Raw genomic sequence first — 139,914 nt, forward strand, 5'->3', positions numbered from 1 at the left:
GGAAGCACTGCCTACTGTTTTACTATAATTCTTCATTACAAAATTAGACTGTACAATCTCCGCTTGTAGACACCATAGCACTAATCTCCCCCAAAACAAGGGCACTGCAACTGATTACTATACAGACTCAAACGGGTGGTCTCTGACTTCTGTTCAAGGACAGTGTGGGATGCTGAAAACAGCATTCCCGTGGTGGCTTCTCTCTAAGAGACTGTCTGATCCAAGTCACTTACTGTGGTGTGAAATCTGAAGGAAACACAAGATCCTCCACTGACACAGCTGTGGTACAGGGTAGCTCTCACACACATGTGGGTTATTCATGTTTTTCAGGGCACAGAAAAAAAGAGATCAGTGAATTCACCCATTGAAAGTGTCATAGGATCCAGTTTTCCAACCCCCCTCCCTGAAATATGAGCCTAAGTATCATTTAGAAGTGACACAGAGGCCGAAGTCTCATTTGGTCCTTAACTCCAACTAAAAGCAGACGTGGTCTCCACCTGGCAAAGGCATTCGTGAGCAGTGAGCCGCGACAGTGCCTGGCACCGGCTACACAGAAAGCGCTTAACCACACATGGAGAAGAGCTAACACTACTTGCCTTGATTTTTAATAGTGCAAAGTCTACACTCTGACTCTGCCAAGCTGCCTATTGTCATCGCTTGACCAGTGGCAACCCACAAGAGCCCTGCCCTACACGAGCAGCAGGGCTTTCCTCCAACAAAGGAGTCTCCCCTGGAAGGCTCATATAGAAAAAAACAAACAAACAAAAAGCTCCACAAATCATATTAGAGATACTGCTTAGAAGGGGAAAAAATGTGTTTCTTGTGTGCTTCAGTTTGCCTCTTCTCATAATGTGCCTGTATTCCAGGTAGCATACACATTACAGAGAGATTTATTTCATTTTCTATCTTACAAGTTTTAATTAATCCACAGGCATAATTTCAAATGATATCTGACTCACTTGAAGGAACCAGCTGCTCTTCATCATCAATGCTAACATTTGCGAGTCCATCTTACTGTGCATAGCTCTAAACATGATCCCTGCCTCGTCGGAAAGCCGCATCGCTCTGCAGAAGACTAAGCAATTGTACTGTTTCCTACAACCCTGCATCCAATGTTAGAGACAGAGCAACTCTGTGACTGTCTTCCCAGTAACAAAATGTAGGAAAATGCTATCGTGGTAAGGATGGGCAAGGTCACGCCCCCAGGATTGTTCCCTATATTTATCCTAGACTTGTTGCCCTGGATGCATTTGCCCTCCTCCCAGCAGTTTTCTAGTAACAGCCTTTCCTGTAATTGTTTCCTTCTCTTTCAGATACATTCAGTTTATCTTTATACTTCAGTGCAGAAGTATTCATTTTCCTGATACCACCTTGTTTCTCAACAGGTCCCTATTTTGTAGCTTCCAATAGGATCAGACCAAATGCCATTTGTGCCTTTGCAAAGAAAAATAATTAAAGAAACCTCCCATTATGATCAAAAATCTTGCTGCTCTCCTATGGCTTTCTGTAGACATCTTTGGTAGTTGGGATCCTCTTGCAACATTTCTCCTAGCAAGTACCATTTCCACAGCCTTTTGGTATGCGACAGCAGGCACTTCTGAACTGCTTCACTACACAAGCCACAGATTTGTCTGTCACAAACAGTGTCAGTTATCACAGCATCAAATTTGCTGTGTGCAGCAGGTCTCTTTAAGACTGCCATGAATTGAAAATTGTTTTCCTACCTCTTCTCAATGCCTGACGGAACAGGTATCTCAGCAATCAGCAGTGGCTTTGGGGCAAAGTGTGACTGACACATCTGTATCAGCTATCCAGTTAATTTTATTCCTGGCCTGTTTCGTTATATTGAATCTCAAGATGCTCACCATATTTCCTCCTCTCCAAGCAGGAGAGATAGCAAAACCATCCTTTCGGCTCCAGAAGAAGTTTAGCTTCACCAATTAGACTGGCTTCACCTCACAGGTTCTTCTGTAACCAGGAGATTGCCTCTTTCTTTGCAAGTACTAACATCACACAAACGAAGACAATCTTTAGCAAAATTCAGCCCTAACAAGGTATTGCTGCCAATTTCAACAGGACTGCAATGGATATGTCCTGTGCCAAGCTACTAGTCAGGCACAAGCTTTTACTTTCTGTTATCCTCTGTGAAGGGGCAGATTTATGTGGCTGCTGACATAGTTTCAAGAGTTATAATGTAAAGACCACCTACAGCACAGGTCTTTACATAGCTGGTCAGAACACTAGTAGAGAAACATGCTCTGCCCTCCCTGGAGATCACCTATTTCTGCTCCAGTGGACCAGCCCTTGCAAGGACTTTGGGAGCACCCATCCTTTGCTCTGTCGATGGCCACATCAGCATCCTGTGCTTAGCCCAAAGGTTTACTGCGGCTTGCCTGGCAGCAAGACAGCTTGCAGCTTCCCAAGCTTTTTCATCTGAAGCTGCAGCCCCACAGCAGGCTCCACATGCCGGCTCCTGCCCCAGCCCATGCCAGGGCTGTAGTTGCTGCAGGACCGGACATCAGAGCACTCACAGCTTCTCTGGGTCCAAAGGCCATGTCCAAGTTTGTGCAGGAGAAGGACAGAGCTGCACTACAGCCGGGCACTATGCGTTACAGAGACAGAATGAGGCTAGGATGACTAATGAGAGAAACCAGCTCTGCAGAAGCTTTCCAGCCCACTGCCCTCCCAGGTTTCTCTGCAAGATGGTAATACTTTGCACATTTATTGGTGTAACATTGCACACTTACTGTTCCTTAAACTTGCACAAGCCCACACCTCCGTGGCCCCACTAGCCAGTGAACCTTGCTTGCAAAGGTCTTTACAGATGCACATTGCTACTGACAAACAACACTCAAGTTACCACTGTGAACTTCAGGGGAGCGCTCTGCTACTTCAGTACATTTGCCCCTTGTACCTAAACACGTTACTTCTCTGAATGATGTCAGTGCTCTGTTTCCTGTGTTTTGACAGGTAAGTAGGCTGAGGGGCACTGTGGCTTTAAGAAGGTCATTTCCACTGTCCTGTCGGTGTAATTAGCCTGCTAAAGAAAGGGCAGAGGCTGGAAATTGGATTGAACAAACCAGGCTTTAGCCGCAGGATGAAGGCAGAGCCCCAGGATTGTTATGTTAATCACCTGAGCTCAGCAGTCCCTGCCCTTCAAACCAGTACAAACCCAGGACCCCTCTGCAGAGCAAACCCAGCCTGGCTCAGGCTCCAGCTGCCCCAGGACATCCCTCTCCACCTCCCAGGATGCAGGGGCCACCCCTGCGGACAGACCTGGGGCCACCCGGCACCGGGAGGGGATCCCCTGCCTGGCCACAGCCTCAGCCCCGGTCACACAGCTCCTCTGATCCAGAGCGCCGGGCCACAGCTGCTGGCAGGGCGAGGGCTAAGTGGGGGTCACGGGTGACACTGTGAGCTGATGGGCCAGCGCTGCTTTACACCGGCCGAGGATCCAGCCCCGGCCATGCTGAGTCAATAAGCACGTCTGAAAGCACAGATTGCTTACTGCTATTTCACCGATGAAAAATAGCATTAAGAACAATAGGCCAGATTCGTATTCGGCATAGGCAGTGGAGCTGCAGGCGGGTTCGGTCGGGTGCCAGCCCCTCTGCAGTGACAGCATGAGCCCCCTAGGTCCCTGGGCCACTGCCTCATGCTCAAGTCCAGTGTCTTCAGCACCAGAGCTACCCCAAGTTAATCCCAGGGGCAAGTCCTGGGGGTACAGCCCCCCATCCTGCCCCTGCACCCTCCTCAGGAGTGCAGCCACACTCTGCACCAGAGCTGTCACCTGCACCAGGTACTGGTGTCACCTCCAGCACCAGCTGGTGCAACGCCACCGAAACAAGAGGCACTTGCACAAGCCAGTAGCAGTGGTGGGCTTGGCCCAAGGTGCCCTGTTTGCCGAAGGGACATGTTTGCGGCACAGCCAGAGAGAACTGGCCACGAATCGCTCCCAGTCACAGCTGGCTGGCTGCCTGCTGCCTCCTGTTTTGTCCTCACCGCCTCTCCCCTCCACGGGAGACAAGGCTGGGGTTTACCTCACTGTGCTTTACTAGCTTGTGTCTCCTGGAAACGTGCCTTTTTGTCCTCTCTCTGCTCAGAAACTTTGGTCTAGCAGCCTTCGCTGCCACCACCACCACCAACCACCCACCTTCTTTTTAAGGCAGCGACCCAGGCTGGCCATTGTCCCCTCCTTGCTGCCCCTTTTCTTAGGGCGAGCTTGCGCCTCTCCCCCGCGTCGGGCCAGCTGGGGCTCTGCGTTACCTCCCTTGTTCCTTGGCGCATTTTTTCACTGCGCCCCTGTGCTGCCGGGGAGGGGGAGGGAGAAAAGGAGGATGGGAGGGCAGCGTCTGGCCCCGCATCCAGCGCGCCGGATGGCATGGTTTTGGAGAGGCCTGGCTTAGTGAAGTTATTCAAGCCAACGGCAGCCTGGCAACCAGGCAGCCACAATGGGAGCGCAGGAGGAGGAATGTTTCCACATGCCTGATCAATGGGAGCAAGGGAGACAGCAAAGCAAACAGAAGCTGGGAAAGAGACACAAAGAGAAAGCAGCCTTTTCTCTGCTCAGTTCCTTTCATTTGTCACAGCTCTTTGTGCAGCTGATGACAACGGAGGCCCTTCGGAGGCTAGTTTTAGGGAGTTTGGTTTTTCTAATTAAATACAATGCCATGTCCTTTTTCTTCACTTGTCACCTTCCCGCTCGCCAAAAAACCCTAAGAGCAGCCCCATCTGCGCTCGAGCCTCTTGCTCCACACACCTCCCGGGAGCCCCAAGCACCTCTTTCTCCCTGGGAAGGCAGAAAGGCACAACCACCCCCTCGCCTGCCCAAAAGCAGCTCCCGGGCAGACACGGTGCCCTGCCCAAGCGCCGGCAGGGCCCTGCCCGGGGGGCTGGGAGCACCAAGCAGCACATGCCACCCGCGCCCCCCCCGGCTGCTCATTACGGGAATAAAGAGCCCAGCGAAGGACAACTTCTCTGGAGGTGGCATGCTCCCCGCAGCAGCTGCTGACGAGACTAACGGGCAACTGTCTATGGGAATGAGGCAGCATTCAAAATAGGGTTAGAGGAGAGTTGCCTTGGAAACTTGGGCCACTTCTGCTCAGGGGCTACAGTTTCCCTCCATAGGTCCCAGACAAAATTTACCTGGGAGCCGACTGTGGGACAAAAACTCCTGCAATCTGCAAAGCGGCTGCCCCGGAGGGGGGATGGAGGCGAAGGAGGGGTTTCTGGACAGAGGCACCAGCTTGCTGGTGTTGGGCTGCAGTCACAAACAGCGGCCAAATCCAGCCGTGTTGTGTAACCAGTGGTGGGAGCCCAAAGTTGTTTTCTCTAATTACTATGCAAGAGTTCACAGCAACAGGCCTCCTCTGTGCAGGAGTTTACAGGAAAGGTCTTTCCTGGCTCTAAGGCAACACCAAGCAAACCAACAGGAGAGAAAGTCTGGGGGTAAGCTTTCCTGCATGGAGGCCAGAGAAGAGATTATTCTGTCTCTTTAAAAAAAAAGTCTACCTGGATGTATGTAGCCCTGAAGAATAGAAAACCCTGGCTGCTAAGGAATAGGAGACAGGACACCCGCTTCCTCCACACCTCCACCAAAACGGAGGCTTCCCATCCTGTGACTAACTCCATCCTCAAGTGGCTGGGGCTGCAGCTCAGCTCCAGCCCTCTGGGCATCACGTGTGTAGGAAGAGGATTAGTGATCCTGCCTGTGCCTTAGGAGGAGGGAACTTTAGTTATGAAGGTGGCAACATTTGAGATCTCACCAGTCTTTTGCTCACAGTTAGATTCAGGATGTGACCACACTGTGAAAGGAAGCTCCAGCAACATGAGTCAGTGAATGGCAGTGTGAGCTCAAGGAAACAGAACAAAACTTGGTCCTAATCACGGATGTAGCACTGGCTCAACAGCATAGGAAAATTCCTGCCCAGTTCCAACAGCCAAAGACAGAAATGGCTAAATACAGGTTTCTCAGTCCCCATGGCCAGATGTTCAGAGGTGCAGGTTTACTCACTGCCCGGCTTTCCAGGCAGACAGCAAGTTCTTCTGCCAATACCTGTTTCTATTCCCAGGCTTGCTGCTGAACCCTGGGATAAACCTCTTGGCTCCTCAGTAGTCCTGTTTCGCAGTCAATCAGTGGGGCTAATATTGGACCAGACATTTTGGCAGTCAGGCTCCTAAGTGATAAGGACATGTAGTCTTACCAGCTCTGATGTCACCCCATCTGACTAGCACTTCACACCCTGCATCTCCACCCAGCCTTCTCCTTTGAGGGCTCAGGCACACCCCTCTTACCTGGTCTGGTTAAAAAGAATCCCACGAGCGATTTTGCATGAAAACTAAATTCCAGCAGCGTGGGGGTTTCCTCTCTTTCACTCTGGAGGCATCAAGGGAGTGACACACTGCCTCAGTTTCACTGTTTCCCCCACTTCCCAACAGCGTTACGTGTGACGTTTCGCTGGGTAACAATGTTTGTGAGGTGTTCATTTAACAATGTAAGTGCCTCTAAATAATAATTAATAACAATAAATAATAATAATAAATTACTAAAGAACAGGATTCTACCCTAAGTCTCCTTAACACCAAGTTGTTTACTGCCACATAATCAGCAAACTTGCTTTTGGGAAGCGTCTCTATTTCCATATCGAGTATATCACTGCCATCCCACAGTCCTACCTGGCTCTTCCACTGCCCCCAGACATGCGCTAAGTGCCAGCCTGCAGCTGAATGAAGATCAGGAACCTCCCCTCCCCAACTTCAGAGTGAAAACTCACTCCACAGGCATTACCTACTGCTTCAAAATTATTCCAGCGCTCCTTGAGCCTTCTTGTAAGGAAGGAGAAATCCACCTTCACTCCTGCTCCAAGGATTGCTTTCATTAGAGCCTCTATAAATTTGTGATGGCAAGTATTTGACCTGCTTCAAAATATTCATGAGACTCTCACATGCATTCAGTACAGGCAGACAAGCAAAATCCTCAGCTTATGTTCTCCTGGGGTCTCAGGGTGCTGATGGCAATATACATCCCAATTACAATATATACCATATTGAGAATGAGACCTTGTCAGCTCTGGCGACACTTCCTTGGAGTCAAAGGAACAATCTGGAAGTGATTGTGATTATTTCTCAGTAGATCAGAAAAAAGTCTAACCATGTGTGAGTATTTTTAAGTAACTGCCCTCTTCCCTGGCCTCAGTGAGAAGCTTCCAAGACAGGCCACAGGGAACATTTGAACTGTACAAGAATATTTAGACACTTCCAGAGCTCAGGTTGTGTAGAACAGCAAAGTGTGCTGCTCCTATACAGGGCGGGACGAGGGGAGGTGGAGGGGGGGAAGTCTCCGGCATGAAAACTGCCAAGATAATGCGTTACGGTATTCACTAAGCTCCAAAACAAAATGATTGCTCTTCTTTACAAACAGTGCATTTGAAGTGTCACATCGTAACATGCATGGGACAAAACAAGCAGGAAAAGCAGCAGTCACTCACCATAAACAAGCACCACTGAATGCTAACCAGTTACTGCAGACTTCCAGAAACGTTGCAGAGCTGCACAAAATGCAACCCAAGTGGTCCCTTATGAGAAAGAAAAGCAAAGTGTACTCCCTTTTAACACGATCACTGCAAGGCAAAGCAGTTCTCACATAGCTAGTGCTCTCTTTTCACTCTTGCACCTGCTGTGAAGACACCGTCCTGGTAAGTAGCAGCACTCTATAGCTCCCTGCTCTGCCTCTCTCAACAAGACCCGTCTGTGCTGCCTATGGATTCATCTCAAGATAACATTCTTTGGTAGAAGGACAACCTGCTGATGGACACACACAATTAGTAGCCTGCTGACAGGCACCCTTTCAGCCTCTCTGTGGCCCCTTTTACTCAGGTAAAGCTGGCACAGTGATCCAGCCACCCATCCTTTGTTACAGCTCTATAAAGTGGAGGAAATAATTCAAAAAAGTCTTAAAGGGAACCTCAGGGTGGGAAGAGAAAAATGTGATAGATATTTCATAACTGAGGGAGAAGCAGCATTTTATCACTGTTGAAATGGCTCCCACTACTGAATCAGTAAGTAGTTGAGCTTTTTATGATTCTCCTTAGCACAGGTAATACCACAACAAGGCAAAGAGCTACCACCTGCAAATAGATAAACAAGTAAATATCAAAGGGGAGAAGGGGTGGGGTGATAAGAGAGCATTTCTTTCAGGAACTACTGCATCAATCCCAACTGAATGGGGAATACTTCCTCTAATATCCTTCCTTTCAGTCTTCTGACAATGCGACCCTGATGCAGACAGCGCACCAATGATGCAGACAGCACACACAAGGCAACTGGGATGGTGGTACTGCCCCCAGGACCTGCTGATGTCCTGCAAGGTATAGAACACACACCGTAACCAGTGTCCAGATCTCCAAGCAACCTAATTAGGGGACCTTGCCACAAGGGTCAAACCCCAGGGCGGGAGGAAAGGAAATCCCTTCAGGCATATCGCATCAGAGCTTCTTGAGATCCTTCCCACTTACTCATGTCTCAGCCCCACTGGCACACAAGGGCCACAGCCTCGTATAGTTGTTTTCTGAACAAAGCTAGAAGCAAAGTGATGCCAACTCATTTTGGTATGGATCAAGCAAAACAATTTCACATTGTTACAGGATATACTGTAAATACTTATTAAAACAGCCTCTTCTACCCACAGCCATAGATCCCTAATGAAAATCAGAGAAACCCATCCCCTTGGGTACAGTCTGTTCATGACCACAGCACACGTGGGTGCCAGAGACAAAGCACAGGGCAGATCCAACCCTATTTCCTTCACTACTTGAGACCCTGACCTTGACCATCCACTTGGCAGAGGATGTATGTGGTGTTCAGAGATTGCTCCCTCCAGTGTTCAGGCTTTTCCCCTTGCTCACAGATACATTACACAGAACACAGCCCAGACATAGCAGCAGTGGTACATAACTGTGAAAAACAGCCATCCTTTCTATAAAAATCCCCCAGTCTCCCCTTAGCCTGCCACAGCCCACTCAGACATTCCTACAAAACCAGGGAAAGGGGCTTTTAACCTTTTCTCACTTGCAGACCCTTAAAGGTTTTTCACTAGAAATACGGACCTACATATAGTGAACTTCAGCCTACTGCAAATACACCACATTTCTCTTGTCAAAGCATGTAGTAAGAATCCTTACAAACTAGAGAAACAGAAGTTAAGCTAGGTCAACCAGGATAACAAGAAAAAGTTACAATTAATTGTCTTTACCTAGGGAAGAAACATTCCTTTGCTCCAGTGAAAAAGCTGTGACTTCCAGAGAGCTCAGGCACACTGACTTCTACAGCTTCTCCCTTATTTTGCAGTGATCAGCCAGACTGTGCAGTACAAGGGAAAAATCTCTTCTGGCTTGCCATCTGACTTAATGCGGAGGACCAAAGAGCAGACATGTGAGTGCTACCCATAACCTCAACCAGAATTAAAAAGTCATTCATACAAAGCCACCAGTAACCCCCTACACCCTGCCAAGGTAATAGCTCTGCGAATTCCCTGTTAGAAAGGCTGTGACAGCTGATTTCTGTTTCACCACTTAGCACCTGATGAGCAGCAACTGGGAAGGGGATGCTTGCAGGTGGCCACAGCGATGCGCTTCCCAATACAGGGGGGCTGTCAGTGGCAGAGTCCTGCACAGATCTGGGGGAAAGTGGATTTCATCACCCTGAAATTCTGCCAGTACAGCAGGTCAGCCCCCTTCTGCATCATCACTCTGTCCTGCTGGTTACAGACAGTTGGCTCTAACTGCAGGAGCAGCAAAAGCTACTGTCTCATTTCCTCTGTCATCTGTATTGTCTTAGCACTAAAAGCCACATGAATCCACAGAGTTAAATCCACCCACTGCTGCAATTCCAGAAGTGTATGCATCCTTCTGTCATATTAGAACTGCCACACTAATGGTGCCCAGCAGCAGGTCCTCCATCCTGCCTGTTGGCCATTATAGCTCTTAGTGATCCTGTCATGCTAGAAGAGTTTGTCAGCTTGTCTCACACCCAGTTCTGGGGATACCGGTGTATCCAAAAGGCATCTCACAACACCCATCACAAAAACAACCACAGGTCTGAGCACCGAAACTGGCCACAGGATGTCTGCCCACAGCTCCAAGAAGCTAATTGGAATCAGGCTGAGCTGTATGGACTCAATAATTACCAAAGAATGTACCTGAAGCCAGTATATTAAGGGGTAAGAATGCATTTCAGGTCTAGAGAATTAAACCATTGTAATCAGAGAAGAAAAAAAAAAAAAATCTGAAGTAAAACCCTTGCATAGACCTTGACTATTCCCTTAGCAGGACAAACCTGATGACTAGTTGTTGTTTACAACGATAAGGTCAGAGGAAAGGCCATTTCCTCTCAACAATTGTCAGAAGGGATTAAAACCTGCATTCAGGCTTGCTTTGAACTAGCAGGTACTCCATTCCCCGATGGTATCAGGATCCATTCAGCAAGGTCTCAGGCAGCCTCCAGGGCATGTCTCCATAATGCCCCTATTGTGGAAATATGCAGGACTGCTTCCTGCATTCACTCTATCTTTATGAAGCTTCACCCTTGTGGTCTGATACCCAGGTCAGGAAGCAATCCCGCAATCACTGTTTAATTAGTCATTTCCCAAGTCCGCCTCAGTTGAGAGTTGCTGCTGCTTGTCAGCTTCTGAAGAGGGAGGTTGGGAATCAGAAACATCCCTACCCGACTGGGAAAGAAAAGTTGCTCGCAGGGTTTGAGGCGCGTTTGTACTGCAGCTCCGCATGCCACATTCTCCATTTCCCCTTTTTTTCCCCCCCCCTAAGCAGAAGGATTTGAGCGGATGAAGGGGCCATTGCACCTTCTGCAAGTCAAGACAAAAGCTGATTTATAACAAAAGTGGTTTTATTTTTGTTGATTTGTTGTTACAGGCTGGGCTTTGGTTGGCGTGGGGTTTGTTTTGTTTTTTTTTTTTTCCTTGAGAAACAGCGTCTTTGATACAAAGCACATACTTCAAGAGAGGTCTGTTCCAGGAATTCCAGTTGCATACTTTCCTTTGTGGAACTCAGTACTGAGCCTGAGAGGTTGGATACATGCAGCTTCGGCTTTTCCAAATGAGCTCACTGGAAGAGGTACTTCTTACCATACAGGCACCAATTTGAAAAGAATGGGAGTTACGTAGTATTAAAATATTTGTCTAGATAATGAGTGTTTGTGTGTGGAGGAATGGTAAAGGAAAAATATGTTTGTTGAAACCCAACTGTTCTGAAAAACATGGTGATTTTTCTGTTCAACAAAATAAATGAGGTATTTCAATAATGTCAAAAAGGACTATTGGGGCATTTTCAGTTTATTGGACATCGAGAAAAGCTTTTCAAAACAAGAAAATATATACGATTATATAAAAAGTTACATAAAGCTACATCAAATAACTTCTTCAGTTTAAAGACACTGAAATCAGAGGAACTGCTCTGATCAAAACAAAACAATGTGTTCAGAGTTTCATTTTGTAAGAAAGTTGGATTTAAAATGTGATTCATTCTGGAATGGAAAAGGTTTTGAAATCTCAGCATTTCCCAGTAAAATGAGAACTTCTGTCTTTCTCTAGTTCCAGTTTCCTTTGCTGTAATGAAATAATTGGAAAAGTGGTGTATGTGATAATTTCCTTGTGACAGCGGGACAACCTGGCTTTTGATAAGTGTGTGTGAAGCAGAAAAAAAAATTCAGAAGAAGAAAAACCCTAACAGATCAGTAATCCCACCGAGAAGTTTACATAAATTTCAAGAAACGATACTGGAATTCACAGAGGATTGATAGGAGTGAAACTGACTCCAATGGGGAGTAGAACTGGTGAAGGAGTTGTAACATGAATTATTACATCTATCATATGAGAAGTTCCTGCTCTCTCCCTGAATCTAGCACGTAACTTATAACCTTGTTCAAATCATATCTTGTAACATGCTGGATCAGTCTCTGTACTGGGCTAATGCACATTGCTTCCAGCAGCTTGGAGTGCAGGCAGGAAAAATACCTATTCGCTACAAAAAATTCTGCAAGTACATCCTCAGAAGTTTTTTTTTCCTCTTTCTCCCACTAAGGCTATACTAACCCTGGCAACAGCCAAATCCAGAAGACACAGGGATGAGATAACATCACATGAGCATCCTTTCTCCTCAGCCACTCCTTTGCTACTCAAGGAGACAAGTGGCATCTTCTCCATGCTCCTTTCCCCTGACTTCCTGACAGTTTCTCTTTCTGCAGCAATGGATGTGGGATTACCCGATGCAGTCTTCTGTTACGTGATCTTCCTCTTAAGCTGAGGTTTCTTGCAAAGTGCCAAAACACAATAAGAAAAATTATTTTTAAGACCCACACTAATGAGAGAAGGATGCAGGAGAGAGCTGTGAAGAGAGCTCAAGAACACCTGTGAGGTTGTCATCTCCATCCCCTCACCTGGGGGAACAAAAGCTCAGCATCCAGCATTACCATAGCACCAACAGCCATCAATAAATTGCTCTTGTAAGAAAAGAACAGATGTGACAAAGATTGTTCCAGGGTCTATAGCAGACCACAGCCAAAGCAGAAGAGTCTAAATGTGCTGGGCTGGGATGGCAAGGGAAGTCACAACTGGGTTCCATCTAGGGGGAATTATTCTTACAGTCAATTCATCAGTTTATGGGCAAGTGATTCCACAGGCAACGTTGACTTGATTAAACAGAGCCATAATGACAGTGAGTGTAGGGAAGCATCCAGCCAAGTATGCAAACTAGCCTTCTCAGCCTAGAATAAAAGCTTCCTAACCAATAATTTCATGCTTTTATCTATACGATCATTAATACAGATACCAAACAATGCCAGCTCGACGTGGTGTCAAAGGCTCTGACAACCTCTAATTGATAATAAATAATTCAATTTCTGTCCCAATCCAAAACTGCTGAATCTTGGGACATGTTCCAAATAAATGATTAAAAAGAACTTTGAATGTAATTATATCTAACACAATTGGGGATATTGCCCAGATGAAATTTACAGCAACTATTCAGAGCTACAAAATTTCAATGACACTGGCAACTCTTTATGCCTACTAGAAAATGAAATGTTCTTTACTCAGGCAATGGCACAGACAGCATTTTTTAACGACAGCTGTATGCCAGCAACTCACCCAGGCCAACCGTGCTTCCCACAGAGATGCAGTGTTTCCCAAAAGCACTTGAGAAAATTTGGGAACAGGGTTTTGCCACAGCCAGATCTTTATTGCTCTGTACATGCAGAACTGGATCTTCTTTCTGATACAGCTGATTCTTCCCCTCCCCCAAAACTGCTTACATTACAATTAACAAAAGTTTCTTAAGAAATTGAAACCCGTAGTTCCTGGAATGAAACTAGGGTGACGTGTTTCAGCAAGGAAAGTGACTATCAGCACAATCCTGAAGCGATGAATGCAGCATCTTGGAGGCACACCGATTGTTCCCAGTAATTCCCAAACTCCAAAGCCAGAAGGAACTCTGAACGCTTATTAGTGAAAACACAGGACACATATCTACAAGAGCATCCTTATACAAGATTTGACTCCTATTTTTCTCTCACTTGCGTAAATCCTTGCTGAAATCTTAGTTTCTGCATCTGTAAAACAAGGATGATGACATTCACTTTGATTTCTTTGGATGCAAATTGTTTTGAATGCCAAATTTTTATTTTCTTGGGAGAACAGTCTATGTAACTGACCTGAAGAAGTGGTGACCCTTTAGAACCTTTTAGATCTGCAGCAGTTCTCTTACTGAGCTCATATGGAAACAGTAGAAATGCACTTGCCTTGTTGAACCTGTCCCGTTTCTTTATTCCCAGTTCCTTCTGGAAAATCCAGCATCAGCATCGCTGGAATCCCCATGCTCACAGGCAAGGCAGCCACAGCACTAGTGTGAAGATGTGCAGAGAGATCGGTATTGCCTATCTAGAACTCTAACCTCCCCCTGGACCTACTTAGGCATATTTCTCAGTCTTTACAGTACAACTTGCTATTTGTGAACACAAAGTGACAGAAGAAAATAACAGCTCTTCATTGTTAACAACACACTGTTCTGGACTTTGGTGCTCACCATGTTTACCTGGCAGAGTGGTCAGAGACAGCAGCCAGCCTGAAGCAAAGGCAAAGAGATCACCTGCAATGTCTGCAGGATCATGAGAACATCTGAGAAAATAAAATAGCTCCATAATTTGGTGAAGTTCTCAACTGCCATGATCAGGTGAGCCAGGCTTCTTTCTTCAAGAAAACAAACATTAGGAAGAGCGGGGCCAGATGAGCCCCAGAAGTGTGTCTAGCCCTGCATTATCCAGAGCTGCACTGTGCGCCCCATATCACATAGATACTAAACCCAGCCTGCTACTCTCCAGCAGACCTAAAGGCACTGCTGTGCTCTGAACAATGTCAGATATTGCCCAGTTAGGCACCTCCATATTAGTAGTCACATGACAGAAAGAGGCATTTATACCATTAATTGGAACAGCCAGTTACGTTAAATAGGAGACAATTTAACGGATTTAACAGATCTCAGATCTGCAGTTAGTAGACCACTTAAACATATGCTTAGCCTGAAGGAAGGATGTAGTCCTACTGGACTCAGTGGTTTGTTAGACCAAATGGGACCAGCTCACATGCTGAGGTCAGAGATGGGACCTCAGTTCCTGCTGGATATTCACTCTGCCTCACCTACAGAAGAAAATTCCCTTACAGGTGGGAAACCAAGTGACTGCTATTGTACATCTTCTTATACTAGATACTTTCTCTGAAGTATCTACTACTAACCCCTGTAACAAAGAAAATATTACATAAGCCGACACTCCAATCTAGTGGTGACAAGCTAATAAGAATGATGAAACTTTGCTGCCTTCCTTTAAAAAGGAAGACGACTTATAAACTACTATTAAAACCTAATATTTGAAATGACTGAATCTTCTTTCAAAGCAATATTCACCGTAAATTCTAAGTTATATAAAGTAAGTTATATAAGAGTAAGTACATATATACACACACACGTAAGTTTTATAAAAGGGAGAGCGGCTAACAGAAAAATTAAATATCAGAAAATATAAGGCTGCTTTCCTTATGCAATCTCAGTTGCACGCATGAACTAGCCGAAGAGCTCATATGTCTTCAGAGTCTTGGTGAGGTTGATATTATTTTTCTAGAAATGCAGGATAATGGAATAGTGGAACCCAGGCATAAAGATACTGTAATGTCAGAAATCACTCTGGAAGTTGATGGGAGAACTGGATTGAGCTCCATGACCCTGTAACATTTTCACTGCCAGGTCACAGGTACAGAGTGTTTGTTCACAAAGTAACTTAACAATCGTTAATACTTTGTAGTTAAGCCATTTATCTATAGGAAATGTTTTCCAAACACTTTGTTATGCAAAGTTCATTAAACGGGAGTTTGCAGCAGTTCATTCAGAAATTCCACATGGCAGAGTCCTTTCTGAAAGAGGAGAAGCCAGTGGTAATATCAGAGGATTCAAGTTAATATTCTGATTTCTCACTGCATTCCTGCAGGTTGGAGAGGGCAGAGGATGCTAGACCAGCTGTACGCTTCACCTCTAGAAAACCAGGCAACACATTCCTGCTAGCAGCTCTTCTGCTGAACGGAAGGGCCAGCACTGGAAGACTTGATCTAACATCTCTAATGTTAAAAAGAATTTCTCTACTAGAAAGACCTTAAGAACAAAACAAGAAGGAAAAGCATTTCAGAGCTCCAAAAAGGGTCAGAAGTGGGATAAGACAGAAGTAGAAATGCAGAAGATGTATTAAAAAGACGTCATCACCTCTTTAATGTGTTTTGTCTTGTCAGCTGTAAACATCCATAGCTGCTCCATTTGCACTGGTACAGAAGATGGGAAAAGGCTGAGCTTGTAGCACCAGCCGTACTCTGCGGGCCAGGTAGCTGGCTCCAGCCTTCCTGAACAGACACAGGGTGAGCACTGCCGAGGTGAACTCAGTTTAATAGGTTGCTACTTACAGGCTTAGACTGATTTACAGGTGTTTGCCCTGAAATATGACCATCCATGTCATCACTGCTAATCCTCTCCCATCTCTAAAATCCTCCCACTTCAACAGATAGCTATTTTTGGAGGAGAAAACCACATACATATCAAGAAGCAACAGCGCTCTCTAAATCTCTTCCCACAGGAAGGGCAGCCTGACTATCACACACCCAACAAGTTGTGTAGTACAGCACAAAACCAAATCCTCGGTTGCCACTGTCACAGCGGGTGTCAGCCATCTGCATGTGACAGTAATAACAGGGATGTCACAGGGAGAGCGCACACAGACCTCACATCCTCCTCCCTTGCAGCCTGGTAGAAAACCTCCTGTTGGCAACACAAAGCCCAGGAAGCGTAGCTCGGCTGCGTCCTAGGGAGCAGTATTTTCCACCTTTCTCTGCTGAAGACTTCTCTTCTGTTTGATCTCTCAGGCTTGCGACCTCTTTTCTGCAACTGAGTTTCCAACCAGCTCGCTACTCAGTTTTGCATCTTGACGCACTGCTTGAGACCCAGCCTGATGGATCCAATGGCCGGAGCACTGTGACACCCTGTACCTGGTGAATCAGTTTCTATTCCCTGCACATAATGCTCCAGCACTGTAGTAATGATTTGCAGACAGACATGAGAACAAGGTTCACACTATAGGTAATCTAAACAAAAAAATTATCTTGGGATTGAAAGTAAATTTACAAAAGTAGATAACCTTTTTTTACTTAAGTAATATATCATATAGGTACTGACTGCATTGCATTCATCTGTCTCTCAGCTTAGCTTAGAGACTGCTGAGTATAGCTTCTAGAAACCTACCACTCACAGCAAAATACAGCTTCTAGGAGCTCAAGGCCATGCCAAGTCTCACATACTGAGCATAAGACCCGGTATTCTGGCTGCTATGCTTTGCTCCATACCCACAGAACCTGCATTTTAGCTATTTTGAAGCATAGCATCCCTCTCTCTCTGTCGCTTTGGGATTTTCATGTGGCAGATATGTTGGTTTGGCAGGTCCCAGTGAGTTTTGTAGCTTTGCCAGATACCTGGGCACACTGTGGGAGAGGTGTCTTATCCATGAACCACAACCAGGAGAACTGCTGCTAGAAGGAACAGCCTAGTGTTGGGGGCCCTCTCCCATCACGTGGCCCAACACATCTACCTGGTGGGAGATACACAAACTTATCACAGAGCCCGAACGATGACTCCAGGCATCAGGATCTCAGTCAATTCAGTGTATTCCATAACTTAGAGAATCAGATGCATAGGCACAGGTCTCCCATTTTTTAACCCTGAAAAAAGTCCAGAAAGCTTCTAGAAATTTTCACAGACTTTCCAAGGAGCCAAGCAAAAACCAAACATGAAGCCAAACTACAAAAATTAGAGACAGAGATAAAACTGGGTGAAAGTCCACAGGGACTGTGAGTTTCATATCCAAAATAGCAGAGAAAATTCATCTCTGTACTGCTGTAAATAAGTCACACTGGAGCTCACAACACTGCAGGAACAATCCCATCCAGGACTCCCCACTTCTTTTCAGTGCTACAGAACCAATACCTCCAGTAAAAGCTGACAGTTAAGTGCTGACGGTGCAGGGATCCCATTCCCTGCAGCATGGAGTACACGGGACTCCTCACACGCTTCAGGTTTCATCTCCACCTCTCCTATCCTTGGTCTTAAAAGAACAACACACTGCAGACTGCCCTTCAGTTTCTGTGGATGCTACCGCTCCCCAAAGTCTTCCTTGGGATAGACAGCTGCATATGTGTATTTTTACCCTGTTCAGTTTTCCCAACGGCTTCCTCTTTCTACCCCCTCCTGGCTCTTTCTGATACATCCTGCTTCTGTTGTTCCCTTGCTATGTGAGCAGTTCTCTGTCTATTCTTGCTTCTTTTTGCTCTAGCTCTGCACAGCAGTTATTTGTTAGTTACTCAGAATCCTAATAATTTAGGTCAAAAAGCCCAGTTAATCTGATGTGGTTTGTTTCACATAAAAAGAGTGAAACTGAAAACCACCTTATTCTTCTCAACTGAAATGCTGCATCCCTATTAATTCAGGTGTATAAATAACACTCTCTAATGCTGCATCAAGAGCTCTGCTGTGTGATTAAACCTGCCTCTCTGACCTGTAATTAGAAACTTTGCCTCTGAAAGGCAGTTTGCAGAGAGAAAAGGAGAAAGAGAGAGAGAAGGAACCAGCTCTCAGACCCAACAATTTTGTTCTTAATAAATTATTCAGAGTTTTTGAAAGTTGAGCTGGATTTCCATCTGGTAGCACTGAAGACCCAAAGGGAAGAAGAATTGAAGGATTCTCACAGCAGAACACAACAGTACAGAGCATGGGGCTGGAAACAGAAGCCAGATGAGAAGTTCACTGTGTCCTCTGCTTGTCCCTGTTCAACTGCTACCTTTGCATGCCTGGACTTCCGACAGGTCTTGGAGCAATGCAGAGTGACCCTCCACCAGAATCCCACTTTAGCTAGAGAGTCACATGTTTGGGATATCACATGAGAAGAAAATCCCAAAATTCAGTGAATGCTTTAACAAATGTCAGCAGAATCAGACAACGAACATGCAAAATAGATGGTGATAGACATGCGTACAGAAACAATATTGAAAACAGGTTGCATGGTCCCACACAAGTAATATATAACCTTTTCAAGACAAGTAATTTAAAGATGAATTCATCAATGATTAAACTGATCTTTCACCCCAAGGCCAGTTAGACAGTACAGACCATTGTACTATTAATGATGGTAGTGCAACCCTAAGGGTACACCTGATGTTATAAGGTGAACTTCTCACTTCGAAGTGTGGAGAAAGTAAATGTATCTTTCTCCTGGAGTAATAGTAAGAAAAACTACTATTCCTTCAGCCAAATGTAGATTCATTGTAACAAAAAACCAAATAAAACATTCCAACGTCTACGAGGGACGTCAGTAATCTTTCCTCTTCCCGTAAATTGGGGATAGAACAAGCTTTAGAGCACTGGATAACACAAGAACTGGTCCCAGGATGAGAGGTCTCTGGCCTTGGGTATTTGGCAGCTGTTTCCAGAGTTCTGCTTGATTTCAGATCAGAGAGATTTTGTGATTAATTCCTCCTCTGGTTACACCTATAATCTTTGTGTTGAGGGTGTGACTGACATCATAGTTTCAGTCTTTCATGTTTTCAGGCTCAAGTTTGCAAGGCCTCACACCAGGGGAATCAAAAGTGTGATAATTTTCTGCATAATTGCCTTTTTTTAGGAACTTCACAAGGTTGATCCAGGGTTTCAGGGAAGCCTTATGAACTGAGACATCAGCTTTAAGGTGACTTACATGAGAGAGGAGAAACCTAACATTTACATCTCAAGGACCCTTTGGTCAAAACAACAAACCTCACCGAATTCTCCAATGCTTAATATCTTCTATTGTGTTTTTGACATGCACAATTTTAACACAAAGAATGGGTTAAATCTACCAAAATATTAAATTGTCACTGGTGGAAATGGGCTGCCTAAGTTTGTAAATGTATGAGGTGCAGAGCCATTGAAGACCACAACCCTGGTACAGGGCTGCAGGACTCCATGAAACAAAAGAGTCCTTCAAATTCAATAACAACAAGTTTAAGTAATCTTTTGTGTTTGTAATGTGTAGAGTCCAAGTTTATCACAGAGCTGCCAGAACATAAATCTGATACAAACTACTTTGGATTAGATAGCGCAGCAGAAAGAGCTTTACCAGGGTATTGTGACAAGTTTTATGAACTTATTAAAGAAACAGAACTTGGAAATACTGGCAGTGTTGTTAAGTTATTGCCTTGTGGGCTTGAACACTCAGCACTAAGAATGGAAGAAGAAAAAAAGCTAACAAATTCAGAAAATAGATCAGTACTTGAAACTTGTATTAAGACACATTTGTTTTTCACTCAGAATTTTAAGTCAGTTGTACTTGAAGCTAAGTCCTGTGAATCCAGCATGCTCTACCTTCCTCAGACGCAACCATGGGCTCTCCTTCCCCCGTTTTTACAAATCCTCAGAGCGAGTCCAGTATCACTTCACTACTCTTTCCTCTGAGGGTCTCTCTCATCTTTCAACGTTGGTATGCAAGTACATAAGCAAAAAGAGGTAAAAAGAAGTAGGAATTTATCATACATCAACTTCCAGGGACTACCTGCCTCTGCACGGTACTTTCAGACACAGGGACAGCCCAGTAGCCCCTGAGAAGCACCACCCATGCCCCAGCACGGAGAGGAGCAGCCAGGCAGGCAGTTTCAGCTGCTCTGCAGGGACCAAGTTCACAGTTAGCTTCTTCTGTGGCTCTGCTCGGAGCTCTGTCCAGCCCTGGGCTCCACTCTAGCCTGAGTTACTAACCAGTTTTTCTGGTTTTCAGCAAGTCGTACATCGGCCAGAACCAGCCCGCATGGTTTGAAACAACCTTTCCCATTTGCTACCTTGGCCCCCCTTGCTCTCAGCAGCTCTGTCAGTCGAGCTGCTCAGTGCGAGATGGCTGGCCTGCCCTCTATTTCTCATTTCTTGAAGGCAGTTCACTATCTACAGCCCTTCCTTTGAAGATTTTGCTCTCTCATACAGGGATTTACTCCACAAGCCACACTCCCCCCCTGTACAAATGCCTCATATGCCACCTTTCCAAACCTCTCAGCTCCCCCTCCAGTGCCTGGGACATGTGTGTGCCCCCAAGCAGGATGTGTATGGGTTGCTGTGATTCCAACATTTTCCTCTTCAGGAATCCCTCATTCTCTCTTACAATAGCATTTTCATGCCCCATCTACCTTCTTTCCCTGAGTAAATAGGCCCTCTAAATATCAGGGTTTCTACGCACACCTACACTGCTGCTGTAGCAGGGTACCCTCAACTCCCCCATATGGGTGTTGCTGTGTGTCCCACATCCTTTTTCCTTCTAACTTTGAATCTTCATTCTCTTCCAGTTTTGCAGAGGTTGCATACAAGCCCTGTATTTATCTGGTGACAGATCCTTCAGTGTGCTCACATGATAACTTTTCTAGAGTGATAGACAGAGATGAGATAAAGGTATTGGTATGTGAGTGCCATCACCCAGTTGCTTCATCTACAAGTGCACCGGTATCTAAATTACTGCTGCTCCCCTATTTTTCCCTTTTTGATCTCCTAGTATTTTCACAAATTAGTGGTGTTCTCTCTCCCAGGAAGTCTCTGAAATTTTTGCAATTGATGAGATGGAGCATTTAGAACATGTCCTGTTCCATGCAGTCAGAAAGAAATTATGTCCAGATGAGTATGCAGCCTCACAACTTTAGCCTTAAACATTATGAAAATCAAAGGGAACCTTTCATCATTCCAACCTTGAATTGAATGAACCACAGTGGGATAACCTTCAGTTGGTCTTGGGAAAAAGAGGGTTTATGTGAGGTTTTCTTAGTGACATCCCAAGTGACTTCCAAATCTCAGAATAAAAGGAAAGGTGGATCCTATGGTTTGCATTATTCCCAACCTCCAGACTGAAATACAGTACTACACTGAAAAATGACTCTCAAAAAAGAAAAGGAGGAATTGTTCTGCATCTATTAAACTCCAGTGACTCTGAAGAACACCTTCCCTGTTCCTCAGTATAAATATTTTTCTAGCTTTCAGAATGCAGAGAGGGTTCTGAAAATTGAGCTGGGTTTCTGTGCATCAACTGAGTCAGAAGGTGCCATTTCTACATAGCAGCTTTGCAAATATGATTAAAGCCTGAAGCACAATGCTGTGCTCCATGGGACATATCTGACCCACACATTGCCTTTTCAACTCTCTGCTTTTTCTAAATCATGTACATTACGAGTGAATAGGAAGAAAATGTGTGAACAAGAACAGAAAAGGTTGTTGCGAGTTCATTAATTCTGATCACTTAATAAGCTGTAAATTGAAGTGCATGAATTCCATTCTCTTGAACACCAGGATAAATTTGAAGAATCTCTATTGACTTAATTTACACTGATATGCATTAGAATAGTTTCTGGCACATTCAGAATCAAAATAATTATTACAGCAACATTCAAGACCAGAAGGCACCTAGTTCCCATTTAGATAACTAAATGGGGGCCAGACTTACAAAAGCAGAGAATTCACCACGTAAAAAAAAAATATCTTAATTCTTTTTTAAAGGTGGTGCAGAGGCACGGCCATGGGGCCCAGACAATTTAGGGCTGCAGGACTGGCCTTAAGAAGCAGGGTGATACTTTGCACCTAACTAATGAGATCACAGTGCTGTGCAAAAGAGTGACTACTGCCCTCTGGACCTGCTTCTTACAGAAGAAAAAGATGAACTGTATACAAGGAGGCAGAACTATTTGAATAACTTTGTCAAGCCAATATTCAGAGCAGTACTGATACATTTCATAGCTTCTTTGCTTAACAGGTCCCCTCGGAGGTCATGAGGAATCCAGGAGGATATCTTTCTGTGCAAAGACAAGCATTGCTTTGGAATTCTTCACTCTGTAGTTAGGATGCTGTCCATAAAATCTTAGACTAGCTTTCTTGGAAGAAAAAACACTTGGTCCATTCCAGGGACCAAAAAGAATCCCTAACATCTTCAGGAACACTTTAAGTTTCTGAAACAATGACAGAGAAAGACATCATGGTGGGAGAAGGAAGCTAAGAAGTCTCAAAAAAAAACGAAGAATCACTGGAGCCACTCAGTTGCAATGCCACGAAGTTGCCTCTTGTCCTCTGCTGCTGCTGGTTTGTCTGCAAGGAAGTCCCAAGAAAGTAGGTCTAAAGTGATGCCCTTGAAACACGCAGCTATGTCTGTCCGAAAACGATCCAGCGAAATGTCTAGAGAGCTCCTCCTGCCGGCTGTTTTCTTGGCAGGCCGAGCTCTTGCCAACAGCCACGATTTTTGGTTTCTCTTTTGGGGAAGTTGGAAATGAAGGGAAGCAAAGCTAATGCCACATGTTTCTTATTTGTCATAGCAATAAACCAGCATGATCCCACAATGTGTCTCGTATCGCTTCCCATTTACTCTCTGACTTCTCAGACTGATGGAGATGCTGTGTCTAAAAGGCTTTGGTCAACGCCGGGAGCAGGGCAGTGCAGCAGCTGCAGAGGAGCCTGGGGAGCACGAGGAGCAAAGGCGAGCGGGGCTAACAGCGAGGCCGGCAGGGACAGGACCTCAGTGTAAAGAGGCACAGTGACTGTCAGAGGAGCCCACAGGGGTGAGCCAGGTCTGAGGCCAAGCCAGAAAGTCAAGTCAGGGCCAGGACCTGCGAGGTCCACAGCCAGGCACAGACACCCCTACAGCCTACCCCAGATAAGGACCGAGGACAAGGGCAGCTCTGTGCCATGGCTCCCAAGGGAAGTGGGAAGGCCCCAGCAGGCTTCTCTCAGCTCTTTGGCACACAGCTCTTTTCACAGCACTCTGATCCCAGGTTACACTCCACCGTATCAGGGCAGACCTTGAACACAGGCAGCCAAACACGTGAGACAGGGAGAAGACGTTGCAGAGTCAGCTGGTGACCCAGGGCCCTGACAACATGCTGCCCAGCACAGTCAGTGAAAAACATAAAAATTATTTGAAGTGCTGATGTACTATAACTTAAAACAGAAAAAACCCAAATGTAAACTAATCTTGGCTTCCCATTAAAAAAATCCATCCACACCACATACTCCTCTGTGACATTTCAACTTGTCAGTTCTTTGGTCAAGCTCTGTCTCAAAAGAATAAAGCAGACAAGACATACTGTTATCCCATTTCCTACCTCCTCACTGGTGACATTTGCCATAACCCTGCATTGGCTAGATCTTGCAGGTATGTGTGCCAGTCCACACTCCCAACCCTGCCTGCATGAGGAGGTAAAACACCCTGAGGCGACAAAGCTCAAGTGGCAGGTAAGAACTATCTTTAAAAAAGGAGCTTGTCAAATCAACAGGGGAAAGACAAACCCTTTGGAAAAGGGTGACCATGATTATCTTATTGAGTTACAACAGGAAAAATCAAAGACAGACGGGAGGGAAACAATGTGAGGTGAGCATCCCAATAGCGTTCCCAGCTGGACTGACACTGATACACTGCTTAGATAAAGCTAGTCTGCCCTGCAAAGGCTGCGTGGCTACAGCAGAGAGCAATGGTCTACTGGAAAAAGAACATCTTTTATCAATATTGATAAAAAACATCTCCAGATTATGTAAGCTATTTTGGAAAAAAAAGTCACATTTACAAGAGGGACCCGTAATTTTGCTGAGATGGCCAGGGATATATTTTGTCTCCTTCTGTATAAAGTACTGAATGTATACAGGACTGTTACTAAATGTGGTTCCTCTGCCAAGCAATTGTATTCCCGTACTTTGTATTTCCAGTGTGAAAACTCTAATGAAACATTTTAAACCAAAGCCGTTTCCTTGGAGCTGCCTCTGACCTTCTTTTCCTCCTCTCTCAGCCGAATCTCCCTGCCAGGATGAATTCAGACCTAATGTCTACTCCTCCCACCAGGCTTTTGGATATGTGACAATATCCCAGTCACTGGGAGCTGTGCCTGCTGGTGTCCATTGTCTTGTGTACAGTTTGGGAGAGGGCTTTTAAGGAAAAGCCCAGAATGAAATTTATGAAGAGTCCAATGATTTACAGGAATGGCTAGTTTCTGCACACATCCATCAGCAACTTGTGAGTCCTTGGCAATTAATTCACAAGGCTCCAGCATGGGAATAGTTCAAGGCTCAAGGACAGGCTTTTGAAAGTTAAAAAAAGTCTGAAATGAGGCACCAAACTCAAAATACTACAACCGTGTGCATCAGCTAGAGCTGTGGTAGGATACTGGGGGAAGCGTAGGGAACAACTGCCTACCGACCTGCCACGCAGAGCCTGTTATATTCCCTAACAGAGACCTGACAGGCACAAAAAGGGGATACACACTGCCCAGAGAGGAGCTGCTGGCTGTGCTCTGTGAATGCATCTGTTCCACCAGTTCAGCAATGGGCACAGCGTGGATGTGCAGTCTCATCAGAGCCACTGCTGAGTACAGCCAAGCAACTACATCATGACACTGAGGTCCCAGTGCAGTGAAAGGTGATAATGTAGGGTCCAAGAAAGGCACTGCTCGTAATGGAGATGCCGAGTAGGGCACATTGCCCAGGTGGAACAGGAATGGGTCTGTGGGACAGGGAATATAGACCATCAGCCAGGTGCAGCAAAATGCTGCTGATGCAAGGCCCTGGATAATCCAACAACGATGCTCATGGTATGGTGGGGTACTACCAGAAAGAAAGCAAGTTACATGCCTTATTTACAATCAGTCATAATCTGTGGGGACATTATATGAACATACCCCATAGTGTCACCTGTGTCTCACTCTGTACGATGTCATCTATACTGCCTGCCCTATATACATGAGGTACATGAACAAATACACACCTTGGTAGAAAGTAAAACTGCTTTTTCTGTTAACATCTCCTGTAATCACACTGCAAACAGGGTGAGAAAACCTTTGCAGATATCTATCCAATTCCCACACTAAATCAGTGCATTACTTGACAAATGCTTTCATTTAAAGACCAACTACCTGCTAGGAATTCACAACTAGGCTTGAGCCTTTTCTCTACAAACTCTTAACTTTTCTTCTTCTGCCCCCTGTCCCCCCTTCCATCAGTGTTCTGCAATTTGCCAGCCTCCTTTATGTCTCAGTTATGTCTGCACAATGTGAGGCAGGCAGACCCATGTGCCCACAAACAGAAAAGCTCCTCCAGCTCACAATAACTCAGCAGGCTTCTGTGATTTTCAGAGGCTGCATTACTGTGTGCCCATGTCTGCTGTCAAATTACTGCCTGGACACAGGCTCCATGGCTAACCTCAGCCTTACCCCCAAACATGAAACTGTCCCCGAGCTCTCAGAAACATTCATCTTCTCTTGCAGCTCTTCTTACAACGTGGTGTAAACCTGGCTGATGCTTCTAGGAAATAAAGAACATGCTTATCCCTCCGAAGACATATTATGATTTTATGTCCTCTTTCTGCAACCTACTGAGAGTGGCGGTGCTCCCTATCATGCATTTAAAACACATCAAAACAGATTTGAAAGGTGGACCTCCTGAGTTTTCTAAAGGAAAATGAAGATAAAAGCCATAAAAACAATCCTTCACACATAGCAGAAGTTGAAAAATAAAATCTAAACCTAAGTTCATTTTCCTCTTTAAAGCAAGTTCTGGCAGTCTTAGGACTGTTCTAACTTCTAGCTGCTTGTCACGGCTGTAACATCACAGCAGTGAGGAAAAACCCTGAGCAGTTACTCCGACCTTAGCTGCCTTCCTCTTAAAACCCCCACCCTGCCCTACTCTATCTGAGGCTGCAAAAAGATGATAATAATAGGAAGCTGTTCCTAGAGCTCCTACAAGGGAAACAGTTATTGCCGTTCTTCCTTATTTTAAATACCTGTACGTAGGAAAGATGGCATGCACAGATCACACACAAACCTGTAATTAAGCAAGATTTTCTCAAGTCATAGATGTTATTGACTGTAATTGCTGTTGTCTGTTTCGACCTTCTCCTCGAGGTGTCTCCACCTCCCACTACAATGCCACAGCAAAAGTAGTTCCCTGGTGGTCTGCAAAGAAGCAAAAGAGCAAATGGCCAGACAGAACTGACATTGTTTATATAATATAAAATTAAATCTAAATCAACAATTCAGAGAAAGTAACATTGTTGCATAAAAAGTAGACAAAAATAGTTATTTCATTGACAAATGGTGCTACTAACAGCAACATTTTGCATCTATAAAGCACTGTGTACCCCAAATCCTCAAAACGTTTTAGAAAAAGTAATACACTACTATTCTTCAGTGCTTTACAAAAAAAGGCATTCATTGGGCTTTGTCAAAGTAACTGACAATTTACCACCAGAATGAAGACTAGAATCCAAGCTTTTTAATTCCTGTTACTCAGTTATGTGCATTATTTTAAAGCAGCCCTGGGATTTACTCATTTTAGTGTCGGTTGGGTAAAAAGAAGCACTAAAGCAGAAAGAAGCATGTGGTCTACATTTTAAAACAAGATTTTCCTTGTGGAATGGCAATAAGGATACCCTGCAGCCTTGGGTTTTCTATGCAGCCATAAAGCCTTCATCCTCTTGACTGTGCTGGTACCCAGGATAACACCCAATCCATATTCTATGCCCAGTGCATGCTGCGAGAGGCAAAGATAACAAAGGCTGTGACAGAACTCCATCAGGGAAGTCCTTTCGGGCCCCATTTCCATCAGCTCATAAAAGGAACAGCCTGGACCCACATGCTGGGCTCTGCTAAGGCTGCTCCAGGCTGCAGCTCTTCATTTGCAAAAGAAATGACCCATTCATTTCTCTCTGACCTCTGCAGACACTTCAGATTGCTGACCTCATCTGTCCATGGCTCCCATCACTACTGCGAGCTTCCTCAAACAGGTGCTCCTGGACTAAAACCTTTGCCCTCCCAGGCAAGCTGAACTAATGCAGCTTCAAGAATCCTGTATCAGGGCTGCCGGTGGGCTGTTTGTGCACAGGTTGGGAACGTTCAGCCCTCAAAGCATTTATCTCCTATCCAGAAAAGCAGAGGCCACGTGAAAAGGAGGTACAGATGAGAGGATGTAATTTTAACTGAGTCAGCTGAAGTTAAAAAATATACTTGCTTGTGTGTGCACGTGCACTGGACAATGCAGATATCTTCCCTGCAACTACTGACAGCTGCACTTTGCAGCTGCACTTCGCATTAGCGTGTGGTTGTACAAGCAAGTCCTGCGGTTCCTGTAGAGAACCGTGTGGCTTGTGACTGGGGTGTTCCCATCTCTGCAGCACATTTCCAGATACAGTTCTGTTGTCGATGGATGAAAAGTGACAATGATACTTCAGGAGGGGAATCCACGTGCTTGCATTGCATTCCAGGAAAAAGACATATCTCTTCAGACATGCTCATCTCCCACATTTACCTTGGCATGTGCAGCCTTATTACCATGAGTATCACAATCCATATTGACTTTTGTTCTTAACAGCCCCATTCTAGAGATAAGATTAAGCTGTTTCACAGCGAGGCACAGGGTAGCGAGTCTCTTCTCAAAGATCACAAAGCCATTTGGTGGCTGAACTGGGAATTCAATGCTGGTTTTAAGTCCAAGTTCAGAGCCCTGCTCACTGGACTAATCTCTAGACAACAACATTTTTTTACTTGGCAGGGAGCTGGGAGCTTTCAGGTATGTCTAGAAGAATGCTGAGGTCCTCAGACATAGTCCGATATACGCAGCACAGACTAACACAATTTTTCAATAAAAGTGGCATAAAAATAAAGCAAACTAGGTCAGTTCTTCCACTGGTCTCCAAAGAACACCCAATTATCAGAATGAACAAAACCATCTTTAATAAGTAAGCCATTTTGGAAGCTGAACTGTTTGATACAAGTACCACATACACACCAGCTCTTGCTACTGGCAGAAGAGGCCGGTGAATCAGAGCCCGAAGTCTGATGCAAGAGAAACTTGGGCGTCTCAAGCTGCTTTCCCCAGCAGAGAACAACCCTATTAGTTTGAGAAAGTCCCCTGCCTGCTTTCTCTCTGAGTAATTAAGAGTGAAATCCCCCTCTCAGTGACCCCAATGCTCTCAGCCTAGGCTGATTTACACATGAAAGGAACCCTCTGAGGGGCTTTCTCCCTTTCACATTCACAACCAGGCAGGACCTATAAATAAAACCTTTCTGAAAACAGGAGCTTTCAAAAAGGTCTGTGTATGCGCGCAAATGTATACGAGAGAAAGGGAATGGATGTGTGCACTTGAGAATGCGTGTGTGTTTGCATGCATATGTGAAGAGCGGGTGAGAAGAATGTGCATTCATACACCAGCCTGCATGCAAACAAGCATACTTGGAAAAACATCTACATGGATGCGTGAGTGTGCACAGGTAGCAGGAGCACTTACAGGAGTGAGAGGGCATGTCCAGGCTGGTTTCCAGCTAGCACAGTTCCAGGGGACATTCACCCAAGTCAGCTGAGTCACTCTAGAGTTACACATGAAAAAAAATGAGAGCGGATTTAGACCCAATTGTGCATATGAGAGTATGCTTGTGATGCACTTTCCCTCTACAAAGCAGTAAAGTACTTGTAGAACAAAGCACTAGTGTTTTACATTGCTTTGGATATAACATGGGAGGTAACAGAGAATCAAGTCTCAGGGCATGTGTCCCTATGGCTTTGACAGAGAGATTTTTAAAAGGCTGCATCTTCTCAGCAGCCCAGGAGAGAGAGAGAACAGTGTTGCATTTTCCAGGGCTGTCATTACCCAAAAGTAATTTTTAGTTTGTTGGAACACAAAACCCCCCAAAGTTTGAAAAATAAACAATGGGAGTGATGCCATGAAAATGAAAAGTCAGAAAATCAAAAAGACTACGACTGCCTTTACAGTAGCTTATAAACACAAAAAATCCCTAGATATGAATCTGTACTCTCCCTGCCCCGCTGTCCTGTTCGCCCATGTGTCTATGCAGTCAGGGTATTTCCCCTCCATGAGGCCTAAGGAGGACCCTACACAGCTTCCAGGAAACTGGCAGTTAGTGTGACCCTGCCCTAATGCAAAACAGGTGACAGAGCTCTGAGCCAAGCCAGGACAGGCTGCAGGGTTTCATAAAGCAGGTACTGACTGGTCTGTGAGTCTCTGCCCCCATAAGAGGAGGCTTTTTAAGACCTGGCTACAATGTGATAATTTGAGAACTGCAAACTATTTTACTCCACTACTCCTGACCAGCTGAATCATTTGCTTACTGAAAATGCAGCCGTGCTCTATGGCAATGACAGCAGTCAGACTATACGTGCACTAGCATCGCTGCTTGGCAGGGACTCCAGGGTGTGAGGCGGGGAGCTGGGAGGGGTGCTGCACCCTGCACCATTCCGACTTCATCCCCGCTAATCGCAGCTTTTAGATCACCCCTACCCAATTCTTACACAAACATTTAGAAGCAGGCAGAAAAAGACACAAAGCGGCAGACATAAGGAGTGCAAAGCCTCGCAGAAGTGCACAAAGCGCAAAAGGTCTCTTCTGACAGTTCAAAAAACTCTTCCCAGATACTTGCACTAGGCAGGAGTGTGTGAGCAGGGATACAGAGCTCCCCTCCTACTGAGCTCGCAGCTAAAGCCCTCCCCCAGTTCCCAGGGTCTTCAAATGAAGATTTGCATAGTACTTCCAGATCATTCCCGAGAGAAGGGACAATGGCTCTCTCAACGCCCTCTTCCCCCCTCCCTCCTTCACTTACAAAGCTGATAAAGCCCTGGTGAAAAGGGGAACAAAGGATTTACAGATGGCAGAATATTGATTTCTGCAGTTCCAGGACTACAGGGAGAAGATGAAGAACCCCCCAGAAACTCTGTGAAGTTTGAGACACAGGCGCTATCTCTGCAGCACGAACTCCACATTTGTTGAGAGTATCTGATGGAGGAAACATTGCTATTCGAGAGGGACAAGCAGGTCCCTGAAAACTTGAAAATGCACAGAGATGAGATTACAGTCTGAAATCTCAGTGAGCACATTTGTTGTTCCCAAACCTCCTAAACGGAGAGGCACTTCCAGTGAAAGCAGTTTGCCACCAGGCGGGCCAGTCCGGCATTGCTCCGAGAGCCTTCGGCCCCAGCTGACGGTATCGAAGGCTTTTATAAATCGCATCTCATCAGTAATTCATGCTGTTAATCCATGTCCTCTTCTCGCCGCCATCCACCACTGCAGCTAGGAAAAATAAAAGAAAGGTGAAAGACAAGTCTTTGGAAAACAGCCTTTGATTCTGAATTACAGTGGAACCTCCCTATCTCAAAACTCACTAAATTTAGGGCCATTACCTGAAAGCTAAAGCTTCCTGCCTCCACAAGCATTTCTGTGCTTAGTATATAAGCCCAAGCTTTCTTTTGTGCTACAAACATTCTTTTTCAGCATAGCGAGTCAACTCTACCTCTACTGAACACCAGCTCGCTGCAATTGTTCAAATTTTGCTAAATGGAACAGCGATAGGATCCAAAGTGCTACATGTCAGTGCTGCATACCCAACAGGAGCCATTTACTGGGTAGTCAAGTCAGATAACAGGAGTTCTGGCCTGACCTCCACCCGTCCCACCACCACACTGAAAACAGCCTTCTCAAAGTAACTGGCTACCAGCACTATATTTTCTTTTCCTTTTTCAAAGCTAACTTTGTAGCATTTCTGCACTCAGAAGGCTCCCAGGATGCTGGATCTTTTGGAAAAATGTACGTGTTGAAACTTCCTCAAAATGTTGGATTTGGGACTGGATTTTTAAAGGTGATAAGCCAGTTTCTAAATCAAGCTATGGGCCCTCAAATAGGTCAGCTTTGGAAAAACTCACATTAAGTCCCTTCTACAAGGCAATACTGCAAACCAGCGAGTGCAAGAGGGGATGCCCATGCGATAGGCCAATAACCCAGACAGAGCTACTGAGCCAGTGGCAGAGTTGTCTGTTCATTCACCAATATTTTCCCCACACCTTTGTACAAAACACATGCAGTCAGGATGACTGCAATCATCACAGTGATAATAACCGTTACATATTGCACAGTTAAACATATTCCCTACAACTATATCAAAACGTTCTCCACAATACTTTCAAAAATATCTAGGTTTCTTCAAACACCTGTCTTATCTCAACAAGAAGAAAATTTTCACATTGAATCTTTTGCATCTTCCAGCAGTCACTCCCCATTTAAAGAAGAGGTGAATCAGACCCATTAGACTCCTGACACACCTAATATGGAGATTAACCACAGCTGTTGGGATGATAAAACCTAAGAAAGTCATCCCATTTTAAATCAGTGTAACTCAGACTAATGAAACCACCACCAGGACAGACCTGAACCCCATTTGCAGTCGCTCTCCACAAGCCCCTTGGAGCTCAATAGGTGGAAGAAGTGCTGACAAGGAACTTCTTTTAACCTGGGGCAGCTGTGCTAAGAGTTGTCACTACTACATACTGCTGTGAGCATTTTCTTCGCTGAAGAGCATTTTCAAGACTATCAGAGGAGTGATGGTGTCAGGGAGAATAGGGAGGAGCACACCTTGGCTGCTCTCACCTCCTGCTGAACACCTGCACATTGTCTTTTAAGGCTACTGTACCAGCACAGCTCGCAAATTCTTTTTATTTTAGGGAGTATCACTTTATGCTCCTTTCCTCATCCTAAACAGCAGCTTGCTTCTTGTTTTGCTGATCCTTTTTTTTCTCTCCTTTGTAAACATTAGTGTCTGCTGCTTGCTTACAGTTCTTTTTGCTACAAACAAGAGTAGTTTTGTTTACATGGCTCCTGCTATGAAAACACCACCATAATTTGCTTTAGGATACAGAACTTAATCTTGGTTTCATCACTTAAATATTACACAAAATAATTCTTGCATCTTCTGTTCCCAAGAAAAGTCACATGCAAATTACTTTTTTAAAAAAAGTCATGTATTACACATTTCATAAGCCTGAATCCAAAGGATGCAGGTGGAGAAAGGCAAAATCTACCTCCAGTGTGGACAAGAACTTGATGACATAACATTCCCAACCTCATTCAGCAAAGCAGGTGTGTGTGCACGTGGTGAGCTGCAGTGGTTTCAGGTCTGTACTGTACAAAATGCATCACATCAATGAAGACAGAAGAACACCGCCACCAGGGAATAATTTCTCCTTTCAGTATGGAAGACTGTTCTTAAAATGATTTATTAAATGAAATAATATGAAAGCAAATTGCTGGAAGAAGTAATTGTGATTTTTAAAAAAAAAAAGAGAACAACAAACCAACCAAAGTACTTATTAACAGTTTACACTGCAAAGATACAGTAAACAAACAACTGAGCAGTATTTTTATGCCAAGGTATGTTTCACAACAGCCTTCCAAGATCCCAGCCATCTTACCATTCCTATATGCTACACAGTAAATTTGGACACGAGCCCTACTCCAAGTGAAAAAGGGAAATCACCCTCCCTAGCAGCAAACATAGGTCCCTACCATCTAACAACTGTGCTGTAACAGCAACCCAGCCATGCTAGGTGCTGTGGTCTTGCCAACAGAAAAGCGATCAGTCTCGTGGGACCAAGGTGAAATGCAAGGCTGTACTACCCCTGGCCAGAGCAGCACTGTGCAATAACATAATCCCAAACCAGGAGACCTGGCTATATAAATGGAGCTCTTGCACCTCCCTTCAGCTCCTCTTCTCTTTCACAGATGCCTACTTCATACGACAAACATCCACCTTCTCTTTCCACAAATGAACATACCTTGTTAGGAGGAAAATGCAATGCCTTCATCACCATTGGCTCACTGACCAGATCTTACCACCACCCTTTCACAAAAGCCCCATTTCTCTGCTTTCCCACTCTGTCCATTTCAGTCTCTACATCCACTGCAAGAGTCCTCTCATTTTACTCACAGGTTTTACATGTTTGAACATGTACTCTCCATCTACATGTCTTCTACCAAAGGTCCAACAGCCAACCAGCAGGCTCCAATGAAGAATTATAATAAATAGGATATAGATATTTGCAAATTAATTATGGTTTTTATTTTTCTGGAGATCTTGTGTTTATTCAAGTGATGTTATTTCAACAGAATCATCCCAGGAATCCACATAATTAAAAACACATTAGTGGTTACAAAATTGCATTTCATTAATGACAAACATCTTTTTACTGTCACGATTGAAACAGTTTTTATATCCCAGTGATGGGATTGGCCCCTGATGTGAAAAAGTCACATTAACAAATATAACAGCCCTTCTCTGCCACTGCATGAAAGAAATTCAAATACAGCTGTGCAATCACTTCACTGCCAGGAAATTCTACATAGGATGCCAGGGCTGTCTCTGAGGCCACCTACACTGGACATACAGCCTCTGAAACTCACTCATGGGCATCCACACTGGGAAGTGTCATCCCCCCCAAGTTTCTATGTATACGATGCCATAGACCAGTACAATTTCCTCTGCGCTGGAGAGCTCTGCAGTCACAGGTCCCACCCAGCGCTGCCCTTCAACACCCAGTGGAAGCCACTACAAATCACTGCCAGCCGCCACAGCCGCCCCACTGCAGACCCCCTTCTCTGTGACCCAGCCTGACCACCCCCGGGCCCCTCTCCAGTCTGTCCCCCCGGGCACCAGCCGACTTTGCCCCCCCTCCCCTCCTGCCTGCCCCGGTTCTAGACCAGCCCCACTCCAGGAGCCCTTCGGTCCCCTCACGCCTGGGACGCCCCCAGCGCTCCCCCACACCCTCCCTGTCCCCACAGCTCCGGGGCTGCTCGCAGGGCAGGCCCCAGGCCTCGCCCCCGCCCTTCAGCACCAAAATGGCGCCGATTCCCCCCTTTTAACGACACACCGCGACGCCTACGTCACTAACGGCTCCTCCCTCCCCCGCCCCTCAAGGATGGCGCATGCGCAGCAAGGCGGCCTCAGCCCGCTGCCGCTCAAGGTCAGGCTCGCGGGGGGCGCGGAGTGCGCATGCTCGGACCCGGCGGGCGGCGGCGCGCGCAGCTGCTGTGTCCCCTGCCGGCCGCCGTCGGTTCCGGTTCCGGTGGGCGCCCGCGGACGCTGAGGGGATGGCGGCGCTCGGAAGGGTCTCCCGGCTGCTGCTCGGCGCCGCCGCCCCGCGCTCCCTGCTGGGGCGGAGCATGTCGGCCGTGGCCCACGAGGGCGGCGGAGGTAAGGCGGCTCTTCGGGGCGAGGGCGTAGTCGGGGCCCGCGGGCAGCGCACCGCTGCCCTTGACAGCCGCTGCCCTTTGCGGCGAGCGGGGCTGCGCCGCGGGCCCGGGGCGCTCGGCAGGCCCCGGCGGTGTGAGCCCTGGCGAGGGGCGGCAGTCTCCCCGGGAGAGCTGTGGCTTGAACCGTGAGCCCAGGATCCCCGCAAAAGAGGGGCGCGCTCTCGTCTCCCTGATAAAAATGGGGGGGTTGACCCACGCTCTGGTGAGGGACGTGGAGTGTAATTCCTCGTTAATGTACTAATTGCGTTTAACGTGCTCTCACGTCGCTAACGCTAATGGAAATGGTGATTATAGTTCTAATTTATGTAATGCTTCCTACTAGCCCGCCTGTGGAAGCTCTTGAGCTTTGTCGTGGCTCTGCCCGGGGTTGGCGTTTGCATGCTGAACTGCTACTTGAAAGCACAGCATGAGCACGAGAGACCCGAGTTTGTTCCTTACGCTCACCTCCGGATCAGGACCAAGGTATGTTCGCCTGCTTTGTTTAAAGGCCCTCTTTTTTTCCGTGATTGCAGAGCTTCATCTGAGACTACTACAACGTCTCTCGGCTTTCTTGTCTACTACGTGAGGTGCTGTGTATGCAGTCATGATCTTAACTCATGGCTTTGTTTCTGAGGCAGCAAAAGAGTGTCTCACAGCTCAGACGAAGTACCCACGGTATTCACAGGCCTTCCCACCCCCATGCAATCCTGATGATGTCTTGCTGATAAATGCTAATGTCTCGTTTCAGTCCTAAAGCTGCTATACTTACCTTAAACTAATGCAGATCTAAAAGCTAACAGAGGAGATCCCAAATTCTCAAAACTGGGGGCCCATAATATAGCACAGTTGATGTTTAAGCAAGAGCAAAGATCTTGTTGTCTAGAGACGGTGGCTCCCAGCTAAGGGAGACTGTTTTCCAACTGTTGCTTCCTACAGCCCAGGAACAGATGCCAACTTGCTTCATTCATCAGCCCATCGTTTGGGTCCATATTGCTGTTGATTTCCTGTGCTGTACAGATCGCTCAATTAGCTGCCACTGGCTTATTTTCTTTCTTCTTTCAACAGCCTTTCCCCTGGGGTGACGGGAACAAAACTCTATTCCACAACCCCCATGTTAATGCTCTCCCAACCGGTTATGAAGATGAAAAGTAGGATCCTGACCACAGCCAGAACTTTGGCTCTTCCCATCTTGGACCAGAATGTTGTGTGGGAACCATCACTTAAGAAACTCCACATTCCTTCTACGATGAAGCTGAACAGCGTGGCCTCTGTCTGTACTCGTGTAGAGGTCCTATAAATAAAAACCTCTGAACTTGAATTTAGGATCTGACTTTTTTGTTAATCTGAATCCTTAGAAGTTCTTTAGTTCAGTGTTTGCTTAAAACGTTGAGGCTTCCCACAGGAAGCAGTGCAGGAGTTTGGGGGGCTGACTGCCTGAATGTTAATACCTGCTCTGTATTTGATAACGCGAACAACAGGAACGCATTCAGTGGAGGACATTACTCAATTTCATATTCTTCCTGGCTGGTTTAACTGATCACTGTAAACCCACAGCGCACAGCCAGATGAACAGGTATCAGGCTAATACTGTAGATTAAAATTCAGTATATACTGAAGCACATTCTCCATAATCAGCTATTGCAGTATTTATTAACAGTCACGAAGGCAATTTTCTCTTAGCCCCTTCTGGGAGAGGGAGTGTCAGCAAAGATGTTTAATTAAGCTCTGTGTGCCTTCACAATGTTACTCTTCAGCTCTCCAATTTTCTAGTCTATCAGCACATATGTTGCTCACAACTCTGCTTTTCATAAAGCTGCTGTCTGGTTGTACAAAGTCTCTCATACAGGTGTTACAAATGAGGACACAATTTTTGCTCCATTGCATGTGTCTGTATAATGCATACTGTGTCACTCAGAACCTTCTTAACCTAGAAGAGCTTAATTATCTTCCATAGTTAACAGCCAATTCTAAAGCCCTGAGTCTGTTCCAGTACAATATTAATTTTGAAGTTTTTCCTCTCTGGAAGTCAACCGTTTTCCAATTCCTTCTGCAACTTTATATTTTTTTTGCATGGTATGAAAGACAGCGCCTTGTCTTCGCTGTCATTAATACTGTTTTCCCCAAAACAAAGAATGCAGCAGCTGACTTGCCATCTTACTGCTGAAAGGAGTGATGGATGGCAAGCAAGAATCTCGAAGAGGGCACCGCGGGACACCCTTCCCCACGTTTCAATGCAATTTATTTCATCCACTTAGTAGTAAAAAGACTGCTAAGACAAGCCTTTCTGTGTTAAAAGTACAGAACAAGGCACTGATGGACACAGTAGTTTTAAAGCTAACTGACAAAATCGCACTACATTTATTCCTATGTGAAGATGATAGAAAAGCAAACTGGTTGTACATGTTATTCCTTAAAAAAAAAAAGAGCCGCATACTTGACAGTCCCCAAAATGCTATTTACGGTGCTCTTAGAAAGTTCTTTCCCTTAACTTACTATTTTTATTTATACCTGAGTGACCCAGAAGTTTTAAGTGTCAACAGCTTGTTTTTTTAAGTGCTACATTTAATCCCCATCCTGACATTGCACTAGCTGTCTCCTGACAACAGGAGCGCAGCTAACCCCTGCTACCTGACTGCACTCCAGCTGATGTCTTTAGGCCATCGCTGAAGACACAGGGAATGACAACCCCAGCTTGCTGCAGTTCCTGATCTTCTGCTCAAGTCCCACACTACTCTCGGTGTCTGGGGTCATTACTCACAGGCTGTGGTACAGACAAGCCAGCCATTACGTTTGAGAACAACCATTTTTTAATTCTTTAAAAAAAGTAAAACCTCTGGATGATCCTTCGGGTAATGCTTAAAAGCTAAGAGAGTGAAGCTCACTTTTTTCGTCACTGTAATTCTAGGAGAATTAGGAAGTCGGTTTCTCTTTCGTCCCCAGGCAATAGTATTTTTCACTCTTTCACCTGTGTTGGTGTAATGAGAGGGGACAGCTTTTCCCCATCCCTGTATGAGGATCAACAGAAATCTCCCCCGCCACAGCGCTCACAGGGCCACTGGAGGGGATGGATCCTGATCCCTTGCTTCTCTTCCAAACACCCTTTTTCTAGTTGCTGCAAGCATTTCTGCAGTTTACAAGTCAGCACAAATAACTTTTGTTTGCTTTCCTAGATGTAAAGTACACATGGTTCAGGAGCAGCTTTGTGACCAGGTAAGATCCCCAAGCGGCAGCTGGGGCTTTTAATGTTATCAGCCGTCAAGTTCAACCCGATGTTTCCCTCATTCAACACATGCTTTAACTATCACAGGCAAAAGTCTAACAGCGATTGTGGCTGGCCTGCTGCATTGTGGTAGTGTGGACAGGGACGGCCAGGGTTGCTCCTCCATTACTGCAGGAATGCGTAATGCTAAAGGAGAGAGAATTCAAGTTCAGGGTTGTTTCAGTACCTCGGAGAAGGCTGAAGGAGTAGCCTCTGCATTAAAAGTGTCCACTTCAGCTTCTGTCGTGGGCCACCTCCATCCCTTCTAGAGGCCACAGTCAGATTCTACCGAACAGTTATTTACTTGAACAAAATATAACCCGGTTATATTTATTTTAGCTAAGTTACTGCAGGTCCAACAGAGTGCTTTTATCCCATCTCTGTTGCTGACACAAAACAATGCTTTAGCCCCTCAGCATTCAGAATCATTTAAAACAAACTTCTTCCACCAAAACTCAGCAGCATAGAGACGAGACAAATTAAATCAACCTCCTTCATACTCTTTTTAAACACTTTCAAGTGTTATATAAATAAGCAAGAGAAATTGGTCACAAAGCAACTACTGTCTCAGCCCACTCTAAGAAGCATTCTCCCATTATAGAGCACATTCAATAGGCAGTTAGTTCAAACGGCTTTTCACGCTGTTAGATGCTGAACCACCACCAAAATTCATTGAAAATGAGGCAGTAGTTACCACACGACTCAGTCTTTTTTTTTGTTTTGGTGGCTGTTTGTTTTTATAAGCAGAGAAGACTCCTCACTTCCTAGAAAGCAGCTTAACAAAGGTCTTATCCAGGTGGCATCTAGTCGTATGCCTGGTGATGTCGCTTAGTCCAAAGGCTCATATTAGTGACTGCGACCATACAGTTGAGGTCAAGAGGAGTTTTCAGTTTTTCCTTTGTTTGGGCCCATGAACTCCAGGCCTTCGATGGGTATGTCCTTCTCCTTGATTGCTTTCTGGAAAGAAGACAAAACAAAGCCTTTATAGTGCTAAGTCATGTAATCTTTGGTACAAAACACGACCTAGAAAAAGTAGTCTTAGGACTGATTTGGATAAAGTTTCAATATTAGAGATGCTCAAGCACGTCCTGAGAACCCATGCTGAACTACAATCCAGATCCTACCACACAGATGTGCTACAGCCTCTAAACCAGCAGCCTTAAGAAGAAAAGGAGAAAAACACAATGAGAAGAGCCCTCCAAAACGGCGCACGCCTCGACCGGCAGAAACGGGACAGCAGAGAAAACCCGGAGCCGCGCAGTGGGGTGCGCAGCTGCGGGCGGAGGCTCCTCCTGGGGCCACCCGGAGAGTAAGTCCGGTGGAAGGACACTCGGGGCGGAACGGGCAGAACTGAGAGCGGCGTGAGGCCACTCGTGCCCCAAAGCGGCGGCACCAACCGCGCGCCCCACGCACCTGCACGCAGAGCTGGTAGCGCTTGAAGAGCTGCCCGCAGGGGTCCCCCGCGCTCTCGCCCTTGAGGAACTTCTCGGCGAACCAGCGGTTGAAGCACTGGTCGTACTCGCGCTTCAGCTCGGTGCACGCCTCGCCCACGCTGTTCATGGCGGCGGCCGAGCGCCCGCCCGCGCCCTGTCACCGCGCCGGGCCGGCCGCGCCGCCGCTCTGACGCGCTTCCGGCGCGGGGAGGTGACGTGCCGGGGCGGCGCCGTTAGCGCGCGATGCGGGCGCTGTATCTCGGCCGGTGGCTCCGCACGGCGCCCGGCGCGGCCCGGTCCCGACGGCTGCCGCTGCCTCCTGCCCGGGCCGTGCTGACGGCGCCCGGCGCGTCCCCCGCGCCGGTCCCCCCGCGCCCGGCGTGGCGGCACGGGGAGCAGCGGCCGCCCCCGCAGGTAGGGCAGCTCGGCCGGAGGAGAGCGGGAGGGTCGAGTGCAGCCCCGAAACGCGGCTCTGGGCCGTTCCTGCTGCCGGGCCCGCTCTGCCCCGGGCCGAGTTACCGCCACGAGCGCCAGCTCCGCTTTGCCCTTCGCTCGGCAAGAGGTTGGAAGGAGGGGAAAATACGAGTTCGATAAAAGTTAATTTTCCAAGAAAGTACAAGAAATCCACGTGTCCCGGCAGACGTAAACTCGGGGTCTTGCCACGTAACAAGTTTTGGTTAAAAGAAGAGAAGTAGCACTCTATTGAACTTGTTCACCTTTGCCTTTTTTGTCCGTATCCGTCTCTTTGTACAGCACAAGGTGACAGTGGAAGTGCTGGATCACTTGGAACGCCTGGCCTTGGTTGATTTCCGCGATGCAGAGGGCGTCGAGCGGCTGCAGAAAGCAATCCAGTTTGCCGATCAGCTTCATGAAGTGAACACCGATGGCGTAGAACCGATGGATTCGGTCCTGGAGGACAGGTAATGAATCACAGCAGCCTCCTTTTAACTGTTCACGTATTAAACCATTTGCTTTTGTAACTTGTTTTTTTCTGGGAATCACCCTGGTTATGCGTTTGGCCCCTTTGCTTCCAGAAAAGTCTTGTCGGGGTTTTGCGTGGAAGGAAGATGTCCTTGGCACTCATGACCTTTATGCGTAAGCATGGCAAAGATGAACTTCAGTTCCTTTGTGTATCTTCCTTGTCATGAGTGACCTACACATGCTGCTCCCCAAATATCCGTCAGTGGCATTCTTAGTTGCTTCAAAATGTACCACTTACTTAAGACCAAAACCAGGTTTAGATATAAGCCACACTTCATATTTCATATTCATAGAATAGCTTAAAGACAGGCCAGCAATCTTTGTTCTTCAGGTGTCTGTATCTCAGAGAAGATGATGTTACAGAAGGCAACTGCACGAACGAGCTGCTCAAAAATGCCAGAGAGAAAGTAGAGGAATATTTTGTAGCCCCACCAGGTATTGTCTTGCTTATAAAAACATCTTGATTTTGCTTGCATTAATTTGAGGAATGTAACCTGCCATAACTGCATTTACTTTCAGAAATATTAGCTAGTAATAAGGAAGTACTAAAATAAATAACTGAAGCCATCTGGAAAAAAAACAAACTGCAGTCCGCTGGTCCAGAAGCAGTACAGAAGCTAACCTTACTCTAAAGTTACCACACATGTTAAGCGGTCATTTACACAAGTCAGACAGGACTTACTTTCCTTACTTGTGCAGGAAATATAAGCTGCCTATAAGTACATAGAATAAACTGGAGAAGCAGTTTTTTGCTAAGCTGTACTACCCAGAAGGTAACTTACAGCTGGTCTCACACAACTTTCTTTTTGTTTTCTATCAGGTAACATCCCTTTACCAAAGCTAGAAGAACGAGATACTTTTCTGCAGGGCCCTTAACAAAAACCCGCAACCCAAACGCCGTTTCGGTATTTTATTTGGGAAAACTAAGGTTTGTGCAGTCACAGCTGAAATACCCTGGCATGCATTTTGATCAAAAGAAGAGCACTTGCAAGATAATTTACAGAAGGAGGAAGGCGTAAAAAGTTTAGTGGTGCTACTGAAATACGGAATGTTTATGAAGCTGGAAGGCAGCATGACAGATGACCTTTACTTAGCAAAGTGAATTTGATGTTATTCTTTAAGATACTGAGTGGCTTAAAGGCTTTAAAGAGAACATTAAAAGGTGATGACTAAAAAACCCAGAACAGTATATTTTTCCTCAACAAGTTTGTCAGGAAAACAAGAGACGTTGGAAGGCTGTATTTGCCTATTTCTCACCTTTAGCTCGACTCTGGCTCTGACCCTGTCAGAAATTACAAAGTCTGGTATGGAGGAGTCCGTAACATTGCTGAGTATCTCTGTGATGCACGGACAGAACACAGATTTTCATTACAGAAGAAAAGGCACTTTGAGAAGATGATTCACTGAAATATTTTGCCTCTGTTGAATATTTCCATTTTATCTCAGTGCTCCATGCCTGTATGGGTTACCTTCTATTTCCCACTTTGTATTTTTATTCTCACAAATTAAATACTAGGAGTTGTACATAATTTGAGAAAGAACTTTTCATACACAGAAATAGCTACTCTAAAATTAAAAATCTTTGCCATAAATATTTCTGTATATTCTCTCGTGATACTAGCTATATTTCCTGGATTAAACCATTTTTCTGTTTCAAACAAAGCACTGCATTTGTTTGTGTTATTTAAGATATCCTATGTGGCTAAGCTGCTTGTAAGTAAAGAATGTAATTACTTGTGAACTTGGCATTTTTGTTCTGTTGGCACAGTGAACTAAATACGTGCTATAACCGTTATTTCTTTGTTGGAACAGGTTTTAGAAATACAAGTACCCCAGTACCCTTTAGTGTTGCAGACAGAAGTTGCTAACAGGAAGCTAGCAACAGCTTTATTAGAAGCAGCGATAACTTTTCTTCCTGGATGCTGCCCTGTCCACATGTAGATTTAAGAATCCAGAATTATTTATTCCAATTTTATTCTTTCTAGTGCGTAGACTTAAATCCTGAGCCACAGTGGAATTTTCTTCAGGAGTGCTAGAAAGGACCCCTAAAGTTATTGTGATAGGATGCTACTAATCACCAGTTCTGAATCTGCTCTTACGGCTCTTTGAGAGCCTGACAGGAGAAGGAAAGTAGGCTTCTCCACAACTGTGCAGGCACATACTTCCCCTGAGGGCAGAAACTTGCCTCATGAGATTGTAACTTGATGTCATCCAGCTTACACAGTGCATGTTCTGTATCTTTTGGCAGATAAAAAGCCATTACTCCCATTCTGTCTTTCTGTAGACCTGCGTAATAAACACCACCAGCTTGGTGCATGTGTTCCTTCAGGTCCTGCCAGCTGTCTGGTAGAGGAAGTCCTGAGCGTGGCCATAACTATTTCTCCTATGAACTGCATCTTCCACGTCCCTGCAAACAACAGGTAATACAAATTAGAGATTAATGATACACCCACGTTGTTTCTTAACATCTCAAAAGTCCACCAAGCATATTAGAGGTACCATAATTTGAAAACCACTGAAAAAAATTAAAAAGCTTGAAAAGTACTGGTACAAGGTTCAGCCATTAGTGGCTCGCTCTTAATACCATGTGTACAAACTGCTTTGACAAGCTCCCTCTCGGGCCGTTCGTTATGTGCCATGTATTTGGTGGAAAACCCAGGCAGAGTGAAAAGGACTACAGCTGTCTTTGCTGGTATAAGAAATCACAGCTACTGGGTGGGATCCGCTTCCACTCACTACCCTCAAAGGTGGCCTGTTTGATAAGCTTTGAACTGTGTTTTTTTTCTGGAACTGATTTTTTTTTCGTATTTCTCTGGCAGGAAGTGAGAGCAAATACTTGGCCCACTCTTATTTGTGCAGTTAATTAATTATTTGTTTAAGCTTCCATAATATACAGACATACATACACACATATATGCATAAAATGTAATTATTATGATACTTGAATTCTTTCAAGGGTTTTGAATTAAAGTCTCTATTTAACCCCACTAATCTGATTCTCTGCAAAGCTGTACCACTGTATTAGTGCTTTAGTCTCAGGCTTTTCGAGATTCAGACCCTGCAAATGCTACAAGTTTTACAAATATACAAGCTCAGCCTAAAAGTCATTTATGATGCATATATAAATCATGACAAAGAAAGACGTCAAGCCACACTGTACAACAAGCATGTTAGCAGAGAATTCCCAGTTTGAGAAATCCCCACTTGTTCTGTCCATTTTGGCCTCCTCCTTTGACCATCAGAGAGAATGGGGACAATGTTATTTACATAGAAAATGGAAGCGGAATTTGAGAGCAAACTGCATGGCTGCGGGAGCTTCCAACCCAATACATCATCAAGTAACTATTTAAAAGCAACAACCAAACCAACAATTTGGACAAAGATGATCCCGCATTCCCAATGCGGCACAGGCTAAGCTTAAAACTGCCAGTTCACTGCTGCTCCCTTACCCACACACTCCAGTGACAGAACAGACTGCCTGATGCTCGTTCCCTACAGCCCAAACTCCATTTGAAGTGGAAAACACACATTTCCTTAATGAAGGGGTTTGTTGCAACTTCACCACTAATAAGGGAATTACAGCCCTGACTCAGACACCTGCAACCACCAAAACAGAAACCCTAGCAAAGGCCAGATGAGCTGCCTGTGGGGCAGAATATGTTAGTGCTTCAGCCGGCCCTCGGCGTGTCTGATGTGGTGGGTGCTGCGCCCCGCGGGATGGCGCGAAGCCCCACTGGGCCCCGGCTGCACCCTGAGGCGGGGACAAGACGCCCTCCATGGTGCCAGTTCACCTGCTTTCACCGCAGGGCCTCAACGCACAAGTGGGTCCAGATCTAGGTCAGATCTTTACAGTATTCTGCCACAATGCAATCTATAAACCCTGGCAAGTGAATAGATACAGTTAAGGACTCGTGTAATAAAATCGCTACATGTAGACTCCTTGTAACTGCAGCGAGGCAAACAATGTATATCTGTGAAATAACTCATCTTTTCTCAGTGGTTAATAGATATGGCAAAAAGAAAAAAAAAATCTGTTTGGTTAAAAAACACACAAAAGGAAGCCAGATTATGAGATGATGTAAATGTATCTAGTTCCCTGGAGACCATGGAGATGACTTACACCTGCTAAGGTTTTTCCACTACTATGTAGATCTGTAAAATATAAAATTGGATTAGAAGCCCTAGCATATAGATTCCAGGTTTACAAAGAAATTTTCAAGGTGGAGATATCTTCAATTTTATGGAAAAAAGAAAATGGAAGTTGTTTTATTGCTAAAAATGATTATTTTATGTTTTGATAGTAACCAGGAGCCCCAGGAAAAATCTCTATTAGATATAGTGATACAGTATTCAACACAGAGCAAAAAAGAAGCCTCAACTGAAAATTGCTTACAATCTAACCTCCATCTGCAAGGGAATCTTATGATATGCCTTATCCATTACCCAATTTTCTTCAGCACCTCCTCTACTCCAGCTATCATCTCCTATGTGTATTTGTTCTGCCTTCCCCTGCAGCTCTGTCCTGAGGGAGACTATACTTTTATATTCTTGATTAACAAGTAAGGCTGTAATGTTTCTCTTTAAAGCCGTGTATCTCAGGCTTTAATGTTTCTTGTTAATGACGTGTATCTCACCCACACTGACATTTGCTGCAGTCGTCATCACATCTGTTCCTTCAGCTAACCATTTCTTAATAAATGCATAGAAATTTGCCTGCAGCTACCAAACACAACCACCTCCTCAGAGATTCATGGGTGTTTCTGAAGTTCATTGTAAGCACTGGGAAGATTGTTAAATGGTTCAGTTCTGTCAGCACAAAACTGTCTAGTACTCAAAGAACCATTGCTAGTGCTGCAGATACTAAACACAGTTCTGTAAATTAATTGCTTACTGTGGCCCAAAGACTATTCAAAGCTTCTTCAAGCTGCTAACACACAATGTTTCTTAGGCCCTTTCATCTGCTGCACTAAACCAGGTAAGTGCCCTTAATTTCATAACTTTCAGAGTTGTCCCTAACACACACTCCTGATGGCAAGACAGAAAAAGCAAAGCTGTGAATTGCGTTTCTTCTAATTGGAATGCTAAAACCCGTGAGCTAAAGTCAGAAGTTATTTCTGAGATACTCTAGAGTGACAAAAGTACTACATTATACAGTTTTCATATTTTGGGGACAGTATATTCTTCTGAAGTTGCCTCAGAGCTTGCAAAAGCAAAAGGTTGCTTGCAGTTATGCTGCTTTTGCTATGAATGGCATTGAGCAGGTAACTATACTGTACTAATACGAAAAAATATTTGCATTTCAAGTGAGGTGGATGACTGCTCTTGAGTTTTTTATTTCTAGAAGGAAATGGCAGTCCCACCAACCAGTATTTGAAAACTTCTTTTAAGTCATCCTGTGCTGTTTGCTGTAGACATGGTTCAGAGTCCTGTTATTAACAGATCACCAGCTATGGAAGACTCAACAGCAATTTTCTAGCTGCTGACAAGAGTATAAGGAGAAAGTGCCCCAGGGAAAGTGAAACTAACAAAATAGAGCACTGGGATCTCCCAAAACATCTTGCGTCATTTAACGCCCAAAAAAAAAAAAAACAAAACCAAAAAAAAAGGAAAAAAAAAGAGTTGCAGAAATAGTGAGGTCTGCAAAAGATGCCTTAAATGAGACTTAAGAAGTCTGATGGATTCAGTTCACTAAAGGAACACAGTTTAGAGCTGACTTGATCATACTCAGTAAACACGGCTAAAAGACTTCTATCAGAGGTCACCTAGTCTGAAAGACAAAGGCAAACTAAAAACAGACACGTGAACAGGAAAGATGATCAAGTGCCATTTATAAGCTATGGAACTCCTTCCTCTGACGCGAGTGGGCTTTCATCTCAGTGCAGGGCATCTTACTGAAAGAGCTATCGCAGTTCAAGGAGAAACAAGGGCCTGTTGCAGAGATTACAGGGTTAAATTCGGTGTCTGTGATCTCGGCTGGGGTGACTAATAAAATGGCTTTTGGGGCCCACGTATCAACCGTGGAAGGGTGTTTTGCAGAAACTGGTAGACACATTAAAATGCACTGGAGACTGAGCGTACTTTAAGGAACAAGTTTTTTGCCCAGGATCGCTAGACGATGCCAGAGACGAGCAGCACGGGAGACAGGACTGGGGGCTTTCCATACACAGCTGAAATCTCCATTAACATCCCCAATAACATGCGCTTTGTTGGACGTGCGGGGCGTGCTCTCCGGTACCTCACCTGCATCCAGCGGCGCAGATCCGGGGCCGCCCCACAGGCCTCGCTGCGCCGAACCCGGGGCCGTGCCCACGCCGCCGCGGCCGTCGGTCGCTATGGGAACGGACGCAGGCACGAAGCATGCCGGTCTGAAAGAAAACGCAAGAGTAAAACCCTACCAGAGCGCCGGGCCGTGGCCAATGAGCGCTCGGGAGGAGTGGTGGCTGTGACCAATGGCTGGCGGCCGGTGCGCAGGGGGCGGGGTTGAAGGAGCTCGGAGACGCCCGCGGCGCGCGCTAAGCAGTCCGCACAGCCGCGCTGTTCCGCTACAGGGACGGTCCGCAGCGCCCGCCGAACGGTGAGGGGAGCGGTATGAGGGGCAGGGTGTTTGGGGTGACGGCTTCCGAGGGAGACTGGGACTGGCTCGGGCACCGGCTGCTGTGCCTCAGTCTTCCCGGTGCCCGGGCACACTGGCAGTCGGCGCTGCCGAGAGCGGTGCCTGTCCCGGCGGCTTCCCCGAGCCAGGGCCCTTCCCCAGCGCCTGCATCCCCTTTGCTGGGGGCTGGGAGCTGCCGGCGGGAGCCTTCCCTGTAGCCGCGCGGGGCTCCGAGCCCTCGGCGGGGGGTGCTGGGCTTCGTTCGCCTGCCCTCGGTAGGGAAAGGCCGCCGGGGCCGGGCGCTGGAGCGGCTGCGCCCTCTCCCGGGGCTCCCGGCCTGCGTCGGGCTGTGCCGGGCTGAGCGGGGCTGGGAGGGCGGCGGCCGGCGGGTTTGAAGCCGCTGCGGCCGTGCTTGTGTCGCTGCGGGCTGGAGCGCCTGGAGAGCAGGTGCTTTGAAGGCCCCGTTCCTCTGGCTCTGAGCGCGGGCTGTGCCTCCGGCACACCCGGCAAAAACGCTGCAGAGCCGCGGCTGTGGGCACAGCGCGGGCCCCGAAAACTGGCTGTGAATGATGAGACCTGTGTGACTGCTTGGCAGGTGATCCTGGCAGGTAGGCGCTTCTGCAACTTTGAATTCTCTTCTTTTTTGCTCACTGCAGGCAATCATGAGTGATCGAAAGGCAGTGATCAAGAATGCGGACATGTCAGAAGAGATGCAGCAAGACTCTGTGGAGTGTGCTACTCAGGCCTTGGAGAAGTACAACATTGAGAAGGACATTGCTGCTCACATAAAGAAGGTAAATGTTTGCTTGTGCTGTCCTCATGGAATCTCTATGCACATGGAAAACGAAGGAGAGAGAATGCTGCTAGGCAAGTAGCTCTAGAGAAACAAGTTCTCAAGACACTAGATAATCAAGTTGGACTTTCTCTGTAGGCTGGTGTCCTTATGTTCCTTTCCCCACCCTTTACGTGGACTTTTCCAGGTCCTTCTGCTTTTCTCTTGCAGTACCTTCTACTTAAGCCTTTTCTGCTGCTGTCCCATTGTCCAGGTGAACAGAGAGTGGCAGCTGACTGTCCCTGTGACTGGCGAGCTGGTACAAAACACAGGGGCTTTATAGACCCTATTTGAGGAGTGGTGGGTTGCTGACCTTGTAATACGAAATGGGTTTGTTTGGTTTTTGGGGTTTTTTTCCCCAGCACATATAACATAAACTGTTCATGCTAACGCAGACCAGATGGTTCATAGCTTTCAGTTTGTCAGATTTTTCTCTGACACCTACTGGGAGCCTGATTGAGCTGCAAGTAGTTGAAGGGTTTCGTTGAGCAGCACACAAACTCTGTCATTCTCTCACAAAGAGTCTCTCCAGCTGATGGCTGTTAGATACTGCAGTATATAACCACTGACTGCAACGTTTTACTTATAGTAGACTTGTACACATGAGTTTATTTGAAAGTCATAGCAGGCTCCTGACTACAGTGTGTAGGAAGAACATGGTCTCATGATCTGGTGTCAAGGATGTGGCAGAGAATTTTCTATCTAGAGTCCTTTCAGCATCCTTGTTGAAAACAGTTAACGAAGTCCAAATAATAGCTTAATATGTATAGATCCACAACAGGCAGTGAAGTTCTTAAAAGTTACGGTTTGAGATCATGGTGTGTGACTTTGGGGGAAAAGTTACTTCCCCAAACGTACGTTTTGAGCTTATTCCTGCTCAGCTTGGAAGCACTTTTTTTTTGGTCTGACTAAGCAGCAGATGAGTTATAAAGTGACAGATGATCCTTGCATTTAAGAGCATATGCTGCTCCTTAATTGCCTTCTTCCAAGAGTGATACTTGCTAACAAGTGACATATCATTGCAAAAAACCCTGTCAGACAATATTAGTACAATCTCATGAAAACGCTGAATTCCTAGTTCTCTCTTTTGCAGGAGTTTGACAAGAAATACAATCCCACTTGGCACTGCATCGTGGGAAGGAACTTTGGCAGCTACGTGACTCATGAGACCAAGCACTTCATCTACTTCTACCTCGGCCAAGTCGCTATTCTTCTTTTCAAGTCTGGTTAGAACCATGGACTGTCACTGAAACTTGCACCTGGTTACAGGACTGCACACTAACAACTCCAAACAGCCTCCTACCTTCAGCCTTCCTGAGGAAACAGACCTTGATCTTCAGGGCTTTTGTTGTATTATTAATGGTCAGGGATTTTGCTGTAGCAGCTGGTATTTTCATTGTGGCTATAAAAAAGGCAAAAGTGTCTTCCTTGTATTTATTTTCTTTCAAAAGATGGCTTCTTTGCTAATAAAATTGTTGGAACAAGTTTATCCTTTAAGAGTTTTCTCTACCCTTCTGCCTTCTTAGTGCTTGCATTACCCTCTTTATTCCACTCTGAATGAAGGAGGAACATCCCCACCTCCATTCCTGCCCCCCCCCAATCCACAGCATCTGAATCCTGAGCTGATCTATGAGTATGTCATCAGTCAGTAACTGATAACAACAGGAGATATTTTCCCTGAAATAAGAGAGACCGCTTTTCAATTCTTGATAAGCATATTTTCAGCATGCACAACCTCCAGTGCAAATTCTGGAGTTTAGATACATGGTGTTGCTTTTCTGATTTCAAGTGAACTGGTGAGCTACAAGCAATAGTCCTTTCATCTCCCCAGTTTCAGAAGAGACAAAATTACACAGCTGTTACATTAGAATGTAAATTTATACCTTCTCTAGATATTTTTTTTACTGTATCCTACAGGGGTACTACAGAAGCATCTGTTCAACAGTTTAAAGAACAGAAGGACATGCACAGTGTTTCTATGTAGAGATTATGCATCTAGCACTGACAAAGGCTTCATATGGCAGTGAAAACATGTCATCTCATCCCAGAATACAGTTATGCAGTCATTCTCCTTCAGAAAAAATATCTTAGAAAGGAAACCTTAGAAAGGTTAAAATATTGACTTAGCTGAAAAAAAGTTGATGCAGAGCTGTTTTATTTCACAAGCCTTCCATTTGCCTTTGAAATAAGAAAAGGAATTATGGGAAAAGTCCCTTAGAGTCCACATGACAAAGATAATGACAGCTTAATAAAAATGTAATAAATCAAGTTACTTTTCACTGGTATGATATCCTCCTTGAAGCTTGGTAAAAAAAGGAGGCATCTTATTCAAAGACCAGTCAGTCTATTTCTGTATCCACACCACTGGTAACTGAAGTTGCTTCATTTGTTAGCATTGCTCAGTTTTGTCCATGTCCTTTACGTGGCATTCGAAGGGAAATGCAAGTGTAAGAAACGCCACAGGAGTCACTTCATCCGCATGTTTCTTGGGGGGAAAAAAAGGTAACTGATGTTCTTCTGGGTCTGACTGCTGAGCAAGTATCTGTTGTATAAGTTTTTAAAACTCCTCTTCAATCTTGATAGCATTAAAATTCCACACCCTTCATATTCCTTAGGAAAATTACACTTCCTGTGTTTTGCTACATAGTAGACTCACAGTTTGAAACCTGAGTGAATGGCAACAATGCCCGAGTTTAAATTCTGATAATCCACTTTAAAAAACCCTGCATCTTCTATCATTGCCTTCAACTCCTCCTGAAAAATAATAGTTCCATAATTATAACAACCTGAAGGCCTATAAGCCGGCTGCCTGCAAGATTATGCTGGGACAGTGTTTTGTGTGTTAGTGATTTCAGAAAAATACTGTCTTACCTGAGGGGGGAAACGTCGGATGCTCTCCACGAGATACTGGTATGACTTCCAGTCACCAGCAATAACCTCACCCAGAACAGGGATAACCTGGAAACTGTACAGATCGTAGAGCCTGCACAGACAGCAAATACAGATTAATACAAACAAGTTTAAAACCAACCCTCTCCAACACAAGTTGATCTCTGTACCACCACGCTATGGAGTCTGCATCTGATTTTAAAAGCGCACAATGAGGTAGCCTCAAAGTGTCTCTGTCTCTTATTCTGGCTGAGTACAAATAAGAGAGCCTTGTGACATGGCATAGTGTCACCATGTTCCTACCTGGAAAGAAGAGGGTTGCTGACGTGACTAAATTCAAGGCAGAGAAATCTTCCTCCCGGTTTCAGCACACGATAAGCCTCCTGAAGTGCCTGAGACAAAGCAGATGCGGTAAGTTTGTTCCTGTAGAACAGCACCTGCCTATTATCATGCCACGTGAGGGCAACTCGGTGATGAACTGAGGGGACTAAAGAGAATCCTGACTGGCAATCTCCAATATTTACCTGTGGAGAAGCATCTCAAGACAAGCACAAAAACACCTCCAAACAAACAACAAAACCAAACCAGAAAAACTCTTGCTGTTACATAAATAGATTTATACCAGGCTTTGAGTCGAAACTATGATGTCAGGTTTGCAATTTTTCTTCTTTTTCCCTACTCCTAGTTGATGAATGTTTGCCAGCAGAGCTTTTTGTAATTACAGACCAAACCCAAAAGGGAGAAAGTGACTCAGCTACAAGCAGCTAAAAATGAAAAGAAGGCATGATAGCGTTTTGGTTTTTTTTAATCAAATGAAAAGATTTTACTCAACCGTAAGGCACACCCAGAGGATCAAAGAAGAAATGATACTGGGTTTTGGATGAGCAATGTGTGAGAACAGGGAGGAAGGAGAGGGAAGAAGAAAACCTTTGGCTACTTTGAAAATGCCATCCTACATGCAAAATAAAACACCTAAGAAGAACCAAGACAAAATTCTGTTTACAACTGTATGGGTTTTTTTCATACAAGAGCACAGCAGAACTGTATTCAAGAATCTCTGCAGGCTGTACATCTGCTTGGCTTCAACTGTCATGCTCCTAAGGGATAAAATATTAACAGTACACATACACGACAGGAGCTCTGCAAAACAATTGGAAGCTTGGATGTGTTTTGTATCAGGTCTCCAGGGAGCTACGCTACCAGACTGCTGTATCCATGAAGGGGTGTAAGATAAAGAGCCTGTGCTTCGGAAGGGTGCAGATGAAGAATCGTGAAAGACCATTCACATTAGGAGAAGTTCAAAGGCATACAGCTCAAGGTGGTTCAGATCCCAATGCTACACCTTCCCCAGAAGGAACATTGCCAAGGTTGTAACGCACTCCTCCAAAAGAGCCAACTAGTCTAGCTAGACAGGTGATCTAACCTATCTTCACCCACAAAACAGCTAGTCATTTTCAAAGGACAGATACTATTTAGAACAAAGGGTACTACTTACCCTCATTAAAGTGATACTCATTCTTCATAGGAAACCCTACTACCAGCCAGCGTAAAGACACTGAGCAGCAGTGGGCTGAATGGGTTAGTCCAACAGCAGTGGTGGCGGCAGCCAGCTGCTTCCCACTCTTTGCTCAGGGAGCTCTGCTGGCTCAGGCAGGGAAACAGAACAGGGCAGGAAGCACTGGACCCACTGAAGGTGGGATATACATCAGGTGCTTCAGGAAGATTCGAGACATGCAGACTGACTGCACTGTGCTTGTGTAGATCCAGTCATATCATAGGTCAGGAGAAGGTGGGGAATGACTGCAGCATTCAGCCCTTCTTGCCTCAGGAAGAGATTGTGTGGCTTGCCATGCTGGAAGGATTGGGCACAACTAGTATAAATCTAACTTTTTATGACAAAGGTGGGGCATTTAATTGCATTCTTCATTCAAACAAGTTGCACGCTACATGCCACTTAAATGTTTCAGGAGTAGACAAAGCTGTTCTTTGATCCAAAGGAATTCCTCCTTTGCTTCTTCCGCTAGAATAAAAAAAACTCAGGTGAATCGTAAGGACCTCATGTCAGGATACACTACAGCAACTTACCAAATCAATACGAGTTACATTTCGGATTCCAAAGGCAATTGTGTAAACATCAAACTTATCATCATCAAAGGGCAACTCTTCAGCATTCCCAAGTACCCAGGACAAGCCTGTAGTAAAAACCAAGGAACAGAATCAAACTCAGACTGCTCCAGAAAGACTAGAACTTATCTATTCCAGAAGGAAATTATTATTAATAAAGTGGTATTTAAAACTAATACTTCAATTTTGCATTTTTGTTGGTGGGAAGACACCTTGGCCTATACTCCAAAACCTTTCAAGGCCCTGTACTGTACAGCTGTCTCTCAAGTAAAGTAGTTAATTTTGCAGACCAGCCAAAACATTCTCCTGTATATAAACACATGTTGTGCTCATAGTGCCTTAGTCTGCCAAGAAGATTTCACCCAAATCTTGCATTGTAGTGGAAATCAACTGGCTTTCCAGAAACTGGCTGCCATTCGTTTGTAACAAAGTTGCAAAAAGATAATCTCCGCTCAAAGAGTAACTATAAACAATGATTAATGTCTTGCCGTGCAACAATTGCCAAAACACTTAAAACATTTTGCTAGAAAGCTTCCACAGATTGAGGAACATGAAAAGCCACACTCCCTCCATCAGCGCTATCAGTGTGTGATCCTGTTGCAGCTGTGTTGCTTCCCAAACGCCAATGGATCAAGGCCATGTCTATCTGTGGTGCACAGATGTCCAGGTTATTTGTACCAAAAATAAGACTGCTCAATTTGGAATTAATAGTTCTTAAAGTCAGTGGTTTTGGTGACTCAAATGCAAAACAAAAAAACTAACAGAAAAAAACAGGAGTCTTCTGCAACAGAGATCAGCAGTTTCAAAGAGCAGTATGCTAGAAAGCAACATGGAGGAAAGCAAAACAGCAGAAAACAACAGCTGTTGCCAAGAGACATTAAAATTTCATTTTTACAAAATGTATATATTTAGTTGTAGAAAGTATTGTATGCAAAGCAGCACACAACATTACTAAAGCAGCAAGTATTAGTGTTATTTAAACATAGACAGTTTGAAAAGACACCTAAGAAGTGAGCATCAAGGAAAGGTTTTGAGCAACAGGAAAACTGTCCCTCAGAATACACTGTGGTAAAATCACAGGCCAGGAGTTTTTAAGTGGATACATAAAAGGGGCTGTAGGTGTCCAACAAGAGGAACTGGGGCACATGCAGTGCAGCCTACCACTCCTGCTGGCCAAAATGTACAATCAGCGATCGTAGAACATGTGTTTCTTTTCAGCATGCACAGCCCCCACTGTTGGTGCATGTACATAGGAAAATAGCAGAAGAAAAATCTGCCCCTTACAATTTTAAGGAAAAAAAAAAAAAGTAGACCTCAGACAGTCAACAGATAAGCAAGCTCAGAAATGAGATTACTACAACAGGGAGAAATCGCATGAAAAACAGAAGGTAGGACACATTAAATGGATATGTGCTGAACAAGGGACTGAAAAAGAGTAAGAAGGTAAGAAGTCAGAATTGTGGCACAGTGGGGCATAAGGCAACCAAGGCAACAAGATGACAGCTGGGCTTCTACAGCTATGATGTAGAGGGGAAGAAAATGAAAAAATGTAAATACTAATTTTGAGAATTTGGTAAGTCACAAAAATAGCTAAAAACTGGAGCCAATTAAACAAAATGCTTTATTTATAGTAGCTGGGAGGCAGCATCAAGCTTTATTTCAGGTCCTAAGCTACTGTCATAAAGCTTTCATACTTACAATGTTGCTACAGTTCAGGTGTTCCCAAACTATGATGCATAAAAAGAGCTCTGGACAGGCTTGCAAGCTGCTCAGATAAGCATGATGCAAGCAGTCTGCCAGAACTGGAAGAACCAATGCTTTCCCAACTAGTTTTGTTTTTAAAGAAAAGGAAGAGGCAGGTAGGCAACAGCCTGGAGTAACCGACCAGCAGGGAACAAGAGCAGCTCAGAGAACCTATGCCAGCAGCTTATCTTTCAGCCCTTTTCTGATTCTGAGCTGTTCTGTATGCCCCTCAGCCTACACAATTTGTAGGCTGAAGTTCTGATGGGGGGCGTGAGAGCAAGGCACAGTGAAAGGACATGCAGGAGATCTCCTAACACATACACAGAGGCTGCCCAGGGCATACCTAACGGTGGCAACCCAGGCAAACAAAGTTTGGGAACCTCCTGGTATACTTTACATTGCTAAAATATTTGCCAAATATCCATAAAGAGAGGATAAACAACTATCATACAAACACTGAGCCACAAGCAGGACTTCTTTCTCTGTGTCTTACTTCTTAAAATCAGGCTTTTCAATCGGGATTGGCGTGGTCCCCAACAAATTCTACATATCAGTGAATTAATCCATTGACCTGCAAACTAACATTTAATATAATTCAGTTTCTCTGAGTATTATTAGAATATGCTTTAATTGTGGAAAGTTTTATAGGTTCACAATACAGTTCTTGCATTTTTTTATTTGCTACCTTGATTCTTAAAATACCCATTATAAGATCTTTAGTGTAATCATTCTAGGGCTGAGTTCTTTCGCATCACCTGCCTTAGTAAAATCAGATTCATTTGCACAGATATAAACAGCAGGTTTCAATTATTTGACCAATTATGAAGAATAGTTGGGTATCAGATGTCATGGACATTTCCATGTATGTATTTCTGAAAGTTCAAGTATTATTCAAGAGGATTGCTATACATCTGAACAACATACTACATACATGCTCACTGAGAAAGTAACTCAGCGTTGGCAAATATGCAAGCACAGCTATAGTATACACTATGGCTATATAATGCATATTGTAATCCCGAAGTGGTGATTAGCTGATGGCTATCATGCATCAAGTTCTTGCTATCAGGCATGCTACTGAAATGGTACGATGCATGACTTACCTTCGGAGTAGCCAAGATGCTGTGCTTTCTGCTTCCCAACTTTTAACATTTCTTTGTTAATGTCACAGACTACCACTTGGGAATCCCCTAGTGACTTAGATTTGTCTTCCTGGTAACTCTCCGAAATTTCCTGCCATGATAAATTCTGATGGTGCTTAAGCCTCCGCTGGAGCTGGCGTTCTCGTACAGAGCGAACATAATTAATAAATCGAAAGGCGATGTCACCTGCATTTGTTTTGAAAGAAAGATACACGTTTTGGAATGTTTTCTGACTCCAAGAAATTTGAACATCAAACTTGAGTTAATTTGTTTTATATATATAAAATATATATAAAAAATAAAAACCACACATGCAGTATAGAAAGACAGAGAGAGAAAGAGTATGTGTGTGTGTATATATATATAAAGGGAACATATTAAAAGCAAAGAGTCCGTGGCTTCCTACAAATAGGAACAGTTTTCCATAGCATATCATGGAAAAGCCTTGGAGTGAGATATTACAAAACACAAAGAAGTTAGCTCTCAACCCTTCTCTGTGAAAATCAAGTAGATGCTTCACTAGTTTTAAAGACAGGGAACTGAGGGGAAAAAAAAAAAAGGCTAGGCAACTTAATGCTGAGCAGACTCAAACAGTTCAAAAACAGCATGGCATTGTCATGTGGAACTCACCAAAATTATTTACCTGTTCCTCCAGCAACATCAAGAAGAAGTGTTCCTGGGGAAGGGTTCATTTTATGCATGAGGATATCCTTCCACACTCGATGAATCCCTAGAGTCATTGAATCATTCATTACATCGTATTTCTTGGCCACACTTTCAAAGACCTGGTAAACTGCAAAGAAAGGACGCGAGAATGAGATGCAATTTACTTTAAAATGCTCTTGTAGAAGTAAAATGCGTCCTTTATTGTCTCGTGGAGGCCTGCCACCATGTGGAACTGAAAAAGACCACCTGAAAACTCCTTACAAAAAAAATACGATTGAATCTTACTGAGCTTGTTGCCTGACAAACCTCTCTTTGGAGAAGGAAACACAGCCTCTTCCATAACCCTTCCGGAACTGAGAGGAAGAATCGAGCAGGCGTTAACACTGATACTGTTCACCGAGACTCCCGGTAACGTCTCAAACCAACGGCCCAACTCCAAACACATCTCCAGAGCCCCTTCACCCCCTCAGCGGATGCGCGCCGGCTGCCCGGGAGCCCCGTTAGCTTCCAGCCCGGCTCAGCCCGCCCTCCCCCGGGGCGCCGCACGGCCCCACAGCGGCACCGGCCGCCGCCCTCACTTTTCTCCCTCCTCTCCGCCTCCGTCACGGTCTGGAAGCCGAAATGCGTCTCCGGCCCCGCGGCGAGGCCCCGCACGGAGCCGCAGAGCGCCCGCAGAGCCCCGCCGCGGCGGGCGAGCAGCGCCCGGCACGGGCACAGCCCCGCCGCCGCCATCTTGCAAGGGCACGACCTCTGCACCCTCCGCGCCGCCGGAGCGGCAGCACCGCCCGCCGCGCCGGGCCCAACGGCTCCGCCAACCGCAGTACCGGCGGAGGGCGCGGCGACGCCCGGGCCCGCGGGGGCGGGAGGCGGCCCGCCGGGACGGCCCAGCCCAGTCGGGGTGGGGGGGAGCGGCTGTGGCCGGGCTCCGTCCTCGACCCCGGCCCCGAGAAACGCGGGGTTCGGGGCCCGTACCCTTGAATCCTATGCGGGGTACTGGGCCCGCGGCTGTACCGGCCCCAAGCAGTCGCCAAACATCCCAGTGCTACCAGCTGCTCATGTGCACAGCTGAATCTGTCCTGGTAGAACATACATGACAGGGAAAAAAAACCACCTACCCCAAAAACCCCCAAACCCAACACACCCCACACAGCATATTTCAGTAATTTTGCAAATAATTGTCTCTTCTTTAGATTTTTAATTTTGCAGTTTCCTGGCTAAAGTAGAACCTGATGGGGAGTAGGACAGAGGGTTGTTTTGTGGGTTCTGATGAACTGAGGGGAGGAGTGAAAGGTTGCCCTGATTCCTGTTAGAACAGCAGTACAAATTAGGGACCTTTTCTGCTAATTTTTTTGCAAAAGCTGCCTGCTTATCATGTTATTTGAATCATCCAGAAATTCTGTCAGCATTGTAGATACAAAGTTACTTAACCCTTTCTGATGACAGATCACATCACACTGTTAAGAAATCAGACCAGAGACTGCGTTCCCTGAGCACAAGTTGGTCTCCCTTGCCAAGATCTTCCTTCCATGTTGAGACTTACTAGTGCAATCATCAGACCCTACCATGATTTTCTCGTATCTTATCTGCAGAATTAGCAAAATCTAAAGTTTTGGGGTTTTGCTCTATGTTCTTTGCAGCAGGATGCCATCGCACTTTTTCTTTTTTTTGTCTGCCTCAGTTAGAGGGACAGATGAGCTTTGCCTACCAGAGAAGTGACCGGGAGAGCCTCTCTTATGCTGTAGTCACAGGCCGCCGTACAGACGCCAGCAACCAGCCAGGTTCAGGCAGCTCAGCGGTGAGTAAAGAAACGGGAAGGCCGAGCAAGCAGGGTGCCACGGACAGGCCATACCCCGGGTTCGCCGCGGTGGAGGCTCTGGGGGATCCGGGGTCGCCCCAGAGGCCTCGCTCCCGCCAAGCCCGGGGTTCGGCCTGCATCACCACAGCTGCCCGTCGCTATGGGAACGGATGCAGCCGCGAGGCATGCCGGTCTGAAAGAAACTGCTGGAGTAAAATGCTAGGAGAGCGCCGGATTCTGGCCAATGAGCACTCGAGGGGGTGGTAACGGTGACCAATGGCTGGCGGCCAATACGGAGGGGGTGGGGCTGGGGGCGCTTGGAGGCGACGGCGGCGCGCGCGGGTCGGTTAAACCGACGCGGCGGCGGAGCGAGCTGCGTGTTCGCTTTCTTCCGTGCCTCACCCGCGCCGTTCTGCACAGGGCCGGTCCCGCGGCACGCGCCAAATAGTAAGGAAGAACGGTGTAAGAGTCTTGAACGCTGGGGTGGAGCAGCTCCTGAGAGACGCCGGGTCCCACCCGGGCACCGGGAAGGCTGAGGCCGGGCGGCCAGTGCCCGGGCACCCCGGCGGCTTCCCCCGAGCCAGGGCCCTTCCCCAGCGCCTGCATCCCCTTTGCTGGGGGCTGGGAGCTGTCGGCGGGAGCCTTCCCTGTAGCCGCGCGGGGCTCCGAGCCCTCGGCGGGGGGTGCTGGGCTTCGTTCGCCTGCCCTCGGTAGGGAAAGGCCGCCGGGGCCGGGCGCTGGAGCGGCTGCGCCCTCTCCCGGGGCTCCCGGCCTGCGTCGGGCTGTGCCGGGCTGAGCGGGGCTGGGAGGGCGGCGGCCGGCGGGTTTGAAGCCGCTGCGGCCGTGCTTGTGTCGCTGCGGGCTGGAGCGCCTGGAGAGCAGGTGCTTTGAAGGCCCCGTTCCTCTGGCTCTGAGCGCGGGCTGTGCCTCCGGCACACCCGGCAAAAACGCTGCAGAGCCGCGGCTGTGGGCACAGCGCGAGCCCCGAAAACTGGCTGTGAATGATGAGACCTGTGTGACTGCTTGGCAGGTGATCCTGGCAGGTAGGCGCTTCTGCAACTTTGAATTCTCTTCTTTTTTGCTCACTGCAGGCAATCATGAGTGATCGAAAGGCAGTGATCAAGAATGCGGACATGTCAGAAGAGATGCAGCAAGATGCTGTGGAGTGTGCTACTCAGGCCTTGGAGAAGTACAACATTGAGAAGGACATTGCTGCTCACATAAAGAAGGTAAATGTTTGCTTGTGCTGTCCTCATGGAATCTCTATGCACATGGAAAACGAAGGAGAGAGAATGCTGCTAGGCAAGTAGCTCTAGAGAAACAAGTTCTCGAGACACTAGATAATCAAGTTGGACTTTCTCTGTAGGCTGGTGTCCTTACGTTCCTTTCCCCACCCTTTATGTGGACTTTTCCAGGTCCTTCTGCTTTTCTCTTGCAGTACCTTCTACTTAAGCCTTTTCTGCTGCTGTCCCATTGTCCAGGTGAACAGAGAGTGGCAGCTGACTGTCCCTGTGACTGGCGAGCTGGTACAAAACACAGGGGTTCTATTGAACTCTCCTACAGTTTTCCTGTGAGAGCAAGCCTGTTTTACATAGTCCTTGGTTTCAGTTTGATTGACCTTTATCTTAAGGATCTGTTCACAGTTCTGTCCAGCTGGGTCAAAAATCACAGGGAAAAGTAGTTTTCTGCAAGTTTACTGTAATCGCATCTCTCCTTACATAGTGACACAAGCAAAAAAAAAAAACCCACTGAAACATCCTGGTGGCACTGATTGTTTGTTGTTTGCAACATCTGTGTCGTCCTTCATGTAGGATTAACAATAGTGAATGTGGGAAAGATCTAGTTCCTAGTTATATTTCCAGCTTTGTCAACTCAGGAGAATGGAGAAATCGGAGTGTCAATGGAAGTTATACTGCTCTGAGTGGAAGAGCTGTTTAAAAAGTCATTCAACCAAGCAGGATTATTGCTTCCAGTAGAGAAATATTGGGCTCCTATGCCCACAACACAGGCATTTTTTTTCCCCAGATGCAGGAAGTATCTATGACAGTGGAAAAGAGGGAGTTTAGTCTAATATTTCTCAGGTATTCCTTGTAGCAACTACTGGGAATTTGTAGAGAATTTGTTTGAAATGTGTAAAAAACCAAGTTCTCAGATTTGTTGATAGTGCTGGTGTTAGAGAGCATGTGGCAGAGAATTTTCCACTGCCCCCCTTTAGCACCCATGTCACAGATGAACAGTGAAGTCTAAATTATGGCTTAATCTCTGTGGGTATAAAACTGGTGGTGAAGTTTTTACTCGAGTGCTAGGGTTTCAGATCATGGTGTGACTTATGGGGGGAGAAAGGCTACTTTCCCTGAACAAAGGTAATGTTTTAAACTTACTACTGCTCAGATAGGAAGTGCTGTGGCTTTTTTTGTGGATTTTTTTTTGTCTACTAAGCAGCAGGTGAACAATAAGATGTAAATAAGATAAACCTAGTACTTAAGAGCATCTGCTCTTCCCTTAATTGCCTTGCTCAGAAAGTGAACACCTGTTTAGAAGAGTTCTTAATTTCTAGTGATCTGTTTTGCAGGAGTTTGACAAGAAATACAATCCCACTTGGCACTGCATCGTGGGAAGGAACTTTGGCAGCTACGTGACTCATGAGACCAAGCACTTCATCTACTTTTACCTCGGCCAAGTCGCTATTCTTCTTTTCAAGTCTGGTTAGAACCATGGGCTGTTACTGAAACTTGCATCCGGTTACAGGACTGTGTGCTGACTTCTCTGACTAATTACTGCAGCCTTCCTGAGGACGCAGACCTTGATCTTCAAGGGCAATGGCAGGGATTATGCTATAGCAGATGATGGTTACATTGTGGACATAAAAAGGAAAAATACCAAAAAAGTCTTCCTTGTATTTATTTTTTTTCAGAAGGCTGCCTCTTTGCTACTAGAGCTGTTGGAGCAGTTTTGCCTTTGAGAGTTTTATAGCCCTCTACAGTATTGCCCAATTACTGCTTGTGCTGTGTAAGTACTGACAGTGTTTAGATCTTTCTGTTGCAAACCTCTCCTATTCTTCCGATTTGTTTTTTGGTCATTTTTTCCCTCTTGTTTTGCTGGATGTGCTGCCCCAAAGCCTGAGGTGTTTCTTCTTGTGCTGCTGCCTCTCGGAGAACCGCTTTGGAAAATAAAGGACAAGATCCGCCCCATCCGCCAGGTCGTTATTTCTGGCCGCTTCGTGCCGTCCGGGCGGTGGCGGTGGGTGACCGGGCCCGGGCCCGGCCGCCGGTGCCGCAGCCCCGCGCGGCGCTGGGTGCCGAGGAGCGCCGCCGGCGTGGGGTCGGCGGGGGCGGGCCCGGGAAAGCCGCGGGCGGCCCGAGGCCTGGCTGCTGCCCGGGCGGGGGGGCTCGGTGCCGCGGCCGGGAGCGAGGAGGGGTGGGCCGGGGGTGGGCCGGGGGTGGGGGCGGTGGCCGAGGGCCGTGCGGGTGCTCCGCGGCGTGGCGGGGCCTACAGCTCCCGGCGTGCTCCGCGGCGGGCGGGGCCTGCGAGTCCCGTCGTGCCCGCGGGTCCGCCCGGGAAGGGCTCCATCCGGGTCCCGGCCACTGCTGTGGGCGACTCGTCGCCGTTACGGGGCGGCGTTCGCCCGCCAGCGCCGTCGTTGGTGCTGCAGCGTTCGACCTGCGTGACCTCCGCCATGGACAAGAGCCGCTCCTGCAGCTCCGGTGCTCCTGGCGGCGAAGGGCAGCAGCCGCCATCCGCCTCGGCCGGGCTCACCGCGGGGCAGTGTGAGCCCGAGGGCGGTAAGAGCGGGGCAGCGGGAGGAGCGGCCGGAGGTCGGGCTGCGGGCGGGGGGGAGAGGGCAGGCTCTCCCGTTGCCCCCCCCGGGTGGGCGCTCTGAGGCGGCCGGGGCGCGGGCGGGTCCGTTAAACCACCGCCGAGGGGGAGCTCGCGCCCGTCAAGCGGTGAGGGGCGTGGGGTGAGGGGCGCCTCGGGGGGCTTCGGGCTGGAGGGGTGTGAATGGGGCGGCTTCCGAGCGCGGTCGGCTTGGGGAAGCGGGAAGGCTGAGGCCGGGCAGCGGGTCCCTCCCTTCGTACGGGAAAGGACGTCGGGGCCGGGCGCTGGAGCGGCTGCGCCCTCTCCCGGGGCTCCCGGCCTGCGTCGGGCTGTGCCGGGCTGAGCGGGGCTGGGAGGGCGGCGGCCGGCGGGTTTGAAGCCGCTGCGGCCGTGCTTGTGTCGCTGCGGGCTGGAGCGCCTGGAGAGCAGGTGCTTTGAAGGCCCCGTTCCGCTGGCTCTGAGCGCGGGCTGTGAGCGGCGTGGGCTAGGCCAAATGAAAGCCCGGTGTCCGTGATGGTGTGAGCGACGGGTATGACTGCTTGGCAGGTGATCCTGTCAGGTAGATACCTCAGCAGCTTTGAATGCTTCTCATTGTTCAATACAGACATCCATGGGTGATCAGAGCGCTGGGATAAAGGATACGGACGTGTCTGAAGAGGTGCAGCAACGTGCTGTGGAATGTACTGTTTTGTCCCTAGAGAAATATAATATTTAAAAAGAAATCGCAGGCCTTATAAAGAGAGTGAATGTTTGACTGTAATACCCCTTTGTTGAGCACTGTCTGCATGGGAAGTCAAGCAGGGTGGGTGTTGCTACACTTTTTGGAAAAGCAAGTTCTGTGGACACAAGATACATTGGACTCTTCCTGTGGGCTGTTGTCCCTGTGTTCCTTTATCCACCCCTTACGTGTACCTTTCCTAGTTTTTGTGTTGCAATACCTTCTATTTTTAATTGTTTTTTTCATTATCTCATTGTCTAGCAGAATAGGAGAACATTTGCTGGCCTTTCTCAGCGTGACTGATTAGCTGGTAGAAAATACAGCCCTTTGAAGTCTACTATAACTTTCCTCTGAGGGAATGCCTTTTTTTACCTAGTCCTTGACTTAAATTGTGTTCAAATTAGTCTTAAGGTTCTGTTCGTAGTTGTGCAGGATTGGCTAGCTTGTTCAAAATTTGCAGGGAAGAGTAATTTTCTGCACATCTTCTGTATTCACATCTTCCTTTTATGTGCTGAACCATGCTAAAATCCCAAGTCTTGGAGCACTGTTTATCTGGTGTCCACAGAATACTTATTTTTGTATATGCATGAAGAAGAATTATGGAGTCACAAAAGATTTAGTTCTGATACAGTTTCTGCTTTGTCGTCTCAGGAGAATAAAGAAATCTGAGGGTGCCAGTGAAGGTTAAATATTATGTGAATCTGAGCAGAAGACCTGTTTGAAAAGCCTTTCAACTAAATGGTACAATTGCTTCTGTTGGGGTAGTCTTCCTTTCCTGTCACCCTAGCAGAGATGTGAGCAGGTTTTTTTTTTCCCACTTGTAAGAACGACACTCCGTGTTAGTGCAGAGTGGAGGGTTCAAGCTTGTCAAATTTTTTTTGAGGCTCCTAGTTGGAACCTGAGAAATTGTGGTGAGGAGGTAATTTATCCAGGGTTGTATTAACTGATCAGAAATGCTTGCGTGCTCTCACGGAAAGTTTCCTCATTTGAGAGCTGTTGGATATGACAGTATATAATGACTTGACTGGAATGTTCTGCTTGTAGTAGAGCTGTGTATCTTGGTTTTTGAAACGTGGCAGGCTTCTGAGTATGATGGGAGAACACGACCACATGACCTGATATTTCAATGGTGTAGTTTGAGAACATGGTATGACTTTTGGGGTGGAAATTGCAGTCCCTGGGCTTGTTCCTGCTCAGCTAGGAAGCGCTGTGGGCTTTTTTTTCTTTTTTGGTCTGAGCAGCAGGTGAGGTATAGGAGGTAAGTAACACAATCCTTATACTTAAAAGCATATGCTGCTGCTTATTTGCTTTTTCAAAAAGTGATACTTGTTAAGAAGAGACACATTAATGACAGAAAATGTGTAGTCAACTTGTGGGTGAGAACTGTGCTCACGCTAAGTTAAGTTCCCAGTGATCTCTTCTGCAGGAGTTTGAGAAGAAATACAGTCCCACTTGGCACTGCATTGTAGGAAAGAAATTGGGCAGCTATGTGTCTCATAAGGTCAAGCACTTCAGCTTCTTCCTCATGCATGGAGTAAATATTCTTCTGTTTAAAGCTGGTTAGAGCTGTGGACCATTGTTCGGAGTTGCCTGTGCTTGCAGGACTGCACGCTAACGGCAGCAGCTTATTGCCTTCACACATCCTGAGGAAGCAGACCTTGGTATTCAGGGGTGACGTCAGGGATTTTTCTGGAGTGGTCGGTGGTTTTGTTGTGTTACGGGGGAAAAAAGAAAAAGCCTTGTATTTATTTTCTTTCTAAAATCGGCGGCTTTGCTAATAAAAATGTTATGTGTATTCCATCTTTAAGAGTTTTACAGCTATTTTCTCTTTTTCCCTAACATTGCTTGTGCTCCTCCTCATTTCCCTGTGAACAAGCCCCTTTCAAAGAAATCTCTTCTCAAATCCAGAACACCTGAATGCTGAGCTAAACGCATGAGTAAGTCAGTAACCTAAAGCTGCACCGAGGAGCCCTGTGGTTAGGCAGGACCGTGCTCTGTCAGGACAGAGAGGAGTTGCAGCAAGCCCTTGGCCTGGGTGGAAGGCAGTCCGGTTGCCCGGTGGCCAGCTCCCAGTGACTCTGTGCAGTTAAGGGCTGCGCTGGTGGATGTGTGGAGCCTTGAAGATAAGCTCAGTGTTCTGCGTGTGTGTTCTGTAACCAAAGTCCCTGCTGATAGCAGCTTCCTCATTGAGAAGACGCTCAGAAGCTGCTTCCCTGGGTGCACTCAAAGCTTTTTGTCTGGTCGGAGGTAACGGCGAGCACTCAGCCGGCCTCTGGTTTTACAGTAAGTCCATCTGCCAGAGAGCACCGGGGCGCCTCTAGCCGGTCTCCTTCCTCTTCAGTTGCGGCGCCCTCAATATTAGAATAGTTTTAGAAAGGCTTCCGGCTGTAGCCGCTCTCCCTCCGTGTCCCTGCCTACCGCGGGCAGGCGGGGCGGCAGCGGAGCGGAGGGGCTGCCCAGCCACCGGGCGTTCCCGTCGCTATGGGAACGGGTGCAGGCGCGGGGCATGCTGGTCTGAAAGGGAACGCCCCCCCAGCGGGGCCCGGTCCTGGCCAATGAGCGCCCGAGGCGGGCTGTGGCGGTGACCAATGGCTGGCGGTCGGCGCGCAGGGGGCGGGGCTGGGCGCGCTGGGTTAAACCGATGCGGCGGCGCAGTGGGCTGCGTGTCTGCCCGGTCTCGGTCCCTCAGCTTCACGCAGGGTCGGCCCCGCGGCGCCTGCGAAACGGTGAAGGGGTGGGCGTCGCCGATGCGTGAGGGGAGCCTTGTGAGGGCCGGGCGGCGCCCCGCGGGGCGGCCTTGGGGCTGTGCGGCTCCCGAAAGAGGCCGAGTCACAGCCAGGTGCTGGAAAGGCTGAGGCCGGGCAGCCGTGCCAGGGCCCTTCCCCAGCGCCTGCATCCCCTTTGCTGGGGGCTGGGAGCTGCCGGCGGGAGCCTTCCCTGTAGCCGCGCGGGGCTCCGAGCCCTCGGCGGGGGGTGCTGGGCTTCGTTCGCCTGCCCTCGGTAGGGAAAGGCCGCCGGGGCCGGGCGCTGGAGCGGCTGCGCCCTCTCCCGGGGCTCCCGGCCTGCGTCGGGCTGTGCCGGGCTGAGCGGGGCTGGGAGGGCGGCGGCCGGCGGGTTTGAAGCCGCTGCGGCCGTGCTTGTGTCGCTGCGGGCTGGAGCGCCTGGAGAGCAGGTGCTTTGAAGGCCCCGTTCCTCTGGCTCTGAGCGCGGGCTGTGAGCGGCGTGGGCTAGGCCAAATGAAAGCCCGGTGTCCGTGATGGTGTGAGCGACGGGTATGACTGCTTGGCAGGTGATCCTGTCAGGTAGATACCTCAGCAGCTTTGAATGCTTTTCTTTGTTTATTATAGGTAACCATGGGTGATCAGACGGCTGTGCTGAAGGATACAGACATGTCCGAAGAGATGCATCAACATGCGGTGGAGTGTGCCATTCAGTCTCTGGAGGAATGCAACATTGAGCATGACATTGCAGCTCCCATAAAGAGGATAAGTGTTTGCTCATAATTTCCTCCTACTGAATACTATATGGACTTCAAAAATCAAGCAAAAATGTTGGTGGGTAAGTAGTTCTAGAGAAGCAAGTTCTGTGCACACTAGATGATCCAGTCAGACTTTCTCCGCAGACTGGTGTCCTTTCTGTACCCCTTATATGCACTTTTCTAGTTCTTCCCCTTGTCTTTCACAACTCCTTCTATTTAAGTCCTTTCCTCCCCTCTCCAAAGACAGCACGTGAACAGTAATGCTAAGTTCCTAGGGGTCTCTTCTGCAGCAGTTTCACAGGAAATATAATCCTACTTGGCAGTGCGCTGTGGGAAGGGATTTTGAGACTCAGGAGACCCACCACTTCATCCTCATCTGCCTGGGTCCTGTTACTGTTCCTCTCCTCAAAGGTGCTTAGAGCCATGGACTGGTTGTCAAACTCTCATCTTGTTACTCAGTTGTGTGCTAAGAGCATGAAGCCTGGTGCCTTCAGCCTTCTGAGGAAGCAGACCTTGGCCTTCAAGGGCAACAGCAGGGATTTTGCTATCATGGTTGATGTTTTTATTGTAGTTAGGGGAAAAATACAAAAATCCCCAAACAACACACAAACCAAAAAAACTTCCTTATATTTGTTTTCTTTCCACAGCCAGCTTCTTTGCTAATAAAAGTGTTACGTTCTACCTTTAAAAGTTTTATGGCTATCTACCCTCTTTTTCTAGTATTGCTCATGCTAGTTTTTTTTCCTGCGAATGTGGATGATACTGGTAGAAAGTTTCTTTTCACAAATCCAAAACATCTAAACACATGGTAACCATCCTCATAATTTGGTCAGTAATTCTAAGAATAATAGACATAATAGGGAGCAAACAGGAGTTAAAAGAAGGCCTTTTACGAGCCTTCCCCTGAAATATTACTAGCTCTGCCCTTTCACACTCCAGCCCTACTTTTCTTGTAAAAAAACCCGGGAACTGCTCTCCCGGTGAACTTGAAGCTCTCATCCCTAAAATAATGGGAAAGGAATCAGCAGATGCGCTCAAAATCTTTGAATGTTATTTTAAGGGTTAATTAAAATGCTGTTAGAATCCCTGTTGCCTTGTGTTTTTTTCCCTTTTACTTTGAAGGAAAAGTTAAAAAGCATCACTAAAAATGGGGCATTATAGAGCTTTTTTTTTTTTTTTACTTTGACAGTTGTTTGCTATAATTCAGTGGAAATACATGATTCTTTATATCCTCCAAGGCCTCTGTGTTCACAGGCTTAACCCCTAGTACTGTCAACTCAAACCTGCCTAAGAACTGACAGTGTTTAGATCTTTCTGTTCCAAACCTCTCCTATTCTTCCGATTTGTTTTTTGGTCATTTTTTCCCTCTTGTTTTGCTGGATGTGCTGCCCCAAAGCCTGAGGTGTTTCTTCTTGTGCTGCTGCCTCTCGGAGAACCGCTTTGGAAAATAAAGGACAAGATCCGCCCCAGCCGCCAGGTCGTTATTTCTGGCCGCTTCGTGCCGTCCGGGCGGTGGCGGTGGGTGACCGGGCCCGGGCCCGGCCGCCGGTGCCGCAGCCCCGCGCGGCGCTGGGTGCTGAGGAGCGGGGCGGGCCCGGGAAGGCCGCGGGCGGCCCGAGGCCTGGCTGCTGCCCGGGCGGGGGGGCTCGGTGCCGCGGCCGGGAGCGAGGAGGGGTGGGCCGGCGCTGGGGGCGGTGGCCGAGGGCCGTGCGGGTGCTCCGCGGCGTGGCGGGGCCTACAGCTCCCGGCGTGCTCCGCGGCGGGCGGGGCCTGCGAGTCCCGTCGTGCCCGCGGGTCCGCCCGGGAAGGGCTCCATCCGGGTCCCGGCCACTGCTGTGGGCGACTCGTCGCCATTACGGGGCAGCGGCGGCCGAGCCGGGGCCGGGGCGGCGCCGAGGAGCCGGTGGGTGCCTGGGTGGCGCCGACCACTCAGGCGGCAGGCAGCGCCGGGCCCCGCGGGGCTCCGTGAGCAGCTCCTTCCCTCGTCGCCCGGAGCCCCGCAGGCCCGGCCCGGCCTCCCGCGGCCCTCCCCGGTTCGAGCGGAGCAGCGAGAAGATGTCGCCATGAAGGAGGCCGAGTCCGCGCTGCGCCGCCCCCGCCGGTCGCCCTCGCGGGCCATGAGCCTGGGCCCCCGCCGGCTCCGCCAGCGCCCGTCGTGTCCCCCCGCTCAGGGCCGCCGCTCGCCCGCCGGGGCGCCCGTTGATGCTGCAGAGCCCGCCCGGCGCGACCCCCGCCTCAGCCTCCGCCATGGACAAGAGCAGCCCCTGCGGCTCCGGTACGCCCGGCTCCTCGGCCGGCAGCAAAGGGCAGCAGCCGCGATCCGCCTCGGCCGGGCCCGCCGCGGGGGAGTCTAAGCCCAAAGGCGGTAAGAGCCGGGGCGGCGGGGCCGGAGGCGCGGCTGGGGGCCGCCGGGCCGGGCCGGGCCGGGGAGGGTGCCTGGCGGCGGGGCGGAGGAGCGGCTGGGGGCCGCCGGCGCAGGAGCCGGGGGGTTGTCCGGCCGCGGGCCGGGAGTCCCGGGGGTTTCAGGCCGTTAGCGATGGCCTCTCGGCGGCCTCTGGGTCTCGCTGGTGGGTCTGAAGTGGTGGTAGCTCGGGAGGGAGGAAGGGGGTGACCGTGAGCGAGCGACCGGCGTGAGGCTGCGGGGGCCGATGGCCCTGTGCCGGGCTTGGGTTTGTGGCGAAGCTGAACTTCTCCTTGTCGGGTTGTTTGTCTCTGAGCTGGGTTTTACTAGGCTTCGTTTCAGGTTACTGCTTGTTTTTGCTTTCTTTTTCCTTCCTCTTCCGGCTTTGTTCCCTGTTCGGTGAGCTGTGCTTCCTACTCTCTTCTTCCTTTGAGGATTAATGCTTTAACTCCACTAGCGTTGGAGTAATTAGCTTGAGAGCCAAAGCTTTGGTTTTATAGTAAGAATATGTTTGCCAGTGCTTATTAAGAGAAGCCTTAACTTTATTTGGTACTCGAGTGTGCTTTTACATCTTGCTTAAGGAGGACGGGTATTGATCCACAGCATTGCCCTAACTGGCTGTATTTCAGTAACCTACTTCGGAAGAGTTCGGAGTTAGTTACATATTGTTTACTCATCTGGCATTTAAACCAAAGTGTTACATCTGTCGCTGCACACAGCTAGTTTTGCTGACATAGCAGTTCATGAGGAACCATTATGGTTCCTGTCATCTATCTTTTCAAGGTAAGACCTGAGCCACCTCCGGTTCTCTAAAGCTGTTTGGGAGCAGAGTGTTCCTGGCAAGCTTGCATTTTTTTGTAGATCCTAGAAATGGGGCAGTAGTGATTAAAATTAGTGTTCTTAGTCCTGGAAGTACGTGTTAGAATGTCAGCAGGTTGCTACAACACCATCCTGTACTAATTTCCTTCCTCCTTAGTGGTTGATTTCAACTGTACTACTTCAGGTCTCTGAGAAAGCAGCAGTGTATTCCAGAGGGTTAACACAACAAGTGTCTTGAAGGTGTTGACTCCTTTTTGGACCTTCTGAATGCACTCAGATCCCAGGTAACCAAGTATTACCTGCTCTTCACCGGTATTAACCGATCTTCCACAGGATAGACTGAAGTGAGTGACATGGGAGGTGGCTCACCCACAGCTCCCCAGGTTGTGGTGTAACTGTGCAATTATAGTTAAGTTTTAACTTCAAATTCAAACACATGAAAGTCTTTTTAGGAAGAACTTTTTAGGCAGTCATTTCTGGAAGAACTCCTAACTGATTTGCAAAGTTTTTTTGCATCAGCAACAGGATTTGATGTGAGGGTCTTATTAACCCTAGCGACTGTGGTTATTTTTCAGTCTCTTATTAATTTTTTTTCCCCTGTAATGAATGGACCAATGGAAACAGGGGATAGCATCTGCTAGGTATGCAATAAGAGTTCTAGAACCAGATCTTTGGCTTCTGATGGAATAACGAAGTATATAAACTTCTCTGCATATATTGTGAGAGGCAGTGCGAAAGGCTATCAGACATGAGGTTTTCCTGTTGTGGAGGACTGGTTTCTGTCCCTGTCTTGCAAAGAGATACTTCATCACTACAGCTTCTCTTTTAGTGATGTGTGATGCAGTATGAAGGATTGTTCACAGAATATAACATCCTTCGGTAAGGAGTTAAGATGGCCTGTCCTGTGGCTGGTATCCCTTCATGTAGAAGAAACAGTATCTGTAGTGAGGAAGGGAATAACAGGCCTGTCATTCCAGCCCAAAATAAAAGTGTTAAATGATTTTTGTGGAATGCCACCTTTTACAAGCTTGAAACAATATCACTAGTAGCAGAGAAGCAGTGAGGAGAGAAATCATGATGTACTGTACTCTTCTACTCCGATACAATAGACTAACTTTTAATTAAAAAACCTGCTTTTTTGAAGACCTCTTTTTTAATAAAATAGAAGAAAATTTTGACTTGACATGATTCTGCTTCTAAGATGCTTGTTTCTGAACTACAGTGGAGGGCAAAGGGATATGGAATGAGTTGCTTCCTTTACAGTGCATGGAAGAGGCCTCAAAAAATAAATCCCTTTTAGTAGGAGTAGATGTATATTTGGGACTATCTTAACTGTGGAGGGTACTGAAAACTAAAATGAGAAAGTTCCCTCCTTCAGATTGGAGCAAACAACCCCAGGATGAACATAGAGGATGCAGCTGTGTTAAATGGTGGCTATGTTTTAGTAGCTGTTACATGCAAGACACTGGCATGTCATCACACGGGATTTTCATTCTAGGAATGGTATGGCTACACATAGCTGATGTGGTCCACCCAATTCCTCTCCTGTTTCAGGAAAGGTATAGGATGTATTCTGAAAATCTTGTGTCTCCTTTGAAATGGGAAATATTCTTTTGGACCACAGACCTTCCCCAGAACTCTGACCTTTAGTTACATAAGTGACTTTTGCACTGATGGTCGCTGGATTTAAGTCTAGTCAAACTCTTGCCATTTAGATGCTTTCAAGAGTTACCTGCTATGATCAAGTCCAGCTGAGGAAATGAAGAAGGGGACGTTTGTGAAACCTTGCGGTAGCTTCTCCTTCTGTTTCTCTTGCAGCACAGCTTGAATGGGCTTAATAGGATACTGTAAGCTCTTGTACTTGTGGAAGTTGGATTCCAGCCACATTCCAAATTTGCCTTTAGAGACTAGGTTAAACTCGGAAGTTTCCAACAGAGAAGTTTCTTCAGGTTACGTTAGTGTACCAACAGGAGTCACATTCCATTAGGATGGAATAAAGTGGCTAAGGGAAAATAGGCTTGTTGAGTTTTTCTGCAGTCCTTGAGACCTGATGGACAACATTAGTTCTTGCAAACCTTCCTGGGCCTTGTTATTACAGTGTGAGCATGCTTAGCTGGGGTGCGTGACTGCTCAGTCACCTCTTGCTCACTGGGATGTTTGCCTTAGCAGCAGCAATAGCTTCAGTGCGTTTTAATGAAATCACCCTGAGGCTTAAGTGTGATCCACCACCCAAACCCCTTATGCAATACGGTTGGCTTCAGCATGGCTCAGCTGAAAAGAAGAGGCAAACAAAGATGGAAGGAAACTGCAGTCCTCACCCCAGTAGCAAACCAGTACTGCAGCTCCAGGACTAAAGGGGTGACCTACAGCTGCTTTAAGTCCTGTGAACTTGATCTCCTCTTTCTGGATCTTTGAAGATAGAGGTCCTCTAACAGACTGTGGCGTCCAGCAGGAGAAGCCACAGGCGTCAGGGCTTGCTCCAAAAGGCAAGACAGCTTTCTTGCTAGTTTTATAAAATTATATAGACAGTATTTTTTATAAGTCTGTGTTCTCTTGGAGTGTGGATGGGTAGTTATATTTATTATAGGTTAGATCTTGTGAGAACTGCAAAAGGACTAACTGAGGACCTGAGTGAAGAGTAAGCACCTCACCAGCACTGTTGCTGTTGCTCATTTCTAATTTGTCAAGAAAAGAAGGAAAAAAGAAACTCCCAAATCCAAACCTACGCTACTTAAAACTGGGATCTAACAATAGAGGATGGCAGTGAGAATCATCCACTTTACTCCCTGCATGAGTGCAGATAGCCCTGTCCTGCCCTGTTCATGGGAATTCAAGGAGGGATGATACGAAGCAGAGAGCTCTCAGACACGTGGCACGCTGGAAAGGTCGGAAGGAACAGCACTGCTTAGATTCGGGGTGGGGGAGAAGCGGTCCAGTTTAGAAATGCATACTCCAAACTCTGGGTTGTCTGTTGACTGATTTCATTACTACTCTGATGGACCTGAATCCTCATGAGGTTAATTATTCTGAGAGGGGAAACTTGCAATCAGTAAAATCAGGTTTGAAGCATTGTTAGACTGTCATGTAAGATCTGTCCTAAAAAAGGCACAGGTGGAGAGGACTTCCTTATAGAATGTGAGAGTCATAGTGACTCCCAAAGGCTCTAGGATTTGGTCTGAAAGGACCTGTAATATGACAGGAATGTGTGTAAACCAGCTGACCGACAAATTTGATGGTGACTGACTTGATTAAAATTGTAAGTGGTAGGAAATTCTTCTGTCAGCTGCAGGTACAAGCTGTTCCTGGGCCTTGTAAAGACCCTCTTTAGACTGAACTTCTCCTCTTAAGTTGTTTCTTTTCCCCAGGTGGTGATTGTAGAGAAAGTGCAAAGTTGCTATAGACACAATAGGCATGTGCCTTTCTAGCACGTTCACTGAAATTGCAGATTTAAGAGGGTGGTTGAGCTCTAAAGGGACGAGCTCTGTTCCTGAACAACTCAAGTAGTTGTCCAAAAACCTCTTCAGAATGACTTAATTTTTGACCAGAGACTCAGTGGTGTTGATTGTAGCCTCTTCCCTACAAACACTCTCAAAAAAGGTCTATCTAAATAATCATTCAGCCAGACCTGGTCACACCCTCAGTACTTGGCAGCTTCTGGTGTGTTTTTTTTCCTGATAACGCTCAACCCATGTCTTTTTAGCCTGACGTGTATTATAGCACTGCAAGCTATGCAAGCATGTGTTTGAGTTACATATCTGTGTTTCTGACGGAGTTGGTTTAATTCTGAGTTAAAGGATCAGCCTTTTGAATAGCAGAGTAAATGACCAGTTATGGTGATGAAGTTTGTCTGCAAAATAGCTCTGTCACATTATGTGAAAGTAATGATAGTGTCCTTTTACTTCTATAGCTGTAGTTGCAGGCAAAGGCTGAAGTCTGCCATGTGCAAGAAACAGCAGACCACCACAAAACCCAGCCAAGCCACTTTTACTACTTAACTTATTCTTAAGAAGTCGGACCCTCACTAATGTACAATAACGCACAGACCTTCCAGTCCACTACCCGCCTCTTTTTGGGGGTGCATGTGGGAGACAAAACTAAAAATAACAACAAAGTGAGACTTTGTGTGAATGATCCCATTCTGACTGTTTTAAATGCTTGGGTAGATTGGAAGTGGTGCTGGAGAAAGGGAAAACTGGAGGCACTGGTGGTGAAGATTACCTGTATGAGTAACACGATCCTAAATCACAGTGGCTTGTTTGCCTACCATGTAAGATTTATATTAAGGGGTGAGGAGGACTACAAAGTGGGAAAAGGGAAACTAGTAGGCTTTTATAAAATGGATATAGATGTCATATGAGGCGTTATTGTTTGTGTAATGCTTAGTGAGTATCTAGAGTGACTTTGGGGCTGGCTGGTGTGGACAGACATCTTGCTGGGCCTGTGGAGTTTTCCTTCCAAGCTTACCAACATACCTCGTCCACAAATAAAACCTAGGGCAGCTGGTGGAAGTGCTAACTTAAGTGACAGGTAAGCAGTTTGCTGTGTCCTTGAGGCAACTCTGATCTTATGTTAAGAGTATTAGAAATACCTTCATAGTATTAATTTTCTGTTCTAGCAGTCTAATGAAGCAGCTATTTAGGCACAGGAAACCCATCTCAAGAGCCTGACTGATGTTTCTGCTCTTGTGAGCTTTATTCCTGCAGTATTTTGCTTTGTGCTTCACTGCTGTGTCCTGTGTTAGGGTCAGTGGTGTGCTCAATGCACTTTTGGGCAAACAGTCCTTGTTGAATAGGTTGGTGGACTTAGTACCTAGATATTAGGTGTGTGCCCTGCAAGGCCAAAGCATTGGGTTCGTGCTTCAAGATCGATCAGCATTTGTGGGCCTCGTGAAAGAAAAGCATATTTTTAGAACAGAATTACATCTGTTGGGGTCTTTTAAGCATAGGGGGCAGAACTGAGTGGAAACAGGGAATGTGGTCTTGCAAAGTGAGAAACCTCGAGACAAATGTAGGCAGCAGTGTATTTATATAAGGGAACAATGTACGATAAGTTGTGTGTTTTCAGAAAATGGAATGAAAAAATTAAGTAGTTGTCAATTTTTGTAATGGGGCATGAAGATGTGGTGTTGGTGCTATCACTTAAGGTACCAGGCAACACGCTAATGTCTGGTGACGGCAATTCCAAGTTTGGATAAAGAAAATTCATCCATTCTAATAAAAAACAAAGCACAGCAAATACATCCTTCTTTTATACTCGTAGTGATAGGAATGAAATGGTTTGGGTTGCTGGGGGGATTTGATGTTCTGATAAACACCAGCCTTTTAACCAGGGCCCAAGGCAGCAGCCGAGGTGCGCACGTCTCTGAGGTGAAGCTGGCTGAGGTGCAGTACACGTGGATAGCTCTGAGGCTGTCGATCTGATTCTTGTTTTTTTTTCTTTCAGATGGAAAGAATGCGAGTGGATCCAAACAGCGTTATAATCGTAAAAGAGAAACTTCATATTCTAAAAATGAGAACTTTTCCAGTCAGTCCCGTCGCTCCAATTCACAGAAAAGCAAAGCTTTTAACAAGATGCCCCCTCAAAGGGGAGGTAGCGGCGGAAGTGGCAAACTTTTTAGCTCTTGTAATGGTGGAAGACGAGATGAGGTGAGAATTGTAATGCCATGCCTCCAAGGCCTTCTTTCTTGGGACAAGAGGATCACTCTGACCTGCCTAGATAGGTCTTCTGTGTTCAGCTGCTGGGCTGGGAAGGGAAAGAGCGATAAAAGGTGCTAACATCGTTGAGATGCCAGAGTGAGTGTGAGCAGAACAACTTGGCAACAACAGAAGAGGAGTGCTCTCTGCTCTGAGAGACTTGCAATAAAAAATACCATCTGAGGAGCGGGTACCTAGACAGGCCATGTACATATCTCATGAAACAGAGGTCCTTCATGAAAGTATCTAGTGATACAATTTCTAGCTTTTAAGTCCGAGTTGATTGTGTCTAACCACTTCAGTGTACAAATTTGCCTGTGATAGTGTTATTGGGAAAGTAGTTGTGTTAGCCTTGGTGACATCAAGAAGGAGTAAAAACAGACCGAGGCTTTTATGCTGATGTGGGTCTAAATACTGTAGACTATGCGTGGGTTTTCATTGATACTCTGTTTTTTCAGTTTTAGTGGATGAGCAACACTGCTCACCTAAATAGCTGACTCTGTCAAAACTCACCTGCTGTCTCTGTTAAATTCTCATTCTTTGCTTCATTATATGAAAACTAACCAAAACAAGTACAACCTGTGCAAATAGTAATCAGACTTGTATTACTGGCTGTCTAAAAGAATATTGTCAGAATTCAAACAACTTTATTCTGTTATTAACCTTGACTATTAGCTTTTGCCAGCTTTTACTTGTCCTTACGTGGGTTGTCTTTATGCTCTCCTCCTTTTGATCAGTGTGGGGTAAGACCACTTAGTTCTAACTTTCAGGTTCTCATGCACTTCTAACGCTGCACTACTTGATTTGCAGAACTGGAATGGGAGAAGGTGAGTGGATGCTGTGTATGCTGTACATAATCACTGATGCAGCCTGGGTATCAACTTGTACTGATGCTTTTGCAATAAACTCTAGCAATTTCTAACAAATGCTGTTGTCTCTTAGGTAGCAGAGGCTCAGCGGGCAGAGTTCAGCCCTGCCCAGTTCTCTGGTCCCAAGAAGATTAATCTGAACCACTTACTGAACTTCACTTTTGAACCCCGTGGCCAAGCAGGCCATTTTGATGGGAATGGACATGGCAACTGGGGGAAAAGGAACAAGTGGGGACATAAGCCTTTCAACAAGGAGCTCTTCCTACAGGCCAAGTGAGTGGAAGACCAGCAGGGCTCTTAGACTTCTTCAGAGACACTGAGCTGTAAGGGATGATCAGCCAGGGAATTGTGTTTGACCTTGACTACTTGTATTGACTTCCCAGGGTAAAGTTGCCTCTCTGTAGTGTTTTTTAGTGGTAATGACTATACTTGAAAGGGATAAAAATATATCAAGTTGTCATCTTTACCTATTTACAAGGTATCTGATGGATTGAGTCCTTTAGATACAAACCAATTAGTCTTCTGCTCTAATTTTCTAGCATCGCTTGTGGAATATGACGCTCCATTTGGGAAGACCTATGTAGTTTCCTTATGGAAGATGGCCATTTTTACCAAAAAATAGTATGTTGAGATGGTAGAGATAGCAGCTGCTGGATGAAATCTAATCTGAATTTATAACTCCCAGAAGCAATTACTCATGTGGGCCTTAGTTCTTAAACTGCTGATTATTTCACAGGCTCCTAGGTATGTAGTATAACCCTAATGGTGATCAGTATAGTAATCCAGCAGCAGAATTGCTTTTGACTGGAAATAACGATTGCTTTCACCGGAATTTGAAGTGTGTTCAGGACTTCCTGTACCTGATCACGTTAAAGATAATAAAAACTATTTTTAGCATTGATGCTTCTGATTTTTCCCTATTGTTTTGTGGCTTACTATAGTGAAGTCTATTTACAAGAACCCCAGTAGTTCTAGTTTTAACGAGCGTATTTTTTCCACTTGTGGATGCCCTGTTTTTTAATAGATCCCTGATGGAGCTGGCTGTTTCTTACACGTTTCTGGAAAACCACTCTGCCTGGCTCATTCTGTAGTTAGTATGTGATGTTGTGTCTAGCTGAAATTAGACACACCTGTATTCTGGAAATCTGGTTTGAATTGAACTCTTTTGGGTTTTGTTGGTAGAAGTTACTGACTGTGTCCAGCAGTTTTCTGCTGGACAAAGAAGAAGCTCAGAGAATCCTATAGGATAGTTCTCAAAAAGAATTTTTAGAAACAACTGAGTGGATCATCTGTCTCTTTGCCTTTCCCCAGCTGCCAGTTTGTTGTCTCTGAAGAACAGGACTACACAGTCCACTTTGCTGATCCAGATACCTTGGTCAACTGGGACTTTGTGGAGCAAGTGGTTAGTTGTGATGGGCTAGATTTTTTTTTCCTCTTTTTTTTTATTAAGAAGCTCAACCTGTCTTTAACTGCCTCTTTATCTCTATGTTACGTAAAACTCAGCTGTTTTTGAGTTGAGGCCTCTGTCACTCCCACAATACTGGGAAAGATCTGTCATGGAATATATTATGAAATACTTTCATGACAGGAAAAGAGAAGTGCTAAAATCTATTAGGAAAATTAGCAGCTTCTTCTTGCTTTCGCAGATGGGAGCTCATCAAAAATAGTATCTGACATTCTGTAGACAGAGTCCTTGTGATCGAGATATTAACAGAAAAGTTGGGCATGAGTCCATGGAAGAGGACTAGAGTGTAGAATTTTGAAGAATTATTCTGTGCATAGGTGGCCCATCTTGCCTAGCAACAAAATGGAAAAATCTCTTGAGAATTGTGGTCAGAACTTTGGGTTGCCTCAAGTGGAAACCTATTATCTGCCAAGACAAGTCTTGGTGTATGATGTAGCTGGAGAAGAGGTAGGCTTACTGTTACCTGACACTACAAGAGAGCTGAAAAATCTAGGTGCTTGCTTGGCAGTTACTCTCTGCAACATACAGATGCTAACAAAGTGTCTGACTCAGCTAGCATGTTCATGGAAATAGGTAAGTGCAGTCTCACAGTTAAACAGGGTTGCACGAGTCTGCTTGTGTAAGTGAGGCGACAGAGCTTATTTCCTGTCTTAGTGTCTGAATTCGCATGATGAAGATGCTGCTAACTCTTAGAGATGATGAATATGTGAGGGGAAACATGAGAAGAGTCACTTTTTTCATGTCATTAGAGTAGAAATACCAGATGGGTGGCTTTGATGGCTATTCCATGTGCAGTCTGAAGGTGTTACGTAGTTCATAGTGCACTTAATTTCTTGGTAAATAAGCAGAGCCTAAAGAGGTGGAAGATTAATACGTTAGAGTAGGTCTTACAGGTGGCTTATTCTGTAGCACAGGAACTGATTTCCAAGTCTAAAACTTGTGCTATTCTTCTCATGTGCCATTTCAGCGTATCTGTAGCCATGAAGTGCCCTCTTGCCCAATATGTCTGTACCCACCAACTGCAGCAAAGATCACCCGCTGTGGGCATATCTTTTGTTGGGCATGTATCCTTCACTATCTCTCCTTGAGTGAAAAGACCTGGAGTAAATGTCCTATTTGTTATGGCTCTGTTCACAAGAAGGATCTCAAAAGGTGAGACTTGATATTTATTAAATGGTGTATCTTTTTGAAATGTTATTTCTACCCTACTAACCTCCTCCTTACATTGCAGTGTTGTTGCTATGGAAACACGTCAATATGCAATTGGTGATATCATTACGATGCAACTTATGAGAAGAGAGAAAGGTGTTCTGATAGCACTGCCCAAATCTCAGTGGATGAATATGGTGCAGCCTGTTTACATTGGAGGTGAGTGTATTTTAGTACTGGTGGTTGGCATCCTGCTCTGAACTCTGACTAGGACTTGTGTGGAGAGGATTTACCATGGCAATGCCATGCTGTCACCTTAAAATAAATCAGACTATAAAACATGGATTTTAGCAGTGGAAAACCTTAATGACCACATATTAATAATAAGCTTTCTACTCACACTTTGTTTTTTGTAACTTGTGTGCTGTTTTCCTTCAAGTTACTGCACTGCAGACTCCTGCCTTCTCAATCACTGGCATTAGTTTGATGTGTGTGTTGTATCATACAGTCATCGGTGTGACTCTTGCTGCTTCTGTTGGCTCTTCAGTGTCCTTAACTTTTTTTTTGTCTTGGCTCCTCATTATACAGCTTAGCAAAAATAACAGTCTCTGTGTCTAAACTATTTCAAGGATGTAATCTTTAACAAGGTTTTCATCATCTTCACTTATCAACTAGAATCTGTGAATGATATGGGAAAATAATGAAAATTATTGCAAACCTATTCCAAACATCTGTTGCCTGACTTCTTCAGTTTTCTTCAGTCAAGTAATGTGACTAACACATCATCATCTTATCTGTTAGTATCACAAAAATTTTGTGACTAAAGAAATAATTTTACTTAACATTGCTGCTTTGTGGGCTGTCTTGGCTCACTTCATTTTGCAGGCACACTTGTGAAAGGCTGCGTGCGTTTAAGCTCTCTGTAAAAAGTCAAGTCTCCTAACACATGATGGGTATCCAGCATGTAGGGTGTGTGCTTATGTGCACCTCAGTATTGGAAAGAAAAGGACTTCAAATCCTTTCATAAAACAAACAAAAGAACAAATATGGGATTTGAGATCATTCTAAACTCAGGAAATTCAGCATTAACTTGGTGTTCTGTAGCCAAGGTTGGACCCTTGGGGGGCAGTGAATATAGGGACTGTACTAGTGTGTCATGCTATGGTTGCTGTAAAGTTTATAGTGAAGATAAGCTCTCTAGTAACAAAGATGACTACGTTTTGCTAAACTTGTAATTCTTTAGTTTACTGTTTCTGCTGTGCTGCTTGTAAAAACCTCATAATAATGTTTTGTACGGATTTTTAATACATATGGGCTTATGAGCTAGGTTTTTTTGATGTGTAGTAACTGAGTGGTGAAGTGGAAGGTTGCAAGTGGCAGATAATGCTGTTGGGGGGGACATGTGTGTAGCAGAGCAGGTATGTGGCACCAGCTTGTGTCGTCAATGATATAACGGTAATATGCAGAGTCTGTATCAAACTCTTGCTAAGTATTGTCTGCCCTGGAGTGGATTAACTCACAAAATTGAGCAGTAACAAAACTTCAGAAGAAACAGCAGTTCGAACTGGTGCCTGTTCGTGCGGACATTAATGATTTGGTGCTCCTTCTGTTCAGATGACCAGCACAGTCAGTATTCAAAGTTGCTTCTGGCATCCAGGGAGCAGGTCTTGCAGCTGGTGATTCTGGAGGAGAAAGCGGCATTACTAAAACAGTATGAGGAAGAAAAACACACCCCAGAGGCTTGTTTTATTGAGGCGGCTATCCAGGAACTGAAGGTGAGAACCGCTTTGGAGGCTTTTAGTAACTTTATTTTTAACAGTATGCTGAGTGCTAAGCATCCATGTTCTGCTGCATAAGTGGTTGTGTGTGATTATTCTGGTCTCCATGATGTACATACTAGCAAGGTGGTGATGTTTGCCGCTAGAATAGCGTTATGAATCTTGGAGGAGACTATAGCCTTTGGAGCCCAGGTATTTGGCTGATGTTCAAGATAGAACAGAATGCTTTTTACTGTGTGGTATTCCTTCCATAAATGTAACAGAGTTCTGCTTTCAAAGGAAGATGTGTTTTCCTTTTGGGTCTAACAATTTCTGGGATAACTTTTATCAGGCAGACATGAACAAACCTGTAGAATATTCTTTTTCAAAGCTTTTAGGTGTCCTACAATTGGTGCACTTTCCAGTAACAAGAAGGGAGAGGACCTCTCTTCGAGGGTCAGTCTTTGTTACAGATGAATTATAGATCTATGAAAACCTGAAGTATAGGACAAGGCTAAAAATAACTGTGGTGATAGTTTCCTGGCTTAAACAGAAAATTGAAACTTGTTGTCTTTGGATGACCTGTAGGAGCGAGAAACAGCACTCTCTGCTAACCAGGATAAAAACAATGGCATTGCTGGAATCAGTGCAGCTGTGGAAGAATTGGTCCTAGAAAGCTCCAAGGCTGTGGAGCCTGCAGTTTCCCAAGAGAAAAAGGTGGGTGACAACTCTGCTCTGGCAGATCTTGTTAGTACTTAATTCTGCTGCTTTACACAGCAGTGTATGGTGAACTGGTGCCAAAGATTTTTGCAGAGATGATAATCTTTTGAAGGAGGTGATGTGGTACTAACTGTATGCTCTCTGCTGTGATAGTGTGGTGTGGAATATCTGTCTGCATTTGATGAGGAGCTTGTAGAGCCTTGCTCTGATCTGGCAAGTTCCTTTTTGCCTCCTGTGGAAGCAGAAGAGGCAGTGCTGGATGAAGAGGAAGTACCTGAGGTGGACACCATAGGGGAACCTGATATGAACACTACAGAAGAACCAAATCCAGCTGAAACAAGCTCCCAAGAATCTAAAGATACAGTTAGCAGTGGACATCTTAGCAACTCTCCTTTTTACTATTTCTATCAAGGTCAGTGCAATGAAATCCTAGAATCAGTGGGCAGAGATGCCTCCTTTGGGATCCTTCTTAAGGAAGATGTTTGTCACTTCGTTAGATGCAGCTAAAACCTGTGAAATAAAACTCCCACAGAAACTCCGAAAGGAGCTTTGATTTTATTACTGGAGAATGTACTGAGGTGGGAAGAAGGGTATTGAAAATTAACAGGCAAAGAACAAGTGTTGGTATCTTTCTTCCCTTATAGCGGAGGATGGACAATGTATGTATCTTCACCCTGTGAATGTTCGATGTCTTGTTCGTGAATATGGCAGCTTGGAGAAGAGTCCAGAGAAGATAACTGCAGCTGTAGTGGAGATAACTGGCTACTCAATGACAGAGGTAGTTATTTTATCTTGTTCCTCTTCAGAGACTTGTTTCTCTTCGGTAATAAGAAATAATAACTATGAATGGGTAGGCATGCTAATCTGGAAGAGCATCTGTGTAAGGTGCAGTACCTTAAGTTGCTTTTGGTAAGGAGGGTGCAGTCTAGCTTTTTTTTTTTTTCCCTAGAAGGTAGGAAGTTCTAGGAGTAAGAGAATTGCAAGCTTAAGGTTGGTTTGTTGTTAAAGCTGTCTTAAAAAAAGTAAATTCTTTTCTCATATAAGATAGTAGCTTGAACTAGACAGATTATCATCTTTCTAAACCTGAAGAAGTGTTCTGCCTTTGTCTTGAACAAACAGTTGTTTCTGAGCATCAAGGGTAGAGGTGGGATGTTACGAAAATGAAGAGGATGGAAAGAAACTTCGAGGGAGTGAAAGTGCTTTAGGCACTGAAGTTCTGGAAGAGGGGATGGGTCTTGAATTCCTTTACCTCAGATAAAGACAACTGTACGACCTGGCATCTGCAGTAACAACTATACATAACTCTTAATTCATCTTTAAGAAAGGACGTGCTCAAGTAAGAATAGGTGCAGAGGTAGTAGGGAGTTGTCTTCAAGTTTTCTGGCTCTGCAAGGGAAAATACAAAACTAGACTGAAACAAGCTGAGTGAAGTGGTGGTCGTTGTTCCAAATAATGTAAGCGTAAAAGGCGAATTTGGTCCAATGCAAAAATAAATGCATCAGTGGACTCGTATTGTAGAATTTTATTCCAGTGATGTGAGTGAAAAGGGAGGAATAACAAGAAAATCGGTAACCAGGCTGGAGTAACTGCATCCAAATCTGCTTATGATGTGGTTGGTGGAGATCTTCGAGCATTTGGTTCTGACCCAGGGCATCCTTCATGTGTTTGTAGTTTATAAAGTGATTGTTGTGTTACTGCTGCTATTTTTTTCCATTTGATTTGATGAATGGTGGGCATTCTGTCTTCATAGGCTATTCATCACTATGGCAGCCTCTAGACCTTGCTGTGGTATCTGTTGTTTTTTTTTTTTTTTATCAGGATATAAGACAGCGTCATCGTTACCTCTGTCACTTGCCCCTCACCTGTGAGTTCAGCATTTGTGAACTAGCTCTGAAGCCACCCATCATCTCTAAGGAGACTTTAGAGTTGTTTTCAGGTTGGTACTACCTTTTTAGTAGGCTTTGTCATGTATCCATGAGGGTGAAGGGGAAGTCGTTCTTATCCCTTCATGGCAGAAAAAAGAACATACATAGCAGCTTTACTCCTCTTGCACCAACTGTCTGATGACTACTAGACAGAACAACCCCAATTCACTGTTTTATAGACAACAATTACACAAAGAATAAAAAAGCCTGACTGCTTGGAAGAGCATATGTCGTTTGTAAGCATATTTTGTTACTGATGTGTTATAACTGAATACGTTGTTCTCAAAGCTGGAGAAAACATTGCCAAAGTATTGTTGTGGCATTTCTGATACCCAGTGCTGTGCATTGCTCCTAGATGACCTTGAAAAGAGGAAACGTCTACGACAGAAGAAAGCTCGTGATGAACGACGACGTGAACGCAGAATTGAGATAGAAGAAAACAAGAAACAGGGCAAATGTAAGTTGTGATTGAACATAACTGGTGGATTTCCAGTCATCTTTAGTTGCTGAGCTGATTGCTTGAGCTGTAGGATGAACTCTAAGGCCTTTAGTTTATAGTGTGTACTTAGAACAAGATTACAAGGTATTAGAAACAACGTCGGTAGAGTGAAAAATATAAGCTGTTTTAGTCACGATGTTAAATGATGTTATGCAATTCCTGCATACTTGCACTCTCCCTTACACAAGGGAGAGACAGAGGGCATTCAAGGGCACAGCTATCTCCATGATGTATATAGCTCTCAGGATTCTTAATTTCTGTTTTTATAGTAATCATGATATAGAGTGAAAAGTGAAGAAGGAAAAAAAAAAATGCCTAGGAACTGCTTCCATCCAGCAGCAGGGCTGTACTGGTCTCTAAAATTGAGGATGGAAAGAAAATCGAGTTGGCACCTTGTAGACTCCTGAAACAACTTGCATATTGACAGTCTTCCCCCACATTGTGTAGTGCTTAATTTAAAACCTCTTTCTAGATCCAGAGGTCCATATTGCTTTAGAGAATCTGCAGCAGTTCCCTGCTTTTACCTCGTGTCCTGGAGAAACTACCAGCATTGATCGTCAGAGCTTCTGTCTGTCTCCTCTTGGTAGAAGCCCTGTGTTTCAGACAGGTGAGCATCTGGAAAAACACATCACATCTAGCTCTCGATCATTCTTTTGGGATCTACTGCTCAGGTCATCACGCTAAACTTTCTTAATACTGATCAAAGAGTGCTTCTTTCTTAGATTACCTATATGAGATCGTACACAAAAGGCTGACACGGCTAAGAAACATTCTGTTCCTTTGTCTGCTTTTTACTACCTCTGCTTTAGTGACAATATGAGATCTGCACTGCAGTTACCCCATCTTTTAAGTCTTTGCTGAGGCAGAAGAAAAGAAAGGAAAAAAACTTCCCCAAAAAGGGAAGAAAAGCATGTATGCCAGGAAAACTCCCCTGGCATTCTTTCTTTCTACCCTCTCCATCTTCCACACCACATGATACTAAAATAAAACGTAGTTGATGAGCAGTTAGGTTGTTGTCCAGTGATGCTTTACGAAATGTTTTGTCTTGCATAAAAGTTCATAAAAACTATTAAATAGAAACTATTCTTAAATGTTTTTCTCAAAAAAAACCACCCCAAACTCCCAACACACAACACCCCAAAATAAGCAAACAAAAACCCCAAAACAAAAAAAGCCCCCAAACTTAAATCTCCCTGAAATAAAAAGATTGAGGAAATTTGAGAGGTCCCACTGTGTGACTAATGGATGGAACTGATGAGATAAAAATGGTTAATTACGTAAGATAATAAAACTTTATTTCTGTTTCATCCTGTTAAGCAGCGTAACGAGTGCCTTTGCCAAATAGCTTTAATTATCTGCTGCCTTCTCTATAGAGTCTATTCCAACTCCACTGTCACCTGCTGCCAGCCAGGTCAGCCCATTGCTCTGTGGGAGTTTAGAAGAAGAGTCTCCTTTCCCTTCCTTTGCCCAGGTAAGCCATGTAGCAGAGTAAATCTTCTCAGAATTACTTGTGCCTTAGTTGGGGATTAGCTTGAGAACACAATTGCTTCCCCCACAAAAACAATGTGGCATAAATCTTACGGAGACAACGTAGGGTTTGAGTGCTTGAAAGGGGTTCCTAGATTTTCTTGCTAGTTGGGGATATGCAGGATTGTTCTAGTACATGGGATTTAATCATATCTTACAACTTTTTTGATAGATGTTGAGAGTTGGAAAGGCAAAACCAGAAACATGGCCCAAACCTGCTCCAAAGACAAGAGGTAAGAAAATTTGTTATTACTACTTCAGGTTCTTTACCATGCATCTAAATCTAAGAAATCTTGTAACTTCACAAGAAACCTCTGGAGAGTGGAGGGGCATTTGCACTGTGAAAGTTTCATGCAGCCTTCTGCCTCTCAAGGCCCTTTCCTTCTTTCAGATGAGAACACTCTGCCTCTCCCTGTGCCAGCGGATAGTGATGGAGAAAGTGACAGCTCTGACCGCATACCTGTGCCCAGCTTCCAGAATTCCTTCAGCCAAGCTATTGAGGCAGCCCTCCTGAAACTGGACAAACCATCCACAGCTGATCATTTATCAGGTAACAGGCGGGGGGGAAGACATGAAAAATTTCTGAAGTGAAAAAATTGAGTATTTCCCCTTCTTCATCTGGGAGAAGTGAAAGCAGCAATTTTGGGTACCAAAAATTGGCCACAGAACAGTTCTGAAAACTGTCAGGTGTTGGTTTCTAAATAGCTTGACTAGGGCTTCTGTTAGCTTAAAGCAGCTCTCTTAGTGGGAGCTGAGAAGATGTCCAACTAGCAAAGAATCCTGTTAGGACAAAGATGGCTTTTGACAGTCATGTTTGCCATGTCTTGACTGGAACTTTAATTTATCTCAGGGAAGTTCAGGTTATGCACTTTTAACCTAAAAATACCTGAGCTGCTGAGCTACCACTTAAATTTGACCAAAATGTCAAGGTAACTGCTAGCTGAAATTTCAGATTAGGGAGTCTGAAACAAATTGAGGTGAACTTAAACCTCCAAGCCTGGTGCTGGCTGATAAAACTCATTTATAATGCTCAGTTCTGATGTTTAGCTGTGGCTTCTGTCTGGAAACTGCACTGAATGATAGAGAGAGTTGGATGGGAGGGCCTGGGAGTTTCAGTGAAATTGAGCATCAGCTCCAGTTGTAGTGGTTTTTGGACATGGATGAAAGTGATACCTGTCTGAAAGGCAAACTGCTGCATGCTTGCAGTCCTAGGATCTGCTGTTGCAACAGCAACTTTAGAATCAGGCATGTTTATAGGTGTGTTTTAGGTGTGATGGACTCCCCCTTAGTTTGTCTGCAGTAATTTTCGTGTTAAAATTAAACTACCTGGTGCTCAGTGAGTTGATAGGAAGTGTCACAGACCGGTTGAAGTCATTTACGCTAGGGAAGACCATTTGTAATTTCTGTGTGACATTCCTGTTCCATGAGAATAATGACAGTATCATTTTAATCCTTCACAGAGGAAAAGGGAGGCAAGAAAAGAAAGAAACAGAAGCAGAAGCTACTGTTCAGCACCTCTGTTGTTCACACAAAGTGATTCTGCTATTCAAGAGAAGTTTCCTCTCCTGGTTTTCTTTTCATTTTGCTTTGTTTTGCTGCTATAGTTTAAGTATTTAAATTTGAACAGACTAAACTTGTCTTTCTGGGGCTTCTAGGGGGTTCAGGAGGAAACCATGACAGTATATGTTGAGGTAAGGTCTTTTGATTCCAACTGCTTCATCAGTTTGTATTGAAACAAAGTTTCGAGAGAAACAACCCAGAGACAAATCAGCCAAGGCTTCTAGTCTGTGCCAAGTCAGTTCTTTTGGCTTAATAAGGAGTATGAAAGTCTTTACAGTTGTGTGGCACTGCCAGAATACTGCAATATTACCTAAGTGAAGAGGCAGAGAGCCTTTATTTCCCTAGAAGTATTCATGGTCAGAAGTCCATCTGACTCTGACAGTAGTGCTGTTTCAGTAAAGCTGTCAAACTGCTCTCTTGAGAAACTGGTTTCCACTACACTGGAAATGGGCAAAAGAGCTTCTTGGCTTAGAGTGTTAGCTGCTATATCTGTTCTTTTTCTAAAGAGCAAGAATTCCTCCTGTTCTCCTGGCTTGGAAAGATTTAAAGCTGAGGTGAGTGTAAAGCAGAACTTGGCTACTTGGTTTTGAAGTGACTCTTGATGAATTTGTGTATTTCAAAATGCGTACTGGCACTAGTGGTAGAAGGAACCTCCTGGCTTCTCTCAGTTGTTCAACTCTCTTAATGTGGGTGAGTGAGGCTGCTGATTTTTTTTTTTTTTTTTTTTTTTTTCCAACCATGGGCTACACATTCTTTGTAACCCGATCATCTAGAATATACACTCCACCCTAGGGCTCTCGGTAACTACCTGAGTGATGTTTTGACACTGGCTGCTCTTGCATTGGAAGAACAACTGATAGCTGGAGTCTGTAGATAACTTTTATGCCCCAGCAAGAAACTGGGGTCTCTTGTACTGGGATAAAGGCCTGTATCTGCTTGGTTCTGGGATGTAAGTTGATCTGCACTAAGCACCTCAGGCTATAACCATGCCTCTTCTGGACCCTTCCCGCTCTTTCTTTGGGTGGTCACATTCTGCACTGCTTGTGGTTTGATTTCAGCTAATGAGTTAAGTGGTGTGGATTTCGCTGAATAAAATGAACTATAGGTGTAATGTACCAGTTAAGGCTAACAGTTGCAATAAATCATATGCACACGCACTTACAGTACTGCACACTTCCTGAGCTATAACTCAGTGTGGAGCACACCACCACTTAGTTGCACAGATTCAACTCTTACCTTCCTACTGACAAAAGTCATACCAGGGAGCTGGTATGAAGTACCACCTAACTTACAGTGCAAGACTGACAGGTGTCTTCTGTTATCTTCAGCCCCATTTGCACAGGCTTTAAAACATTGATGTGCTGTCTCCCTCTGACACTGTGACTGGTCTGAGCAAGGAAGTGTGTGGTTGAGGCTCCTGCAGTCAGGTATTCTAACACCACTGGTAAAGTCATTGGTTGTGTCCCTATTTAAAAAGTTTACATCCATACATTGATGCTTGATTTCAAAGCAATAGGCTCAATATTATTCAAGTGCTTCCTTGAGGCACTTAAGTGCGTGCGCATGGGAAGCTAGTGCCAAAGAGTGTACTTCACAAAGCTCTGTATGTGGCTGTAAACCCGAAAGAAGGGAGGGGGGGAAGGTAAAGAATACTTCCACTGCTACAGGAGGATAGAGGAAGCACTTGCAAAACATTCTTTGAAAGCAGCTTGACTTCACGCTTGGTCACAATTAACTACACTTGATGGAAAGACAGTATAGCTTGTCAAGAGAGTGCAAAGAAGCTAAGACAAGATGTCTGAAAGTGGTAAATGACTTGCTGTTAATGCTTTACATGCACATTGGAAAATTACTGGTGAGGGCAGAGAAAGCAACTGAGAAAGATTCAAGTATGCAGTTAACTGCGTTCACAGTACTATTGTTTCCTATTTGTAATAATCATTTTAAGCCATGGAACAGGAGTAACTACCTAGTGTCTAATCAGTATCTGTTGTGTTCTATTATCTCTACACATTTATAGTCAACTTTTCTTTGCATTGGGAAGAGAGACAGAATAGCTGGAGCTGGTGTAACTCCCCTCCACATCTCACAGGCACTAGAACAAGGGCAGTGATGCGGGCAAGGAAGACTGTCCCTTCTGCAGGGGCAGTCTCCACAGGACAGCATCAAGTTGTATCTTGTTTTCCTATGGATTCAAGAGATAATACCAGCAACGCTACTTTCCTGTAACTGAGTGGTGTAAACTTAATAAATATCTAAGCAGTACTTGTACCTATGAGTTTTATAATGGGTTGGATGGAGTTGAGCCTTACAGCTCTACCTTGCATTCCCTGTAATCTCTGCTCCTGTGTACATAACTGGTGCTTTGGTGACTCAGAACAATGGAGAGCCTTACGGATAACAGGTGCACTTGAAGATAAGGTAAAAAAACATTAAGATGTTAATGCTTTTTCTGTACTGAAGGAGAATAATTGCATTCCTTGTCCATGCCAACTGCCTAAAGCTTACTTCTACCTCAGCATGAAGATCACATTGAGCTGCTACATTCCTTAGGAACACAGGTAGTTTTGACTCCTAGAGTGAAACAAGCAAGTAACCTACTTAAGTACATTTTTTTTTTTTAAATTTATTTAAGAACATTCACAATAGGGGAATGAAGTCTAAATATGAACAGATGTTTTTTCTGTTTCCTGCTTTGCTTAACACTGAAGATTACTTGTGTAATCAAGATGTTACCAGTTCAGGACAGAGGTGAACAGTAACAAGTAATGTTCAGTCTGTCTCTGTGCCATCATCATCTTCCTCATCTCCACTTTGAGACTGCTTTTCTGTAACGGAACAGCTCAACAACGAATTCTGTATACATCGTCTTTCCTCTGCAATAAAGAGAGCAACAGAGGGTCATTACTTGATGGAATATCCTCAACTTCTAAAGAAAGGAACGTTTCTCATTTCAAGAATTCAGAAGTAGCCCAGCATATCCTACAAAATCCCCAGGAACTGAGGCTGCATTTTAGGAAAGTGGCTGGAGGAACTCACCTTCGTTTGTACAGTTTTGCAACAACATCAGCAGCTGTCTTCTATTATACTGAATTAGAAATTTCTGACATGTTCTTATGGTACCTGTAGGAGTCACAAGAACAATATGTAACAATCTACACAACCACATGTTTCAGAGCTGCTAGTATATTTTCTAAGTGTCATTGCATCAAGTGACAAATGCCCCAGGCAACAACTTTATTAATGCAAGTGCTAAGAATGGGCTGTAGACTTCACTTCTCCACTGTTGACATTAAGTGGTGGAAGAATGATTTCTAACACATAGTGCCCATTATTTGCCCCAAGTGGTTAATTTTCAGGACATGGATGATACTACACTTTGAAAATATATTTTCAAAAAGAAAGTAATACAGTATTTGCTGCTCTGGTTTTGTGTTAAATGTAATGAAGATTCATGCAGAACTAATGAGGGTCTCCACAAAGACCTGCTGCCTGTTTCTTATTTAGCTCTGCTGGAAGCTGCTAAGTTAGTGACCCATAAGATGTGTCTATCACACCCACGGCAGTAAGATGGGGTTATTCTATTGTAACAGGCCTGGACGGCATGATTAAGCTCCGCGGCTTCCCCCCGGGCACCCGAGACTCCGCACCCAGCAGCGGAGCAGCTTAGGCCGCGGCTGACCTCCGACGTGCAGGGTGTTGAGGAAGCAGGGGTACCGCTGGTTCCGGCTCTCCAGCTGCCTCACGAAGGGGAGCGCGGAGCAGAGCAGCCTGTAGGAGTCCTTGCGGCACCGCAGGAGCACCGTCCCGGTGTAGGCGTTCAGGTACTTCACTGCGGGGGCACACACGCACCGGTGAGCCCGGACCCCCGCGCCCCGGCCCTTCCCGGAGGAGCCCCCTCACCCCCCGCAGGGGCCCGGGGCGGCGCGTCCCGCCGGCACCTGTGAAGGAGATGGAGCAGCAGGCCAGGCCGTAGTCCCCGTGCACCCGCCCGATGGCGTCCCTGACGGCGAGGCCCACCGCGCGGTCCTCGATGCACTGCCGGCACCGCGGGTCCTCCGAGACCACCTCGCACAGCACGTACCTGCGGGAGAGCGCGGCGTCAGCGGAGCGGGACTGGCCCGGCCCGGCGGCGGCGCCTCCTGCCTCACCTGTTCTTGAAGCGAACCATGGCGGCGGTGGCGCCCGATCCCGACGGACGCTGCGCCTAGCCAATGGGCGAGGTGGCTCCGCGCACCGCAGCCAATCGTCGTACTGCAGGGGCGGGGACAGAGGAAGGACTTCCCTGCCACAACCGCCGGCGTGGTCCCGCCTGCCTTCATCTGCTGACTGCGGGGAACGCGCATGCGCGCTGCTTCCCCCCGCCCCCCTGAGCTACCGGCGGGTCTGTCGGGGCGGCTCGCGCGGCGACCTCCCCCCCCCCCCCTCCCGCCTTCCCGCACCCTCCGCGCGGGGGCGCGCGCGCCTCGCGGCTGCGCGGGCCGGCGTGAGGGGGCGGCTGAGGGGGCGAGGAGCCCTCAGCTCCCCTGAGTTTGCTGTAGGTGGCATTTGGCGTTAGCTCTTTTCGCTGTGCTGCTTCAGTCCACCGTGACGAAGGTGACCCCCGCCCGCTTTGTCTAGTGCCAGGAAGTCTAAATGATGGAGACGGGACGTCCCGCGCTCACACCCCTGCTTCGTCTGACTGGAGCCGCGGGAAGGTCCTGGGGAGGAGGGTGAGGAAGGGCCCGGTGCTGCAGTCACCTTCTCTGGCTGTGGCAGATGGCGGGGCCGCCATCTGCCCTCCGGCGCTGAGGGCTTTAGCAGAGTGTCCAGTGCCGCCCCTGTGCTCCTGGAAGGGCTCTCTGCCTTCCCCGCCTCACAAAACTGTACTCCAGTATTTATAGCTCCTTAGGCTCCGGGTATGGGGTGTTTCAGGATATGTACTAACAAGTGAAAACAGCTGAGAAAATTGCAGAACAGAGTTACTTAATTCTGTAGTGATCTGCGGTCTGACACGAATTGCGGAAGCAGGGAGTGATCTTTGAAAAGATCTGGTATGAGAAGAAGGTGGGGGGTAAGGGAAAAGATACGAACGGTGGGCACCAGAATGCGAGGTAGGAGAAAGAGCCAGTTTGGGCAGCACATAATTCACAGGAGAAGTACTTTCACCGACATCCGTGGAGCAAATCACATGGGAGCAGGAAGGCACTATAAATTAAGTGGGAACTCATTGCTAATTCAGAGTGGAAACATCTCTGATGACCTTAATTCTAGACAAAGAAAACAATGATAAACCCAGTGGAAATCCTGTCCTGGGTGCTAAACTTCTGGCCTCTGAAATAGATGCCTGTTCTACTGCTCTCTCCCTTTCTCTAGAAACTCCTCTCTCCTTCACCTGTGATCATATTTTTGAGTCATGTTTTTCTGAGAACTGCAGAATATGAGTTGCCTGGGGAGAAAAAAGCACAAAGTCCAGTATGGACTTGCCAAGAGACCTTTTCTTTTGCGCCATCACCAAAGGGACTGGGGGAAGTTTGTCAGCTTCTGAAGCTGATGCAGATAGAAGCATTTTCTCTGTGAGAGATCTGTGCCATATTGCTTTGTGTTTTAGTATCAAAACTGGGATCTAGCTGTCATCTGTTCCACTTGTCAATACAGCGAGCTCCTAGGTGATGAGGTATTCTCAAATTTTTGAACGATATCAAAGTCCATGAAGATTCCCATGTATTTTCTTTATGGAGTGAGGTCCCAGCTTAGCCTCCCAGCATGCCTGCCAAGGTATATTTGCCTGCTGCCCCTGTCTTTCTGGTGACATCCCCCATCCTGCCTTCTGACGGCTCCGGCTGTCCTGGGCTGCTCCAGTTGCTTTCGTTCAGGCCCTCCCTCATTTCCTTCTCTTTGCAGAGGCACGGCTGTGTCTCAGACAACCAGACCATGTGAGTGCGCTCTGCCCTGTAATCCAATAGGACATGTGCACTGTACATGCTACAGGCTGGGCCTTATGTACAGTGAAGGTCTCTGTTTTCAGTCCAGAAGGCTGATTAGGAGAGACACGGTGCAAACAGAGAGCAGTGTTGTGGGAGAGCCCTGTCCTTCTTCATTTCACGTAGGAGATTGCCTTTAGTTCCCTATTGCTGGCTTGGAGAATGCACAGAGCAGCCCTGAGCCAACCACAGCACCCTGTACAGTCACTGCCTGTGTTAGTACAAGCCATGTGAGTCCGGTCAGGTGTCATGGTGTGCTGAGCTGACAGCACAGGACTAAAAGGTTACATCTTCACATTTGTTTCCCCACCTCCTCGCTCCCATCCTCTGCCAGCTTTGCTGTATTGATTCCAGCGTCAGTGATTCAAGAAACTGTTGCGAGTGATGGTGAGTTATACAGTGAAGGTGGGAAAGAACTGTCTACTAAGAAAAGATCTGAGAGAGCAAAAATCAGAAAATGCTATTTAAATTGAAGAGCGGGTCAAGAGAGCTGCCAAGAAAGAGGATGGATGTCTCTCCTGCAGACTTGGAGAGACAATGTGGCCTCAGGATAGCTTATCAAATAGAAATTATGGAGGACAGAGTATACGAGGACAGGAGGAAATAATGAGTACTGTCTATACACATTAGAGAAAATTTGTAAAGCAATTTGAGAACTTCGGGTAGAAGATTCTTTATCAGTGTGTTCATCAGTGATTGTCTAATAAAGTGGTGATGCTGGGGAGATGCAGGAGGAATACTGAGGTCTCATTTTCCCAGCTTGTGTTTGTTACGTGTGGTAGTGTGCATGTGGAGGGGTTATTCCCAATCAGTCTGGGTTGGTTTTATTACCATTTTAGTTGATTATTTCACATTTTACTACAGGCTTGAAGATCTAGACCCTCATTTTGGATTTATATGGCATTTGTCATCTCCAGATTGCGGGTTAGATTGAATTTGTATTGTGTAGAATTAATTGTGCTAATAAGCTGCAATAGACATCGTGATTAATGCGTATGTTTTATTGTATGCAGCCAGCTCTTAGAGTTTGTGTGTATTTGCTATAATTAAAATTACCAGCAAATGTGTTCACTGAAAAAACATTTATCAGTTAGTGAATCCTTGCACTCTTTTTAGGTAGGATGTTTCCATTTTATAGATGAGGTACAGGGGGATTAAACAATTTGTTCATAGTAAATAGCTGTCAGTCTGGAGAAACAGAGCAAGGACATAATGTGAGTAGAGGGAACCAGTGTATTAGTGCATATTGTGTTGGAGTATAGGTCTTGTATGTTGCTCATGCATAAGGTAGCCAAGTAATTACATTCTGGAGTAAAATTACGATGTGCTGGCACTCGATCCTTGTGATACCACAATTTGACCTTCCCTGCATAGCCAAAATAATGATTTTGTCTCCCCCTGGAAGCAGGGAACTGAATTTGCCCCCAGGTGTGGTATCAGAGTTGGGGGTTACAACTACATTTTGTTCCACTGTATGCACATTGCATCCCCAGATAACCTCGCAGTTGGAAATACAAAACAATCTGGCTAAAATTAAAACTGCTTCTTAAATCCTCTGTCTGATGTTGCCTGAAGCTTTTTGTTCAGTTTATCTTCACAAGGTCACTGAGACAGAAGAGTGCATTCTCTGAGCATGTTGGCCTGGAGCCTTTCATGCAGATGCTTTCATTTAACATTTGGAACATTCTCCTTCTCTCTTCAGTCTTTTCCTTTTTACTCCCCCATTTTTTGTATCTCTCTACTCCCCCCTTTTGAACTCAGGATCCCTCAGATCAATACACATAGAAATAAAAGCTATCCTTTTTTTCACCTTAACATGTAATCAGTAATCATAAGCTTTCTGGGCACCCAAGCTGTCACGGGCCAGAGCCTGATGGTCTGTCTGCCAGAGCTGCCACGCATGCTGCCTGCAGCACTGCCCTCATCTTTGCTGTCATCCTGCCACGTGGAATATTCGTCTTACAAAACTATATGTTTGAAGCAAATACTGTTTCTGCCTCTTTCAGTGGCTTGCAGTGTGATCTTGGACTACTCACTTAAGATCAAAATAGTAAATTCATGTTTCTTTGATTATTTTTTTTAATAGTCAAGAACAGGAAATTTCAGTTCAGATTAATAGTGTCTGCGTGCTCTGAGAGACATCCCAAGTGTTGTAAGGTGAGCTTCCATTAAGATACAGAAAATTGGAAGCCACTTTGGAAGATTGAAGCCAAATTTTAAGATCTGATAAAGGCCATAAGTGTCTATGAGTTTGGTACGTGCTGTCTAGAATGAACACAGAATCCGGAGTCTTTTCTTCCTGTGCAGCAAAAACCAGTGGGAGAGAAGAGCAGTGCAAAAAGGTGTAGTGCCAAGTGAGTAGCTGGACCTAAACTTCCGAGCTTCATTTTCTCCATCTCTGAAATGGGAATAACTGCAAATACTTTACTCATAGATACATGTTAAAAATTAGTAAAATGTCCACTTGAACGTTGTTAATTATCAAATATAGTAAACCAGCTTCTATATATGAAACATCTGTAGGCAGCACACTTTTCATTTGCAGCAAGCTGCTGCAAGAAGCAAACAGCTGTTTCCAAACTAGTTAATGAAATTAAGGCAAAAACTAGAATATTAGTTCAGATAGTTCAGGATTCTCTTTTCTCTCTCTTTTCTGCATTAGGGAACACAGACTGACCAGCATGCCCCGTAAGTTACTATGTAATCCGCTGTGTAAAAAACCCATATTTAATACCTCCTTAATGGGGATGTTAAGATGGATTAATTATTCTTTGTTCTGGTCTCTGAAGATAAAGGGTAATTACTATTAATTATGTGTAATTGAAAAATTGCTCCTTCGCAAAGAACCCAATAGCATTAGCGGAATTTTAACTTCTTGCTACCTATAGGGAGGCATACAACATTCCATAATGTTATGGCAAAGACTGCCATAAACTTAAGAATGGCCTCAGAGAGTCTTACTTTCCAGCCTGAACTTGAGACCAGTATTTTCAGAGATAACAGATCTCAGAGTGTGCTAGTGAGACAGGACTCAGTGTTTTGTTCTGTGCTGAATGGCACTTAAACAGAAGACGCAATTTGTAAGGCTGGTTGTCATTGATGATGCTGCAAGACCTTTCCTCAGTAAATTTCCAGAAACCTGTGGAACAACCACAGGTAAACCGAAGGGAAAGTATTAGAAACAAACAAACAACAATAATGATAGCACCAACAAAACAAACAAACAACAATAATGACAACACCAACAAAACAAACCCTTGAGCTTGCCTATCTGGGAAGGAAGCTTTTGAAAAGAGAAAAAACAATCCATGGCTCTTTAGTAACCAGTGCATCACCTGTGGGTCCGCACAGACAGTAGAGGTGTCTGACAAAGAGCGGAGACTATGTTGAGATATTTAAATTAAGGTGAAAAAGAAAAAAAATAGACGATTTTTACAAGGGCAGAGCACTTTCAATTATACAAGATTAATAGATTGGTTAGCCTGAGACCTGAAATTCCTAACTGCCCCACTGATTTCTGTTGTTAACTAAAAAACCTCAAAATATTTAGCTGCATAACTTCCTTCAACTTCAGTGGGAGTTGGGCACCTTCATATGCATGAAAGTCTGGCCCTTAAGCTCTCTAGACCTCAGTTTCACGTTGGCAAAATGAGGATAATAACATTTTTCTACTTCAAGGAGTGCTACAAATAAATTAATGAGTTGTTATGCACTTAAATAATATAATAATTGAGATAAATAATTGAGATAATAGAAGCTCTTATGACATAAAGATAGCCTAACCTGAGAAACCTTCTTCAGATATGAGCCAGTGTAGAGGCTACTCTGAAACAAAAATGTTGTGTCTAGTGTGGCTTGTCTTGCAGATCTTTGTCTCTGCTTTTTCTTTACCCTGAATTCCCATGTGCGGATTAAGCCAGGGTCCTGTTTTACAGTAAGATGTATCTGCTTATGTTGCCGTATACTGAACAATCCTTTCTCTACGTGGCTCTATGTTTAACTCCAGCAGCCTAGGGCAGCACAGGATCAGAGATGTCTTCCGCAGAGCACTTGTCTCCCTAATGAGGGAGGCAATGAAAACCACTTTCCAGTGCATCCATCACTCAGCAGCCGAGGCACTGAGGCGAGAGGACAGGCATCCTGGAGCAACCTTATACAACCCGTGCTGCCTGGCTCCAGCAGGGCAGCAGCAACGCATGCAGGGGAGGAGGGGGGCTGCAGTGGAGCTGCTCGGTGGGGTACGCCTGGGCCTCCCCTTGGCAGCTGCAGGGTTTCAGCTTGCACCTGTGTCAGCTTGGTGCAAAGGGTATGTCAGTCACTGACTAGTTGGGCACACGGGTCTCAATTCTTTGCCTGACCCACTCTGACAGAGAGCTCCCCACCTGTCTGTTCTTGCCTAGATCCAATCTTAGTTGCAGCATCCCACTGCCCAGCACAGTAAGTGAAAGCACCTCAAAAGCAGAGCAGGTGCAGTGTATGAGTGCAGATTTGGGTGGGAAGAATCAACAGCAACTCTTTTTATTTCTGCTGTGCTGACTGGGGGCTCTCGCAAAGACCGATAAACGCAAACAGATTTCCAGAGGCAGTGGTTGTTATAGATTGAAGAAGGCAATAAGCACTGGAAGCATCTGACCTATTTTGGGAAGCTTGCTGGGACTTTTTGCTTTTCTTTTTCTTTTTTTTTTCTAAAGATGTGCTTGTACCTGTGTCAAAGAGTCTGTAAATATTTGTCACTTTTCCTAACTATGTGCACCATGGAGACAGAAGCAAACTAAAAAATACCTTGCTGCATTTGCTAGGCTGATTCCACCAGTTGCCCTGAGGGCTTGGGGGTTTGAGCTGGCGCTTGAGATGACTTCTGCCTGCTGCTGGTTGGTCCCAAGCTAAAGCTCCTGGTGAAGCACATAGCAACCTTCTTGCAGTGCTTGATGGCATCTGCCACAGTGAGATGATTTGGGGGCAATTGACCCAGGGCATGTCCCTCAGGCCACCTCAGTAAAATTCCATAGTGCTCATGCTGGAACCCAAGCAGTTGTTGCTATGTGACCTTCTCTGTCCCTGTTTCATACCTGTGATGCTTAAAAGATCATGTTTATCCAGCTGTAACATTAGTGTCTTAATTAGAGCTGAATTTGGTCCTACTGCCTCTGAACATGAGCAGCTTCCATCAAGTCATCTAAAGGATCAGATCTGGTTTCTTCTCTCTCTCAGTACTGGTGGCATCTGGTTTCGTTTTCCATCTTTCCTAAGGGAGCTCACTTTTCCCCACATTTCAGCATATGCCTGTTGTATGTCAGCACCCCGGGCTGCCTGTGTCTCCGTGCCAAGCCAAGTACCACTCTTCCAGCCAGCAAGGTACAAGATGGTGTAGAGACAGAACATGAGACGCATCAAGAATTGGTGTTGTGGACTGTGTGTAGCTTAAAACTAGTACCTGATTATGGGTCAAGAAACTAAGCTGGAGCCAGTTCAGTGTGGGGTTTTTTTTGCCTCTGTGTGGGATGCGTAGAGGTGGCGAGATTTTAATCCTGTAGTGTCACAGGAGCCGGTGTTTTTGCGCAGCATGGCTCCTCTTCGTTGATACCGTAACAGGCACCTAAGGGACTTCTCAGGGTAAACAGCAGGGTGGGGCACTGCTGATGAAATAGCAGGGCTAACAGAGGCCACGATACTTCCAGCATCGTAACTTAATGTCCAGCACTGTCTGCATGACATCCCCATTTATTTCTATATATGCTGACATTGGAAATTTTCTACATGTGATGGTTTGTCTCCAGAAGATGGGTTGATTCTTTTAACTTGTTCCCTCTCTTCTCTTTCCCTGTCCCCACCCCAACCACTTGGCCAAAACAAAACTCCTTCAGCTTTGTTTGTGGCACACAGAGGGACAGCTATTTAAGCAATAATTATGAAGTTCTTTTTTGTAAGACGTAGGATTTTAAAAAAGCATAAGGTGATCATTTTGAGTGTTTATTAGATTCCCCTAAAACATACATTCAACTTCAGCTCTCAACATTTTTATGTATATTGCTACATAGATAAACCTATTGCTTGAAAAAGCATATATACTCTCTATTATTTCTCTATTATTATGTTACCCAGTATTGTAAGATCAACATCTGTGAGTCAGATCACAGACATTAACAAAATAATTTAAAAATAATTTTATTCAGTTAATTTACTTAAATTATACATACTGAGCTCTTTTATTTTTGGGACTTGCAGGGTGCAGGTGTTTCTGTGTAAGCGTGGGGGCAAGCAACTTCATTAGTCTTTTAATAGTCTCTTAATATCAGAGACTGATTGAAGCTCATTTTTCAATAAAAATGCAGCAGTTTATAGCATGGATACAGAGCTCCTGTTCCCATTCACATTCCCTCCTACTCTACCCTGTATTCTCTAACAAAAAGATACCACAGTGACAAACACAGAAAATTGAAGGACACATACTAAATCTCAAGTTCAGTTCTTTAGTGTCTTTCACACATTATAGCTTTATAGAGGAGGTGATGTTTAGAGGACAGGGTATAAGTAACTTCAGATTAAGTAATGGACTTAAGGACTTCATATCCAAGCAGACTGTCTTTCTGGCTGTCAGTGCCGTGTAACCGTGTCACTGATACCCAGTCTGATGTTTTCTTTATTATTATTCGCAAGCTCCCATGCCAAACAGCAATCAAACTCTTCAGGCTGTGCCGTCTTGGGGATTATCACACTTGCAGGGCGGTTAAAGTCACTTCGCCTCGAGTCTTCTGCCTCTGAAAAGTGCCCAAGGCTAATCACTGTGAAATGTGATGCCTGTCATGTCTTCTTGTTCAAGTATGTGCGGCAGGCCTGTCATTCATAAAAGCCTTAACATCTGTTATTACATGGTAATCCTCATGCATTGGGCTTCCAAATAAGAACCTGGTGGAGCCCAGCAAGGTATGGCTCAGCCTTAGTTTGCATAATTCCCAGAATGCAAGGCAACTTGCTCTCCCTTCTGAAATCATTAATAAGCAATAAGAATATTATATAAGCTGGCATCTTTTTTTAAACCATGATAATTTCAAATGGTAGTATAATTAGGATGAAGATGAGAGTTTGAGCTGGGGGAGGGAACAGACAAAGGATTAAGCTGATCTCCACCATGACGTTAGAAGGTGGCTTTGTCTCTTATATCCTAGTTTGGACAATAATGGATACGCTTCGGGCACATGAAGAGGCAAATAGACAATTTATTTAAAATTATTAATCCTTTTCATCCTGAAATGTTATCTGTTGCCATAAATAGGATCACAGCTTTCCAGTCCACTTATATTCTGACTAGCTGACCCCATAAAAAAAAGCCTGAAAAACAATACATATTTGCGTGGTATTCTGATGACGATTGACCCCGTAGCAGGTCAGATAAAGTGAACAAAAATGTTCTGTTGCTGAGAATATCTTTGTTTAAGCCAGAGTGACTGCTAGCTGATTGTGACTACAGTGCTATCACATCGCAAGAGCCTTGGCCTCTCGGGTAGTGGGTTGCAAGCCATGACAGATCAGATGTGGTATTTTCATGAAGAAAAGTTTAGTGTCTGGATTGAGCAGGCAGGATTTGCTGGAGAAGGGAAACCAGGTGAAAGTATGGTTTATAGATGTAACTAATAGGGCCGCTTTCTTTGGAATAGGGAAGATTTTAAAAGTCACTTGTCAAAATGATTTTCCCTCTAACGCTGCAGCAGCCCTCAGATGTTCCCCCTCACTCACATGCACGAACACGGGGAGGCAGGCGGGAGGAGGCAGCTGCACTGACACACTATGGGGTTTGCAAGAACACGATGGCAATTTAGCAGAATGATTAAAAGATTGCAAACATTTATTAATAGCTTTGCTGCTGCAGCAGCTCTGCCGGAGGAGCCTTGCTTCCTTAGGGATGCTCTTACCTCCTGCCCGTTCCCTTCCAGAGCTCTAGAAATTGAAAAGTCAGGTTTGGACTCAGCTTCAGTTTAAAGACACAGCTATGCACAGTACTGCAGACCACTTTATCCCACTACCTGGGGGAGAGAACAGGGGAACTTGGGTGTGAGAAAGAAACAAGAGAAGGTACACAGAGCAAAAAGAAAGGATTTTTTCTTTTCAGCAATTGCTTGGCCTTTTTTTTCTTCCCTATGCTCCTCTCCCTTTCTCTCATTGCTCTTCGTTACCCACTCCTTTTCCTCTCCCTTGGAGCAGAGTGACTTTTTGTTCAAGGCATTGGCACTAGATTCAGGTGTGGGTCTACAGTGTCTTTTTCATACTGTATAACAAAATCAGTGAAAGACGGGTATAAAAGCAGTATTGGAGAAGATCTGCTGAAAGTTCTGCAGAGCAATCGAATTTCCTAACACGAGCACCATCAGTTCTTTTGCGATTCTCATGACTGTGTCATTGTCTCTTCAGATATTTTACCTTTAACATTGGGGAAAGGGAGGAGGTGAAGGTTCAATACCAAAAAAAAAAAAAAAAAAACCAAAAAAAAACCCAGAAGAAAAAAAAGAAAGGAAAGAGCAATTGGCTGAACAAGAAATCACCTTATACTTCATGGCTGATCCTGGTGAACAGCAGTAAACACTGTAAATGAGATTGGCAATTCTGATGTTTGAGTGCACAGTATCTGAGACATTTTTATCCCACAGACCAGATGATGGTGACTGACTGATATAAGTTTGCAACAGGAGGATATTTATCCTACGCATATGGTGACCTCCTCCATATTCCTATCCACAGTGGAATAATCAGTTTCTTTCACTTTTTTTTAAACTGGGTCCTAAGAGAAACTGAAATATCTGGACAGCCTAAAAGGAATAAATTTTTTTCTGCTCAGCAACGATGACAGCAGACATGAATGCCTGTGTCCCCGCCATTATCTAAAATCCTGCTTGTAACTGGGTAGGATGACAGTGCACCTCAACCATGGCTTTTCCCGTACAGCATAGCCAATTGACTGGACATGCCATTGGGCATCAGCAGCTGACTACCTGTACTTGACTTTTTAGTTCCATCAGGAGGATTTTTCTTCTATTCATACACACAATTTGATCATGCTACTTGGCAATTTAGGAACAATCTCATTGCATAATCACTACCTCTCTGCTTAATGCAGTAGAATAGGCAGAAGGGAAAGTGAGATGGATCCAGTGGATCAGAAAGGAGAAAAAAATATGATGGTGGAAGGATGCAGGAAAAAAAATAGAGTTGAATTATGAGTCCTGCATTATTCTGACCTGAACCTGCTTTGGGTTGATTTGGCTTTTTTTGAACTGTTTCCCCTATTCCTTGAAGTTTTCAGTTAAAATATTTCCTTCGTCAGTTTTCAAGTGCGGTGTCCCATTTGGAACTTGACTAGCATGAATTTTTGTCTGTTGCAAGGCGACGTTGCTTATGAAAAACATCTGATTATCCCTGTTCACTTCTGTATACCTTGCTCTTCATGGGATGACCTGAGAAACTACACAACCTGAGAGATAAGTCTAAGCCCCACAGAAAACTTCCTCCCTTGGGATGTTTAAGGAAAATTTGTACAAATTTCTAGAGAGCTTTGCAGGCAGCCTTGAGGGTGTTAAAAAGGCCTGCTTTTCTAGGGAATGAGTATAATACTTTGAATAATCCTAGTCTGAAAGACAGAGAACCAACGTGCAATTGTAGTTGATACCACGGATGCATTTGGGCTAATTGCTTCTTCATTTTTTTGTCTTTAGGAGCTGGAATTCCCTGTGCTTGGAGTAGCCAAAGAATGCCATCGATGAGGATGAAACATACCTGGATGTTGGAGAGGTACCTGTTGTCAGGTGAGAAAGGTTATAGATAGGATCCTGCAAACACCAGTTCAACAGAAGGAACTACTTTCAGAGATACTTTCTCTCTCTCATTTCTTGTTTGATGAATGCAAATGGCAAGCCATTCCAGGTAGTAGCAGCTATATAGCTTCAGCTGCTCTGTCAAAGTTCTCATTCTTTCCTGGCAGTAGCTATTTCATTTGTATTGGTTTCAGTATCTTTAATTTCCAAGTTCACTGTGTGCGATAACAAGAGGATGCCTTACAGTCTTGGGACAATTAGGACACCTGTTGATGTAATTGATTTGTTGGGGTTTTTTTCATGTCCTGAAAGGCTGTTTTGTGATGTGTTGGCCTTTACAAATATTTAAAGCAAGAAATTGTATTTTGTCAGTATTTCCCCCGCTCCCATCAGAACTTCAACCCTCACTAAGGCTCTTGCCTCCCATATACCTCATTTTCTTTTTACTAACTATTTTCTTGCTCATTAATAAAAATATATATTGTACTTCTTAAGTATGGGAACCACCATCCTCTCTGTTGTGTAGTAGTCACTGTAGCCTTTGCCGTTGGCATTCCCTCCCATTGTTAGGACAGATGCTTCCTCTGGGTACACTGGCCATATCTCTTGAAACAATTGGAATTGTATATTTGCAAATGAGCAAAGAATTTGCTCTCTTATGTATTGAGATATCTCTCTATGTCCTCTATCTTGTACTGGCTACTATATCTGCATCCAAGTGGCAAGAAACAGGATTACAGCTATGGTTAAAATAACCTGCATTGAGAGTCAAATACAATGAAGGACCAAAGTGTTAAGTTTCTCATCTGACAAATACATTTATTAGCGAGATTAAAAAAATTCTAGTGTACTAAGAAATTAATGAAATTCCAAGAGTTCACCTATTCTATCCTTCTCCCATCATTGAAGGAAGATAGGGGTTTGACATTGCTACCAAGGGATTGATGTTTGCGATTTTCTTTCTTAGCCGTCACAGAACACAGGAGCTGGGGACAGCACTCAGGTACAGCCCAGATAGATACATCCTTGAGACACAATTAGTCTGCAGTTGTACGACCTTTGTAAAGCTTGGATTCCACAGAGAGGCTAAGGCATATAGCAATTAATAGCAATGTGGCTAGATCTTTTCAAATTGCAAAATTTAGAGATGAGAGAAGAGGTGATGAGCCTGTCCCTTCTGCACAGTGAAAAGTAAGGAGGTGAGGCTCTTTTGTTGTTACTCACTGATATGGGAACATCACAAGAGGAAACAGATATTCTTCTTTGTATCCTTGTTAGGAGACAGAGAAGAAGTAATAATGAAGAAAGGGAGGAGAGGTTAGAGGTGATAGCAGAAAGGAGAATTGTCCTTTCTGAGTGCCAGGTACTAGTAAATAACTTTCTAAGTGCTGAAAAGAAGGTAGAAAGCAGGACAGGGGTCTTTTCAAGGTTTGGGTTCTTCTATGGAGTAAGACCCTTCTGTTTAGAAAAAAAAACATCAAAGATAAAATATTCCCAGACAATATGAATATAGAAATGATGAGGCTGCACATGAGGAACTTATAAAATTCTGAAGGTCAGTTTTAAAACTCTAGCAGAACAAAGTCGTTAACTTTTAAGAGAATGTACTTTGTTGATTTGATGATGAATTAATAACTGGAGGGAAAATGAAAAGGCAGCTCATGTAAAGCTGCATCATCCTCTGTCTCCATTGAGACAACACTGTATCACCTTTTCTGGTAGCAAAAAATCTGCCAGGCTTTGTCATCATTTTGCATCACAGCATGACCCAAAAGCAAACATACCCTCTGCTGTCACACGGTACAGTGCTGGGGGTCACTTGCAGAACTACAGTGGCCATATAGCTGGGGACTGTTGCTCTTGTCAGCACTACTGAATGCTGACAAAACAAGGGAACTGAAATATATGGCTCTTTTTATTCTGTTTGCATGGATCTTCATCAACCCTACCAGTTTTCAGTTCCAATAATAGTGATGTGTGAATTTTATTTTTCAAGATTCTACTTGCAAAGGTTTAGCTTCAACTGAACTATAAGATACTCTTGATTGCCTGTCATCTTGTCCTTGCTCACTGTTGTCCTGAGTTTGCTTTCTCACACAATACTTGAGTGAGCCACGGGTCACAGCCATTAAACTTAGTTTATGGAAAACATACCAGAATCACTTTGGTCACATTATCTTAAACTTTCCATTTGAAAGAAATGTAACATTAGGAGATTTCCTCACTTCCTATCTCCAAATCTTTCTTTCTTTATAACAGTAATATTGGCTTCCAGACCCTGCTTGTGTTCTTCTTTGGCATCCACTATGTATTATCCTCCCTACCTGCTACTCTTTTCCTTCCTTTTAACCCAGTATTGGTTTAAATTATTTCTCTTACCATAAGTACTCACTCCCAACCTCTCCAATCTCTGCTAATCACAGCAAATTTGGTATGTTTATCTTGGCTAGGACTTCTGCTTTACTTACTTACATAGGTGTTTATCCTAAAGCTCATGAAACATCTATCTTTATTGTCTTAGGCTTGAGACAGGACATGTCTCAGGAGAGCTCCATTTGCCTCTGAATAAAGCCCACATGAACAAAGCAAATAATCGCTAGAATTCCTTTACTCTGCACACCTGATGTCCTCTCCAAGTTCAGGAAATAACACACAGGAACACCCTGCTTTCCTGCAACAGGATTAGAAGAGATACATCTGTCAGCTCCGTGCATTGTCTTGTTTAGAAGAGGATGCGGGTCCTGCGTGGATTTCTCTCACAATGGAATAAACAAGTCTAAGTCCGACTTTTCTTGTTAAAATTCTCATGTTTTTTCCTCATAGGAAATACAGAGGTGTGCCTAGTATCACACCTTACCTAGAGGTGAGGCTTTGTCAGCTCACCTACTTGTTGCTGTGTCCATTCACTGAACAATGTCACCAAGCCTTGGTAAGGACAAGTTCTTTGTAAGTGGAATGAGAGGTTCACTTTCAGAGATGTGCTCAATCATTTCCATAACAAACCGATTAATGGGTTAGAAGCTCCATCTGAAAACCAGGGTGACATGGATAATAGTGTGGACAGAGGGGGCTGAAGTGCCAGTGTCGGTTTCTAAGCGCTCTTGATGGATTTTACATTATTCTTATTCACAAAGTGATGTGGCTTTCGGGTGCTTATGAGTAATGAGTAGAGCTAGTTTGTTTGGTGTCCCTGTCCCCCAAGGCCACTGCCCTTTGAGAGAGAACAGTGTGTACCACTGCTTTTGGCAGCCACGCTCCCAACCTGACGCAGTCGGTTTGGGGGGGCCATGGAGCCGGCAGAGATGACTCATTCCGCCTCAGTGGCTCATTGAGGAGCTGCAGGGAGAAGCTATTTATAACCAGACCTTTCAGGTTCAGTGCATCAGCATCTTCAGCAGCAGGAGGGGGACAGAATGGGGATGGCACGTAAGACTTTTCAGATACAGATCAACCCCCACCCTAATATTGTAGCCACCAGCTGACTTCAGCCAGCCCTTTTTCCCAACCCTTTTGCTCAGCTGTCCGGGTGCTCTGGTCCTGGTGTAAGACTCTGCTGATAATTCATCAGCTCCTCAAAGAGCAGAGAGACAACCGTGCATATCATCAGTGGGAAAAAAACACAAACTCTTTCTACTGTAGCTGCTAAGCTGACTCCTGCTGATTCTTTCTGACCCATGGCCATAGCATTATCACCTTATCTTTTCTTTGTTTCTGTCCATGTTTATCCCTGGCTCTCCATTAAGATGAGCTCTTTTCATGGGTGTTTTCAAACAGTCTTTATGCTGTCAGCAAACCCCATTTAAACCTTCTCAGGTTTCTCCTATATACAAGCTAACACTCTAATTTATAAAACTGTAGATGTTTTTCCAATCTTGCCGTGGACTCATTTAATCTTTAGGTGCTTCCATGACTCCATATGTGAAACAGAGATAATGATATCCCGTGGGTTAAGCACAGTGTGATCTACAGCTATGAAACACCACCTAAGTGGTAGTATTATTACCAGAGAGAGTCACAGAACAATAGGAAAGCATATTACACAACAGTAGGGGACAGCATGTGTTAAAGAAAATATTTACTATGAACACATACGTCTTTGTATCTAGGTAACTGTGGCCTTTATCTTGAAGCATATTAGCATACACTAAAATTATTGAATTTTATGTTAAACTAAACTTCTTCAAGTTGTCTGTTCTCTTAACTGGCTTTTGAATTCAAAGCCACATGCCACCAGGGATCCTGTTGTGTGAATGTTTACCTTTGTTCTTGTTCTACCTCTGCCCTGTTCTTAAACCAATTTGCGCGTCTGGAACTGGGATGTTGTTAGATGGCTCTTTGGCTGTTGTCATTCTGTAGGCTTCTTCCCATAGCTTAAAAGCTCTATATTTGGCTCTTCATCTTCACTTTTTCTTCTCTCTACTTCTTTCTTCCTACCCCTTCTTCACTAAGTAGACAATTGGCTCCACAGTATCTGACCGATGTACAGTTTGACGAGTATAAATTCTCAGCACATTGTTAAGGCCATTTGGTAGATCCGTAGGGTTTTTTTGGTGTTCTCTCTTTTGGCTGTCCTGCATCACTGTGCTAAGGACCCAGAGGTATACTGGCCTTTTTTACAGTGGGTTGTGTTTATTATCTTCGTACAGAAGCTGTACTATGATTCTTGCCTTCAGTTCTGGCAACCAACTGAAGGGGAAGTCTAACCTGCATAAAACCAAACAGTGCTGTGATGATAATTTCTTTCTGGAAGCCCAGTTATAAGACTGCAGATATTTGTGAATGTGAGATGTATCTTATATGCTTCAGGTCATAATCTGGACTGGAGGTGGCCTCTGCACAGTAGCCCCAACTCTCCCCGGCTGCCACATTTTTTTCCTGAATCTCAGTTTCATTTTGGAAAAAGTAGACCTTTGGCTCTTACGGTTGCAAATAAGCCTCTGAAACATAAATAAAATGTAGCTGGTGCAGAGATATTTGTATTGGTATTGGGAGAAAGAGACTGTATTTCAGGGGCATGGAGCGTCATGGTTTGGTTTTTTTTGAGTGGTAAACTAAGACGTGGTGATTATAAGTATAATGTCAACTTTGCTCCTTGTCTCTTTCTTCAACAAATTTTACACAGTAGATAAAGTGTTCTTAGAGCTGTTGGTTTATCCTTTCAGCAGCTGCTTTGTCATCCCTTTGGCTCCTGTATGTAGTGCAGCCAGCTCCCCTGCGTGTCTCACCACCTCCCCTCTGCCCAAAGCTTGCAACATTCTTGAGCAGACCCCTGGAAGGGGATCCCAAGGATGGGCGCTATGGCCAGAGAGCACAGAAGGACATGTGTCCAGGTTTGGCTCCATGAACCCAGAACCGAGGTGGCCAGAAGGGAAAACCAAGAGTGTGCATACATGTCAGAGACTGAAAGGATTTACCTCCCTGCATTTCCAATTGCTTGTTTTCTATCTGGGGAAAATCCCTTTTGACAGCCCAGGCGGTGAGCTTCTAATTCCTGTCTCCGGCTCATTTTTCACTTCAATCCCTTAGCGAACGGATTTTAATGCTTGATGGATTCAAACAAAATTATTTCCGTTCCTGTGGCTTTGCAAAAGCCTCTAGGGTGTGTGTGCATGTGTGCGCAGGGGAGGAGGGATGGGGCTTGTTTTCTTTACACTCCAGTAAGCCTCCTCTCCAAGGGAAATGTATTTCATTTCTTCATTTAGGCTTTCTTGCTGATGATTCCTCCCATGCTGTCCTCCTGGCTCTTGGGTCACAGGAGGACCCGTAAAAGATTTGCTATTCTGAGGGGTACAGGATGCAATGTTCCAGATCAGTGTTTCTGCTGCAAGTGGGGATTCAAATAATAGGACCAGGCTGTGCTTGCAGGAATAGCACTGGATTGGGGTGAATAACTGTGGGAAAACTTTCATATTCCCCAGCACTACCTGGGAGTGAGACAACACCACAGGCTGAGAGATGGGGTTAGTGACTGAACATTGTCTGGGTAATCAGCAGTCTTTACCATAGACATCTTGTTTGAACATGTGTACAATTCACCATACTGCTATTGTAATGGAGAAGTATTGCTTTTTGTTACAATTTCCAGCCTCTCCTGCCAGCAGAAATCACTGTAGGGAACTGTGCAGGGGCTCTGCTTGCATAATATTCAGTTATCAGTCAGAATTTCAGCTGCCTAGCCACCACGTGTTTCTGCCGGGCTTCTTCCACAGAGTTCCTGTGTCTGGGAGGCTAAATTATTTAAATGCTTGATATCTCACCTTTCTATCCAAGCCAAATCTTCATAATAATAAAAATTAACACAGCAATCATTCTATGATACCTGGCTCTAATAAATAATAAATACATATAACCAGCATGCTAAAGATCCTCATTATTCTCTGAAGGATTTAGAGTGTTGCATGAAGTTGATGATGTCCCTCAACATATAAAACTACTGTTGTTAGGGTGTGCTAAGCCCACTTGGTGATACCGTTTCTAGATTAAGTTGTTGCAACTTACTGTAACAGCTACCAAGCTGTCACTTGCTCAGGCAAGAAAAAATCTTGTTCCTGGAGTTGGAAATGTATTGCGTGTTCCTCTTCAGCATATGCCTGTCTTCAGGGACAACGTCCTATTTCCACAGCCTCCTGTGAATACTTGCTTAGAGCTATTGATTTTCATCCTAAAAACTGTGTCATGCTTATAAAGCTGGTGGATCCAGGGACTACAAGGTGTAGCTTGTGAGTTTGTCCCGTTGTGTCTGTCATCTCTCTATATTACTGCAACACCTCAGTTCCTCTAATGTCAGCTTTTTTCAGTATAAGTACTCTAATTATCATTTTTTCTTTTGTTAAATGCATAGTCTATGGTGAGAAGCCCTATTTTATTAATGTGGTTTTCTAATATGTTGCGTCAGAGACTATTAGCTTGCATTATATAAATATTCAAAATTATACATAAAGCATATGTTATGTTTTAGTTGTAAATACAGTAAAATCATTTCAGGAATTATTTACTTTATCTAGCAAATATATTCTTGCTTATAATTGTATGTTTATTTCAACATTGTCAATAATCCCCAAGCTTTTGAGCCAGGGACAGTAAATTGAAGTGTTAATGAACTTTGGAACTTTATTAATACAATCATGCTAAGTCTGTTAGGTAGAAGAGGACAGTAATTTATAAACCAGTAGATACTGTCTAGCCTGAAAACTTCAGCTACTTATTACAGCAACAGTATAGACAAGTCTCTTTACATACCCTCAGATTGTAAAAAATGATATCTAATTGACATTTTCTGAAGGATCAATAAGAAATTTAACTAAATGTGAGTAAAAAGGGAGTTCTTAAATTTCTATCTTGTCTTTATGCTGGAAAATGCAGAGATTTTACTGCAGAAGTAACTGATTCATTAAACCTGTGCTTTGTCACCGCAGAAAGAAAGTAGACAAATATTTGGAAAATGTGTTTTTTAAATAGTCTCTTGTTTCTGCCAATGTTCTGGATTCCTTGTGTGGTATTAATAATGTTTATTAATATTTTGGTTGAACATTTTCCTAAGTCACCAGTGTTCCTTTTGCCAAAGGCATGAGTTGTGAATCCAGCTGGATACTCATTGGATTTACTTACTGCAGATCAAATTATCTAACATTAAATACATATTAGCATCTGAATGCACTAGTTTTATCAACAGCATTTGCCAATACCTGATAACTTATTTTAATAGTGGTTTCCACCACATTGTTGGAGTGAGGATAATGGAGATTAGAAGTTATCTATAGTGACAGAACACAGTGTCAGTACCACTGGGAAAGCATTGTGTTGGGTTTTTTGTTTCACTTATTGTCTCTTTTACTTAGTTGGTGACTCTGAGATTAATAAGCCTTTCCTGCATTGGAAAGGCTTAGAGATATGGCTGGCGTCTTTCAGCTGGAAAATCATTATCAAGCTTTTCTTTACATTCCATGTTGTACTAACCTTCCCGTGTGTGCTGCCAGTTGCTCAAGTCTAGGGCTTGCTGTGCGTTTGGCACAGTAAACAGTACTTCTAGCCACTACCCTTAAATGTTTTTCAGTCTCCTATTTACTCATATATCTAGTCTCTATAATCCTTTAATGGTGACAGGCTTATCAGTGTAATCACTGAATTTTACCTGGATATCCCTTGCTCTCTCTGTTTTTTTATTGGACATAAGACTGCTTCTAGCATCATACTCACTTGTGTGCTATTGTCCAATTTAACAAATGTTTCATTTCCTTTCAAGCTGATAGCATATTCATTTATCACTGCAACACTGAACTTTCCTTCTTATGAACAGTTTACCTGAGGTAGCAATACTCTGCTGCTGCTTGCAAAATTTGTGAAGCTGTCTGATCCACGACATTTCTTCCATCTTCTGCCATATGCCAAATATTTTCTTGGTCCATCCTGGTTGTCATAGCGCCTGTGTGATTCTACATGATTTTATCTTTGAGCTTAATATGCTTTTCTCTCTCAGATCTCTTGCTTGGTGTATTTTGTGTTTTTATTGTGTTTAAATCTGACTTGAACTTAATTCTGGACTGGATGATTGCCATAGATTTGTTCTTTGACCTTCAAAGTTTCGAGGGAAAACGAATTCCCTAATAAAAGGCCATACCATAATTTGAATTTTCAGCAAAAATCTCAGGAGAGACACCCCTTAGTAATCTTTGAAAAGGTAAGAATCAGCCAGGCACAAGTATTTCTTCAGGTTTAACTTGCCTTTTTTATATTTGCCTAAAAAAACATCTTTTGTACTTCATTTTTACGTGAAGTGCAATATCTCATAATGTATACGGATTTCTAAGGGGTTTTCACTGCCAGAATTGACTGGAACCTCTTAAATGTTTCAAATGCATCAAAATTGAGTATTAAGAAAAATAAAGCTTTTGATTGTCTTCCTTTTTACTGACATGTATGGCTTTTAGATAAACAAGGATTTCTAGCACATACACATGCAATTTAGTATTTTCCCAACAGCCTTCTGTATTTCCAGACTTTCAGCTCTTCTGGGCATCTTGGTAGCTTCTTCTTTTCCATTCAAGTTACACTCTTTGGCATCTTTTTACTCCTGATACCATATGGCATTCTTAATCCCTCTGCACCCAAACCGCTTTAAAAGTTATTCCTTATTAATGACACATTTCCAGCTGTCTCTACTTAGAATGAAGGCTTTTGCCATCTCCCTGTTCCTCAGCCTTTGCAACTAAACCACTTTTAGACAGTTACAGTTGCCAGGGCTATGGCTTGGGAGGGAACATGCTCCAGGCACAGTCCCTGCAGTAGAAGGTATGGTGTGGGAATGGTGTATTTGCAGAGGGGGTCAATCCTCAGGTTTTTCCAAAAGGAGGATACCTCATAAGAAGTATATTCAGAATGCAGTCAATACTATTTGCCTGATTACAGTCTATTACAAAATGATATTTCTGTAGAACAGAATGAAACTATCAGAGTAATTGTTCCCACGAGAATCACAGGGAAATGGCCTGGGCTCTTAAAGGAAATACCCTTTAGGGCACTTCCTTGAAGAGATTGTTTTTGAAAAAAAGAATCAATCTCCAGAAAATAAATCTAATAAAACCCACTTTGTTTATGTCGCATTGAGCCCTGTGAGCTTTGGTGCTAATTCCTCTTTGCCAGTGCACAGGTGTAAGGAGCCGAGGTCAGCGCTGAATGACAAACGCACCAAGTGCGAGTTCTGTTCTCACATGCTCTTCCCAGGAAAGCCAGTACATCTGCGTGCCTGTAAATGAGCAGATGCTTTTCCCCATTTGTGGGGACACCTGCCATCAGAGGGCACATGGCTGAGCGAGAGAAGCTCTAGTCTGCACCCCTAGTTTGTTGTCTTTTGCTGCTGTGGATTGCAATCTCTGCACGAGTTGTTGCTGTTATTATTATCATTTATTATTACTATGTGATGCTGCAGATCTATTCCCCTCCCTCCAAGATGCTGTTTCTGCCAGAGCCTTTTCTGCCTTTGATCACAGCCAAGAAGATGGCTTTGACATTGTATGTATTCCCCTAGCCCACTGCAAAGTCCTAATCCTTCTAATAGCTGGAGGTTTTCAGTTTAAGTCTTTTATTAATATTCCATCTTAATTGTAAAGCACTTCAGTCATATCCAAAAGCCTGTCTTACATAACAGCCTTATCCACTCTTGAGTCCTTCAGAGCTGGAGTGTCAGGAAAAACCTCTGCTTGATCTGCCTAGTCTGTCATTAGTCCTCATGCCTTTAATGCACAAACCTATTAGAAATCAACAATACGTTTCAAATGTCTAAGCTCAGTCAATGTATATTTTAAAATATTTGATATTATTAGAAAGAGTGTGACTTGCTGTCATGTACAGATTTAAGTTACGTAGTTAGCAGTCTCTATTAAGTCTTCTAGGAGGCTTGTTTGCAGCTCTAAATCATCTGGAAAGTGGAAGAAGCTATAGGAAATGGAGAGAACTAAGATATTTCACAAAGTGCCAGTGCTGATAAGATCCTATTACGCATTAGCTTCTTTTGAACTGGGTAAATAGATGAGAGCACTTGGAAACTGGGAACTACTTGTTTCCTCACTGTGAATATCACAGAAAGTCACTGAAAAGAAAGGAAGGAGAGGCGTTTTTGCTAATCATAATAAGCCTTTATGAAGTATGGTTCTTAAAATTTTAATTCATTGCATATGATCATCCCTTTTCCTCTTATACTGCTTCAGCTATTTCAGGCAATTGCCAGCTTTTCCCAATGTTTATATATTTTAGTAAAGACTAGGAGTGAGCCTTAAAACTAACAAACTGGCATGTTTAGAATATGAACCTTCATGTTTACTTGTCTCAAGGAGATTTTCTTCAGGAGATTGATTCAGCTCAGAGACATACTGTTCAGAGTGAAAAAGCCCAGAGGGTAAGCAGAGAGAATTCCTGGTAAACTAATGCAGAAAACAAATAGTTTTAATAGAGTTTGATGTTATTAATGAGCAAATAAAGGACAGATATGAACTTGAGCTTCAGACAGCAAATATGAACCTCTCCTTAAATCCCACTTCAAAAGATAAAGAACATACCAGCACATGTCTGCAGTTTGCGTTCAGAAGTCACATCTGTGATGAAAACAGAAGATTTCTGTTTTCTCCAGCTTCTGTACATGCTGCATTAAACAATTTTTAGAAGCCTGCAACACTTTCTACTTTGTATCGGAACAGAAATTCTTAAATCCAAAGAGCTGAGGAACACCTCTGGAAAGCAGGCGTGACTGTCTGCGCTTCACATGGAAAGAAACTAAGGCATAGTGCAAAAAGCTCAAATCCCTGTAGGTGCTTTTCACTGTGAGGGAAGATGTCAGAATTTAGCATTCAGCTATTCAAACAAAATCACAGGCAGTCAGAGTGGTCATTAGCTCTTTTTGACACCCAGCTCCCTGCTTATACACTAGTGTATGCTGCCTGCCTGAAAACTGCAAAGCTGGTTTTTGCTACTGCATGACATAAAACTACTCATTCTGTATGAGTTAATTTGATCCTTTAATGGATCAACTATGAAATAACTATGAAATAAAAATACTTCTCTAGATGTTTAACAGGATTTGTTGGAAATCACTAAAAACCTACATTATTCAATGTAACTTGGTAATTATACTAATGAGATGTTGTTAGATCAACTACCAAAACGTAGCACCCCTCTGAAATAAGGCATAAAAAGCATTTTGCAACTAACTTATTCGTAGAATTTACAAATTACTTTATCTGAAATTGAAGGGTAATTTAGGCAGAATGTAACTACCTAAGCAGTAATTTGTTCAGGACATCAGGTCTTTTATTAAAATTCTTGCCCCCCCCCAAAAAAAAATTAGACCTCCAAGATTATGAATCCTCAGTGCCTTTGTTTAGTTTCTTGTGCCAATGAGACTGGTAGCAGTGTCTTGCCCCCTCTCCTTCTGCTAGCCTGCCGACTCAGCAGTGAGGTGGGCATGTTTGCACAGGAGTTTTGAGCAGCTCTGCTACTGAAACAAGGTGTCCTTCCTCCACTGGCCACATGTTCCTGACCCTCTTCTCTTGTGTCAGTAGTAGGGCTATAATTTTTCATCTGAAAGGGACTACTGGCTGCTAATAGAAACCTGGCCATATTTCGCAACTCATACAGCTTCCTTTCTGGTTACAAGCCAGATGTGCCAAACCCTGTCTCTCCCTGGAGCTATCTTCTACCAGAACTGTGCTGGTTATGTACCAGTATCTGTGTTCATTAAATAAAATATTTGAGAGAGAGCGGCTCTATGGAGAGAGAACAGCTGCCCTGGAGGTAATGAGTGATTCACTCCAGCCTATCTCAAATGAGTTTGAACTCACTGTAGTTATTTCATACTCTTGCCTCTTTGTTGTATAACTGAGTTGTCTCATGATGGTAGCTCATATTTTAATTGGTGGTAGTGAAAAGGTTCAAAGGATGAAAAGCAGCAACTACTTTTATTCTGATTTTCCAGGTGCATCAGTAATGGCAGAATAAAATATGACGACTGATCTATCATAATCTTGATACACCTTAATACCCTTCCATTTGGAAAGTAACCCCCTCCCACAATAAACACAAGAGGTTTTCTTTGCCAGGAGACTGGCCAGAGATCAGGCTGCCAGGCAATGAGCAAGCAATAGCAATTTATTCAGCCTTGTCCCCAAACGATTTCCAACCCAGACCTCAAGTATCTGGCCTTCAGTGCTGCTCTCTTTCCCTTGCATTCCCTGAACTAATTCTTTAGGCAGTTGATAAATAACCTTTTTTTTTTTTTTAAACTGGCAAAGATTAAATGTTCCTAGTTGGAAAAAAAATGCAGGCTTTTTACCTGATAATCAGGGATCCTTTTTAATGCAGCTGAAGAGTCCACCTGTCTCTCTGAAAAGCAACCATAATCCTGTGGTCCAGATCATATTTCAGAAAGAGATCAATCCATCACATACGTAGTTTATTGTGACTGTAAAACATCTGCATGGGCTCATGAAAAGCTTTGCTCTTATCTAGGAGAGCTCAGGTCATCTGAAAGTGGAAAATTATGAAGTGATTTAATCTTTTCCTTCCTATATTAATTGCTCCTCTCAATGTAAGCCAAAGACAAGCCAACCAATTGAGCATTCCTTTGCTATTTACTCTTTGGCACATTATCATTTTGCGCCTTGAGACTGTGTCAAATGGAGAGAGGCACCACTGTCACTGTTAAAACCACATCAGTCTTGCTTCAATAAGTATTTTTTTTTCCTAAAACCTGTACTCAGACCTGCACTTTAATGTGCTTGCTGCCTGCCTTGTGGTTCACCTCCACTTACACAGCCGTGCCTTCTACATAGATGTGACTGTGAAGTTGATTGTAGTTTGGCAACAGAGATGTCTGATACAAAAGAGGTGACATTTGCCAGCCGTGGGCACTAAAACTGCAAAGCTGAGCCAGCTATATCAGCTTAATTAATTGCATTCCTAGCGGTGTGAACTGGAAGACTGAGACTCAAAAAGGGTGTGTGGGAAGGAGGTAGGGTGAGGAGTAATTCCAGGAAAATTATTTACTTCTGTTACACGCCTGGAGTAGGGAAGGTTGAGTGTCGTCTCAGGAGTCTGGCTAAAGTTAGGGCACACATGCTAGCTCAGGGAGCTCAGCCATCTCTGTGCCATTGAGCAGCAGAGTTTCCGTTGCATCTTCTTTGATGTTATTTGGTTTAACAAGCTAAGAAAGGGTTGGGGCATCATCTCCGTGTGAAGTGTGGTCTCCTGCTCTGACTGGCCTCTCACGTGCCAACAACATGGAGCTGTAGAGTCAAGCCAAGGTCTGTGCCCTCACAGAGCATTGTAGTGAAAAGGTTTGTTGCTTCCCTTTGGAAACACTTCCCCTTTTCTACACTGATGATTACTCTTACCCATTTTTCCCTCTGCCAGCTCTGTGGGCACAGCCTGGCCCTCTGGCAAGCCTTGTGTATTTACATTATAATGTATAGAGAGCTTCACCTTTGCCCCTACACATTTCTTCTCCTCCTTATCTCTCTGTCATCTTGCTTTCCTGCAACTGTGTTTCTCCTGTAGTTCATCAGTTCCTCTTGTGGACTGTTATTTTTGTTCCATTGCGCTTCATCCTCCTTTCCCATTCCTGTAGACTTATTACAGGATCACACTGTGGCCTTTCCCAGCTTCGAGGCTATTTGACCGTAGAAAACAGTGACTTCCAATCCATCTGCCAGTCTCATCCTGACAAATACAAAGGGAAGTTCTCCGCTTGCAATCAGGATGCAAGTAACCAGGGTGGATTTGAGCATGGGGATTACAGCCAGAACAATAATGCCTTTGTAATGCTGTCAGGATTATTCCTCTCCCGTGGAGTAAAACCTGAAGAGCAATACCAAGTCTTCAAGCAAACAGAATCTCCAGCTGTCAGTGCTTTTGCTTCCTCTGGAGGCAGACACATGCCTGTCCAAATACAATATGCCGGAAGATCGATACTTGGCATCTTTATGATTATTGAAACATGACATGTTTTTGAAACCCTTTAAAAGCGATGGAGAGATAGTGAAGGGAAAGGAAAGGCCATAAATGAGGGCTAGACAGTTATCTTCTGTTACGGGACAGATTCCTGATTAGCATCCTGATTCTCAGCCCAGTTCAGCTTAGACTTTACTGTGCTTTGGCAAATTGTTTGTATGATATGTATGATATCATAATCATAGACAATTATGTTCTTGCAAATGCAGGTGAGAGAAATAATGACTAGGAAACTAGCACCGAGAGAACTGCTGCAAAACATTTTGTGCCTTCCCGTCAACAGCTTGCTGGAGACTTTTTCATGGGCAGTGCTCATTCATTTCACTCTCAAACTCCTTTTCTAGGCTGTGATCTTTAACTGAAATTGAAATACACTCTTCTGAGTTCAGGGCAGGCAATGCAGCCCCTGTTTGTTTGAACAGTATTCTAAATGTTTTCAAAAATTTTCTCTACACAAGTGAAGCCAAAAAGAATTGACCAAACCCTTCCCCCAAAAATGCTCATCATGCATTTGCTCATGTGCATGCTTTTTGATAGTACTTTTAAGGAAAGACAGGATTTTACACTTGCAGGCAGTGCCGTATTTGTCATTGCATGCTGGAATTGGATTCACCTTCTCCTGCCAGCCCCAGGCTACTCACTTGCTCCAGAATCCCCTGGGTTTGGGGAGGGAAGCGCAGCTCACCTCTGCTTGGCCTCTGACTGAATCATACGGATAGTTTTGACTTAGCTCCGTCTCCAGAAGCAGCAAGTGCACATTACATAATATAATCTTCATGTCTTGAGGATTCAGGCTTGTGCTCTTTTGTGCTGCCAGATGGAAGAGGAGCCACGCTCTCTCTGGAGAGATGTCCCTGCGCATCTCGCCGCTCAGCCGTGCTGGAATTATGTGCTTCTCTCTGCAGCCGGGCACTGTTGTTCCCTGGCATTTGGCTCCAGAATAGCTAGCTCTTTAGTATGCAGTGGATGCCACGCAGCCACTGTGAACCCAAGATTAATTTGTCTAGAAAAGGAGATACATGAAGAACCTCAAAAACAAATTTGTGAGGAGGATGTTTGGTCCCAGCTGAAACCCAAACACAGGTGTCATGGACAGCTTTGTTTCTGGTTTGTGCTCTCACTCTGTCCCATTTCATAGTTTTTTCAGCTGCTGCTGCTTTGTTGCTCGGTTCTGTAACATGACCCCTGCCTGCATTGTTACTGCCTCTGCTAGTCAAGCCGTTTCATGCCCTGATCCCTGAAGTGCTCTCCAAGGTCATGAATCACACCTACACTAGTGAGTCCCTTCTCACTAATGAGGCATCTGCTCCAAATTCTGCAGTGCTCAGTTGATTGAGGCAAGGAGCTACAACCCACCTGTAGACAGCAGTGTCACTACAGTCCTCAGGAACAGCTTAAAAGACCCTAAGGAGGGCAAGGGCAGTGTTAGTCAGGCTAGACAGGAATCTTATCTGTGTGAACTTCCTCACAGCAATGCCTTGTCAGCACCAGCTGCAGCTCCAGAAATGGCAGCTTCTCTAGAAGCAATGTTACATGCTGATGGAATTAACTTACCCGGGACAGAGAAGTATTGACAAATGTTCATCTCAGCCTCCTGCTATCTCTGAGCTTCCTGGCAGAAAGACCCCTTTAGCAGCCACAGCTCCAGCAATGCAGCTGCATTAGGGAAAGCCAGGGCTTGTGTTCTTCCAGCCATAAGTAGTGGTTCTGCACTACTGATATCGAACAGGAGCAGCCTGTTCTGAAAAACAAAAAACCAATAAGTACCCAAACAGGTACCTTGGCTGTAATTAGGAGCTGAAATGACCTGCAGGTATGAATGGGAAATTGTTGCTTGACAAACATCCCCGCCACAAACCCGTTCAACAGCCCATTTAGCCACCACAACAGCTGCTGCCAAGCATCCAAAGCAGGATAAGGGGCAGAGGGACGAGCCTCTTCTCTCTGCCATCCTGAGGATGGATGGAGGGCACCTTGTGCAGGAATTGCAGACGGCTGCTGCACATCTGGTGCTGATAGCACAGCTGAGGGGACACAGCACGCCGAGCCAGGGCCGCAGTGTAATTCTCTTTCCGTGACAGCTTTGCCCTTACCAGCACGCGTGACTGTAGCGGTGGGGGCGCAGCACAGGCTGCAGCGGGGCCCCGGCCTGCAGAGAGGAGTTGCACTTGGGCTGTTGCAGGGAAGACTGTGTCATCACATAGTAACTGCTGTGCATGTGCCAGCAAGAGCAGAGCTAGCATGAGTAAGCTTATTATGCGATAATCACACCTTCATCTTTCTGGGTAGATAAACTGCTGAGGTATCCAAGTCTGGCAGTGAGGCACAATCGCTGTCTGAAGATGAGCAAGAAGGAATTGGGTCCTTTCCTCATTGGGAACATATGTCTGATTTGACACCATTATCTTTTACTGTTTTTAAACAGAACATCATTATTGAACCACCTGTTGCCACTTAATTACCTGGGTTTGATTACAAAGATGCTAAGTAATTGGCTTTTTAGGTAGAAACTCCTTCATTTTTCTATCTTTTTATGACATGACCTAACAAAGCCTCTATGTCCATTTCAAAGGCTGGACCAAAACTTCCCCTGTGGGCTATGTCAGGCAGAGGCTGAGCACCCAGCCTCCTCTTGTGAACTTTGGGAGATCTGGGATTTGGATCAAGGCTTTGAATGTTCTCAGTTACAAGGATAAGACCTATAGGTGCTGACCTATAGAGCCGGTATCCTCCGTGGTCCCGTTTCGGTAGGCTGACCACCCAGGCGGAGCGCTCAGGTGGGCCCCGGCTCCCACAGCGCGCTGGCTGCCGGTGCCGGAGCGGAGGCACCTTCTGGGGGCACGCCTGGGGGCAGGTGGGTCACCCCGCAGGGCAGGGGTGCTCGCCTTGCCGGCTCTGCCCTCGGAGGCACTAAGCTCCTTCCCTGGGAGATGCGGGAGCCTCGGGGGTCAGGCCTCGCCCCCCTCCGCCCCCGGGACGCCGCCCCCGCCCTCCCCGTCCGCGCCGCCGCCACCGCCGGGGGCGATGCTCCCGCGGCTCCAGCCCGCCGCCGCGCCGGGGGGCTGCGGCCCTGCGGTCCCCCTCCCCGTCGTGCCCGGGGCCGCCGGGCCCTGCCCGCCCGCCGCGCTGCGGGAGCGCCGCCCGCCGCCGCCGCCCGCACCCCCTCGGCGGTGCCGCTTCGCCTGCCGGCGCGCCCCGGCCTGAGCCGGCCCCCGGCGGGGGGAGGCCCCGGCTCACCTGGAGAGGCGGCGGCGCGGGGGGAGCCCTGGGGGGGACGACACGGTGCCCGCCAGCCCCCGCCGGAGCGCCCCTTCCGCGGCCTTTGTCTGCGCTGTCACATGGGCCGCGGTGCGGGATTTAAGCGGGTCTCCGCAGGACATGCCGTGAGCGGCGCGCCGCAGCCCTGCCCGCAGCGGCAGCGCTCCGCCCGGCCGGGGATGCGGCTTTAGCGGCCCCGCGATGAGCGGCTCCTCCATGGCGAAGAGCGAGTCCCGCACTTCGCTGCTGAAGGCGGCGGGGAGCCGGAGGGCGGCGGGCGCCCAGCCCCAGCCCCGCGGCAGCCGCGCCCGGGACGGCAGAGGACAAGGCGGGCAGGCGGGGAGGGAGCAGAGGCAGGAGCCGCTCCCCGGGGAGCCCAGTGCCCGCAGGCCGCTCTGCCGCCCAGGCGCCCGGGAGGACGAAGCGAGGGGCGCGGGGAAGCTGTCACATGGACGGGGGGAGAGCCAGCCGGAGCCGGCGGAAGGAGGTCCAAGGAGAGGCAGCGGCAAGGAACCAGTGCGGACATCCAGGCACCACCACCACCTGCCGCCGCACGCCAGCCACGGTCACCCCCAGGACCAGCATCAGCTCTCAGACAGGGATGGGGAGGAGGCAGAGGAGGACTTTTTCTTCAGTCACAGGCAGAGGTCCAGCAGAGAGTCCCTAAAGCTCTCGGAAGGCGCTTCACCTCTGTCCAAATCCAGCAGCAAGTACTCCACCAAGTCCAGCGGCAGCGATCGGTCGGTGGAAGCGGACCCCCTCTTCCACCAGCTGCACCCCATGCTCAGCTCGGTCTTTGGCCAGGTAAGGGGCAAAGCGCCTCTCGCCCCCTCCCTGCCTGCCCTCCGCGCCCCCTCCTCCTACCCGCTCACGGACCTTCGGCTCCTCGTCCCGGAGCCCCCGCGCCGCCGGGCGCAGCCCGAGGCTGTAAATGCACTGCTTCCTGGCCGCCCCTGCCGAACTTCTCCCGGCGATGCGGCACCGCCGGGGCGCTGTGGGGCCGGCGCCGAGGAGGGCTCCGCGCCGGGGAGGGGGCGCGGGTCGGAGCCGCCCGCAGCCCCCGGCCGCCCCGCGGGCGCTGCGGAGGGCGCTCTCGGTGGTGCTGGCGGGGGAAGTGCCGGAGCTTTCCCTGTCGCCGGGGGAAGTTGTGGCTCTGCCTGCTGAGGGTGAGAGTCAGAGAAGCGGATTTTTAAAATGTATTTACTTATTAGATTCCATCTCTCTGGCTCCCCGCCTTGCTTTGCTGTATTTGTTTACATCTCCTTATGGTACATTTCTGTACAATCAGCATATGAATCATTTCTGATGGCAGAAGCTGTCAGGAGAAGGTAGTGGGGAGGACGACAAAAAAAATCCTGACCCAATTCCGAAGCCTTCCCAGTCACTATGTTAGGATGGAACAGATGCTTTCGGTGTTTGCAAGCTCTTTCGGTACAAAGCTGTCGCTTGTAGCTGCTTCTGGTAGTGAAATTACCCAACAGGGCTACCCTCTGAAAATGAAAAGGCAGAGGGAGACTGGCTCGAAATTTTCTCTCAGAGCCATTTAGGGATGTTACTGGGAGATGTAATCTCCAGGAAGATTAATGTAACTGCAATCTCCCAGAAGCACAATTATAGGTATAAGCCAGTAGTCTGGGCGGCTAAGTTCCAGCCCTGGAAGTGATCGATTAAACCAGAATTATGATTTGTGGGTTTTGTTGTTGTGGTGTCTTTTTTGTTTTGTTTTGTTTTTAAAGTGGGTTTGGGAGGCTTTGAAGGGTGCCCATTCAGATTAAGATTATGGAGAGAATGAGGAGAATTTTTGTGATTGGGTGGAAGGAGGTGATACACCCGCATCTGTTTAATCTGGTGTCAGGAAGTGTTGTCTACTTCTGTTCATCTTGACTTCTCCAGAGAAAAATCAAACCACATCTGTTCTCCTCAACAATTCTGCATCCTCACTGACAGTCTGTTATTTACGAACGTTACGATTGTGTTTAGCTCAGAATGAGTATTACCCTCCCTGTGCCAATGGTCTACCAGAAGTCAGGATTAAAATTTTGTACTAGCGATAAGGAAGGGCCTGGTGAGCGGCTTGGTGCTCAGCCAGGTTACAGAAAGCAATATTACAGCACCAGGCTTTGAAATCTGTGGGCTCAGCTCTGACTTGTGCCGTCCCTGTAGTTCTGAGGAAAGTGAAGATGTATTTGAGAACAGATGTTAAGTCTATGGAGCTGTATGTCCCCAAAGTGTCAGAAATACAAACAGATCCATGCCAGGGCTCCCACTCACAGAAAGGTCTCTGGTTTTGAACTCATCTTTGAACGGCATCTTTATTTTACCTGCTCTGCTTCTTGCGTTCCAGCAAGACACTTCTGAAAGCCATAAACTTAGCAAAATTTAATTGCAGTGTTGAACAATGCCCCTTGCAGAAAAGAGACAGATACAATTCTAGGTTTCATCTTTTCACTGGATCCATTGCATCAGTGTTTATAAACAAACACCAACATCTTTCTTTTAGAGCATAATATTATTTATTCCCATTTCTCTCTATATTCATCTCTCACTTGCTTTGTTTGAAGTAACTATAAGAGAACAACCATCTAGTGGAGATTTTAGGACTGGCTTTTAGGAGTGGGCTGTACAGGAGATTTGTGGATACTATAATGTAGGATACACAAAGAGCTGGTTACAGGAAGAGAGATGTAAAGATTTTTTGTAGTGGTATCAAAATCCTGGGATGAATAAAGGCCCAAGGATAGGAACTATGGAAATTCTGCCATGGAACCGAATGATGGAGATTTTGTTTCTGTGAGTGAAGAAACAAATGCTAAGCATTGTGTAAAAACGTGAGTAATGTTTGGAGACAGGCAAGGACTTAAATCTGCAGGAGCCCAAGTTGCAGCCTGGGCTGAGGCAGGGTCACAGGCGCGCAAGTGTCCAGGATTGCAGTATAAGGCTGCAGGTGCTGTAACACCAGTCTGCTCCACATTGTAATTAGAAGAGAGCAATAGCTCAGCAGACAATTTATTTAATACAAGAACTTCTCTCCAGCCCACACAGCCCACTGTGAAACAGTTAAAACAGTAATTTTGCAGTACATAGAAGGAGAGGCGCACAGTGATGCGTATCTGCAGCAGCAGAGCACTGTGGTCCAGCAGCACCAGTATATCTTGTCCCAGCTCTACAAATGTGGAACATCGCCCCGTTGTTCCACGGTAGTGCAGTGATGTGGTCAAAGATGCAGACGCTACAGTGGTACAATCAGATATGCAGAGAAGATTGCAGGGATGACTTCACGGAGGATATCATTATTGCAGTAACAGCAAACAGGAGCAGCCCAAGACTACAGGGTTGTGTTTGAGGGAGACAGATTTGTAGCTGTGCAGAAAAAAAGACTGAGTGAAGGCAGAAGTGCTGTGTTTATATAACCAGCACAGCATTATAGTGCACTGTGGGTGGGTACTCCAGGAGAATGCTAAGATACTGCCAGGATACAGGATGCAGTGATATTTTATTAATTAGGCTTATGCTATATTGGTACAGTGATGTTCTAATAAAATAAAGCAATAATACTCTTTTAGGGCATTTTACAATTTTGTAATTGAGTGGCACATGAATTAAGAAATGTAGGGTAGTGTAGTGATGTATTAGTCTAAGCCAGGATGTCATCTTAGTCTAATGACATGTTTGCACACTGGATCCGTGAGGCAGCTGCAGAAAAACACTCTGCTGTGGAGTTTATCCCAGGTTAGCATGCAATGCCGCACAGCACCGAGTGCCTGGAGAACACAGCACTGACAACGCGGTGGTGTGGTAACGCAATCCTGTGGCAGAACAGAGATGTGATACTGGTGCCATGCAGTAAGAGTTTGGCAGTGCACGGGTGTGATAATTGTGTAGTGTTGTAGCCTAACAGCAGAGTTTAGCAGTCTAATGATGTAGTAATACAATATTCTGGATGGGAGCTATTCTATACAGCAGTGATTACTTCTGGTGTGCTATTAGCAAAGGGCTGCGCTGATCTGACAGCGCCATCCCATTGTAGCAGAAGGCAGCGAGTGAGGTGTTACCACCATGCCGCAGTTTTGGAAGCACGGCTGTGAGTTAGCACAAGGGCAATGCCACAGACTTACCCGGTGACAGAAGTGCCGTGTGAGTATGGGCTGGTTATACGACGCATGTGAGAGTGGGGCAGCAGTGTGTTGAAGTGGCCCTGCAGCAGTGGTAGCTCAGTGCTTGGTGTGAGAGCAGCGCAGTGACTCACGGGTGTAGCTGGCAAGGGATGTGTGTGTGATAATGCAGCAAAGTGGGAAAGTGGCAAGAAAAGGGGGCGTGGGGAGGATGTTTCATGTAATTTTGGCCTGGTAGCAGGATAGTGTTGGAGTGGCTAAGTGGTAAAAGAGTGTTGTGGAGCAAAAAGGAGCACGCTGTCACCCCTTTAGAGCAGTATAGCATGATGGTCCTATAGTGCCCATAGCGTGGCTACAGGACACAGTTCAGCAGCAGTGCGGTATTGAGCAGTTGTACGTCCATAACAGCAGAGGAGCAGTGATCCCTCGGCAGCTGGGATGGCGGTGAGGTGGCAGCCTGGCAGCAGGACACAGCTTATTAATGTGACAACAGTAGCAACAGCAGCACAGAGACTGGGACAGCAGTGCGGTGGCAGCAGGGACTGCGATGCAACGGTTTTGGGGCAGGAGGATTCCTGGGGCAGTGGTGATGCAGCAGCAGCACCTATGGTGCAGTGGCAGCTTGGCACCGGGCTCACGGCACAGCACCGTACAGGTACTGCGGCACAGAACGCCGCTGGTTCTCATCGCTTCATTCCTCCTGTGCCACAGCATTGGCCTAGCTGGCACCTTTAAGAAGAGCTTTTTCCGGGCCTTTGCTATGCAATATTAATTGCAAGCGATCCTGCCATGTGAGACCTGACCGTTTTCAGAGCCGTTTAGCTTTCACACCCTGCCTGCCTGTTAAATTTTTCAGTGAAGTGATTCCCCAACAGTTTTCTATCAATTGCCTCTGGTAGCATGGGGATCAGAGGGGTCAAACAATGCTGTAGGGACTCATTAAATATTTACAGGCTTCTGCTGTTAGCACTGTGGCCAAAGGGGCTTTTGTATTTCTATTTGTACAGGGAGTTAAAAGCCTCTCCTATCCGCACAGTCTCCCATTCCCACTTTTATGTCAGCATCCACATTACCATTAAAATAGGGAAGGAATCTTTCTGCATTTCCTGTATCATTTTCCTTTTCTTGTCCTGCTCCATCTTCCTTTACTCACGGGCTTTAGTTCATTTTAACAGATCTCAACAGACCTTACAGCATACCGGGATGACAGAAGTGGCCCCATTTTGGGGCAGGATGTGTCCCCAGGCTGCCTGTGTGGGAAGTGGGTGTCAAGAACATTCTCCTCTAAACCAGCCGGGAGCGGGTAGGGAAAAAGCACCTTGTCCAGCCTCTCACTCTCCTGGTCTCCTGGTCCGCAGGATGACCTTGTTCCTTCCAATGGCTTTGGCTTCATCTGATGCTAACGGAAGTTTTGCCCAAGAGCAGTCGCTGCATCAGGACCATGCTTGGAGCTCCGCCAGTGGAGAGCTGGGGAGCCCGGGCCAACCCAGCCGAGGGAGAGGGGTTAATGACTTGGTAATGAAAGTTTTCAGTTGCCCCCGTGTATCGGTGAGAGAGGCTGCAGTGCGTTGGGCTGCGCTGGAGTGGTGATGCCAGTGACGCAAGCTTTCAGGTGTCGCGCTGTGGAATGGCAAAGGTGAAGGTGAAAGGTCTGGGTTTACAGGTGTTCGCGTGTGGTGCTGTACCGTGCTGTAAGGCAGGTGAAGCAGCGGCGTGTCAGGGCTCATGGCAAACTGAGGACAGTCTCTAACAGCTACTCATTTATCATGTTAAATTGGCACAGTAATTTAGGGTGCACAGACTTCTTCTGGCTCAATATGACCAACCGCCGTAGTGATGCCGATCCCATTGCGTAGTCTTAGCTTGCTGGTGCGGAGTGTGGGTGCACAGGTTAGGACGCAAAAAAAACCCCAGAAGCAGCACCGGATCCTCCCCTGACTTTTCCTCCTCTTTTTACGGCACCTCTGAAGGCTTGTTCTGGCCCCAAAAAGGGTCCTCAACGGGCGCGGAAAGGGAAAGGTGTTCCCGGGGCCGCGGGGAACGCTCCTGCAGCCGGCGGTACGCGCCGGGCTGCTGCCGTGCCCGGCGGGGGGCTGAGGCGGCCGGGCCCGCCGGGACTCCCCGGGAAACGCCGCTGCCGGCGGCCGTTCACACCCCTTGTCTCCGCCGCGGAGCGCGGGGGATCCTCCCGCGGGGCTCCCCGGGACAGCGCGGCAGCAGCGGCTCCGCCTGGTGCGGCCCCGGCCCCGGCCCCGGCCCCGGCCCCGGCCCGCCGCGCTCGGCGGCCCCAGGGCGCCCCCTGCTGCGGGCGGCGGGCAGCGCGGCGGGGCCCGGCCGGCTCCGGCGCCGGGGCCCCTTCCCGGCCGGTGGGCCCGGCTCGGCACAGACCCGGCGCGCCCTGGGTCTGCCCGTGCCGCCGGGGCTTGGCCTCTGCCCGGTCCCCGGGCCGCCTGGTGAGTGTGTCAGACCCGGGCACAGCTCCGTGCTTCCCGTGATGTAGGCGAGAGCCGGTCCAGGCGTCCCGCTGATCGCCAGGCACATATTTGCAGGGGTCCCGGTACCTGCGTGGGGCTCGTACGGCCTCCGTGCTTCCATCCCTGCATGTGTTGGCGTAGCCCATGTCCATGCATGTAGCCTGACATAAAGAGCCTTCGTATAAACGTCTTGTCTGTATACACACAGCCTGTATGCGTGCAGCCTCTGCTAAATTTTCTGCGTGGCTATGCAACCACCTCTGTACATGCATATGCATTCCTGTGCTTAAAACGATTGGCGTATGCGTACATCCCCACCTGCTGACACCGGCCATACCTTCCAAGGTACGTCTCATGTATTTTCTATATGTAACGGGCACAGACACAGAAAAACATTGTTCCACTTCAGCACATCCACTCAGTTCCTCCCTTGCTCAGCTTGGAGAAAAATTTATCACATCTATTGCTTGTAAAGAGCTTGAGGGATGGGAGCCAGACGTACAGAATCACTGAGGGGCAATGGATAAGCTTTCTGCCTGCAGTGGGTCTGCCAGCAAACATTAATCTTTGTCAGTGATTTACTTTTTAAACAAATCTGTTTTAAAAGGATATGGAAAGACATCAAAATAAAACCAAGCTAAAAGAACATTCATTAAATATTCCGTTCATGAAATATACAGCAGCATGATCTAATGCACTGAAATACACAAACCTTCTGGTTAGATTCAGCTCATCTTTTGAGAGAAGAAAATCTCTCAATAGTAAATTAATCATAATTGAAATTACTCCACTGTGCATTCCATCAACCTATACCGCCTTGATTTTGGTTTCATGCAATATTGGGTTTGAACAAAGTGTCAGGGAGGAGTTTAGCTTTAGATGTAGTGGCTGGGCTACAGGTTTGTCAGCTGAATTAGCTGTGGTTCTTTGTAGCATCACAGCTTCAGTAACTGTTTTTCCCTGATGAGTCCATGAGTGGTATTGATTTCCAATAACAAGCAGCTATATGGTGTGCATCCAGTAAAAGACGCCTAGCTAACTTTGGGCTCCCTTTCAATAATCCTCTGACATTCCTGTGACCTTACAGAGCAACAGCAGTGCCCATGAACTTGAGTAATCCTCCAATTTCAATCAAATGCCCCGCTTAGAAATAAAGACAAATGGCTGTCATAGCTTGTATGGTCATATTTAGTTTTTTAGTAGCTTTCTGCACCAGCATAAGACCATGAACTCAATCCTATCTATGAATGAAGTCATTAGCAATATTCTAATATTTCTTCCACCTCCCCTAGAGTACTTTGCACCTTGCAACCATCTTTGGAAAGAATATATAGCATTGCTTCATCCCACACAGATGAAATACATTCTCTGCTCTTGGAAGGAAACAGGCACCCGTGAAATGTTGTGAGGCGTCATGTCACAACGATTGAAGGCAGGAAGCAGAAAACCATCAGCAACCCCCCTGTGTTCTGCTGAAATAACGCAAAAAGGGTTTAGGTAGTTTGTGACCAGCTGTGTTGAGATATAGCCATAGATCTCATACCGGGATACACAGTTTGACCCTTCTAAAGGTGCTGTCAGATCCTTACTCAATATAGAAGTGAGGCAGACCTTGGTTTTATGGTGGTGTATCTCATGTAATGCTGCAGGATTGGTTTGGAGTATTTGGTTAGTGCTGTTTCCCAGACTTCTGCTCACCTAATAATCAGCCACGCTTTCTGTAGCACCTCAGCGTACCAGTCAAATACTGATCCCCTGTCCCTTTTACTTTGAAAGAGGTGAGGGAGCCAGGGCAGAATTAGCTGCTTTTGCAGTAGTCCCAGATGGACAGAAAATGATTCACGATTCTCATATTCCTGAGCAAAGGGAAGCGACCATGTAAGGTTCGTTTTAAACAATCTCTGTACTGTGTATACATGGCAAATTGTCACAGCAGCTTCTGGGCGTACTTGTCTTGTTGTAGCCCATTGATGATCTTGAAAGCAGAAAATATCCACAACACGTTGTGCTCTGGCCGACACATCTCCTGCGCAGGGACTTGGAAGTTGGGCTAATGCAAAATACATGGACCAGATCTGCATGGAAGGTGTCAGGAGATGGCACATTCCCATCTCTTTTCATCTAATGCAGAATAAAGCTAGCTAATTACAGACAAAGCTGTTCTAAACAGAAGTTGACAGTCCAGGCTCTGTTACTTTGAGAGGGATGGAAAATATCCTTGGTCTTTTAAATAACCTTTCTGTTGTTTGTGATTGAATATGATCCAATTGCTCTAATGGAGGAGAATATTATGCACAGCATGAGTCAGCAACACTTTCTTCCTGGAACAGCTGACAGCAAAGAAAGTTCCCAAACTCTCTGCAGAAGTATTCCTCCCCCCAGAGGAGGATCTGGGCTGTATCCACCAATACCTGCTGGTGCCTCCCCTTGAGATGGACCTGTATTTGTCTGACTGGAATATGGAACCATCCAAGGTTCATTAGAGGTTAGAAGGCACAACTCGATGTGCAGCAAAAGCCCTTGGGAGCCTGATGCAGAAGAAGAGAGGGAAGCCAGTCGCGGAAGTTCAGAGTGCCAGTGCTGGGAGCTTTGAAACGAGGCTCTCAACAGCACTGGCAATGGGAGGATGTCAGCAATTCCAGATGCTTAGGCTCATCTGAGGTCATCCAGTAAACAAGACTGGGTTGTTTCTTGTAAAATACAGATCTATAGCCACCAGCGAAAGGGTGCTTGGGAGCAGATTTGAAAGCTACTAATCAATATGTGCACTCTCCACTCTGTGATAGGAAAAAATAGACCAAAAATTCTTGCCCTGTTAGGATAAATTAAATAAGGTGGCATATTTTAAAATACTGAATCTTTGAAGCATGCAATGGGCTCTTAGGTAAAACTATGGACTTCAGTGAAAAGATGCTAGGAATGAGTTTTCCCTGCTTTACTATATACTCCCCTCAGAGGTGAACCCCCCTACCTACTGATATTGCCATGTTGCACTGTTGGTGTTGTGTTGAGAACAACCATCTGATAAAATGTTCCAGCAAGTGAAAGACCGTGCACTGAAATGGGCCTGGCATCTGAACAGTACCCCTGTACAAATCCATACTTCCACTGGAAATTTTTGCCAAGCAAAGCTATGGTCTGATAAGCAATCCCAAGTTTTGGATTGACACTTGTGGCTGTTGGATATTTGCTGCCGCTGGATAAAGTTTCTGGCAGCTACCAAGTGATTAGCTATGGTGGGATCCAACATTTTCCTATGGAATGAGCATTTCTGCCAAAGGTGCCAGCCCAAAGCACAGCATTGCTGCTTTTTAAAGAATCCAGACATACTAAGCCACCTAAATCACTCCCTGTTTAATGCCAAGTCACCCAGCCTCCTCTCTGCTCTGTGCTCAGGTCAGTCAACGTGCCAAACGCTTCTTTCCCGTGAGCTGAGACCTCGGTCTGTGCCATACTGCATCCACTGAGGTCTCTGCTCTCCACCTTAGACCTCAGGGGAGAGGAAGGGATGCGGGCACATAGGCAAGACTCTCATTTCACAAAGTTCCTACCGATTTTTAGAAAGTTTACAACAGAGCCCCAGACCTTAAAAGAACAGTGTGATTGCCACAAAGAACAGTGTGGGAAAACCAGTATACATGCATGTGCAGCCCTCCCACACGCACACTGACTACCCCAGATATAGGCATACCCACAGATCAGCACCTACACACAAATGTTTTTGACACACTTATTCTCAGCATCCTCTTCTCTTACAGCAGCCTCAGTTGGAGGAAGGGAGAAAATATGTTCCTTCTAACCTAATCTTCTAATGACCTTTCTGCCAACTCCACTCTCCTGCCTATCTCTAAGCTGCCCGTCGTGGTGATGGGAACAAGATCCCAATGTAGAACAGTGATTTTCCTCCTCAGAGGTCAGCAGAGTCTGTCTGCTAGATTGTGATGTGCTGCCCAATTGCTCTTAAGAGATGCAAGCTAAATAAGGAGATAAGAAAATTGTTTACAATTGCATCTCTTGGGCCCCTTGCGACTCTTGCAGAGTCAAAGGACTGTGACTGTACGGCAAACCTGGTGCAAATGGGCTCTCATTACCTCTTCCCTTCCTGGACTGTGAACTCCCTTCCAAGCCTGGCAGCAGGTCTCAGCCCTCTCACTCTGCCCTGCACATTTCCTACAGCTGCCTGCAACTGCAGGGAAGAAAAGCAGGGGAGCAGGCAAACATTCACTGACAGTGTGCCATGGTGGCTGGCTCCAAATGCTCTGGTACAAGCTAATATTTAGAGGATGACCATCTCAACTTTTGTCAAGAGGCTTTTAGAGCTCTATAAGACATGCTCAAGAGCTGTCTTCCAAAGCTGTCCCATGACAGCCTGGGGGCTGTGATGGATTCTCCTAGCAGGAGTCGCCTGACTCCCTTGCTCTGCTCCCTCTCTCTGGGAGGACACAGGAGACGGGCACTTCTCTACTGCAGGGCGTTCCTGGCCTCCACGCTGCCTGTCAGGGGGAGATTCATTAGTAGCAGGGAGGCGATTCTCTCTCTTCTCTGCTCTGGAATTGGAGTCGTTTGTCTCGGGAAGGAGTACAGGCGCCTCGCTCGCTGTGTGGCAGCTTCTGCTCAAGGGAGACAAGCACTTCGTCAATAAACAAGGAGCCTGTGGAACGGCTCCAGCTGACAGAGGACATTATTAATGACTGGCACTTTGGCTGAGGGTAGATCAGCCTCCCATTAGCTGCTTTAAGAGGGGAAAGAGAAATAGAGCTAAAGATGGCAGCCTTGAGAGGAGCTGGGAGTTTCGGCATACTCCCACAAAGTCCCCTGCTGAGAGGCCCAGGGCTGGCACAGCCCCCAAAGAGTGACTGTATATTTCCCCAGCATCAGGGGTCTTCAAACTGTGACAGCAGGAGACAGGCCCAGCTCAGGAACAGTTTTGCTTCCCAGCCCACCATGGGTGGGCTCTGCTATGGAGGTCTAGACCAGAGCTTCCCCACCCCCTCTGTCCCTCTTTCAGTCTGCCCTGGGTACAAAGTGTGTCTTCCAGTATTTGCTACTGCAGTTTCTTGCTTTGGAGGGCCTGTGGACCTTTGTGCAGCTACTTCCCAGGCCATGCAGTGAAGAAAGCATTGAGGGGATCTGAGAGGAGGCTGTTCCACTGCCTTCACTCTTGGGAAGTGGTTAGTAACAAGGAAGAACAAGAAACACCATCCCGCATGGCCATGCACTGCTGGCTGCGACTGGAACTGGAGAAGCTCTTGACTCTTGTCATGGTTGGACTCCTAAACTAATCTCCTCAGGTGGAAGAAGCCTCTAAGCTCTAAAGCAACTGTTGATTCACCTTACAATCATACTTAATTTGCCACAGCACCATCAGGGTGGAAGCAGAGAAATCCCTGCTTTGTTGTGACATTAATAGTTCATCCTTCTCTGTCCTACAGCCCTAGAGCTGCCAGGAGAGTGAGTCCTTGCCTCCTGCACAAAAAAGCATGTGGTGCAAGTACTCAGCTCATGGGTTAGGTCTTTGAAGAGCCTTTTGGTTGGAAACACACTCACAAAGAAAGTTGTGAAATCTTTCAGCTGAACACCTGAGTGTCCAACCAGCCTGCTGCATAGACAGGGTGTAGGATCAGTGTCATCTTGGTCTTCACAGTTCTTGAAGGAGGTAGCTCTTCATGCCATGGCTTCTTATCACTGTGGAGCTGCAGCTGTGGTGGCTTCATAGCTAAGGGTGCATTCACTGTCCTGTTCAGATCCTGTTGCCTGGGTGTGATGGTGAGGTTTTCATGCAATTTAAATCTCTTTTCAGACTGAATGCTCTTATACTCAGCCTGAGATCAGAGGAAAATGTATTGGGGACTCCTCCCTTTTCTTTCAGAGATTATTCTGTTACCACAACCAGCCTAAAGTCCAGAGTTCAGAGCTGGCTGTAGGTTTAGGAGCCTCTTATTTATTCCAGGACTTGGGTGCTTGGAAGTGGAATGGATGGATCTGATGTCCAAATTCTTTGCTTCACATTAACTAGCTTGGGGCTGTTCAGATTTAGGATTTGGGTGTGTGCCCGTCTTTGGCAGACTTGTGCAGGTAAACCACCGGTTGATTTCTATTTGCAGAAGGCTGGAAAAACTTTACTGCAAGACTGGCTCAAGGTCTCTCCCTTGTGGTTAAAAATTACTGTCCTGGGGCTGAGAGTGTTTTAGGGTCCCTGGACTGCTGCTGCCCCCAGGCTTGCTTCCACCATGGCAGGAAAAGAATGAGGGACTTCTAGATCTGCTGGTGTTTATAAGCTGAAACAGGTCCCACCCAGATAAATGGTCCATTTCTGCTTCAAAATGAGCTCTGGACTCCGTTCCAAGCCCCTAAGTGAATTGCCTTCTGGCCAGCCTAGCTCTGTGGTGATTGAAAAGTCAAGAGGAGTTACAAGGGGGGTGATAGGGATGCAATGTTCAGAGGCTGTGTGGACCCAAACTAGCTGGATTCACTGAACTCATCACTGAAATCACTTCTTGCAGTGCCTCTCTGTTTTAATTCTCCCTGAATCAGCCCTCTCCCATGAGTGAAACAATCTTGCCTGCAGATTGAGGGGGGTGGGAGGGATTTGAACATTAATCTGATGTAGATTATACATCCGCCTCCCTCTCTCTCTCCCCTTCTCACTCTCTCTCTCTCTCTCCCTCTCTTTCTGTCTGTTTCTCTCCCCTCCCTCTCCTTCCTGCTTCATCTCTTCAAGAAAGTGAACATAAAGTAAAAACACGGAGAGAGAGAGGCAGAGAGAGAAAAAGCTCCCCGAAGAGGGAAGCCCCAGCAGCCAGTAGCTGTTTGGATTTGCCTGGCACTGCCTTTCTTGCTTTGCTCCCAAGGAATACCTTTAATGGGATCAATTGCTTCAGTTCCTTTATAACCAAGTCCACCGGAAAGGCAGACTCAACATATTATGGGCAACTGTGTGAAGTCTCCACTGAGAAACCTCTCAAAAAAGGTATGTTCCCTGAATCAAAGTGCTTTGTGCATTTCCAGCCCTGCTTCTTGGGATGGGTGACGTCGTGGGCAGATGGGAACGGGAGGTGGGAGAAACGCAGAGGTGTGTACGAAGGGTTCAGTTCTCTTCACCAGTCCTTTTTTGTAAGAGCTGCTCATGCGAGTGCAGCCGTTAGAGCCCGGGATGCTGGGTGCCACAGCATGTGTGTAAATAAACGTGTGTATGCATGCACATGAGTAGGCTTGTGTCCTGCTTCGTGTGTGTGTGTATAGCTGTCCTCTGGGTACGTGCAAAGTTGTGCTTGTCGATGTGCACAGTGTGCTGGCACACATCTTCTGTACAGGCATCTTAATGTATGTGTATACATGTGAGTTTGTGTGTGTGTGTGCATGTGCTTCAGTTGAGAGGTGTCTGCATGAGTCTAGTCATGTGTGTCATTTCTGTAGGGACATGTATTCATGTCCATGTGAATGGGCGTGTGTACGTGTTCATGTTGGTGTGTAAGAATATGCACACCTAATGAGCCCATCTGAAGTATGTGTGTGTCCTTAGCTCTTTATGTCCCTACGTATGCATCCTGAGGTGCGTGAGCAGGTGTGCAATGTTTGTTGTGAGTGTATAGGGGGGGAATTTGTGTGCATCACACACGTATCCCTGCTTGTATGGTGCTATGTGTGTGTATACCTGCTAGTGGATGTCCTCACAGAAGTCTGTATGTAGACATGTGTGTTTTTATGTATATCCATCCTTGCATATGCACACATCAAGTTTTATTGGTATGTGTTTGGGTACAGAAGCATGTTTTTCTCTGTGATCTGTTTGTCCATGCCTCTGTTTGTGAGTGGACACACTGGGCCCTGGCTGCGTGTTCGTGCATCATGCCGCAGGTCAGCACGGCCCATGTGTCTACACGCTTGGGCCCAGCTGGACTTCATCTGCGAGCTGCCGTATATATGTTAGGCTTCAACCCGCGGTCTGCTCTGTGCTGAGGTTTTACAGTGATCCCAAGACGAAACAGATTCACGAACGATTCCGCTGTTACAGACTAGATTGAAATGGGAGTGACATGCCCCAGAAATATTTCTTGTTTGACTGAGGAAGGTCTTGCAGCGCTATGTACCTGTCAGCCACACAGTTCTCGCTTAGCATTGCTGCAAATCTAATAACTCAGCAAAAAGCTATGCAATTCACTCCTCGTAAATGAAAAAGTTATGCTAAGCATCCAAAGTATTGCAACGAGGAGCTACCTCTGTGGAGACCTTCCTGACAGTGAAATGCTACTGCCATCAGGATGCTCCACCCAGGAGATGTTGCCACTCAGGAAAGCTCCTCTGGGAGGCAGCTGTTGGGGAGAGGACCTCCCTAGCAGGGAGTTCCTTCTGGCCGGAGAGTTGCCTCTTCTGTGTAGAAACACAGTTTGCTTGTTAACCTCGGCTGCTGTAAACAAAGCCGGTAATGGCACAGTGCTGCTGCAGGGGAGCTGGGATACACAAGGAGGGAATTCGTCACCAAGCAGTTAGGCAGTGCTGAGACCAGTCCCCAGGTCAGGGTGACCTTCCGGGAGAGACAGAAATAATTGAGGTTTACCCAAATGTTGCACATATGAAAAACCGACTTGGTTGCTTGTAGGTCGCCGCCAATTTGCAATAAAAGGAGTTGGCTGCAGCTGTGCTCAACGTGATCAAGGTGATTGCAATTAAAGTCTGACATGTGGCCAGGCTGCTTGAATCAAAATGGATTCAAGAACTTATAAGCTCTGTGTCATCAGTCTTTTAGGTAATTTATGCTTTCATTCCCAAATGCTGCTTCGAATAACACACTTTGTGCCTACTTAGAAGGCCTGGGATGGCAGGACTAAAGAGAGAAAGTTGCAAAGCTGAATTAGAGAATTTCTCAGATGTTGCTCCAGCTAGCCATGAATTAAGGCCTTGGGCACTCATCCTGACAGGTCCGGGGGCTCTGCTGTTCATTTGATCACAACACATGTTATTATAGTGGAGACTTTGCAGATCAGTCTTAACATTGCACAAGCTCACTTGGCTGTTTTATGATCCTGGTCTTTTTTCTCAGATTTTACCTTGGGCAAACTCATTTTGCTGAAATGGTAAAGAGGAGGGACTGTAGACAACGTCTGTGAAAGCTGCTCTTGGGTGACAGACTGATCTCTTGAATGCATGATCTCAACCCGAAATTTGAGAGTCACTCCCAGGCACCGGCTGGCTTGGTCGGGGACTGGCTGATACAGGGGTGCCTTGCCTGTTCTGGTGACAATGCTCAGGCTTTGTCTCCACAGCATCTGTTGTTGGCAGCTTCACTTTCCCACTGTCACAGTGTCCCCCCGGTGATCCCAGCGGCCAGCCTGGCTGCCTTTCCCTCTGAGAGGCACTGCAGTCAGGATGAAGAGGCCCTTCTGGGCTTGCCGCTCTGCAAAGTCCCTCTGACACGCAGGCAGGAAAATGAGGTGAATACTGTTGCGCTTCTGCTGTGCAGAAAGGGAAAGCTTTGGCATCCAGGTCCCTTGCTTTGCCATCCTTCACTGTCACTACAGCCATCTCTAAATCAGCCCAGTCTCTTTCCTCTCCACAGTCTGCTGGTCTGACACAGCCAAGGGCCAGACTCAGCTAGGAAGGGTAGCGGTCCTTTGCTTGGGGAAAGGACAGGGAAAGCCTGAGCGTCCTAGTCCTGTCCTTGCGTTTTCCTTGTCGTGCACACTGCTGTTTCCCCTGTAACGGGCAGCTGACATTGCTTTGACCCGTACCCATATCACAGCTCCCTTTCTGGCTCTGCTGGGATGTAGGAGGAACGTGGTGGAGGGAACTTGTGGGGATACTTGCAGGAGAAACTTGGGGGGCTGCTGGCAGAGGGAACATCGAATGCCATAAATCCTGCCTGCAGCAGCAGAGAGGGGCAGAGATCCCCTGTCAGGGTCTTGCTAATACATGCACCTTGTCGTCCTGGCACTGCATCAGGTTTTCTGGTCAGGATCCTTTCTAGCTCTTAGCAACTGTTTCATCAAACTGGCAATCTCTATCCACACAGGAAAATAATGGGATGACCGTTCTGTGGTACTGCTCTGTGGCTTGGTAATAAACTCTATTGACTGAAAGGGTCAGCAAACAAGGATTAGGGGTTGTGGGGCCTTCGATCTTTCACGTGGTTTCACTGGAATTAAACACAGAACTCATGTGGGCTATTTTAAGCGATTCATATTATTTGGTATATTAAACTGAAAAATGTGCCAGGAAATAAAGCTGATAATTTTGAAAATACATTGCACTGATATCATGAAGCTGTGCAGTTCAACACAGACGCCTTGACATTTAGCTGAGCTAGTAATATGCCATTTGTGGACGGATGCTCATCTTTCAGGTTTTTAAGGACAAGTGTCCTATGTGTCAGATTTAATCAGAGACAGTTTCCTTCCTCATCCATGACTGCAACGAAAATGCTTTTCTGCTTCATCATTTTCTTTCTCCACGGCTTGCTTTTTGAGTTGTTTTTGTTTTGGTGCTTGATATTCACATGACATTATACATGAGCAGATTGGTGTAAGACTGTGTACAAAAATGCCAACTACGAACCATGTGTGCAATATAATAGCACATGGCAGACACAGCAAGTAGATACAATAGACTCGGACAAGTGTGAATGGGGCATGTGTGTGTATCTGGTCTTTTAGCCTGAAAAAGCAACTCAGGCTTTAAGGAAAGTGTTAACAGAGACAATGACAATTGACAGAGCTTCTCTGATCACCCCTGGGAACACCGGCTGCAAAAGTAGAATCATTCCTGAAGAGGAATCTGATGTATGATTAATGTTTATTCTGTAAAACCAAGGGTCCTGTGGGTTGTGCTGGCTTTTTATAGCTGCATGGGAATGTCAGGATAAGAGTTTTCTTGCAGAGCCAGGGAAATGCATTTCTATAAAAGGAAAGCAGTGCGTCCTTATAAAATCCAGTGCTGGATTCTGTTCTGGAGCCCTAGCTTAGGAGGACGTGTGCACTTAGGAAAATGTGCAAATGCAAACAGACAAAAATGTTGTGCCTGTGCCTGATCTCCACTTTGGGACTGTCAGTGATTAGAAGAGGCCAGCGCAGTAACTGCCTGAGACCCTGAGGATGTAACTAATTAGAAGTGGCATTGGGGAGTGTGAGCCTGCAGTTGGCAGAGTCACCTGATGCTGTAAACGGCCTTCTAATAATATTATAAAGCGTGTGATGCTGTGTTGCTGAAATGTAACGCGGAGCCTAACGCAGGGTCTTTATGCAGGCTCTGCCTGGTCTCCTGGGGATGCCCTGGCCGAAGCGGCTCTGCCAGCAGCTTCTCCCTGGGCACAGGCTGGCACATGTACTGTTAGGTTGGGGCATGCTCGTCCTTTGCAGCTTATTCAAGGGTTCATTAACTCTGGGGTTGATAGTAGGACCGTGGGTCTTTGGGCTGTGTCTGGGTAGATGTGAGCAGTGCTGAGAGTTTGATGTCGTTTCAAAGCGAAATTCTCCTGGTTGGTTGTACTTCTATCAGCTTTTGAAAATGAACTCCTGGACTTACTGCTTCTGTACAAATCCTAATAGACCGGTGGGGGGGACGCAGCGTGGACCAGATGAAGGAAATTTAGCAATAATGTCTCTGCAAGGCGGTTCAGTAAAACTTCAGAGGAACTGCTGGGCGAGATGGGGAGGTAACATCCTCTGTTGTGTTGTTTGCTTGCTGCTGGTTGGCTGGGAAGATCCGCCATGAGGAGAAGACGTGCTATAAGGCTGTCCAGACGAGTGAAGAGGGCCCGTCGGCTTGCGAGTACCAGGGTCCGCTCATGGTGCTGGCCCAGAACTGCGCCGTCATGCACAACCTGCTGGGGCCAGCATGCATCTTCCTGAGGAAGGGCTTCGCAGAAAACAGGCAGCCTGTACGTAAGTTACACCCAGCCGGGCGAGACACGCACAAAGCCACATGGACGTGAGCCGGGGATGCGGAGCTGCCCACATGCTCTGTCTGCGTGGAGCTCTGTAACCCCCAGGCATGGGTTTCGAGCATCCCGGCTCCAGCTCCAAGTGCAAATACAATCACAGGCAAATGTCTAACCCGAAGGAGGTGCAGAGATATCCCCGTGCCTAAATACCAAGAAAGGAGGATTTAAAAAATGCAGCTATGGAAGATAGATCCAAGCCTACACTCAAGTAGGCACAATCATATGGACTCAGGAGAAGGACTTAGGACTTCAGGACTTACATAATCATATGGACTCAGGAGGAGTCCAGTGATCAAAGCTGTTACTCCAGCAAGACATCAACATCTCATTCCCAGAGGCTCAGATTAGCATTTAAGGCCTAAATAGCCACTTAAATGCAAATCAGGGCATCGTATTGGGAACAAGCTGTCACACAGAGATGCCCATATTTGATACTGCTCCTATCAGCTCACAGTGAGCACACTAGTACCAGCAGAAATAAGCATGCATCTGCCTCCTCACAGATACCCAAACATAATCTCTTATACACTATCGTACACAGCCTGACACTGCAGCAATCCCAGCCAAATAAACCAAAGAACATCAGTCTATCCTCATATTTGCAAATAGTGCCAGACTACCAAATGCTGTTACCCATACACACACAGAGATAAATAGCAAAACCATCTATCCGTTCAGTCACACCTATTTGTAACTATGTGCTCATATGCATCTAATGTATGCATTTATATACAAATAATAAAAATATGTGTTTGTATGTAAATTCAAATGTATACATCTGGACATGTCAAATATACATAAATATGCACCCCAGTATTATATTTTACAAGAATTAAAACATGTTTTTGCCCATAAACATTCGATTCCTACAATAACATGAATTTAAAAACATATACAAACATATGATTAACACAGTTTTTATGGTTACGTATGAGTGAATATGTGCATTGTCAGATATTCACCCGGTGTGTCCATATTCTGCTGGTGAAACAAAGCTCTGAGAGTCAGAGCTTTCTTGCCTCTGTAAGAAATCTCTGTCTTACTCATGTGTTGATATGGTTATCTGCAGCTGTAGGAGACACCTAGATCTTTATTTCTGAAACCTCTTCTTCGACCAACAACCCAAAAAAAGTCATTATTTGTCATTATTGATCAAAGGGCTTTTGTTCTTCCTAACCTTCAGCCACTAAGTGATCACATACTCCTTGTGGCGGTTCACTAAAACACTTGCTGGCATGCACAGAGCTACCTGTCATAGGAGATAGGTCCAGCTCCCTGGTGGAAGGCTCACAGCTGGACAGGTATCCATCCTTCTGAGGCTCTGGAAACTCACAGTACCCT

The 139,914-nt window shown here is 45.8% G+C and overlaps 9 protein-coding genes and 1 pseudogene across 11 annotated transcripts in view; 7 read left to right on the plus strand and 3 right to left on the minus strand.

Moving 5' to 3' along the window:
* Positions 1-34,539: 34,539 nt before the first annotated feature.
* On the plus strand, positions 34,540-35,998 carry LOC104264365 (cytochrome c oxidase subunit 6A1, mitochondrial). Its single transcript, XM_059827817.1, has 3 exons — positions 34,540-34,642; positions 35,024-35,163; positions 35,746-35,998. Exons 1-3 carry the CDS (start codon positions 34,540-34,542, stop codon positions 35,830-35,832), a joined length of 330 nt encoding a protein of 109 aa, XP_059683800.1. The 3' UTR covers positions 35,833-35,998.
* Positions 35,999-38,255: 2,257 nt separating this feature from the next.
* On the minus strand, positions 38,256-39,511 carry TRIAP1 (TP53 regulated inhibitor of apoptosis 1). The gene is made up of 2 exons (XM_009821398.2): positions 39,353-39,511; positions 38,256-38,896 (listed from the first exon to the last, which is right to left on the minus strand). The coding sequence occupies exons 1-2, from the start codon at positions 39,497-39,499 to the stop codon at positions 38,813-38,815; spliced, it is 231 nt and encodes a 76-aa protein (XP_009819700.1). The 5' UTR covers positions 39,500-39,511; the 3' UTR covers positions 38,256-38,812.
* A 104-nt stretch (positions 39,512-39,615) lies between these two features.
* On the plus strand, positions 39,616-42,036 carry GATC (glutamyl-tRNA amidotransferase subunit C). The gene is made up of 4 exons (XM_059827907.1): positions 39,616-39,786; positions 40,126-40,292; positions 40,685-40,788; positions 41,174-42,036. Exons 1-4 carry the CDS (start codon positions 39,616-39,618, stop codon positions 41,227-41,229), a joined length of 498 nt encoding a protein of 165 aa, XP_059683890.1. The 3' UTR covers positions 41,230-42,036.
* Positions 39,800-49,266, plus strand: LOC104253315 (dynein light chain 1, cytoplasmic). 2 transcript variants are annotated; one of them, XM_059827536.1, is made up of 3 exons: positions 39,800-39,823; positions 47,602-47,739; positions 48,871-49,266. In XM_059827536.1, exons 2-3 carry the CDS (start codon positions 47,608-47,610, stop codon positions 49,006-49,008), a joined length of 270 nt encoding a protein of 89 aa, XP_059683519.1. In that variant the 5' UTR covers positions 39,800-39,823; positions 47,602-47,607; the 3' UTR covers positions 49,009-49,266. The 2 variants fall into 2 exon arrangements, with proteins under 2 accessions (XP_059683519.1, XP_059683518.1); XM_059827535.1 differs by lacking the exon at positions 39,800-39,823 and adding an exon at positions 46,866-46,927.
* Positions 49,267-49,360: 94 nt separating this feature from the next.
* On the minus strand, positions 49,361-57,073 carry COQ5 (coenzyme Q5, methyltransferase). The gene is made up of 7 exons (XM_059827534.1): positions 56,920-57,073; positions 56,319-56,468; positions 55,637-55,861; positions 52,752-52,858; positions 50,970-51,058; positions 50,649-50,760; positions 49,361-50,531 (listed from the first exon to the last, which is right to left on the minus strand). The coding sequence occupies exons 1-7, from the start codon at positions 57,071-57,073 to the stop codon at positions 50,430-50,432; spliced, it is 939 nt and encodes a 312-aa protein (XP_059683517.1). The 3' UTR covers positions 49,361-50,429.
* A 1,421-nt stretch (positions 57,074-58,494) lies between these two features.
* On the plus strand, positions 58,495-61,318 carry LOC132318840 (dynein light chain 1, cytoplasmic-like). The gene is made up of 3 exons (XM_059827510.1): positions 58,495-58,583; positions 59,228-59,365; positions 60,709-61,318. The coding sequence occupies exons 2-3, from the start codon at positions 59,234-59,236 to the stop codon at positions 60,844-60,846; spliced, it is 270 nt and encodes an 89-aa protein (XP_059683493.1). The 5' UTR covers positions 58,495-58,583; positions 59,228-59,233; the 3' UTR covers positions 60,847-61,318.
* Positions 61,319-62,553: 1,235 nt separating this feature from the next.
* Positions 62,554-64,248, plus strand: LOC104253236 (dynein light chain 2, cytoplasmic-like; annotated as a pseudogene).
* A 4,102-nt stretch (positions 64,249-68,350) lies between these two features.
* RNF10 (ring finger protein 10) lies at positions 68,351-87,650 on the plus strand. The gene is made up of 17 exons (XM_059827724.1): positions 68,351-68,513; positions 74,811-75,013; positions 76,004-76,203; positions 77,242-77,332; positions 78,363-78,547; positions 78,627-78,763; positions 80,159-80,319; positions 80,890-81,018; positions 81,175-81,433; positions 81,666-81,799; positions 82,840-82,957; positions 83,302-83,403; positions 83,918-84,052; positions 84,819-84,916; positions 85,145-85,205; positions 85,364-85,522; positions 86,433-87,650. Exons 1-17 carry the CDS (start codon positions 68,351-68,353, stop codon positions 86,507-86,509), a joined length of 2,412 nt encoding a protein of 803 aa, XP_059683707.1. The 3' UTR covers positions 86,510-87,650.
* Positions 87,651-89,149: 1,499 nt separating this feature from the next.
* On the minus strand, positions 89,150-90,703 carry POP5 (POP5 homolog, ribonuclease P/MRP subunit). The gene is made up of 5 exons (XM_059827854.1): positions 90,684-90,703; positions 90,474-90,616; positions 90,215-90,364; positions 89,572-89,655; positions 89,150-89,408 (listed from the first exon to the last, which is right to left on the minus strand). Exons 1-5 carry the CDS (start codon positions 90,701-90,703, stop codon positions 89,305-89,307), a joined length of 501 nt encoding a protein of 166 aa, XP_059683837.1. The 3' UTR covers positions 89,150-89,304.
* Positions 90,704-133,563: 42,860 nt separating this feature from the next.
* CABP1 (calcium binding protein 1) overlaps positions 133,564-139,914 on the plus strand; it is a 13,217-nt gene continuing 6,866 nt past the window's right edge. Inside the window, exons 1-2 of one of the 2 annotated variants that reach the window (XM_009820222.2) lie at positions 133,564-133,608; positions 138,334-138,510. In XM_009820222.2, the coding sequence (XP_009818524.1) occupies positions 133,564-133,608; positions 138,334-138,510 (222 nt within the window). The remainder of the gene's footprint in view (positions 133,609-138,333; positions 138,511-139,914) is intronic. The other variant, XM_009820224.2, reaches the window with a different exon arrangement.

This window comes from Gavia stellata, chromosome 21 (genome assembly GCF_030936135.1).
Source record: "Gavia stellata isolate bGavSte3 chromosome 21, bGavSte3.hap2, whole genome shotgun sequence".
In the NCBI taxonomy this organism is placed as follows: domain Eukaryota; kingdom Metazoa; phylum Chordata; class Aves; order Gaviiformes; family Gaviidae; genus Gavia; species Gavia stellata.

What these genes read in the sequence shown, in the direction of transcription:
- RNF10 (XM_059827724.1), top strand. Translation starts at nt 68,351, where the DNA reads ATGCTGCAGAGCCCGCCCGGCGCGACCCCCGCCTCAGCCTCCGCCATG. An exon ending in AAACAAGAAACAGGGCAAAT is followed by an intron (nt 83,404 to 83,917) that starts GTAAGTTGTGAT and finishes ACCTCTTTCTAG; the next exon opens with ATCCAGAGGTCCATATTGCT. An exon ending in CACAGCTGATCATTTATCAG is followed by an intron (nt 85,523 to 86,432) that starts GTAACAGGCGGG and finishes AATCCTTCACAG; the next exon opens with AGGAAAAGGGAGGCAAGAAA.
- POP5 (XM_059827854.1), bottom strand. Translation starts at nt 90,703, where the DNA reads ATGGTTCGCTTCAAGAACAG. An exon ending in ATGGTTCGCTTCAAGAACAG is followed by an intron (nt 90,617 to 90,683) that starts GTGAGGCAGGAG and finishes GCTCTCCCGCAG; the next exon opens with GTACGTGCTGTGCGAGGTGG. An exon ending in GCAAAACTGTACAAACGAAG is followed by an intron (nt 89,409 to 89,571) that starts GTGAGTTCCTCC and finishes TCTTTATTGCAG; the next exon opens with AGGAAAGACGATGTATACAG.
- COQ5 (XM_059827534.1), bottom strand. Translation starts at nt 57,073, where the DNA reads ATGGCGGCGGCGGGGCTGTGCCCGTGCCGGGCGCTGCTCGCCCGCCGC. An exon ending in GCATCTTGGCTACTCCGAAG is followed by an intron (nt 52,859 to 55,636) that starts GTAAGTCATGCA and finishes TTTTTACTACAG; the next exon opens with GCTTGTCCTGGGTACTTGGG. An exon ending in AGCAACCCTCTTCTTTCCAG is followed by an intron (nt 50,761 to 50,969) that starts GTAGGAACATGG and finishes CTGTCTGTGCAG; the next exon opens with GCTCTACGATCTGTACAGTT.
- LOC104253315 (XM_059827536.1), top strand. Translation starts at nt 47,608, where the DNA reads ATGAGTGATCGAAAGGCAGTGATCAAGAATGCGGACATGTCAGAAGAG. An exon ending in TTGCTGCTCACATAAAGAAG is followed by an intron (nt 47,740 to 48,870) that starts GTAAATGTTTGC and finishes TCTCTTTTGCAG; the next exon opens with GAGTTTGACAAGAAATACAA.
- LOC132318840 (XM_059827510.1), top strand. Translation starts at nt 59,234, where the DNA reads ATGAGTGATCGAAAGGCAGTGATCAAGAATGCGGACATGTCAGAAGAG. An exon ending in TTGCTGCTCACATAAAGAAG is followed by an intron (nt 59,366 to 60,708) that starts GTAAATGTTTGC and finishes TCTGTTTTGCAG; the next exon opens with GAGTTTGACAAGAAATACAA.
- GATC (XM_059827907.1), top strand. Translation starts at nt 39,616, where the DNA reads ATGCGGGCGCTGTATCTCGGCCGGTGGCTCCGCACGGCGCCCGGCGCG. An exon ending in GATTCGGTCCTGGAGGACAG is followed by an intron (nt 40,293 to 40,684) that starts GTAATGAATCAC and finishes TTTGTTCTTCAG; the next exon opens with GTGTCTGTATCTCAGAGAAG. An exon ending in ATATTTTGTAGCCCCACCAG is followed by an intron (nt 40,789 to 41,173) that starts GTATTGTCTTGC and finishes GTTTTCTATCAG; the next exon opens with GTAACATCCCTTTACCAAAG.
- LOC104264365 (XM_059827817.1), top strand. Translation starts at nt 34,540, where the DNA reads ATGGCGGCGCTCGGAAGGGTCTCCCGGCTGCTGCTCGGCGCCGCCGCC. An exon ending in GGCCCACGAGGGCGGCGGAG is followed by an intron (nt 34,643 to 35,023) that starts GTAAGGCGGCTC and finishes GCTTCCTACTAG; the next exon opens with CCCGCCTGTGGAAGCTCTTG. An exon ending in ACCTCCGGATCAGGACCAAG is followed by an intron (nt 35,164 to 35,745) that starts GTATGTTCGCCT and finishes TTCTTTCAACAG; the next exon opens with CCTTTCCCCTGGGGTGACGG.
- TRIAP1 (XM_009821398.2), bottom strand. Translation starts at nt 39,499, where the DNA reads ATGAACAGCGTGGGCGAGGCGTGCACCGAGCTGAAGCGCGAGTACGAC. An exon ending in GCTACCAGCTCTGCGTGCAG is followed by an intron (nt 38,897 to 39,352) that starts GTGCGTGGGGCG and finishes TCTTCTTTCCAG; the next exon opens with AAAGCAATCAAGGAGAAGGA.